Source organism: Homo sapiens, chromosome 6, assembly GCF_000001405.40.
Source record: "Homo sapiens chromosome 6, GRCh38.p14 Primary Assembly".
Lineage (NCBI taxonomy): Eukaryota > Metazoa > Chordata > Mammalia > Primates > Hominidae > Homo > Homo sapiens.
In genome coordinates this window covers 8943484-9087662 of record NC_000006.12, presented here as the reverse complement: position 1 = coordinate 9087662, position 144179 = coordinate 8943484, and the positions used below count along the sequence as shown (strand labels likewise).

Below are 144179 nucleotides of genomic sequence, written 5' to 3'. Positions count from 1 at the left end.
GCTGGTGCATTTTGACCCTGGCTAATTGGACTGCATTTCCTGTGATGCTCAAGAGTCCTCCGCCCATTAGTCCATTTTGAAGCTGTACTAGCTCTGCTTAATAACTGCATTAGATTGCTCAAACGTATTTCCCTGTGACAGGAAAAATGCCTGGTTTCTTCATTTGGCATTCGGTCACATCATGCACACAAGAATGATGTCAAGTCACCTCTTATGAGAACAGTAAAGGAAAAAAAACTACACTAAATCGTGAGATAGAATGTTAGGTATGAGAGGAAAATAGTCAACAAAGCCACCTTGAGATTTTGTTTGACTAGCAACTATCTGGACAAAAACAAAATGAAAGACTCAAGTTATTTTGTTTTTTTGCATAAAGACAATTTCCACATAATGGGCAGTGGTTCTTTATCTCCTGCTGGTGCCGGCTATGTCATTCTTTAAGTTCTCAGTTTTCTTCAGCAGGGACATCTCCTTCTAACGCCTATTCTTTAAGTATTTTCAAGTAGACAAATGTCAGCTGGTAACTGCCACTGGCACCAGGAGAGATAAAGAAAATCATTTGCTAACAATTATAATTGTACATAAGAAAAGTAAATCACAGCTGATTTCTTTCCATTAAAATCTTGACCTCGAGGATGATTTTTAAAGAATATATATTAATGCTATCCAGACTTGAGATGCTTTCTTTTCCATGAGCTTTGAGGGAGGAAAACAGCTGGGAAGGTAATGATATATCTTTAATATCCTAAAGGAAATGTAGGCTAAGTCAGTTACCCGACTTATATTGACCATAAAGACTTCACTGGGCCATTTCATTAGTTTATTGGGTTAAATTGAATAAGAAGGGACTTTAAATGAATTATAACCAGCTTGTGGAATAACAAATATATTGTGTATGAGAAAATTAGCTCCATGTGACATCCATAGCCACCATATGTAAAACGCCTATTATTTGTACTGTCTCTTTGAAAATCATTTTATTGGAATGTATCAGCTAAACCAAAACACATGACTGTCCTTCTTGGGACGTGAAAGAAACCACTGAAGACAAGTTTCTGCCCAGCCCCTGCCCCTAGCATGTGAAAACGCTGGGAAAAGCAGCCCTGAGGAACTTTTTTCAGTGTCCATGTAATAGCAAGTGCATCACATGCATGCTGAGCCATTAGCTGCCTCTGTCTAAAAGAATTTGGTCAACATTTAGGAATTCACTTAATGAAAGGCCAGTCTATTAAAGCTCTGTTGGCCAGAAGAGCAGATTGTGTCTTTCTTTCCAACTTCCTGGGTCACTGCAAGTGATGCTCGGCAGGGCCCCCATGTGATGTAGCCCAGGCCCTGGACAACAAGCTAGCATTGTGACATTAGAACCTGCAACTTTTTTGCTGTAGATTCCAGACTTTATTTCTAGGATGCAGTTTATTTTGCGCGCTGCTGCATCAGATTGCTTATTTTAGTTAATGCATGACGTGTAATTGTTCTTGGAAAGTGCTCTCAGGTGTTCTCCCATTATGGGGGTGCATCTGTGATACAGCAGAGTGACGAGGTCATTCCTGATGCACAACCCAGTGGAGGTGAGAATTCTCATCACCGGCAAAGCACTATGAATCCATTGTAAGAGATGACCTCCTGCAGGCTAATGCAAAATCACTATTTGTTTAGAACTCATTTTTAAGAACTGGTTGAATAAAAACTTGAATCCAATATAGAAGGAATTCCTTGACAAAGAAGCTACATTAATTATAAAATGAGTATTTCTTTAGTGTTGAATGTGGTGTTAAGGAATTTTCCCAGATGTTGTACTCTTGCTTGTATTTCCTATTTTCATGGGAAAGTGTTTTTATTATTTTAAAACCATCTGGATTGTTGTAAGCAGCAATATTGAGTAAGACTAATATTCTTAGTAATGAATCTACTAGTTATAATAATAACAACAAACTTTTTAATGTACGCTATTTATAATTTGGCTAGATATAACTATGGTAGTCGAATAATTTTACATGCATAACTTCATTCAATAACAAGGCAGTGAGATAAATACTATTGTTATCTCATTTTGCAATTAAAAGGCTCGAAAGTATTTTTTCATAGTCACAGAGGTCTGCCTAGTTCTAAAGTCTTTTCTCTAAACCACTATACCACTTCCTTGTGAGACCTTCAAAGAGATTTTTTTTTTCTAAATGACATGACTTGGTAAAAGAGCATTGATTACTTTGTCAAAGATAACAATGACACTTTTGATGAAATATAATTTTATCCTACTTTCCAGAGAATCAAGGGCACAAGTTTTCTCTCAGGTGATTCTATGCATTTGGGTGAACAACAAAATCTCATGAAATAAACACCACAGATCACTGCTGACTTAGATCAGAGGGAAGGATGTGGAAGGGAAGGGTTCCTGTGGAGTGGTGGTGTCGGGTGACAGACATGAGTTCTATTATTTCTTCAAGAGCAATATACATCCAAGAGCTTACAGAATCATGTGCTTACCATGGAGGATGCTAGCAGTGATGATAGTTAAAACCAGGTCCCAACACACACATATATGAAAGGCCATGGATTTCTATGCAGCTGTTAAAGAACCCATTTGTAAATTTGAGAGAAATATTGCTTGCAATGAAAACAGGAGTTTGGAAGTGGCCTTAAAGATGAACCAAAACAATCTTCTCATGTTTTAGATGAAAACTCAAAAATCAAAGATATGAAGAGGTGACACTTACCTAACCATACAGATTTTGAATGGCAAAGACCAAACCCAAATCTTTTATTAAATCTGAATATTCATTAAATCAAAACATAACTCGGTGACTAGTGCATAGAAATATACTCAATAAATATCATTGTTTTTTCCTCCTTTCCACATTGTGATCCAGTGTGTACTATTCAAGTCTGTGACCACTCTTGTGTTAACAACAGTGAAGGAAAATCATTTATTGGATGCCTTTTCTGTGTTGGATGTGATAATAGGAGATTCTTTTTAAGCAGAACTGTTCCAAAGCCCAAAAAGATTCTAAGAGCTATTATAAAAAGGTATTATCAACTGTGCCAGACTTTAAGCCAAAGGCATTGAAAATGGATCTACATAGAAAAGGGTAGAAAAAGAGTTTATACTTTGGGGTGAGAGAATTGCTTGGTTTAAATTTTCTATAAATTTGGACTCTGTATCCATCCTTATTTTATACTTGTAATTACAGCCTACCTCTAAATCTGTTGGGCTCAGAAAACAATTCCCCCAAAATATGGCACGTTGGAATGCTAAGTACTTTGAAAACTGAAAGGCCTCAAAAATAGGCCTTAGAACCAAGATCTCTCTCTGACCTTTCCCCATCTCCCTGTCTCTTTAATTCCTTTTTCCAAAGCACGGGGAGGCACTCTCACTGGAATTTTCTAATCTGACAACAAAAGCTTCTTTCCAAAAGAAATGTGGTAAGTCTCAAGACCCCCTCTTTAGGAATCCCATCAAATAACCAGGAAAGATCTACCACCCAATAAGAGAAGAGATTGGAGTCCTCACCACTCCCAGACAGATTTTTCATCCATTCTTCTGAGGGCAGCTCTGAGAGATTACCTAGGGGGCTTTATGTGCATAAGACAATTTTTGTACTTATGCAGTTTCTTCCTTCTCTTCTTATAACTTGTCCCATCCAGCTCCCAAAGAGAATCCTTTGCAAATCACAGCTTGAACACGTCTAATCCAAAAATGCAAAATGCTCTGAAATCTGAAACTTCTTCAGCACCAGCATAACATACCAGGTGGAAAAATTCTGATGTTTCTTCTCACACACACAAAAATGTTGGGCACAGTGGCTTATGCCTGTAATCTCAGCACTTTGGGAGACTGAGGCAAGACGATTACTTGATCCCAGGAGTTCAAGACCAGCCTGAGCAACAAGACAAGACCCTGTCTCTATAAAAAAATTTGCCGGGCCTGGTGCCACATGCCTATAGTCCCAGCTACTCTGGAGACTGAGATAGGAAGATCGCTTCAATCTGGGAGGTTCAGGCTGCAGTGATCCATGATCACACCACTGCACTCAGCCTGGGTGACAGAGTAAGACCCTGTCTCCAAAAAAAAAAAAAAAAAAAGTGTGTGTGTGTATATATATGTATGTGTGTGTGTGTGTGTGTGTGTGTATATATGTATATATATATGTATGTGTGTGTGTGTGTATATATATATATATATATATATTGCACTCATCTTTCAATTAAAGCGCAGCATTGTAGGTGGAGACCAAACACCCCTCTTTGCTGTTGCTGTGGTTTAACAGCTGGTACAGGTGTCTTGTGATGCTCCCGTGCTGCTCAGTTGCCCTTAGCACATTATGTTTTCACTGCATTAGTGGCATGTCATATGTTTTACTGTTAAGTGCTTTTGTGTGAATGAGTACAAGAAAACAACTGCTGATTGACAGCATATAAATTCAGAGTCAGGAATGACAGTGATGCCAAACAGCACAGATTGTCCACAGTGGGGGCTGAGATACTGACATCTTTGTTTTCTGATAGTTCAATGTACACAAACTTTATTTCATGCACAAAATTATTAAAAACATTGTCTAAAATTACCTTCAGGTAATCTCTGTGTACATAAGGGTTATAGGAAACATAAACGAATTTCATGCTTAGACTTGGGTCTCACCACCAAGATATCTCATTATGTATATGAAAATATTCCAAAATCCAAAAATATCTGAAATCTGAAACACTTTTGATCTCAAGTGTTTCGGATAAGAGATACTCAACTTGTAATGCCTGCCTCCTGGGACCATACATCTTTTCTCTATGAAGAGGATACTGAAGCCTCAAACATCTGGTCCCTTTAAATCTCATACTTTGTGTACGGCTTCCACGTTTATGCACATTAAATATATTCTCTATGCCTTTTTCTCCTGTGAATCTGCCTTTTGTAGCTCATTTATGGCAAACCTTTACAGCGGGGAAGAAAATATTTGCCTTCACCCCTACAAGTCGTTAAGGCTTCCAGGCAATATCACTGAACAGCTCCTGACGGACAACTCCTAAATCTAATATATTCAATGAGTTCAGAACATATCTTCACGGATAATGGTAACACAACAATTACTTCACTTCTTCAGCTTCACAAGGGTTTTCGTTATGGACATTTGATACCACAGACCTATACAAAACAGTTGATGACTAGTTTACAAAAAAATAAATCTCTCTGGGAATAGTATCATTCACATTAAAAATTCCACAACGTATCACTTTGAAAGGCTGTTTTGTCCCCGTGAATGATTGTCCACAGCAGCCCAGTCTCCAAATAATTAAACTGATTGACTTGGATCTGTTGCTAGAAGTTGAATTCATGTTTTTAAAAAAAAATCCAGCCATTTTGTGAAGTTCTTGTCATGATTTCTTCTTTACATTAGAAAACCAAACTGCTTCACCTCCAGGGAAAAAAATAATATTAGCTCTTGTCATTTACAGTTCTCAGCATCTTTCATCTGCGTGTCACAAGGTTTGTTATAAATACCAAAAGAATAAAACATGTTATAGTCGTGACTGAGGAGAACTTGAACTTCACCTCATTTCATAATAAATAAATAGAGATAAAGAACACTGTGGTGCCTCAGTGGCATAGGACCAACTCACAGCAGAATTGACAAAGTTAAATTTTGATTCTCAATTCCTTTTTCTCATGAATTTCAGTTTTATTATAATTAGCTTTATTTTCTACACAATTTCAGAACAACAAAAAAGAGGAAAAAGAGGAACCTCTCTACTTATCACTCTTATTATTTTTTAAAAGTAAGTATAGTGGAGAAACAAAAACAATTGTATCATCTCCTTGGAATAGAAATTGTGTTCGTTGGTTAAAGTACGAAGCATTTTGGGACCTTCAATGTACCTCCCACGCTTGCATGAACACGCATACACAGACACCCACACAAACACACACAAGGAGGTCTGGGGAGTTCTTTCCCCACTGAACAGTATGAGAGAGGAGTGAAAATGAAAAACACACACACACACACACACAAAACAGGCTTTACATATCCCAGTAAAGCTATTCCACATCCAAGATAAGTGTGCAAAAAAAAATCCCACCAACTTACACAGTAAATGGAAGCCATTCAGAGTATTAAAGCCTGCTCGAATATAAGCAATTGATGCCAATATTCTTACATATACATATACATGAAAATTCTTTTTATATTGAAGTGAGTTGCATTTGGTAGAACAAGAGAATCCTAAATTACAATTTTCCATGAATTAATATATCAACATAAATATATTAATTATTGTTGTCTAACAATAACAATGTAAACATATTTATATATAGGGTTTGTTTATACCTCTGCATTGTTAGATTATCTAAACATTGGCTACTGGTAATCAACGTTACTTGCTAAAATATGGAAAATATTTCAGCAAAATCTTTATATTTTTTCTTTTGTTACATGTAGCTGTCAAGCCTGTTTTCAGGTTTTAGTAGTTTAATTTCTTTTAATGTTTCCATAGAAATAACATTAACAAGATGATAGATTGGAGGTAATAACATGATGCCTCTGACATGCAGTAGAATTTATCTTCATCATATGTCTGATAATATCCTCTTATTGTGTAATGAACCCTGCTATTTGTATCTATCATACTTTTACTCATTCATCTTCTTAGCTACTAAAGATAGAATTTTCATCCAGTCTCTGTTATAAATGCAAATTTATACTCTTCTATATGTCCTTCATTATTAGTGGTCACCTAATAAATTGGCTTTTCATATACCAGTTCAAGTGGCATTAGCTGGAATGCATATGATGACCTAGACTCATTTTATATATCAATAATCTCAGTTGCAGGAGAAATTATTGTAATTAATCTTTTTGGCATGTCTGCAGAATGTCAAGAACTACAAACACCTTTCTACTTAAAACATCCGCGAGGGTAGAATCTGGGGGAGAGAAGTATGGAATGAGATGGAAACTCTGACATCTACTTTGAGACCCTGGAGGTTTCTGAGTGAAGGATCCATTCCAAAAGCCCTCCTTTCCCCTTTCTCTTCTCTTTTGTCTTTACATTTTCACTGTATTTATTCATAGCTTGCTCTTGGCTGGCAAAAATGGAGAAAGAAGCAGGAAGTGGGTATGTATGCTTTCTGGAATTCAAAAGATATGAGTTATAATTCTAAATTTGTCCCTGGCTAACATGGATTGATTGCTTATATTATTCGCTTTCAGTTATACACTGTTTCTCCATCTTTCCATGAAAGAGTTGAAATCGAACATGAAGGGCCTGCTGTGTTACAAGAGAAATACAAGTCTCTTGAGATTTAATAATAAAATCACTTGACTCCCAGCTTTCATAGAGCCTGCATTCTGCATGGAGAACCAGCTAAGGAAACAAAGTTTTACTTATCATAAATTAAGTCAAAATAATTTTATGGTAGTCCAACAAAGAACTACTGAAGACCTGTGATGTGTCATCTGTGAGCTCACAATATGCCAGGGACAAGCTGGAGTTAAGGAAATGAGTACATTAAAATGAATTAAGCACTGTAAAGTTTAGAACAGCTATCCCTTCTGATAGAGGAAAGATTGATAAAGGAATGGCGAATTCTGTTGTTTGGTGGTGGATCAAAAAAAGTTTCGCAGAGGAGACACTGAAATATGAGCATGTGTTTAGCAGAAGAGAATGGCAGAGAAGGAAAGACATGTCCAAAGGGTTGGGAAGCTTAGGGAAAACTTTCAGAAGAGATTTAGTGAGATAAAGGTCAGGAAGAAGATGGGACAGGTTTGTTACTTATCTATTTATTTAGCAAACAGAATGGATCATTTACTTACATATCCCCCAATATAGGATCCTATTTTTGTAACTTATGCAGCTAAAAAAGTGGTAATGTATTATTAATATATTACATAGAGAATCTGATATGAGAAAGATGATAACATGTTGAAGTTAAAAATAAAAGAACTACAAAAAATCAACAGGCTAGATAGGAACATAATGGCAGCTTGAGTCTACCTCTTCTCAATTTGTTTTTCTAGAAATCATACCAAATAAAAGAAACGACAATAACACAACAAAAACACTCACACACAATAAATCTATAACGAAATAGAAGAGAGAAAAAATGCAAACTCAAAATGTCATGCAACGTAGCCCAAAGTTCCTGAGATCAGCAAAACCTGCACAAGAAACTGAGACAAGAGTTGATGCAGAGAAGAGAAGGATGGCTGGGAGGTCAGGGGCAATGGGACCACATTTTAGCAACCAAAGTCAATTTTGATATCTTGAAAGAGAAGTCTCCACCCTGACAAGGATTGCCATGGACTAGGTGGAAATGGAACGTGGAGCACTGACTGAGGAAGAGTATAAAACAATGCTGCAAAAAGGGCATTCATGGAGGACAGGGAAAGGGCAGAGTTAACCCAGTGTGTCAAAACCTTGGAACACAGGCTGTCACCTATTAGCATCAGCCAGTGATAGAAGGCCTCTGAAAACAAAGTAGATTCTGAGAGGCAGCATTGGCCTAAACACACATCCAAGCTATAGTATTAGCAACAATGTAGCAATCGAGGAGCCCCGAATGGAGAGATCTGGAAAAGCACCTTTGTTCCTTTCCCCTTTCACATTAATTTTTTGCTAATCGCTGGTCCTGAAAAATCCATTTCTTCAAATATAAGTAACCACAAATAAATCAACTCAGAAACCAAACAAAGATACTATTAAAAAAAAATCAGGCCAGGCGCAGTGGCTCATGCCTGTAATCCCAGCACTTTGGGAGACTGAGGCAGGCAGATCACAAGGTCAGGAGTTCAAGACTGGCCTGGTCAATATGGTGAAACCCCGTCTACTAAAAATACAAAAATTAGCCAGGTATGTTGGCGGGTGCCTGTAGTCCCAGCTACTCACGAGGCTGAGGCAGGAGAATCACTTGAACCTGGGAAGTGGAGGTTGCAGTGAGCCGAGATAAGGAAGTACAAATTTTTATTAATGAAAAAATGATGCCACAAAGTATATAAAGATTATAACTCAGTATCTTAACATGAACTTTTTAAAAATTAATTTAAAAATGCTGAGGTAACATACAAACACAAAGCAGAAAGGCAAGATATAGGAAAGTTGGTGGCCAGATAATACCAGGAGATGGTAAAACAATGACAGGACATTAAATGGGAACAGGTAGAAATTGAAAAAAAAATAGGAACATGTAAAAATGATTTCAAAAATATTAACCTACAAGGTGCCTACAGATAAAGAGATACCAATGAAAATACACCAAGGGATACATAAACACACAAAAAAATGAAGAAAGTGGAAGTGAAACGATAAATTATAAAAATTTGGAGAGCAAATGATAGATATAAAAGCAGAAAGAGATCTAACATATGCATGATGAAGTTCCTTAAGAAAACATTAATAGAATACAAAAATATTTTTAAAATGTGCTGAATGTCCCTGTGAGTTTCTGCTTCCACTCCCCAAACTTAACCACTGTGGCCACTGACAAATGATTATAGAATTTAGGAATATCAAAGTCAGTTTCTTGCGTCACATCAGGGCAACTGGGAAGCATACTTTACTTCTTAGAATTATCATGTGGGAAATGGCTGAAGCCTACCTCTGCAGGACTTTTGCCAGTGATTACATTCTATCTTGCTGCTTCTCCTTTCTTTGTTCTGCTTCCCCTACTCTCTTCCCAGTCTTGCCTGCCAACATTTCCTTAATAAATGACTTGTACAATAAATTGACTTGTACTCACTATTCTCAAAGTTAGCTTCTGGGGAACCTGATTAAAGCAGATGCCGAAAGTACCTTCAACATTACTTGCTTGATTTAAAAGAAAAAATCTAGCCAATAAAATACAACAAAATGTCTCTTATTATTATACAATATAACTATCTCAGTCAAAAGCCAGCATCATATATAATGGGAAATTGAAAAACCATTTATACTAAAGATAGGAATTAGACAATAATATCCGTTATCACTAATATTATTTAGTGATAATAATATTATCTTCAACATTACAGGAGAACACAATTAGTAATGCACAAATTGGAAAGAAGAAGCTACAACAGCTACTATTTGTTGATAATTTGATTGATCTGGAAAACCCAACAGAACTGAAAACCTACTATAAAAGGAAAGAGAAACACTGTGATTCAAAAAAATAATAATACTATATAGAAGCCAACAACATTCGATTATACAAACAAGTAGCATGTATATATATAATAAAAATATACACACAGTTTGTATAATATGATATATATTATAAACTACATGTAACAGTTTATAAAATAGTCTAGAAATCAAACCAAATAAAAGAGAGAACTATGACAAGAACAACAAAAACACTCACACAAAATAAATCTATAATGAAATAGAAGAGAGAAAAACAGCAAACTTGAAATTTCATGCAATGTAGCGCAAAGTTCCTGAGCTTTGTTTTCTGTTCCTGTTTGTTTTCTAACACATTAATTGGTATCTTCTCTTTCAAGATATCAATATTTACTTTGGTTGCTATACATATAGTATGTGTATATATCTATATATATGCACAGTTTGTATAATGATATATATTATAAACCATATATAACATATATACACATATGCATGTATATATTAATATATACATATATACACAGGTATACATTAATTTTAATATATGTATATATTAATATACATATACATATGTGTATGCATGTTATATATAGTATTTACATATTAATATACATGTCTAGCAATAATTAAGTATTCATATACACATGTATATACAGAGAGAAGCAATGAAAAGTGTAAAATATCTGAGTCTTTATAAGAAATGTATAAAAACTATGTGAAGAAAAAAATTCAAACTCTACTGAAGACTCATAAATAAATTGTTCAATTAGAATGTTCTTAAATAGAAAGATTCATAGTTACAAATGTAAATGAAAACACCTGTCCAGTAAAAAAGTAGAACATATCAGACTAAAGAAAAACGTATGATCTCACCTTATGCTGATTTTAGGCAATGACATTAAATTTAAAAATACAGATTTGTTGAAAGAAAAAGAAGATATGCCATATAAAGAGGAAGAATAGAAAAATTGTAGTGGCTATATTAGTATCAAATAAAGTTGACATTATAGAGAAAAGAAGACATGTCAAAATGATAAGATTATTAAGTAATCAAGAAGACGTAGCAATGCTAACTGTGCAGACACTTCACTTCAAAATACATTAAGCAGGATTTCCACTTCTGGGAAGATGGAATATATGTACTTTTCTCTATTTCTCTTGCTAAATACAACTAAAATACCTGGAAATTATAGATACAACAAATGTAAGAAGATACTGCAAGGTGGAGAGAAGATGGCAGAAAGGCTAGAGGCCTCAGTATCTGAGGAATAACATGGTGGTTTCAATTGAAAATCATTCATCATACCAAAAGGCAGGTAAATCTGAAATTGAATGAAAAACGATAATAGATGACAACAGCAAGATGACACAAATGTTGGAATTATCTGGCAAGGATGTTAAAGCAGACATCATAAAATTTCTTCAATGAGCAATTATGAACACGCTTGAACAAATAAAATAGAAATAGCAAAGAAATAGAATGTCTAAGCAAAGAAATAACATATACAAGGAAGAACCAAATAGAAATCTTAAAACTAAAATAAATTAACTGAAATAAAACACTTAACAGATTGACCCAACAAAGTAATGGAGAGGACAGAAGAAAGCATGAGAGACTATGAAGCTAGAATAGAAATTACCCAATCTGGACAACAAAAAGATTTAGACCAAAAAAATAAAGAAATAAAATAAAATGAACAGAATCCCAGGGACTTGTGCAAGTACAACAAAAGATTTAACAATCTTGTCACTGGATTTCCAGAAGACAAGAATGAGTAGGGCTGCAAAGTATTCAAATAAACAATGCCTGAAACTTTCCCAGAGTTGGTCCCCAAAAAGTACATAAAGCTAAAGATTCAAGAAGCTGAGAAAATCTCTCAAATAGGATAAATCCACAGAAATCGAGATCAAGAGATATATCACTGTAAAACTTTTGAAAAGAAAAGGAAAAAGTCTTGAGGGCACTCAAAGGAGGAGAAAAAAGAAAAAAGGAAGGAAGGAAAAGAAGAAAGGGAGGGAAGGAAGAGAAAAGAGGAAGGAAGGTAGAGAGAAAAAAACGGGAGGGAGGGAGTGTTGGGAGAAGGAAGACAGCAGAGATCTCATCAGATACCACAGAAGTCAGAAGGAAATGACACACATTTTTCAAGTGCTGAAAGAAAAGAATTGTCAACTCAAAGTTCTATGTCAATTAAAAATATCCTGGCCGGGCGCGGTGGCTCACGCCTGTAATCCCAGCACTTTGGGAGGCCGAGACGGGCGGATCACGAGGTCAGGAGATCGAGACCATCCTGGCTAACACGGTGAAACCCCGTCTCTACTAAAAATACAAAAATTAGCCGGGCATGGTGGCGCGTGCCTGTAGTCCCAGCTACACAGGAGGCTGAGGCAGGAGAATGGCGTGAACCCGGGAGGCGGAGCTTGCAGTGAGTCGAGATCGCGCCACTGCACTCCAGCCTGGGCGACAGAGCGAAACTCCGTCTCAAAAAAAAAAAAAAAAAAAAAAAAAAAAAAAAAAAAATCCTTCAGGAATGAAGGAGAAATCAATGCACTCTGTAATACAATAACCTTTAAAATATGTAAAATGTATATAATAGTATATATTTTCACTGAATCATAAAAGTAAGTATGTGACATTTTTGCTTTGCCCTGGTAAAGGCATCATTAAACTGCAAATACTTCATTATTCTTAATCTTTAAAATAACTATTATTGCTTTTTAAAATTATTAAAAATATTTCATTAATGACATATAACTAATGGTTATGCTTTTCCTTGATCTTTTAAATTACATACACTGAGAGCTGTTTCGTGTAACACACTAACACTTCTCTGTGATAGTACAGATACAAACATGCTATTTATAAAAGTTAAAATTTTCAGATTTTTTTTCAAGAAATTTGGATACTTTGTGAAAAATAAAATTAATAATTACAATAATAAATCAAAATTAAAATAGCCCTAGAAAGATCCTAGGATTCAGAATAGTACAGTAACAGGCAAGAGAGCAAGACTGAACAGAATCCTGTGGCATAAATTCACAGTATTTGTCTTGGATATCATGATCATCCAGCGCCAAATGGAATTTTCTATGCACTACAACATGTATTGATGTATCCCTTTCTCCCTGGTAAAAATATTGCACTTTCTCTTTGGTTGCTATGTACATGAAACTGGTTTCCAGGGTTTCCTGGGCTTGCAACCAGATCTATATGCATCCATCACCAGGATCATTAGGGGAATTTGCTCCTGCCCTAGTTTTTGGGTTGGTCTCGTTCCACACCATTATTCATCCCAACCTTGACCGTTCCTGAGACTTAATAATTTTGCTACAGTTGTTCTTTAGTAAGAGGCAAATAAGCCAATTATACTGTATGACACCAAATTTCTCAACTTATGTTGCAAAAGATTTTAACAGCTTAGCATAGAAAAAGTTTTTATTCAAATAAATGACTCTTGGACACTGCTTTCTCCTTCTATGGGAATCTTAAAGCCTGACAAAAAAGTCCAGCTATCCTGTGTTCGTCCTGACAGTACAAAGACTGGAAGAGATTGTAGCTGGAGATAACTGAGAAACCTGTTGCTACTAAACTCTCTTAAACAGTGTAACGACGCCGGGCGCAGTGGCTCACGCCTGTAATCCCAGCACTTTAGGAGGCCGAGGTAGGTGGATCACAAGGCTAAGAGTTCCAGACCAGCCTGGCCAACATGGTGAAACCCCGTCTCTACTAAGAATACAAAAATTAGTCAGGCATGGTGGCACATGTGTGCCTATAATCCCAGCTACTTGAGAGGCTGGGGCAGGAGAATTGCTTGAACCTGGGAGGTGGAGTTTGCAGTGAGCTGAGATCACACCACTGCACTCCAGCCTGGGCAACAGAGCAAGACTCCGTCTTGGAAAAAAAACAAAAACAAACAAAAAACAGTGTAATGAGTGATTTCCCAATACACATAAAGTGGTTTGAAGAACTAAATTTATCATCCAAACAATGAAAGCTCTGAAATTTACATTTGAGGAGAAGATACATTTTAGGATTTTAGCATTCAAATTTTTAGTATACGGTCTTGAAGCTGTCAATACACTGGATCTGCCTTCCATCTCTCTTGACTATACTTTATAGTCAGAGGAGCTTGCTGATATGGTTTTCCTGAAATTATAAAGATTCCTTGAATTTTAAGTCAAATAAAGACTTTTCTTGAAAATTTTCTTCCTCTGGAAAACACATTCTTCTTTCTTGTTTTTTTTAAGCAGACCATCTTCAAAATGAATTAAAGGTCCAGAAATTGTAAAATTAATTCTTATAAATTAGAAGTTATTTGTTGATGAGATTATTTTTTATCTTGTATTTTATACAATATTTATTTTAATACAGTAGATTTTTCACCCAGATTTGGCTTCTATGTAAGAAAATAGTCAACCACAAGTGATTACAATGGTTGACTGTTTTCTTACATAGTAGCCAAATCAGTGGATAAAAAATGCACAGTATTAGAAATGAAGAAGGGATTTAAATATTTAATCATTTTATTATTTTTTTCTTGAACATTAAACTCACTAAGGAGCTGCATCAAGGTTGTGCTTTGTGTCACCACTCCACCATCCCTGGAGAAATTCATAGCACCTCTATATTGTGGTTGCCTCAACACAACTAACTAAGGAAAACCCAACTTCCGCCAGAACTGCAGGAGCCATTCCTGAAATTCACATATGCAGTATCTTCAATGAAGGAGAGAAGACACTGCCCAGGGAGGTCTTTGCCTTTGGTCTGGGCACACCATCTTCCTCATGACATATCTGGTGGGAGCATCATAAATGTTCATAATTTATTGAGTGAAAAACTACAGCTATGGAATACAATTATTTATTTATTTTAGCAAGGCCTGAGGAAATTGAACATCGACGGGACAGAACAAGTGTCTGAATTGGGCCCCAATAACTCACTGTGATTTGCATTCATGTAAACACCTACATTTTTTCGTTAACTGAACTGATTTAACTGCTAATTAAAACTAGTCAGTAAGCACAATGCAAAATTAATTAAACCATTTAGTGGAGAGATTCAAATTAGTGAGAGCAATGCATTGGACACTATGAAAGCAAGTGCAATTGCTACTTGTCATCAGGCAAAATCATTCTGAGGCTAAGTGCGTTCCCCAGGGAGAAACATGAAGGAATAAAAATCGTCTTGTTGATTGTATGATCTTTTATTAAGCAAATGTGCTAAATTTCAGCTTATCTTTTAAATAGAAAAACTAGAGTCCTATGGTTAACAACCACTAAGAACATCTGTGAAGTAGGAACACTATTTATAGTAAAACTGATCATTTTTCAGATTTTATAGTTAAAATTTTAAGCCATGTGATATAGGAATATTGCTTGTCTCACCTAACAAAATAAGTCAAAAAACTTCTTTCCATCCTCAATCTGTCAATTCCAGACAGTCTTTTATTTAATAATAGTCTTCTGCTTAAGAGGTGACCACTTCCATTGCCAATAGATATATCATTTTGACATGCTGGGCGTTCTTTATTTTCTTAAAATTTTTTTCATCTGACCTTGGATGATTTTCTTTTTTGAGTAACTTCCCACAAAACATATGGGATATCAGTCAAGGGGAAAATGAAAACTTTTTTCTTAATGCTCAAAAATAAATAGATAGATATTTCAGTAATCTTTCTTACCTCCTATGAATGCTGGTGATATCTATAGACATTTCTTGTATGTCAAACTCTGTTACTGTCTGTCACCTTACATGAGGTAATTTTGCTTGGGGAAGCGTCTAACCTATGTAGACACCAGTTGTGTTCAGAACTGAGATAATCATGTAATCTACATTCTCTAAAGAAGTGCAAAGTGTATATACACACAAACACAGTCAAGCTTAATGACAGGGATATGTTTTCAGAAATGTGTTGTTAGGCAGTTTCATCATTGTGTGAAAATCATTGTGTACTTACACAAAACTAGATGGCATAGCTTTCAACACACCTAGGCGATATGGTATAGTCTATTACTCCTAGGCTACAAACCTGCACAGCGTGCTCCTGTACTGAATACTGTAGGCAGTTGTAATACAATGGTATATATTTGTGCATCTAAACATAGAAACGGTACAGTAAAAATACAGTATTACAACCTTATGGAACCACCTTCGTATATGTGCTTCTGACCCAAATGTCATTATGTGGCTCATGACTGAATATACATACAAACACGTTGGTTTTCTGCTTTAAGTACTATTGCTAGCATACCCTATATGATCAAAAATGTATTATGACCATTTTTTAAAAAGAATACTAGATAGGATTTTCCATACTGAAACACAATGACCTTTTTAAAGACAAGTGAATCTGGATTCAGATTCAACAGTGTTTGTTTTGTATACTTCTGATAGGATCTCTGGAATCAAAGAAGTTTCTAAATACACTTCCATAAAAGTGGAGTTAGAGAAGGCAGATCCTAGCGAAACCATGGTAAAAGAACCAGACTCACTGTGATCAGCATAATCAATGGCGAAAGAAGGAATTTTGAATTTATAACTAAAACAAATTTATCAAGAACCAACTCATTTAGTGTAAAGGAAACCTGGTCTTTATAGTTCCCCTAGCCAGGGAAGAAAATACTCTTTCATAAGTTACAACTTGCTGATTGGTAGATTTCCTTGCATGGAAAATATTGGCCATGGGATCTTGCCATCTGTTTTTCTCTAGACTATGAGATGGATTTTGAGCCTTTCAACTATGCAAAATACACCTTGGCCATGAAGTTTATCCCCCATCTTTTGCAGCACATCTAGTAACCACCTTGACTTTCCCCATACTTGAATTATACCATGAAAACAGCGCAAAAATAAGAATCCATGGTAGCCTGTGGGAACCTATAGTAACTCGTATTCCACCCCTATTCAATACCTGTTAATTCTGGAAATGAGATTGGAGTAGGGTGTGGAGAAGGTAGTGTCAATATACCAGATTTGAAAATGTGTTTCTGTTAGATCCCTCCAATAATATCACCAAGGTCACAAGAGCCAAAAGGCTGTAATGTCCTTAAATATGCTTTCAAACCACAGTGTATTGAAGATGTAAGGCTACTCCCTTTCTTATCCTAAGAATATGTTGTGTTGAATGAAGTTATGTTCTTCACAATAATCCTCATGGAAACAGACCTACAATAATAATCTTCAAGGAAATTGGGCAACTGATCAATTGCAAGTTCTCTAATTGTTTATTTAGAGAAGCACTCTAATGTATCAGTGCTAGGCAATTATCCCGTGGCCCCACCCTAAAAGTAAACTGTCACCCTTCCATGACCTGAAAGACTAGCCATTCAAGGACAGGGATTTAGACTTGGGAGACACTGGCTCTGTCTGTCAGGGGTGTGCCGGACCTCATATAATGTGGCTGAGATGGACTTCCTTTATTCACAGCAGCTTTTTATTTTATTTATTATTATTTGCAGTAGTTTGATAGTTCTTTTTCTGTTGCAAGTAGTAGAAAACAACTTAAACTCTAACTTAAGAGAGAAAATAAAGGAAATGGGTCAGTACCTTAACTGAAAAGTACAGAAGTAGCAGCAAATCCCTTAAGCCCTGATGAATCCAGGTTCAAATAGTGCCATCATGTGTTTATTTCCTGTCACCTTCTCTTCTCACTCCCTCTCCCTCTCCCTGTCTTTCACTCCTATTCCTTATTTCTCTTCAGTTCATTAAGCTCTGCTTTCCTCTTTTCCAATCAGGATCTCTCCTCTGTCATTCCAAGGCTCACACAATCCTCAAGGGCCATAATCTCCAAAAGAAGGAAACCTACCTCTCTCTCCTAGAATCAACATCAATTCCCTCAACAGTCTTTTGCTGGAGAATTCCAGGTAATGTGCTCAGGTCTTTGACAAGGATGGCAGGGCCCTTGGATGGATAGAATATCCCCCACAGGTGGGAAGGGGAAAATCCTCAAGCCAAAGGAAGATACCAGATGAAGGGAAAGGGACGCCAGGCAAGAACACAACAATAGACATTCACTGCACAAGGATTTTGATAATGAAGACACCAAAGAAATAACGAATTGGAGTTAATTCGTTGCAGAAAGTATAAAGTAGGAGAAAGAGAAGGAGGTGTCTGAAGACTGAGATTCTGGTGCTGATTCCACTGTTAAATTTGAGAGCAAAATTTTTGCCCCTTCTGGGTCTCTGTTGTTTTTTCTTATAAATGGTGACTCTGGTTGAACTAATCTTTAAGAGCATTTTTTAAAAAAAGAAAAATAATATGCATATAATTAATTCTTGCTTTATGAAAGTATCTCTGACATGGGCACAAAAAAATGGAGAAGCCTCTGCCTCCTCCTCTGTTCCCATCTTCTGTTCATACTCTGTATTCTGTTCACACTCCTGTGCTTATGTTTTAATTGTCAAAAAGGGTCCGGCTTTGAAAATGTTAGGATGTATTCAACAGCTCTCTCTTCAGCTTTCTCTTTCAAATGTGTCAGCAGGCCACAGATAATCACTGATTGTACTCACTCTTTTGCTAAAGGACTCTACTTCTGGCTAAGACAGACATACACACACACACACACACACACACACACACACACACACTCACACTCACACATACCCACACAGGAGAGCTGTGTTTTCATAAAAATTCATGGCAATGTGTTTAGAAAATTTAGGTGACAACATTCTCAAAGACTGGTCATTCTTTAATTTTCAAGCACATTTTATTTTAGTCAGTATTATTGGCTGGATTTTGTACCACCAAAATTCATATGTTTAACCCCCCAGTGCCTCAAAATATGACTGTGTTTAGAGGTGGGATCTTTACAAAGGTGATTAGGTTACAATGGGGTTATTCTGGTGGGCCCTAATCCCATCTAACTGGTGTGTTACAAGAGGAGATAAGGATGCAGACACAACAGAGAAAAGACCATGTGAGATGCAGGGGGATGATGGCCACCTACAAGCCAAGGAGAGGGTTGCAGGAGAAACCCACCCTGCTGACACCTTGATCTTGGACTTCCAGCCTCCTCAACTGTGAGGAGGTAAATCTCTGTTGCTTCAGCCTTCCCGTCTGTGGTAGTTTACAGCTGCCCCAGCAAATGAATGTACCTAGTAAAACTGTAACAATGGGAAATTATTTGCAAATTTGGAAAATTTGTTTGTAATGAATGTCATAGGTCTTATTTTTTGTAAAATATGGGTGAATGCCCTGTTAATTCTATTAGCAAATAGGAAAGTGCTTTAAATTATATATAAAGAGAGTATGTCTGTGAAATGAACGCTATTTCTCAAGCAGCACTAGGTAAAACCCATGAAATCAGTATTGTTTATAGAAAATGAGTGTCTCATTAGTGACACGTTGAGGGTACACCTAGCTAATAAAATTTCTTCTACTATAGTTAGTATAATTCCTATACACTACTTGGTATAATTCCTCCAAAGAAGGCATTGGGGGCTGCAGGAGTTCTTTAAATAAATCTTCAATAAATGTAAAAACACAGAAGCCCACAAACTTAAAATCTTCCCCCACATTGTTCTAAGAGAGAAGGAGAGTAAAAAAAGTATTTTAACTTGATTAAAAATTTCCTTTTCTTATTGCTTTATTTTTTCCTGTCTTCAGTCCTTTATTTTTTTCACATAAGATGCCATACAATTTCACAAAACTATCCAAATTATCCTTTTCTATAGACTACCAAGCATTGCATATATTTCACTATTATGATTCATAGTGACGATAATTTGATTTTCCTACACCTTAATCTCTGTAACTTTAGTTCTAGCATAACTTCACCATGGTGATTCTGAGAAAATAACAGCCTTAACTACAGCTTATGTCTACAGCCTACAGAGAGAAGACAGTGCAATATGAGATTGAAATATAAATGCTGCTATTCTGGATGATAATTGTGATGGCAATAAATTATTTTCCACACTCAAAGCATACAAATGTGTGTACATATATGGGGAAACCAACTTGAAAGACTTCAGATGCCTTATTAAAGTTCCTGTAATTAACAGCATTTTTTAAAAACATGTTTGGAGAAGTTCCAAGTTGTAGCAAGTCAGAAAAAAATTGTGGAATAGATTAGCAGCACTAAATACGCATACACATATATAGACACAGAAACAGTTCACTAACTCACTCATGATTCATTCTGGACCAAAGTGCTTATGGAGTTACTTTGAAAGAGTAGATTTCTGAAAACAATTTTTAAAAACTACAAAATTATGCTTATATAAGTGCATCTTCATCAAGAAACTATGAATCGTGTATAAAATAAGATATACACTGAGGCAATACACTAAAAATGAGCATTAATTATGTAGAGGACTTCCGTGATTTTGAACTGGCAAGTCAGTGAATTGAAATCCCAGAGGATGTGAAAATAGAGTTTCAAGCTGCTTCTGATTACAGGATTCTGACATGACCATTGGGTATAAACTGTATTTATATACTGTTTAAAATATAAACTGTATTTTATTTTCTAAGCAGAGCTTTGGTTTGGTTTAGTTGAATTTTGATAACCAGATTCAATGATGTGTAGGTTTATTTTTATATAAACAGGCTACTCCTTCCTACACCCTAACTATAGGGCTTCTGCCATTAGAAGCCAAGATTCAAATGCCTCTGTCTTTGTTACTCTGGGGAACAGCTGCATCTTCTCAGCCCCAAGGGTTTATGTAGGTTCTTAGGCAACTATGGCTGTAAAGATGGAGAACAGTACGAGGGTTGGGGGGTTGGAGATTAGCAAGCCTTTCTCCCTGCTAGAAACTCCTTGCTGGACACATCTTTCAGAGTTGAGCTCATATCATCCCCTCTCCTCTCCTGTTATACACGCAAATAAGAACCTATCAGGCCAGGCGTGGCGGCTCATGCCTGTAATCCCAGCACTTTGGGAGGCCAATGTGGGTGGATCACTTGAGGTCAGGAGTTTGAGACCAGCCCGGCCCACATGGTGAAACCTCATCTCTACTAAAAATACAAAAATTAGCTGGGCATGTAGCAGGCTCCTGTAGTCCCAGCTACTCAGGAGGCTGAGGCAGGAGAATTGCTTGAACCTGGGAGGTGGAGGTTGCAGTGAGCCAAGATTGTGCCACTGCACTCCAGCCTGAGTAACAGAAAAAAACAAAAACAAAAACGAACAAACAAAAAAAAGTTACCAAGTACAACTTAAAGAATTTCTATAAGGCCTTTAATGCTGCAAAATATCTCTCCCACATTTACTGAGCCTGAGGCTTTATCCTCTTTTTGAAATTCTTCGTCAATTAGTTATCTAACATGCAGCTTTATTTTAATTTTTACATTTTGATTCATATTCACTTTTGATATTCAGATAATTTTTTTCTGAAGGAAGGCTACCTTTTTTTTGTATAGTGTTAGTAATTTGTGAAGAATATATACAGAAGCTGTATATAAAAGATGTCACCATTATTACACTGGTCCATAGTGACATCTGGAATTCTGCAGTCCAGAAACCTTTGTTAATCCAAAGTACTCTCATTATTCATTTGATGGGAAAACTTGACCTCATCTGAAATAAGACCATTTATTTTCCTTCTTTATCCCACTGAATAAGAATAGTCATACATTCTTCAGAAATATGACTGTGTTTTATTATGAGTTATTACCCCAGACCCTGAGTCTTGGTAAACTATGCACTGTAGTCATTTGGAGCTATCCTGTTGAAAGCTTTCAGGGTCTTCCACGTCTAAACTCCAGGAGCAATAGCTTCCCCCTGTGGCTTCCTGCTTCTATTCCTGACCCCACGCACAAGTCTGTTTCCTAATTTACAGTTACCTTAGTTATTCTTTTAAAACCAAATGTGTCCCCTCACTCTCCTGCTCGCAACTCTCCACTGATGATGAGTCTGAAGGCCCTGTCTGTGGAATACTTGGCCCTCCATGAGCTGACCTAGTTCACTCTCCTCCCTCCTCTCTCACCATAGCTCCACAGCTCAATAACCCTCTTGCTGTTTGTCAAACCATCTCAGGCACATACTTCTCCCAGGACATTGCACCTGCTGATACCTCTGCATGGGAAGTTCTTCTCCTAGATGTTAATAGGGCTCTCTCATTCCCTTCACTGAATTGCCATTGAAATTTTACCTCCTTAGACTGTTGCTCCCAACCCTCCTGAAATAGCCTTGCGTACCTCCCCCTTGTACCTTCCATCCCTGTGTCCTGCTTTACTTCTTGTTATCACTGGTCACTACCTGTCTCCATGTATGTATGTGTGTATATAACAGGGTTTTCTTTTAGTGTATGTATGTATGTATGTATGTATGTATGTATGTATGTGTGTATATAACAGGGGTTTTTTTTTTAGTGTTTTACTTCCTTTACTAGAACATTACCATCAATCATGAGGTCAGGGAATGCCCCTTGTTTAACTCTTTATCCTCAGATTCTATAAAATGCCTCACAAATATGAAGTTTTTAATAAATAAATAAATCTAATTGGTAATAATTATATTTGATATTTATTTTGATCTGTGCATGTATTCATTTATCAATAGTATTTATTGATTTGTTTGCATGAGTAGTTTTTTGAGTCAAAATTAATTCTTTCCTTAAACTGTAGCCAGCCCTGTCACCTTATCAAAACTGCCACAAAATCTAATGAAATCAAAATTAAACAAAACTACATTATATATTTTCATTCAAAGGCATCATTTCTTGATAAGATCTGAAGAGCCAAAACAAAAGCAAAAGTAATCAATCAAAGCTATTTCCTGCAGAGACAGCAACCAAAGTAGCTTTCTTCTTTGGGGTTATTTTGTTAAGTACTTCATCTTAAAATGTCTAACATTATGCAATTACTATCTCAAGTATTTTAGCACGCTATCTTTTATTGTGAATCTACAGATCTATAATAAAATGTTATCTCCCTTATAAGTGGCGCTTGTCAATAGGGTCGTCTGATCTTAATACGAGATGCACAGCAACGTAAAACTAAAGACTTAGGTACATCCTTTCTTGCAGAAGTTTCCGTCTTATACTTCCTGGTGGAATCCCAGGCAACAAAAACAATAACAAAGCAATAGGAGGTGCTGTACCAAAGTAAAAGAATAAATTTGAAATGATAAAACTTCTAGCTAAGCCATTTACAATATTTTTTTTTTGCATTACAGAATAATCCAGGTGGGGAAACGTGGCTAAGAAAATAAATAACTTACATGTGACAAATGCAGACACAGGTGACTCATCTTTTTCATAAATGAGTAAAATACACTGTAAGTCAAGGCTTAGCATGTGTGTACATGTCAATAAAAACCTCAAGTGTAGTTACTTTGCTCCTTTGTTCTGAGTAGCTCAGAGCTTTTTGTCAAGAAGAGGGTGGGGAGTTTTTTTATGATCCATTTAAAAATACATAAAACTGGAAGTAAAAAACAGATGACATGACTTGGCACAGACAAGGGAAGAGGAGCAATTAAACTATTATTTTGCAAGTAAAATTAATTATTGCCAAAAGTCTACAGGGATATTTCAGAAATACTATTCTTCACCTCAGTTCTCTACTGATTTTTCCAGCATGGGGAACACCTATGTCAATCCACATCCTGAATTCTAAGTTGGGTCCTAAAGCAATTGCACATTACAATATAAAGAAAGACATTTAGCTATAGAGAACACCCATATGTATAATTTTTGAGACCATAAAACCAAACAACATAAAGCTAACAAATATACAAACAAATTATAAGAATCCTCTAAATAGTTCAAATGCAGAAACCACTTATTTACATCAGTTATCTAACCCGCCATTGGAGCATGCTTTGCCCATGAGTTAGATATAACGAGATCAAGGAAACGTGTAAAAGGAAGAAAGAAGAAACTGGGGAAAAGCTTAAAGGAATTTGCCATTAAGAGCCTTTCAGATATTTCTTGTGTTCTACCAACTATATCTGGGGTATGTTACCCTTTATTTCACAATTAACTAGAAAGCAGTTTGGGGATGTCATTAAAGTTCATCAGAATTCCCTTTCTGTTTCAGAGAGCATGTTAATATTGCCCTTAAAAAAATCAAAAGAAAGCTGTCCCACAATTTTAGGTGTGGCAAGCCACGATGTGTTATTCAGACTCTACCATTAAGGAACTTAAACTTGGTTGGAAATGAAAGATTTACTTTAATCCATAAAACCATTAGAAAATGATTCAATTTGGTTTATATAAGTAATGTTGAATTGTGTATTTTTAAAGAGGGATTTTTGGACATAATGAATAGAGATTGCTGCTGTTTTCTTATAGATTCAACTCGACTACTCTTTAAAAATCAAAATTTCTTTCTATTTTCCCAACGTCTCCTTTTCAATTTAATTTGGTCTTATGATCCAGAAATTCGGAATTGTTCATTATTTATGCCTTTTATTAAAAATGTATCCCTCTGTTTGAGAGGCCGAGGTGGGTGGATCACGAGGTCAGGAGATCGAGACCATCCTGGCTAACACGGTGAAACCCCATCTCTATTAAAAATACAAAAAATTAGCCGGGCGTGGTGGCGGGTGGCTGTAGTCCCAGCTACTCGGGAGGCTGAGGCAGGAGAATGGCGTGAACCTGGGAGGCAGAGCTTGCAGTGAGCCGAGACCACGCCACTGCACTCCAGCCTGGGTGACACAGCGAGACTGTCTCAAAAAAAAAAAAAAAAAAGTATCCCTCTGTCTCTTAGGTCTATTTTAAAAAGTACCCTTTCCTTAAAGTCTATCTAAATTTCCCAACTGGATACGATCATGTTACACTTTTGTACTGCCTGTAGATACTGGTAGATGTGAAACTCATTTTTCTGGCACTGACTGTATATAATAGAGGAGGCCAAACTCAAGAGCAGTTTAAGTAGCACATCCCAACAAGACAATAGCACATGTAGTACACTGAGTGATTAATAACAAGTCAGTGCCAAGTTCCTTAAATAGTAATGAGCTTTTATATTTCTTTAAAAGTTGCTCTGAATTGAAGCATTTGGAAGCAGAATGTTAAAATGTTTTTTTGAGATTTATACTTTCTACCACGATAAAGAAACAAGATGAGTTTTATCTTCTTGCCTTAAATAAATACAAGCTCAATGAATACATAAATGAAAAAATTTTTCAAATATTAAGCAGTAGGTTATCCTTGAGAAAAAGAAACAACAACAAAAACAACAACAAGTGAGACCTGTGCTTTCCTGGGTACTTTCTTGGCACAGGTTACAGACTGCAGTGCAAGGAGGGAAGAGAAAAACATAGGTAAATAATTTTGTTGAGTTGAAGAGAAAGAGAGGAAAATCTGGGGAGGCCAAGGTGACCAGAATTCATGTGATAAAATACTGGAGAGTTGGATGCTGCACACAGAGAGTTCTGAAGATTCCTCTTAGGGGTTCTCTGAAGCATTTGCTGAGTACTGAACAGAACATGAATAAGAAGAGACTACCCAAAGATGAACAAAGAAGTACCAGAAATCAGTAGGCTGAAAAATTTCTGGAACACATAGAGGGACTGGGAATATTTAGTGTTTCCACCACCCAGAATGAAGAGACAACTAAATACAAGGGACATCAGGCAGTGTTCCCCATAGGATTTTAGCTTGGTATTAAAACTAAATGAGACCCAGACTAAAAGCTGCACTGGAGCATGTTAACAATCTTAGAAAAATCTTGGAAAATTCAACTTATTCCAAGTAATTTAACTTTATGCAAGAACAAACTTCAACACTATATAAAGAAACACAACAGAATCAAGCATTAAAAAATGTAAAATTCATAATATCTGGCATCCAATCAAAAGTTAACTGACATTCAAAAACACAGAAACTTATGATTCCATAAACAGGAGAACAATCAATAAATAGAAACAGAACTGGAAATGACAGCTGCTGAAATAAGACAAGGACAATAATATAGCAATTATAAATGCATTATGGATTCAAAAAGTTACAGAAAGACATGATCATCATAAGTAGATAGACGATTTTTTAAAATCTCACATGAAACATTAAAAATACAGTTTCTGAAATGAAAAATACACCATATGTGCCTACATTGCAGGAAAAAATTGCAGGGAAAAAAGATCAATGAACTTGAAAACACCACAAAAAACTATAAAAAATAAAGGACAGAAAAAAGTATTGAAAAAACACAGAAAGTGACTTGTAAAATAATGGTCTAAAATAATGGTTCACATCATCGATGTCCCAGGAGGAAGGAATGGGGTAGGAAGGGAGCAAAAAAAAATTTAAAAATTAAATTATCCAAATTTATAAAAATGGTAAGCCAATATATTAAAGAAGCTGAAAGAGCTCCAAAAAAGAACATAAAGAAAACCACACCATAAGACATCACAATCAACTTCTGAAAGCCATTGAAAAAGAGAAAAAGACCTGTTACATAGAGAAACAAAGATTAGAATAACACACTTCTTATCAGATAGCATGTGAGTAATAAAACAATTAAAAAATGGAATGATATCTTTATTGTACTCGTAGTGGAAAAACAATAAAAACAAAACAATTATTTACCCAGAAGTCTATACCCAGAGAAAATATCCTTCAAAAATAGAGGTGAAATAAAGAGTTACTGACACACACAGCAGCTAAGAAAATTTATCAGTATCAGCCCTATACTAAAATAAATGTTAAATAAAGTTCTAACAAGAGAAATAAAATGATTGAGATGGAAATTTGTATCTATAAAAATGAGTAAAGAATGCAGAAACCGGTAACTGTTTGGATAAATATATATTTCTCAATGTTTACTGTGTTTAAAAGTGAGTACTTAAAGCAAAAACAAAGAATGTATTAAGATATATAATATGTGTAGATTTAAGTTGCAAGATAATAGCACAAAGGACAAGAATAGAAAAAGAAGTGTATTGTTTAACATTCTTGCACACTATGTGAAGTGGTATAATAACATTTGAAGGTAGATTGTGATACATTTAAGATGCACGTTGAAACCCTAGAGCAAGAATACATATGTAAGATATATTGTTATTTACCCAATAATAGAAACAAAATATTCCATTATTTGAAAACAAGGCAGTGAAAAATGAAGCAAGAAACAAAGAACAGATAGAACAAATTTTTAAAATGTCAAATGTTACACTAAAACCCAACTGCATTGATTATTAAATATACGTGGTCTAAACATTTCTTTTAAAAGGCAGAGATTTTTGGAGTGGATAAAAATGTACATCTCAACTTTATGAAAGCTACTTAAACAATTAAAAGCAACTCACTTCACATATAAAAACACAGACTGATTTAAAATGAGAGTATGGAAAAAATATATATATCATACAAACACTAGCCAATAGAAATGGAAGTAGCTATATTAACAGTCAACAAAATATTTTTACTTCATTCCAATAAGAAGACTTAGAAAAAGCTTTTAGAATCAAATTCTTTCACTGGTTGGAAAATATTTTTTCATCCTTTTTAGGTAAATTTGCCTGAACTTTCTCCTCTCAGGAGAAACCTTCCATTTGCGATTCCACACATTTGGATTTATTGTCTCAACAGCCTACATCACTCCCTAGCTATAATTTAGGTATTCAACCCTAATTGGGGTAATTTTCACTCAGCAAATTTAGAGCACCACTATTGATTGCTCTATACCACTGGTCTGAAATTGGAACTTGCTACTAGGAAGTGATGAAGTTATTGAGGGAAATCTAGCCCTAGTTTCTATCATCATAACACTTAGTCACATGAATATACATATATATACATTACTATCCATGTAACAATAGACTGTCACTTCAAGGTCATTATCTTGAGATCATTATGTGGAGGTATAAACAGTTTTTAAGTTATGTTTAAGAGATTGTGAGGCTTTTCAAACAAAACCCTCCTGCCTCATCTCACCCTCCCACAAAAAAAGGGTAAAATTCAGTCTTTTTTAACTTTCAAAGAACAGCAACAACAAAACAAAAGTGAAAAGAAAAAGAAATTAAAAGATCCATCTTACAGAGAGACAGATGCAGAAATGAGGTTATTATCTCAAGTACCGGGTGGTTTTTAGCCAACAACAGAAGCATCAGTATGGGACCTCGCAAAACAGGCACACATGTCATCACTGTTAAGTAAAGTAATTACAGATTTGGCACCAGCGAAGCCTTTTTATTTGCCAAAATGTGGTGGTTTAAGCAGCAAATGATTACCACCGCTTTGAGCAGGTCTGATCATCCATCAGTTATTAATTCCCTTGGCATGCCATTGCATACCATGGCTGTATCTGGGCAAATGAGCCAGCAAGACTCCAGTTAAATTAAATTCACTTCTGCAGTCTGGCCATTCCTCAATATAGCAATTTAACTGTGAGATACAATGACTTATATGGTCTTTTTTGGTGACTGTCATACTCATCTATGTTTCTGGGGAGAATGCTTCTGATTATCTTTAATAATTTGAAAGGGGTGAAATTTGTTTCAGAAGTCATGGTATATAGATATAAAGAAAATAATTATTCTCGCTATTATAATTTCTTCTCCATTAGTATCTGCCCTGTTATATTTTCAGTGCTTGTGTACATAGAGTTTCTTGTATATTTCAAAACTTCTTCATTTTAAATGTATTATATTAGTTACATTCATCAAATACATGGTTACTATGTGTTTGTCTTAGATGATGTTCTTTTGGTAACACATTGGCTAAAATCAAATTGATACAGCATTTATCATTACCTAAATTATATTTTATACTCATCTGTTCATTTGCGCTTTTTTGTTTGTTTGCTTCTCTGTTTGTCTTCCACACTAGGGTATAAGCTCCAGGTGGCAAGAGGACTTATATGTTCATTCATCAGTGTATCAGCAGCCCTGAGAATAGTGCCTGGGTTGTAGTAAGTCTCCATAAATATCCATCAAATGAATGGATGAATGAAGATTTTCAAATTCAAGAGAAGCAACTGATATACTCATTCCCCTTTTATGATGAAAATAAATAAATATGTCAATAAAATGTATATTTTTGGCTAATCCAGGCAGCTAGTATGAAATCCTTGAAAGTTTATACTCATAAAGAAATCTACATTGCTGAATGCTTTGCACAAACATTTTTACAAATTTATTTCATTATATATGTTATAAAAAGACCTCATCTTATTACTATGGCAATAAATTGAAATGCAAAAAATTACCTTTTTCATGTTTATGCTAATCTGTAGTCCAAACATTGCTTAATAAAATGTTACTCCATGTCAAAGAAAATGATACATTTTTTTCCTCATTTTCTTATGTGGAAACACCAAAACAGATCATTCTCAATAAGTTGCAGAAATGAACAAAAATGTAATTCCTATGTTACCTTAAAGTATGACATTGTGACCAAGGTATGTATAATGTCATTAGGCATAATAAAGTACACATTCTTAATCCTAGCTCTCTGAAGAGTGTCATGTTAAGCAGCCAAGAAACAGTGCATGCACACTTCTTCAGCATAAGCTTGTTTGTACAGATGCAAATAGCGTTAGAGTGCAAAAATCTAATTTGCCAATTGGCTGTTATAGCTATGACATAATTGGTTTCCTAACTAAGCTAAACAAATGTTTCCACTCAAGAGCTTTCTCTAAGATTTCACATAAAGGCACTAACAAGGATTTACCATTTTGAGGACAAAAACGCAAGGGAAGTTGATTCCTTGTTCATTTCTGCAGAGCACTAATTCAGGGGCCTTGGTTTGAGTGGATGCAAAAATACTGTACTGCTTTCATTTCACTCTCTTTTTTTCCAGTTTCTGCTCTCCTCTTCTCTTGCAATTCTTATAAAGGATCAGTTTAGAGAAGTTCATGACAAGGCTGAATCATATGAAAGGGGATGTAAGAAGAGAAACTCAGTGATTTTTAGTGATTTTCTGCCAGAAAACACTCTAGATGCACATAGAATTTTCTCCATAAAAAGTATAACACATAAGAAAAGTTGTAATACAAAAAACTACAAGGGACTAGCAGAAGTTTTAATTTTCTATATTTCTAAAATTTATTGCACTTTCATATGTTCAAGCTTCCTAAGACTAAATGATTTTTCAAATTTTGATTAATAGCTATGTAAGACAACATAACTATACATATTCTGAATAATTTAAATTTTTACCAATGTTTGTTATAAACGCTAAATACATATTAAAGATTTTAGCCTAGCACTAATTAATGCACAATCGAATGTATTTATATTAATAAAAATATTATTATTTAATTGAATTAAGATACAAAAATGGCTGTATTTTGGTTTCTCCTTTTCAGATCAACAGTGAATGCTAATGAGTATGGCCACATATCCTAGGAAAAGTGATAAGATATATTCTAGGATCAAGAAAATTTCACTGTTCAGAAAGAATAATCCCTTTGTTCTCTTTCCCACTCATTCCATTTATGGATGAGCACACCTTGAGTCCAGTTCTGATTCTGATATGTCTATAATAATATTCTCCACACAGACCTTATATTGGAGGGTATGGAGAATATTTAAATAATGACTTCTTTTGGTGTTCTGAGGAGGACAGAAGAAGGAAGGGAAGTGGGGGAAGAGGGAGGGGAGAAGACGAGATGAGCGAATAGTATGGTGGTCATGGAGCTGTGCGGCCTGAGTCTCCTTCAAGGGAGAACTTGCTTCCCCAGCTGTGGAGTCTTCCAGGTTTGTCTTCACTACACACAGCAGATTGGTCTAAGGGCCTGCATTTTCCAGGCCAGTCCATATCCAACCATTAATCCAGGCAGAGGTGTAGAGGCCCAGCTAGTGCAGTGTAGGTCAAATCCAACGGGCCATATATTTATGTTTTCCAGAGCTCTCTAGGGAATTGATAAAGGCTTCTTTGGAGCTGGATACTGTTCAGTTTCTCCCTTTGCCTAGTCCTGTCTCCCCCACCACTGCCTCCTACAGGTTAAGAATTCCTAACAAAGACATGGCATTCCAAACACCAGCTCAGGACCTGCATCCAGAACCCAGTCTGAGGCATTCAGGGAGAGAAAAAGAGAAAACAAAGGAATGAAAGAAAGAGAAACGGGGAATAAACCCTCACATTTGTTGAACAGTAAACTATATGGCAGTCATTGAGTTAAGCATTTTACAGAAATATTTAATTTAAAAATTTAATCTTTATGGAAAAACGTAATGAGAACATAATAATTATTCTTATTTTGTACATATAGAAACTGAGACTCAAAGAGCTTTAGCAACTGTTCTGAAGTTAGATAGCTAGGAAATTGAACATCTTAGATCTGAATCCAAGGGGTTTCAAACCCCATCCACTGCATCACTCTTTTTGAGCACCTACTCTTTGCAAAATGGCTAAGTTCCTTCAAATACATTATCTCCATTAAATTTCATATTATAAACATTTTAAGCTAGTGAGACTGGCAGTATCTTGATACCAAATCCTGACATGAATATTACAAGAAAGGAAAATCATAAGCCAATTTTACTCACAAACATTATTTTGTACCATCAACAATCCTTTAAATGTATTACCTATTTACTTTCTGGTACTTTTTGCTTCTTCTGCCATTTGTATGTGTCCATCTGAGATCATTCTCCTTTCACCTGAAAAACTCCTTTTCTTATTGCTTTCAGTGTGTCTTTACTGGTGACTAATCGTTTATGCTTCTTTAGTATTTATATTTCACCTCCATTTTTAAAATATATTTTCAATGTGTTTAGAACTCTTTGTTGGTAGACATGTTTTTCTACGATCTCAAAGATATTACTTTATTGTCTTGTGGTTTCCATTTTGTGGGTTGAAAAGTTAGCCCTCGCTTTTTATTTTTGCTCCTTTGAAATCGTTAGGTAATTTAAAAAAATTTCCTAGCAGAACTTTTGTAGGAAAAATTTTATAGGCTATGAATGATGCTTCCCTTCTCCAGATGGGATTAATTTCTCTTGTAGCAAGCAGTGAATGTTGGAGCATGTCACCTTGATCTAATAAGGGATTGGGATAAACTGGGCCTGGCTTTAGTTCTTTTCAAGGGTTGATCTCTTTCTGGTGTGCCTTTATCTTTAAGGTGAAGCCTCTTCAGGAGTCTCAGCTAAAAGTGTGGACTGTTTAATAAGGCTCTCCTCAGTAAATCCCTGAATGTAAATTCTTAGCTTCTAAGTCATTGCTTATGCATAGATTTTGAAATTCTCAAAACTGGGAATCACTAAACGCCTTGAGGAGGAAAGTGGGCAGAGACTTTCGTGCTCACCTAGTTACATTTTCCTTCCCTAGGAGTCTTGACTTTTAAAGTCCCACCTGCCTTCTTTGCTTTCTGTTGCCTTCAAATTGAGAGCTATAAAGCTTAAAAGTTGTTCTCAGTGAGATATTCGGTCTAATACAAGCGGTTTCATTGTAGCCAGAAGATAGTCTCCATTTGTTTTTCTTCTTAGATCTCCCATTAGAAAAAAGTATTTGATTATATTGTATGCTATTTTTATTAAATACAACCATTTTGTGAAGTGAGACACTATTTTATGTTATTGACTATACCACTATCTTTTTCTTAATTTATTTCACGTTTGGAGTGTTCCTCTGCATACCTACCAGGATGTAATGCTCAAAAATGTGGTCAACCACTCTACTTTTGTATCTCTTTCCAGCAGTTTTCCTACTGTCCTCTCAAAAACCCAAGATTTCTCTTCTCTTCTCTTCTCTTTCCTTGCCCTGCCTTTCTGTTCTTTCCAGAAAGCTATCTCTATTCCTAAGACTTTTTTTTTTCAGGGCAACTTATAACCAGGGCATTCTGAGGTGGAATAAGAGAAGGGCAATGATGATTGGCTTCCCAACTGCTTGCAGGTATAAATGTTTCAGACAAAAATGTAAATTTATTGTAAGTAAAGAGGATTAATACACACTTCTATGGAGGTCAAACTAAGTAGATTTTTCTCCCAAGTAAATCTACACAAGATACACCTATGGATGTTGTAAGTTATTGTACTTAGCAATTTCTGGCCATCCCAATAACCATATTAAAAAAACACCTCAACATCACTGATCATTAGAGAAATGCAAATCACAACCACAATGAAATACCATCTTCCACCAGTGAGATAACTATTATTAAAAAGTCAAAATATAACAGATGTTGGCATGGTTGTGGAGAAAAAGGAATGCTTATACATTATTGGTGGGAGTATAAATTAGTTCTACCATTGTGGAAGACAGTGCAGTGATTCCTCAAAGATCTAAAGACAGAAATACCATTTGACCCAGCAATCCCATTACTGGGTACATAACCAAAGAAATATAGATAGTTCTATTGTAAAGACACATGCATACATATGTTCACTGCAGCACTATTCACGATAGCAACGACATGGAAACAACCTAAATGCCCACCATTGAGAGACTAGATAAAGAAAATGTGGTACATATACACCATGGAACACCATGCAGCCATAAAAAGAATGAGATCATGTTCTTTGCAGGGACATAGATGGAGCTGGAGGCCATTATCTGTAGCAAACCAATGCAGGAACAGAAAACCAAATAACGCATGTTCTCACTTATAAGCAGGAGCTAAATGACGAGAAAACATGGACACATAGAGGGGAACAACACACACTGGGGCCTATTGGAGGGTGGATGAGGAGAGGAGGGAAATGACCCAGAAAAATAACTAATCAGCACTCGGCTTAATACCCGGGTAATGAAATAATCTGTACAACAAACCCCCATGAAACAAGTTTACCTATGTAACAAACCTGCACATGTATCCCTGAACTTAAATTAAAAGTTAAATTTAAAAAAATTCTGTTGATCAGGTTGGTCAATAAACAATATTGAGTTAAAACTCTGTTGCAACAAACTGATCACGTACATTTGAGACACAGTAATATCTTACCTTTTTCCCATAGGTGAGAACAACTCTTGCTGATTTCTGACTTTTGTGCAAGCATATCTTCCCAGATGTTTACATGTTCAAAGTCCTATATCCTATGTTTCTTACCCTTAGAAAGTTTTTTCTTACTCCTACTTCTCTGAAAGTGATATAAATCACTAACTTATTTGAATAATAAACAAATAAAATGGTATATAATTTTTCATTCTCTTCCTAGAAACTTGAATCTGATTACTTTGAATGCAGAGACATAATCTAATATTATCAATACATACTGAGCAACCTCAGCTTTCTTGATCTGTTTGCATTTGTAATGTAATATTTCTTCAGAATTATTATTTTAAACAGTCAGACTTATCTGTATCACCATGCAGTGATGTGTGGCTCTATTTCTTAAAGATAATGAAATGTTGGATGGGTCTCTGCTAACATTCCTGAGCTCAGTAATGTATTTGTCTCCTCTACTACCTCTTTAAGAGACTGTGGCATGAAATAAACTAGCTTCTGCATTATTACATCTCCATGACTAATAGAAATTAAATAAAAATTAATATTTGAAAAATATCACCTGTCCACCAATTATAAACATTTTAAGGCAACCGTTTTCTACAAATTAAAAACCAAAAAAGAATAATTAACAGAAATAAGATGAAGCCATATATGTCTAGTCTGCATATAGCAAAAAGAGAATTAGAGTCCATTAGCTCCACTTCTGTCATTATGATTGACATTTACATCTGAATGAGGCCTAAGAGTCATTAAATATAAATGTTCTGAATTTACATATGAGGAAACACTGAGACAAAGTGGTTAGATAATGTTACACAGCTAGGTACATTCGAAAATAGAGTGCTTTTAAAGAAAGTGGTGGGCCTGACTGTTGAAAGATATTGTGAAAATTCTAGGGCTAATGAGAGCTCAGTTGGATTTAGCAGAATCGGATAGATTCTGTTTTCTTAAAGATATAGATGGTCGTATGGCAGGATGCACAGGGCTTCCCTTCAGATAACATACCCATTTCCCGTGAGGCATCTCATGAAATGGTCTTTAGCCCCTAAAGAGACAGTCAAGACACCTGCTTGTGATTTGTAGTTGTCTCCACTGAATGGACTTTTGAATCATTTCTATTTAATTTTGATTAATTTGTCTTCTTCAGTTGTACCCTTTTATTCCATTTGATTTTAACAAATGTCCTTAACCTTTTTTAGTAAGGCCTACTAAATAATTGTGCATACATAGATTTTAAATAATTACCTTTTAAAATCTAACTTTCAAAGGTGGAAAGGAAAATCACAAGGAAGTCACAGCTATAAATATTATTCATTTATTTTGCAAGGGATATTGAAAGCTTTTCGTCTCTGCCAGTTACAATGTCCCTTTTAGCCCTGCTCACACAGAAGGCAACCATAGAATGGAGGCCTTAGTGATTAACCAAAAATCTCTTTCTGTTGTTTTAGTTCCCAGCTCATACAGGATAATAATGAGGCTACCCTCATGTAATGCTGTGGATTCTTTTTTAACAGGTTAGGCTTCTTCTGTTTCTGAAACCTCAATTTCTTTAGAAAGAAATTTAAGGTGAAAAATTCCTGGATCTAGCCCAAAAAGTTCCTGATGTAGGTCAGATCTTATTAACAAATAAAGGGAGGAGGGCAGAGGCACCAACAAGGGAAGGGCTCTGGATGTGATCATAGAGATTAGATTTAGTTGAGTCAAATATTCTGAATTTTCCATTACTTTTTTTTAGAACAAGGTCCAAGAGATAAAAAAAAAATCCCTATAAATCAGTCTGTCTCTAGTGCGAATTTTAGGCCATTCTGCGTCAAGACAAGCCCTCAGAAGGAGTCTTCCTATACTCTCTTTCCCAACCCTGAGAGCTCAGAATTAGTATATATGCAATATATAATAAGACAGGGGCAGCTGTACTTTTGTTGACTTCCCTATAAATACAAAAGAAGGAAATACTCATTTAAATTAGCGAAGTTTTGACAGAAGCCCTAGATTTCCTCAGGAAAAGAGCTCAATGATAGTGGTAACTTCTTTTTTAAAATACAATTTTAACTCCTATTTTAGATTTAGTGGGTACATGTGCAGGTTGTTACCTGGGTATATTGTGTGATGCTGAGGTTTAGGGTACAATTGATTCTGTCACCCAGGAACTAAGCATAGGACCCAATAGTTAGTTTTTCAGCCCTTGGTCCACTTCCTCCCTCCTTCTTAGTAGTGCCCAGTGTCGTTGCTGTGTTCAAGTGATAGCTTCTGAAGACTCATTTTGGTCATGTGTGGTTACCATCCACAGCTGGCTGACTCCCAATAGAGCCACCTGCACCTCAGGTCAACACATGACTGAGATGAACCCACAATAATGAGATCCAAGCTCCCAGCCAGTGCCTGTCCACGAAACCACATTGCCACTGCTCAATCTGAAGCTTGTTCCACTGAGTTACACTGCTTGATGAGAAAGCCTTTTCTGTTATTACTGTAATCATCTTTAGAATCAAGAGACCTAATTCATGTCCCCGATCTTGACACTAACGACTTTTAATGCTTCTTATTTGTAATATGTGGGTCTTAAAGTAGACAATGCAAAAAAAAAAGGAAAAGAAAAACAAGCAAAAGTAAATGATTAAACATTTACTTCTAGCTCTAAGCTTCTGTTATTGATGATGCATTCATACCACCTTTATCATTAAGTAAAAACATGTTAGGTATGTCTCCTGAGCAAGAAAATGCCTGAGGAGCAAAGAATCATACCATATAGCTCCATGCCCTTTGGAGGCTCACAATCAACTATAGAAAACAAAACAAGTCATAAGGAAACTATAGCATAATAGCATATGTATTTTTGAGCACTGGACAAAAAAGTTTCTTGTTAGAGATGAAGTATAAATGACCACTCATTTTTCTTTAGTAAAACTATGAAAACTTTTGATTAATCCAACCATAGAGATTAAAATGTGATGGGCCTTTTAAGCCTTCTTCCATTTTCTCTTGATGCTTTCTAGAGCAACAAGATGACTGGGTTCCAGATTGTGGGTTTGCTTCAGGCAGCAACATGCATCAGACATTTTATGGTCTACCTATTTCCTGATCAAAAGAGAAGTTCCAAACCCATTTTCATCAACATTTGCAGATGCTCTCTTCCTCCAAATGTCTTTTTAAGTATGTAGACAGAGCAGTCTGGCTCTAGTGATCTCCTCTTCTGGCTATATAGTTACATGTTCCAATAGATGACATCTTCCAAGGATCTTATATTTTAAAATAACAGAAATATTATTTCATATCTAGATACACATGGCCTAGAAATTAATATGATCACCAATGAGAAGTGTGACAAAGTCTTCCCTCTTGTTCACAGAAATCAGGGATGGGGAGCAGGAAGATTTGGCCAAGTTCCTAGGAGAGTTTCAGTATAGGAGCACCATTGACAACTGCAGGAAATATCTTTGTCCCAGTCATTATGCCGCCAGGAGTGCTTGGAACTCAGCTGCACACAGTGGGAGATGGGAGCTCTCTGAAGAGGCAGATGGAGCTACGTGAGGAAGTGAGGAAGCAGAAGCTCCAATCCTACTTGGAACCATCCCTTTTCCTCCTTTGTCACTCAGCCCAAGAGATTCTGAGCTTGTGTATTCTTTCCTGCAACTGGAAGCATAGAGTTTATCGTCAAGACAGGCACTGCAAGCCTTCCTCTGGATGCCCCTCCAACCTTTTCTCTCAAGTCCCAGAGGGGCAGAATCAGAGGGTAGTGTCAATGAGGTTTTCAAGGTCAGTGTCAGGTCAGTTAGTTGATGAAGCTTCAACTTCATTGAAGGAAAAATCCATTTCCTCTTTCTCTTGTGTATTTTCTGCTGGTTAAAAATAATGCACACTGTTGCCAAGAATAAAAGGGAATTATATTTCCCACCATTTCTAATCTTCTTGAGTAGAACCAATTTATTTTGTGTTGAATGAGGGTGCTCATATGCCAAAAGGTAGCCCTGGGACTGAATTGAGATATGAAGGGAAATTGAAGCACAATAAAACCCCATGCATGATGGTTTGCACCAGATCCATAATTACCACAGAACATGTTCTTATGTAGACAGGTGCAGGTAATTAAGCAACACATTGACAATTTTTCAGTCCCTTAGCCATTTCCAAGGGAGCTGGGATAATGCCATGCTCAACAGACAAACCTTTCTAGATGGGATCAGGAATGACAAAGAACTTCTACACCACTGTCCAGTCTCATACGAAACAATTAAAATTTAACTTTGTTCCTTTAATTGAGTGTAAAATTTATCTCTTGTACCTGTCTGGCTAATTACCTTCTGGAACATCATTGGCTATAACACATTGTATATGAAATTAACATTAGGGTGATACAACCAAAGTCTTCAAATTTCAAAACTTCTTGGAACATGAACTTTGTTAAATAAGTATAATCCACTAATACATTGACAAAATTGGATGTGAGAAATATTAAAAATAATGAGGTCGGGCATGGTGGCTCACACCTGTAATCCCAGCACTTTGGAGGGTCGAGGCAGGCGGATCACGAAGTCAAGAGATTGAGACCAGCCTGGCCTACATGGCGAAATCCCATCTCTACTAAAAATACAAAAATCAGCTGGGCATGGTGGCACACATCTGTAGACCCAGCTACTCGGGAGGCTGAGGCAGGAGAATGGCTTGAACCTGGGAGGCTGAGGTTCCAGTGAGTCGACATTGTGCCACTGCACTCCAGCCTGGTGACAGAGCGAGACTCCATCTCAAAAAATAATAATAATAATGCCCATTTATTGTTTGGCCTCATGCAACCATCATTTAGCTTAAGTACCTAGCAATTCTTGAGGTAGGGATTATCTCTATTTTACAGAGGAGGAAGTGTAGAGAGATTAGGCAACTTTCTTAAGGCTCCAAAGCTAGAAGTAATGGTATTTGGGTTTAAGTATCCTTCAATGCATATCTTGATGTTTACGGATCGCTAAATTGCACATCAATTGGGTAGTGTGTATCTTTTGTAACAGCTGGGAAGCCATAGTGAATCAATAGTTGAATCTCAATTTACGATGGATTTTTCAGTTTTTCATTAATATTAGCCTGAAATTGGATTTATAAACTGAGGTTGCTATAAGAATATTGAAGATCAAGGTCATAATAACATTCTTTATTCAAGAATAAAAACATGTTATCTTCAGAACTTGGGCCTTCTTGCAGACCTGCAATTGTAGGAATTGCATGATGGCTATTTGTTATGGGTTCAATCGTCCCATGTCACCCTCCTGCCCACAATGCATATGCTGAAGCCCTAACCAATCCCCTCGCACACCCAGGACCTCAGAATATGACTTAATTTGGCATTAGGACCTTTAAAGAGATGTTCAAGTTAAAATGAGCCCATTAGAGTGGGTGCTATTTATTTATTTTTTATTTATTTATTTTTTGAGACGGAGTCTCACTCTGTCGCCCAAGCTGGAGTGCAGTGGCATGATCTTGGCTCACTGCACCCTTGGCCTCCCGGGTTTAAGCAATTCTCCTGGCTCAGCCTCCGGAGTAGCTGGGACTATAGGTGTGCACTGCCACACCCGGCTAATTTTTTGTGTTTTTAGTAGAGACGGGGTTTCACCATGTTGGCCAGGATGGTCTTGATCTCCTGACCTCATGATCCACTCGCCTCAGCCTCCCAAAGTGCTGGGATTACAGGCGTGAGCCACCGTGCCCAGCTAGTGGGTACTATTTCAATGTAACTGATGTGCTTATAAGAGGAGAGACATTAGAATACATGGAAAGACACCAGAACACACATCCACTGAGGTAAAACCATGTGAGGACACTGGGAGAAGGCAACCATCTGCAAGCCCAGGAGAGAGGCCTGAGAAGGAACCAACCCTGTGGACACCTTCTCCTGGGACTTCCAGCTTCCAGAGGTGTGAGAAAATACTTTTCAGTTGTTTAAGCCAATCAGTGAATGGTGTCTTGTTATGGCAGTCCTAACAAACTACTGCAATATTTTACGCCCATATTTATGAAATTCAAAAACAAACTCTGACTGACAAGCAGGCAAGGATATAGTAAAATTTAGAGATAATAAATGAAACAGAAAGCTTGCTTTTAAAAAAACTTAAATGTAAAAATGACCCTAATTAATAAACTACAGATACTTATGTCCCACTTACAAACATGAGAACCAATTCAGCTTTTGCCAGTTCCAATACAGATGAAACCATCCATGGCAATGGACCACTATTTGGAATATATATGGTGATTAGGCCTCTTTTCATTATTGTATCTTGCCTGGGTCTCTAAAACATGTAATCTAAAAGAATGGAGCGCAAGTCAGGGAATTAATTGGAAAACTATGGCTGTATTTTGCTTCTGTCAGTATTTTATTTTTTTATTTTTTTATTTTTGACAGGATCTGGCTCTGTCGCCCAGACTGGAATGCAGTGGTGTGATCTCAGCTCACTGCAGCCTCTGCCTCCTGGGCTCAAGTGATCCTCCCACCTCAGCCTCCCAAGTAGCTGGGACTACAGGCACATGCCACCACATCTGGCTAATTTTTGTGTTTTTAGTAGAGATGTGGTTTTGCCCTGTTGCCCAGACTGGTCTCAAACTTTTGAGCTCTAGGAATCTGACTGCCTCAGCCTCCCAAAGAGCTGGGATTTCGGGTGTGAGCCACCACACCCAGCCAGTATCTCCTTAAAGGTCATTTGAGAAATTCAATTAAACTCTCTAGGCCTCAGTTTCCCCACCTCCAAAGAAAGAAGGTTGAACTAGATGACCCCTGGCATTCTTTCATGTATCAGTGTTTCATATCTGTGCCTGAATGAAGCAGAAACAGTGAAAATAGGATTTTAAAAGACAGAACCTATGGACATTTTGCCTGGAAAATAAAATATAAATAATGAATGCAGAAACTTATTCTAAAGACCAGGAAAAGAAAATTGCTCTGATGAGGACATTGACTAATTATTCTTTCATTTAATAATAATAAAGAGTAAAAGTGGATTTCAATGAGCAAGAAAAACAAAGCATTTGTAGAGAAAAAACAGACCTAGTTTTTGAGGGTGTCTACTGGAATAGGTTACAAGGCAGCACTAAATGATTTTCTTCCTGAGAGACTTTTTTAAAGTAATGGTTAACCACTTGGTGGGTTGCTTGATAAACACACTAAGTATTTATTATGTATTAGGCAATATGTTGGGTGCTAGGTATAGATTTGTGAGCAAAAATACAAAAAGGCCCCTGCCATCATACTTATGTAGAAAATAGTAATCAAATTAACACAAATATAGTAGCAAAATAACTTGAAGAAAATGTATATGGGGCTATGAGAACTTACAACAGGAAACAGCGTCGGAAGTCAGGGAAGGTTTCCCGGAGAAGGTGTCCTTTGAGCTATTTGAGTTAGAATCTGTAAGAAGCACAAAGACCCCATTAGTGTCCTGTACCAGACCTAAGCTCCAGTTCATTCTTACCAATAGAATCCTGCTTTTTTTTTTTCTCAGTATCAATGTGCTCAAAGTTAGATAACTAACTTATAGCCTTTGTTGCAACTAGAAAGATCTATATGACACGATTTTTGTACAGGAGCAGTAATCAGAACACTGCAAGTGATTTCTCAGAAAAGGTTATTTTCCTAATATAAATGCTGCACCTTTCTCTTTGTCATTTTTCCTTCCTGCCTGGAATAGAAATGCAATATTTGGAGGTACAACAGCTATCTTGTGGCTGTGAAGAACAAAGCCAAGTGACATTGTGGCAGATCAGGATCAAAGCATTTCTTGACTTATCTTCTACTGATAGGAATTTAACAATTTTTCTGAGCAACAAGACCAGATGGAATTAGAAATTGAAGTTTTGTTTCCAACTATTAATAACAGGTCAAATCTACAGAGGCTCTTAACAGCCATCCAGTGGTGTAGCCATCCAGGCTCTCTGTCACTCATACTGATGGGTATTTTCAGTCTGACCACTCTCTCTTGTAACTGTACTCTTCTCCTCCCCATCCCCAGTGTGGTTTTCACTCATCAAGTGTCAGTCATGTTTCCTGCTAAACCTCTTGTCAGTTTTACTTGGTATTATAATTATGTAATTTAATTACATGTTACCTAAAACAATGAAACATGAGTGTCAAAATAAGTCTGGAGCAACTGAAAACTGCTAAACTATGTCCCAGTGGGTTTAGGCAAAGCATTCTTTATGTTAATAATCTAGGAGAAACTCATACAACCCAAGAAACATTTTGCACTCAAATTCCTGCATATGTCTTCATGCTCTTTCTTGCTCCAATTAAAACAAAAACTAGACATTACAAACGAGGTAACATCAGTGTAGTTTTTGTTCAAAGGGCCACAGGAAAATATAAGAAACTCCAATTAGCCAATTGATACTCAGAGAAAGATCTTATCAAAAATTACCCAAAAAGGTGCATGTATATGCTTTAGCTCAAACCAAAAAGATTGCGTGTATTTACTTATTTTTCAAGGTTTACTACCTTAAGTGACTTTTGTAATTAACCAAATTCTGGTCCATCTGATGGAGTGAAATACTGATGGAGTTTCTGCTATATCGTTACTTTAATCAACATGTTATACTATGATTTTAAATCAGTTTCAAAACTGCAAATTTTGACCCAATGATTAATCGAATCAGATGCTCTGGTTCAATATACTAGCTGATATGGGCACAAAATATGATTTAAGTATCATATGAGGTTTTTGGTTTCATTTCCATTGTTCAATCTCTGGCCAACACTTTGTCCAAACATTGTCTAAATGTTTAAATATTAGTAACATTGATACATACTAAAGCAGGCATCAATCATGAACTGAATTTTCTGTACACATTAAATTACATTGGCCTATATTCTGTCATTATGTAAGATGTCCTCTGCATACAAGCAAGGCACACTAGGAAATGCATAAATTCTTCTAGGTCAAAAAGGAATCATTTCATATCTAAAGAAATAATTTATACGGTCATACAGCACTAAGTTGTTCCCTTGCAACAAATGACACCCTAAAGTCATGAGACAGTAAACTAGCTGCTAGAACGCCAAACTGGCATACACCAGTTTTCTTATTTAATATATACTTTCTACAGGAAAACAAAATGGCAAATTGCCAGAAAACAAAAAAAAAAATCCCACTGCCTAATCATAGAGGTCCTTAACAGCTGAGTTTTGGTGATTTCTTACAGGGCTGCTGCCTCACAGCTGCAGAGTAATAGCATTATCTATGAATTCACAACAGCTGTTAAGTGCTGCCATTTCCTATGCCTGGGTAGAAATCCTTCCTATTATGGCTTATTGTGCCAATGTTGGGTCCACTGATTATCAGATAATTTAATTGCCTACAGTAGCTCTAGAATTCTACACCCATCCGGTGAGCTCTCATCTAACTCGATGGCCAACACAGATTTCTGCCATGTTATGCTTACACAATCCTGGTGGAATATATTCATCTCCCATGAACCTACAGAAGATGCTGATGTTTTGTTTTGTGTTTTGTACTCCAGATGTGTCTATGTTCCTCTTGGTTGTCTCTGTCCTCAAACAGCAGTAGCCAAATCTATAAATAATAAATGTAAAGTTCAAATAAGCCATGAGCAGAGGTTGCTGTGAGCCAAGATCACATCACTGCATTCCAGCCTGGGTGGCAGAGCAGGATCCTGTCTCAAAAAAAAACGTAGGCATTTCAATGCCTGCTTCAGCCAAACAAGCCATGAAAGTAGAAACTTAGAAATAGAAGTCACTATTATCTTATCTAGATCAAATTGTATCCTTATTTCATTTGAAGACATAAAATTGCCTTTCAGTGAGCTGGAGTAGCTATCAAATAATGTTTTTGTAGTTAGAGTTCAAAACTTGACTGGTTTCAACAGTTTTGCCCGCAGAAAACCTGGCCTAGGGTTTATAATTATTTATAATCATGGATTTGATGTTCCTGTACCATTCTCAGTATGTAGAGGTCATGAAAGAAAGCCATGAAAGTAAATGGGGTCTCCCAAGGGAGGAGAGGGCGAAAATGTGACTTTAAGGAACACTAACAAGAGAGTGTATAAGGGGTAGTAGAAAACCTGGATGATGCAGAGGGATGGAAGATAAGAAAAGAAGGCTTTCAAAGCTATGGGGGCAGGGCGCGTGGCTCACGCCTGTAATCCCAGAACTCTGGGAGGCCAAGGCAGGCGGATCACCCGAGGTTGAGAGTTTGAGACCCAGCCCGACCAACATGGAGAAACCCCATATCTACTAAAAATACAAAATTAGCTGGGCATGGTGGTGCATGCCTAATCCCAGCTGCTTGCGAGGCTGAGTCAGGAGAATCACTTGAACCCAGGAGGCAGAGGTTGCAGTGAGCCAAGATCGCACCGTTACACTCCGGTCTGGGCAACAAAAGTGAAACTCCATCTTAAAAAAAAAAAGTTATGGGTACACAAAAGCATACAGAGTGGTGTAATGAACTTTGGAGACTCAGAAAGGGGAGAGTGGAAGGAGAATGAGGAATTAAACTACATATTGGGTAAAACGTACACTACTTGGGTGACAGGTGTCCTAAAATCTCAAGACTTCACCACTATATAATTAATCCATGTAACCAAAAACCACTTGTACCCCAAAAGGTATTGAAAGAAAAATATTGAAAGAAAAAAAAATACAAAGAAAAAGGTTTTCTAAAAGGAGAAAGTGGTTTGCTGTAGGAACTACTTCTCAATCATCAAGTAAGACCCAGAGAATGAGAATTGTCCATGAGACCCAACCACAAGGAAGCCCCAGCAACCCTGGCCATCACAATCTCCTCAGAGCAGTGTGGACCAAAGACAAATTACAATGAAAAGACACGCAGGGTTTGTCCAGCGGAAAAAGTTGAACATGCTTAAATACTAGGAGTCAACAGAGGAAAGAGGTTAATAAACAGGAGGGAGAAGGTCGTCAAAATTCGAAGACCCTCCACTTAGCACCAAGTCTTAGTAGCAAGTCTCTAAGATGACTTCCACCTCCTGGTAGACACACAGCTATGTAGCTGCCTCCATTTTGCTGGGATTGATATTTGTAACAAATAGAATGTGACCAAAGTCATTTCCTAGATTTTAAAAACCACCGTGCTTCTGCCTTCGCTGTTCTTCTTGAACTCTCCCTGGGGGATGCCAGTGGTCATGCCTGAGGAAGCTCAAAGCAGCCTGCTCAGAGGTCCACATGGAACTGAGGTCTCTGTCCAACAGCCAGAAAGGAGCTAAAGTCAACCAAAAACCACGTGAACGAACTTGGAAGTAGATCCTCCACCACTGAACCTTGCTTGACCACAGCCCTGACCATTACTTTAGTTCAACCTCATGAGAGGCTTAGGCAGAACAACCCAGCCAAGCCACTTCTGGATTCCCCCCCCTCAAAAACTGAGGTAATATGCACTCAGTGTTTTAACCTGCTAAATTTTGTGGTGATTTGTAACAATAGATAACACAATGAGAAACAAAAGCCAAAGGAAAAGGGATTCAGGTCTCAGAGAAACATATTAGCTTGAGACAGGAGGCAGTGTCATTCACTCCCGTAAGAAGAGGTAAGAAAATACCCTTTTGTATGGATTTAAGTAGATAGGTGAGTCTCATTAACTTTATAACGCACATACTTTCTAGTTTGACTTTTGGCGTGAGGTATTCTTCAGTGTCTTACCTTGTTTGTGGAAAGACAACCGATGAAGCCATTTTCCCATGCCTGGTGGTTGACCAAAGCAAGAAGATATTCCAGAACGTTGTTTAGATGTGCATGGTGGCAGTAACTATAGTCCCAATGTGCCCCGAATTGGTGGCGTCTTAGTCTCACTGACTTAAAGAATGAAGCCATAGACCCTCACAGGGAGTGTTACAGTTCTTAAAGGCAGTGTGTTTGGAAATTGTTTCTTCTGACATTCAGACATGTTTGGAATCTTTTTTTCCTGCTGGTGGATTCGTGGTCTCACTGGCTCAGGAGTGAAGCTACAAACCTCGCCGGTGAGTGTTACACCTCCTAAAGCAGTACGTCTGGAATTGCTTGTTCCTCCCGGTGGGTTTGTGCTCTCACTGGTTTTAAAAGTGAAGCTGCAAATTTTCATGGTAATCATCACAGCTCATACAAGCAGCATGAACCCAAAAAACACACACCTGCAAGATTTACTGCAAAGAGAGAAAGAACAAACCTTCCAACCTCCCTAAGGAAACCCCAGCTGATTACCACTGCGGGCCTGGGCAGCCTGCTTTTATTCCTTTATCTGGCCCCACCCACATCCTGCTGATTGGTCCATTTTACAGAGAGCTGATTGGTCTGTTTTACAGAGAGCTCATTGGTCCGTTTTGACAGGGTGCTGATTGGTGCGTTTACAATCCCTGAGCTAGACACAAAAGTTCTCCACATCCCCACTACATTAGCTAGATACAGAGTGTCGATTGGTGCATTCACAAACTCTGAGCCAGACACAGGGTGCTGATTGGTGTGTTTACAAACCTTGAGCTAGATACAGAGTGCCGATTGGTGCATTCACAATCCCTTAGCTAGACTTAAAGATTCTCCAAGTCCCCACCAGATTAGCTAGACACAGAGCGGTGATTGGTGCATTTACAAACCTTGAGCTAGATAGAGTGCCGATTGGTGCATTCACAATCCCTTAGCTAGACATAAACATTCCCCAAGTCCCCACCAGACTCTCGAGCCCAGCTGGCTTCACCCAGTGGATTTCGCACTGGTGCTGCAGGTGGAGCTGCTTGCCCTTCCCGCGCCATGCGCCGGCACTTTTCAGTCCTTGGGAGATCGATGGAATTGGCTGCCCTGAATCAGGGGGCTGCGCTCGTCGGGGAAACTCGCGTCGCGCAGGAGCCCACGGCGGTGGGGGGTGGTGGGGAGACTCACCGTCGGCCGGCACTGCTGGGGGACCTGGCGCACCCTCCGCAGCTGCTGGCTTGGGTGCTAAGCCCCTCACTGCCCGGGGCCGTCGAGGCCGGCCTGCCGCTCCGAGTGCGGGGCCCGCCAAGCCCACGCCCACCCGGAACTCTTAACTGGCCTCCAAGCGCCGCACAACCCTGGTTCCCGCCCGTGCCTCTCCACACCTCCCCGCAGTCTGAGGGAGCCGGCTCCTGCCTCGGCCATCCCAGGAAAGGGCTCCCACAGTGCAGCGGCGGGCTGAAGGGCTCCTCAAGCGCGGCCAGAGTGGGCACCGAGGCCGAGGAGGCGCCAAGAGCGAGCGAGGGCTGCCAGCAGGTTGTCACCTTTCACCAGCTTCTCAGGAGGCTAAAGCAGGAGAATCGCTTGAACCTGGGAGGCAGAGGGTGCAGTAAAAGGAAATTGCATCACTGCACTCCAGCCTAGCCAACAGAGTGAGACTCTGTCTCCAAAAAAAAAAAAAAAAAAAAAAAAAAAAAACCAAGGAGCCTGGATTGGGAGAGAATTAGGATTAGGAGGATTAAGAGATTAAGTCAAGAAATTAGTAAAAAAAAAAAAAAAAAAAAAGAGCTTGAAGTATAGGCAGGTGTAGCTAGAGAGTGGAATGTCTGAGATGTGAGTTTAGCAGTGGAACCACTGTGGTTAACAAGTGTAAGGACACTGTGGCAGTGTGTGGCTCCTAAAATTGGTCATGAGACCACTAGAAACCAAGGAGTTAGGCTGTCAGTGGGTCATCTATGTGGACACAGAATTGACATGGGAAGACAATTAAGACTTTAGGCAGGGCAATAGCCAGGGATATCCTTGTTGGGAGCACAATGGGAAGGAGTGGCGTAGCACGTTCAGATGACAGGAATGAGTGGCAGTTTGAATAATCAGATGCAGAAGGTAGGCCGTGGCATTGGGAATTGAAGAAAGCACCCCTCAGGCAGCTTGCACTAAAGCAGGGCGGTTAGGGAAGAATGGGAGCATTCTCCAGGGAGGGCTTCAGGGGAAGTGGAATCATGATGGGAAAGGCTGTTTCTCTGACTCAGGAAGTTCTTTTTTTTTTTTTTTTTTTGCTATTTTTTGTTGTTGTTGTTGTTTTGAGACGGAGTTTCGCTCTTGTTGCCCAGGCTGAAGTGCAATGGCCCTATCTTGGCTCTCCGCAACCTCTGCCTCCCGGGTTCAAGCAATTCTCCTGCCTCAACCTCCCGAGTAGCTGGGATTACAGGTATGCGCCACCATGCATCGCTAATTTTGTATTTTTAGTAGAGACAGGGTTTCTCCATGTTGATCAGGCTGGTCTCCAACTCCTGACCTCAGGTAAGCTGCCCACGTCGGCCTCCCAGAGTTCTGGGATTACAGGTGTGAGCCACCGCATCCCGCCTTCGATGTGTATCTAGCTCACTGGCCTAAATGGAGGTTTCTAGCAGCTAGAACATTCCCACACTGCCACCCAGGGGGATGAGTGGATCTGCACCTAGCACTCATGGGAACCATTTTCTCCAGCCTTGACGGGGAGACCTGTGGGTTCACACAAGGAGCTGGAGGAAGCATTTGGTGAAGATGTTGGAGGTAATAGCTCTTTGCATGTTAATTCTGACTTGTTTTAGGAAAGATGGCCAACTGCATGTCTGGTGACTGGGAAATGTTCCTTCTGGGAGAAGGAGATTCACTGCTAATGATTTGGGGCTTGGAACAGGCAGACACTGGCTCTAGATCCCTGGAGAGAATGCAAACCAGGAAGGAGTCGACACAGCTCAGAACCACTTATGATCTGTTAGATGCTATCATTTCTGAAAAGACATCTAAATTCATTGGAAATGAAGACTATTCTAGACTTTAGATAGAGAAGTCTTACCTGAGTGATGGGCATTTGCCTTGTTGCTTGTATATAAATGACCAGGCTGAAATAATGCTGTGGACTAATAAAGCTGCTCTCAGGGTGGAGGGGAGGGATGGGCCCAAAAGACTTACTAGTTTTATAACTAATTGTTGCTTCTATTAACGTGTAAAATTGCTAATAAAACAGTGATTTAAAATTTAACTTCATGGTGTCATTCTTCAGAATCAATTAGCAGTTAAATCATATTTTAGATGTTGCTTTGCTTGCTTCATGATTCCGTTTTACAGCAATCTTCTTAAGATCCATAAAAGCTGGGTTCATTTCTAGTTCCTTGTCTCAGGGCTTGCCCAGCGCCTTTCATATAATAGCCATTCCACTGTGTTTGTCGAGTGAATGAATAAACTCCAGAATAAGCTTGAGAGAGCTGTGGGAGCTTTTCAAATGTCCTGTTTCTTATTTTTTTTATTTTATTATTATTTTTTTTGAGACAGGGTCTCACTATGTCACCTGGGTTGTAGAGCAGTGGAGCAACAATATCTCACTGCAGCCTTGACCTCCTGGCCTCAAGTGATCCTCCGGATTCAGCCTCCTAAATAAATAGGACTACAGGCATTCACCGTCATGCCTGGCTAATTTTTAATTTTTTTTAAGAGACGGGGCCTTAATATATTGCCCAACCTGATCTCAAACTCCTGAGGTCAAGTGATCCTCCCACCTCGTACTGGGATTACAGGTGTGAGGCACTACACCCAGCCTGTCCCTTAAAACTTTTGCAGCAATAAAAATTTATATTAGAATGAATCTTTAATTAGTAAACAGAAAACTAGTAATATCTTTAGAAACTAATATGCGACAATAAAATGTAATATATTTATTATATTTACCATATCTATCACTGCAATATTGTTTAGTATTATATTTTCAACCAAATTTTCTCTACCCATGATCATGACAACTTTAAAAAGAAGTGTACGGTCGGCTCATTAAACAGTCTGGTTTTATTTACATCATACTAAGAGTGAGAATAAATCATAGTTTCTGAAAAGAAAATGCATTCTCATGTCATTTAATTTTTTTCAACTCTGCACAGACAAATGAACCCATTCATCTATAGTTCATTTCTTTCCATTATCGTTTTTACAATAGTTTAAAAAGTATTTAGCCAACATAGTTCAAATGAAATTTTTTATCAACAACCACTTATTCATTAAATTAATGTTTTGCAAAGAAATAATCAGCTAGTCTTGGTCTATTATGTGCTGCTATAACAGAATACCTCAGACCAGGTAATTTATAAGGAACGAAATGTATTGAGTCATGGTTCTGGAGGCTGGGAACTCTCAGACCATGTTAGGACCCATTTTCTCTGCTTTTAAGATTCTGCCTTGTATATGCATCCTCCAGATGGAAGGGAAATGCTGGATCCACACATAGCAGAAAGGCAGAAGGGCTAAGAACATGAGCCCTTTTATTAAGGCATGAGCCCTCATGGCCTAATCTCTTAAAGTCCTCTCTAACAACTGTTACAATGGCAATTAAATTTCAACCTAACTTTTGGAAGGCACATTCAAACTAGAGTATAGCTGAGCAAAAAAAACAAAAAAAAAAAACAACAAAAAAAAGAATTATGGTAATATTTTGATAATCTATCTTCAAAGATCCAAAACTGGAAAAAATATTCAAAGGTGCAACAAAATGATTTACTTCACTTCTTCATCAATTGTTCAGTCTATTCACCATTACCCAAATGCTGATTCCTTGGAGTGCACACAAGTAGCATTTCCCCAATCCTAATCACCTACTTAACATTGTTGTTAGGTTACACACTTGTGCATGCATTGTATGTGTATAAATCACATGTGTAATCACTTTTCCTATAACATATAGAAGCTTTGTCCTATATGTAATCTTCTTTAATCATTGCACAATATAGAAAATTGTAGCTCTATAGCTAAGTAACTAGCTAGCAAATGTTGAAATTTGAACTTAGATTATTTCTAGACTATATTTTTAATAATTATGATATACTAAATACTAGTTGATTATGAACAATATGCTGAATAAATATTCAGATAAATGGAATATTCACTGACAAAAAACAATTTTCATATTTGTAGAGGGATGAGAGGGCAGAAGCTACACTTCAGTGATCTTTAGTAATATTATTTAGAACTTTTACAACATTTAACAGGAGAACAGGATTGGTCGGTTTCACAATTTTACCTCTATTGTAAACTTATGACACCACATACCCCAGAAGCACATGATAAAACTAAGCATTCTGAAGCTTTAATGATAAAAATTAAGGCTAGGTAGAAATTATCCATAATGGTTCTAAATTTTCTTTTCATCCTGGTTCTAAATATTTAGAGCTTAAAGGCTATTTGGGAGCTTCTATGTGGCACGGTAAAGGAATTATTTTGAAAAGACAGTTTTTTATGCAGAGTATTTCCTCCTGTCTATAAAATACTAAACATAATGAAGAAGCCAGGCACAGTGGCTCACTCCTGTAATCCCAGCACTTTGGGAGGCTGAAGAGGGTGGATCACTTGAGGCCTCCAGGAGTTTGAGACCAGCCTGGCCAACATGATGAAATTCCATCTCTACTAAATATACAAAAATTAGCCGGACATGGTGGCGGCCATCTGCAATTCCAACTACTCGGGAGGCTGAGGCACGAGAATAGCTTGAATCTGGGAGGCAGAAGTTGCAGTGAGCCAAGATCATGCCACTGCACTCCAGCCTGGGTGACAGAGAGAGACTCCATCTCAAAAACAAAACAAAAACATAATGAAAACACACAAGGCAGGTTATATTTACATAAACAGACAATAGTAGAATAGGAAGAATTGGTCATTCTCCTTAATTACATGATAAAGTTGAAGCATCATAGATAATCTCCTCCTCTCTGCCTCTGAAACCACGTTTTAAAAGACATTCTTGAACAGAATGCATTTTGTTTGGAAGCAATCCTTAAGGAGAAATACCTGGGTTAGAAAGCCCTGCTCTCACAGAAGTCTCAATTGGTTCCCTGCAGTGAGTGAATTTGCAGAGTGTAGTGATGGTTGCTCACACTAGACTACATATTCCTTATATCACCCTATATATCATGTCTGCAGGGAATTACAGGATGCATGCAAACACAAAAATCCTCATACTCTTTTAATCACATTCATATTGGTCTTTATTCATGCCAGGCTATACCTCCCTGAAAGAGCTTTTGTATCTATCAAATTTTAAGTGACCTCTAGATGAAGAAAGAGAATCTTGAAGACCAGAATTAGTGGCTCTTTTTGTTTCTTGTGAATATCAGTAAATTTTTAAAGAAAATGACTTTAAATTAGGCATATGTGCTAATCCCAAGTGAACATAAATTCACCAAGGCCCCAAAGAAACATTTCCCCTCAAATTTTGGAAAGAATATTTTAACAGACCATGAGTTGTCTGACTCTGGATTTATATACATGGTTACTACTACATTTCTTTTCACTGTATTCTTGTTCAGAATAAGTACAAACATTGGTGTATGTGTATGTGTGTGGGGGGGTCCTCAAATGTCTTCAAAGCTATTTTGACTTATGAGCAGACTCTCATAAAAAAAATTATTTTTGCCAAAATTAGTTTTCCTATTTCTCCTAATGATACGATTTTCTGTGCATATTTTTTTAAAGAATGGAATTGTTTTGTGGCCCATCAGAGTAATGTGTTCATACATAAAAAGCTTTTATGAGACAATGTTGTAAGCGGAAGAGTGTCTATTCACATGGAAATTATTGCCTGGATTAAAAACGTTTTAAGCCAGAAGATTGGCAAATCAAAATTTTTTTGTCTCAGTTTCTTAGAAAAGTGCCTTTATTTCTAAATCCATAAGTCAACACGGTAGAATGAAGCTATTTATTGCTCGGATGGCACAATCAAAATAACAATGACCTCCTTTTTCCAATTCCAAGTGGAAAAACAATTGATATTATTTACCGAAATATTGAAAAGAAACTTTTAAATACAGAAAACATGTGTTAGAAATGAGTAAGAGCTAATCACTAAAGTGAGATAGGTTGAAGTTCTGGGTTTCTGAATTCTTCATGAAGTTGCATTGAATCCATCATGTGCTCTTCTTTAAATCTTTTTACCTCTTGCATATCAGTGTCTTCAAATGCGTAACATTAACTATTCTAGCCACAATAAGGACATTAATTCCTTTTTTTTTTCTTTGAGACAGAGTCTCACTCTGTTGCCCAGGCTGGAGTGCAGTGGCATGATCTCAGCTCACTGTAACCTCCGGCTCCTGGGTTCAAGCGATTCTCCTGCCTCAGCCTCCCAAGATGCTGGGATTTCAGGCATGCACCACCACGCCCGGCTAATTTTTGTATTTTTAGCAGAACCGGGGTTTCACCATGTTGGCCAGGCTGGTCTCGAACTCCTGACCTTGTGATCCACCCACCTCAGCCTCCCACAGTGCTGGGATTACAGGCGTGAGCCACCGTGCCCAGTCAGGACATTAATTTTTAATTTCCTTAGGTCCAAACACATTAATCCATTTACTTATTGTAGGTGTCCTGAGTATTAATAAAATTTTAGGAGAAAGAAAACCTAGAACCAGAAAAAAAGGAATCTCCTTTTGAAGTGAAGCACATAGAAAATGGCAGAACTAGGAAGGAACCAACGTGTCCTGACTTTAAGTTCAATGTCTTTTTCATTAAATTATGCTGCAGAACTATTAAGATATGCTATTGCTTTGGAGTATCCTAAATAAAACTATTCTTTCTTATACTGTAAGGTTGCTATCAGCTATCAATGGTCTCAATTGTCTAATAAGACAACATGAGAGAATATAGTCATTGAAAAGAATCCATAGATAAGTATAAAAATACTAATGTTTGAAATTCATTACAATATTTTTCATCAAAATAAAATATTAATTCAAAAAGTATTCCAAATGCAGTGTACCAAGAACTGTTTGGAAAGTAACAGCAGTGGTTTTCTTTGCCTCAAAGTATTCTCTGATAAAGTCAAATATAACTCAGTGACCAAAAGGGAGAAGCAACAGCAACAGAACTGACAGAAATACAGGAGAAAAAGATCAGAATTCTACCTGGACTTAATAATCAAACTTGACTCATGCAGATCTGAAAATGCATAATAATGTCTATAACTTGTAAGATGACATTCAGTTAGTCCCTTTATTAAATAATTCTTTATTTTACAACACTGTTAGTAGCACTGTAAAACCACGTATATGGAAGGAAGAAAGGATACGGATAATTAGAGCTTGGTGTGGAAGATGGCTTTTATAAAATTATGAAATCCAAGTAAAACAAACAAGCTGTCAAGAACAAAAACCCAGAACCTCGCACCTGATAAAACAACATTGTGTTGGGTCTAGCCTCATGCCAAGTTTTTGTGTCACTAGATATGTTGAATTAGAACACTGTATATGTATTTACTGTTCCTATAGAAACTCAGTACTTTGAAGAATAAGGGAATTTTGAGCAAGGTTTATGACATGATTATAAAACACAATGGCAAGAGTGAAGTCATGTCATGATGTTTTACAGGTCCAGACTCACCACTGTGTTATCAAAGTCAGCTGTTATATTTAGCTAATTAGTTGAGTTAATAGGTTGGCAATTTTGAGGGGGGGTTTAATTGTCTATTTATGTTTTCTTCACATCCCATGTCATTCTTTCTCAAAATAGAGAAGTTTCAAAATTCCACTTTTGGAAAAAAGAGGAAAGTCCTTTGTTTTGTTTTTGTTTATGGAAGTTCCACTCCTTCCTAACATATAGAGAGCAGAGAAGAATGTCATTTCCACTCTAAGAATCCTACAGTGGCCGGGCGCAGTGGCTCACGCCTGTAATCCCAGCACTTTGTGAGGCCGAGGCAGGCAGATCACTAGGTCAGGAGATGGACACCATCCTGGTTAACACGATGAAACCCCGTCTCTACCAAAAAAAAACACAAAAAATTAGCCGGGCGTGGTGGTGGGAGCCTGTAGTCCCAGCTACTCGGGAGGTTGAGGCAGGAGAATGGCGTGAACCCGGGAGGCGGAGCTTGCACTGAGTGAGCCGAGATGCGCCACTGCACTCCAGCCTGGGTGACAGAGCGAGATTCCATCTCAAAAAAAAAAAAAAAAAAAGAATCCTACAGTGACAATTGGCAAAAGCCATTAACCCTGGGTAGAAAGTCGGAGTCTATTGATAACAGAGATACAAAGATGGACAGGAACGCATCATCCTTGAGCCTCAGGACTGAGGCTGAAATAGAAAAACTGAGAACCATCCTTGGTACACCACCGGGTTTTCATTGAGTAACAACTTACAGCAGACTACCATTTGCTTCAGGACAAGAGAACCACTTCTGTGGCACAGGTGTGCGGAGGCTAATGAAAGCTAAACGTCGGGGAGGAATTTTGGAAAAAACTCTCCAGCGTTCCAGCCCTTGTAAGTAGCATAGGTAGTGGCCATGCTCCATAGAAACTATTTGAGACCAAGGTACAGTGAAAGTAACCAGAACAAGAGCAAAACTCAAACTCAGCCAACTGCTGGCCATGTTGACTCAAGCCTGAACAACTCTCTTGCAGAGGAAGAGGCATGCCTACTTCTGGGCATAAATACTCATTATCCCAGTCCTTGCTGTTCTGCCATAATGTCTGAGATTCAATCAAAAATTATGAAGTACCCCAAAAATAAGAAAAGAATGACCCACTGCTAAGAGATGTAAGTGTCAACCAAGCCAGATTCAGAGATCACACACATAAGAATGATCAGATAAGGACGTAAAAATAACTCTATTAATATGTCAATGCATCCTGCAGAAAAGGTAGACAACATTGCATTAGGGTTTTCCAGATAAATCGCTGTGTGTGTGTGTGTGTGTGTATGTGTGTGTGCTGGAGTCTTGAAATGGAAGGCAGTCTGGAAACAGAATTTTTTCTTTCTGAGGATCTCAGTCTTTACTCCGAAGGCCTTCAACTGATTGAATAAGGCCCACCTAAGTTATAAAGGATCATCCATTTTACTCAACGTCTTCAATTTAAATGTTAATCACATCTGAAATATACTTTTACAGTAACATCTAGACTGATACTTGACCAAATAAACTGGGTACCATGACCTAGCCAAGTTGATGCATAAAATTAACCATTATAACTAGTAGATTTGATGAGCAGATAAAGCATGAGTACAGACTAGCATGAAAGCAAGAAACTCCTGGAGCTGCAGTCACAGGAGGTCTTTATATTTTCTTGGTCTTTCACTCCAGGAACTCTACTAAATTCTCACTTCAAGGATTCAAGAAAGACTTTCTCATGGTTCTGACAGAAATAGCCATTGTGAAACCCTCCCAGAGCTAACTCCACAACAAAGTCCTACTCTCCAGAAAAAAGAGTTCCCCAGAGGGCAATACTGAAACCTTATCCCACCTGGGAGAAGAAAATTCCTCATCACTCCAGCCCACTCAAACTTTCTTGTCTCACCCGCAGGAAGAAATAAAAATATAGTAAAAAAGGAATAGGGCTTCAATGAAATGGATTGGGGCTGTTGCAGCCAGATAAGGGAATAGGCCACAAATGGGGAAAAAATAAGCTACATCCCTGGAGGAAGGATAGAAACACATGTGAAAGCGACATTCATCCCAGAGACACACATCCACTAAAAGATGAAAATTTTGTGTTACGATTACCACAAAGTAATCAAGCCATCTATCACCACACATAGTTACCCTTTGTGTGTATATGCGTGTGGTGAAGACACTTACAATCTACTCTTACCAAATTTCAAGTAAACAATACAGTATTATTAACTATAGCAACCAATTTGATCTGGGTAATTATTATACCGTGTACATGTATATCAAATCACATTGTAGACCTTGAATCTATACAATTCTTGTCAATTATACCTCAAAAAGTAGAAATAATTAAATAATTAATGTAACATAAAATGTCCTGTTATTTCAAAAGCAGTTGATAATTTTGATCTAAAATTGCTACTAAAATACAGAATATTAACTTCACCAGAGGTTAGTATGAATGACTAAGGAACTGAGTTTAAAAAGTATAAATTGAGATCCTAAATCCTAAACATGAAGAAAGATAAATGAGTTGACAATGTCTTTTAGGACAGTATTTTTATCTAACTTCTTATTCCTGAAAATGACAGATGCATAATATAGAACCAGACTTATTTACTTAAATACCAGCAATTACCTTAGAAACTGTGAGACAAGCTCTTGTCAATGCTAAGAGCTTAAACCCTGGAGTCTGATGTTTGGATTCCAAACCTGCTTCAACCTTAATTTCATGTGACCTGATGTAAGTGTGTATTAGTCTGTTTTCATGCTGCTGATAAAGACATACCTGAGACTGGGCAATTTATAAAAGAAAGAGGTTTAATGGACTTACAGTTCCACATGGCTGGGGAGGCCTCACAATCATGGCAGAAGGCAAGGAGGGGCAAGTCATGCTTTACCTGGATGGCAGCAAACAGCGCGAGCTTGTGCAGGGGAACTCCTCTTTGTAAAGTCCTCACATCTCGTGAGACTTATTCACTATCGCAAGGACAGCATGGGAAAGACTTCCCCCATGATTCAGTTACCTCCCACCAGGTCCCTCCCACAACATGTGGGAATTCAAAATGAGATTTGGATGGGGACACAGCCAAATCATATCAAAGTGATTGGATTCACCCACTCCATTTTCTCAATGGTAAAATGTACATTATAGTAAACACTATTTTATATGGAAAAAAGACCAAAACTTAATCTAAATATGATTGGACTCATCTCCTTTCTTACATTCTTCTACCATACCAAGACTCCAGTGGCAAGACACAAGCTCTCTGAGGAACAGTGCAATACAAAGCCCCAGAGACAAGGGAGGAAAGAAAAACAGGGACACTAAAGGAATTTGAAGCCTCAGGTACCTGACAATAAAAACCGTAAACCCAGCCCAGCTCCTAGTTAGGTTAACATCCTCACACCGAAGGCCTGTTTACTTCAGAACCTGTCACTGATGCACCATATCTGGCTTTCAACAAAACATTACAAGGCATACCAAAAGGTGAGATAAAAAGTGGTCTGAAGAAACAAAGCAATCAACAGAACTAAACTCAAATATGACACAGGTATTGGAATTATCAAGGAATTTAAAATAACTGTGATCAACATGTTACGGTATCTAATGCAAACAGTAGACCCTATGCAAGACCAAATGGTTGATGTCAGCAGCAATATGGGCAATATAAAAAATCCAAAGGAAATCCTAGAAATAAAAGGCACAGTAAGAGAAATAAAGAATGCCTTCAGCAGCTTATCAGAAGACTTGATGCAGCTGAGGAGAGAATTAGGGAAATTGAAGGAGGCACTACAAAAACTGCCCAAACATTAATACAGAGAGAAAAAATAATTTAAAAACCCAGAACACCTCAAAACTGTGGGACAATGTCAAAACGTTATGTGTATGTAAATAGAATAACAGAAGGAGAAATAATGAATAAAGAATAAACAAATTTGAAGTAATAATGGCTGAAAACCATCCAAAATTAACACCGACACCAATCCACAGACCCAGGAAGGTCAGACAATACTAAGGCGTTTCATACTCAACTTGCAGAAAATCTAGGAAAAAAGAAAATCATGAAGAAAGACACAGGGGGAAAACCCACCTTTACCTATAAAGAAACAAGGATAAGAATTACAGCTGATATTTTTTTTAAATCAGAAACCATGTAAGCAAGAAAAGGAAGGAGTGCAATCCTTACATTGTTAAAGAAAGTAATTGTCAGTCTAGAATTCTACACCCAGGGAAATTAACCTTCAAAAATTAAGAATAAATATATTCTCAGTCAAGCCAAAACTGAACAAATTAATTTCCAGGAGACCTGTACTGTAAGAAATATGAGAAGTACTTAAGGTAGAAGAAAAATACTATAGGTCATAAACTTAGACTGACATAAAGAAAAGAAAAATGTCAGAGAAAGACTAAATAAAAATTAATTTTCAATTTTTTCTTATTCTTATCAGAAAAATTACTATTTAAAGGAACAGAAGTAACAATGCATTAGGTGATTATAGTATTAATGACAGCAATGCCTTAAGGGATGGGAGGGAGAAATTGGTAATATTGTTATAAGGTAACTGTATTATACCCTTAATAATATAATGTTATTTGATGATGGATTTAAATATTTAAAATGTATACTGTAAATTTGAGAACAACTAAAAAAATTAAAGAAAAAGAAAGATTTAAGCAAATGCAATGAAAGAGAATGTATCACAGAACAAGAAGCTTAGGGAAACACAGGCAATGAGAATACGAAAAACTCAGGTAGGTACACCTCATAGTCAAACTGCTGACAATCCCAGGTAAAAAGAAAATCTCAAAGTCAGCCAGAGATAAGGACACGCTACATGCAGAGGAAGAAAGATCCAAATGAGAAGAGACTGCTTGTCAGAAATTGTGCAAGCAAGAAGACCAAGGAGAGATCTTTAAAATACTCAAAGAAAATTGTCACCTAGAATTTGATAACTCTTGAAAATATCTTGCAAAAATGAAGGCTAAATAAATGATTTTTTGACAAAGAAAAGCTGAAAAAATTTATTGTGAGCAGACCTGTACTACAAGAAAGGTTAAAAGAAGTTATTTAGGTAGAAAGAAAATGATATCAAATAAGCAGATCTACACAAAGGAATGAAGATCTTCAGAAATCGTAAAATTGTGGGTAAATCTAAAAGCCATTTTAAAAATTTTGAGTCATCTTAAGATTATTGTCTATAGCAAAGAAAAATGCTAGCAATTTGTTATGAGGTTTAAAATATGCAGAAGCAGAAGTAAATCATATAATGATAGCAACATGACAACTGGGGGAAAATGAAAGTCCACTGAAGAAATGCTTAATAAATGTTGGTTAAATATTTGAAAGTCCACTGAAAATGAAAGTCCACTGAAGTAGGCATACACCACACCACTGCAAGGGATGTCAAAGAATTTGCAGATATATTTTGAAACAATTTAAAGATTTCACTCCTTCCTTTTCTTCTGATTTAAAAAAAATCAGCTGTAATTCTTATCCTTGTTTCTTTATAGGTAATGGTTGGTTTCCCCCCATGTCTTTCTTCATGATTTTCTTTTTTCCTAGGTTTTCTGAAAGTTGAGTATGATATACCTTAGTATTGTCTGACCTTCCTGGATCTGTGCATTGGTGTCAGTCTTAATTTTGGATATTTTTCAGCCATTATTACTTCAAATTCATTTATTCCTTGTTCATTATATCACCTTCTGTTATTCTAATTATATACACATAAGCAGCAACAATCTGTGATGCTTTTGAAGTCATTAAATAAATGAATGAGGAAAAATGTAATATTATAATCAAGTTATAGTTTTCAAAATCAAATGTTATTTGTTAAACACCTTTGCTTATATCATCAATGGAAAAATTATCTCCCGACTGAAGTTTTAGTAAGAGAACCCATTCAGAGTTTAGTTCACACACATAGACTTTGGCATATAAAATGGAAAAACTTCACCCTTGATAGACTGTACAAAATATTTTTGTACTATGGAAGCTACTACTATTTTCCTAACGTGAGGAAAAATAGTAATACCACCCACTAGAGTGCCTTATCTTGATCTGTATCTGTTGATATTATCCTTTTGTTTGTGTCTTTCTTTAGTGTTGCTGACGTGCAGTTTATTAAGCCATGCATTGAAATCTTGTGTGGGGAACCTGTGGGTGGATTCTTGGCAAGAATCTCGGAGGTGGATGCCTGGCCAGGACCTGCAGGATTACTAGATAAATGTCACTAAAGTTTCACACTGCTATGAAAAGTGATGTCTACACCAAGTACAAACCCCAGTTGTTATTATTTATATTTGGTATCCTATATGGCTCCGAAGTCTCAAAGGACCATCAAACTCCATGTGAGCAAAACTTAACTCATCTTTCCCAGAACCCCTTCTGCTTCTTCAAAGTTAGTGACCATATACTCTTTCTCCTACTAGTATCTTACAGTAGTCACCGTTTTAATCCTTTGTGTATGTACAGGTCCCACAGCCAATTAATCATTAAGTTATCTAGACTTGACTTGGTATTTAAGATATTTGTACCATCCTCCTTATTGCTACTTTTATTTACTCCAATATTTATCACCAGAGTTATTGCAAGAATTTTCCAGCTGGTTCCCTACACAGTATCTTTTTGTTGCTGTCCTTAACTCTGCATTTCTCCCTAGCTGCCTGAACAAATGGGATTATATCACTCTTGTGCTTTAAATCTTTCCACAATTCCCCATGAGTTTCAAGAGATGCTCTAGCTAGGTTCCCTGAGCCATGAGCTCTTCATTATCTAGCCTTGTCTCCACCCTCACTTTCTGACATTCCTTGCCACAAACATATGCCACAAAAACACCCCGCTTGGGTCTACACACACACACACACACACACACACACACACACACTTCACTTTTTCGTGCCTTTTTTTCTGGTCCCACTCTCTGAACAGACAACCAGTCACCACCCATCTTTTGGGATTCAATTCAAGGTTAATTCCTCCAGGATGCATGAACTTTCTTTCCGGCACCCCCGCTCCCCGTCTCCCTGTGCCATCACAATGCAGGCGTCTCTCATGCAGTAGTACTACCAATTTATGTCTTTCTCTCTCATTAGGAAATAAAACATTCGGGGGCTGACTATGTGTTCATCTTTTTTACCCACAGCATCTGTGACTCAAGAAATGCTTAATACATGTTTGTTAAATATTTGCATTTATGGGAAATATGGTATTCATTATTTAGGCAAGTGTGTGAGATAACCATAATTGTTTCAATTATGTCAGTTTCAAAACATCTGCAAATTCTTTGACATCCATTGCAGAGAGGTGTGGTGTATGCCGCCTCTTCTTGAAACTGGGCATCGTTTGATCACTATTGCTACCAATAGAGGAGAGCAGAAGTGATGTATGAGCCTCACAAGGCTAGCTGACCAAAGGTGCTGCAGCCTCTACCTTGCTAGCTGGTGTGCCTGTTCTTAAAGTCTTGATTGGCCACGTAAGCAGTTTGTCAGCCCTGAGGCTACCTTGCTGTTGGGAAGCTCAGTCTAGACCATGTGGAGTCCATATGGCTGGATTCTGAGACTACATGAAAGAAAAAGATGATCAGTCTCCAACTGTCCCAATACTTCCTCCAATCACCTCTGTTCCAGCTACAGTTGCTCTGTCTCTTAACGTGTTAAGAAATTCCAAGCCACAACTGCTTAGCTGGTTCTTTCTAAAATTTCTCACCTAGAGAAAAGATGAGAAATAAAAATTATTACTGTTTTAAGCCACAGAAGATGTTATACAGCAATAAAAAACTGGAGCATTTATTTTGGAGAGTAAAGATAATGGGTTATAAACTTAGAATTAAAATCTTTTTAAATTAAATGTGTCCGGAATTGGTGGGTTCTTGGTCTCACTGACGTCAAGAAATGACACCACGGACCCTCGCAGTGAGCATTAACAGTTTTTAAAGGTGGTGTCCAGAGTTTGTGCCTTCTGATATTCAGATGTGTTCAGAGTTTCTTCCTTCTGGTGGGTTTGTGCCTTCTGATATTCAGATGTGTTCGGAGTTTCTTCCTTCTGGTGGGTTTGTGGTTTCGCCGGCTCAGAAGTGAAGCTACAGACCTTCCACGTGTGTTACAGCTCTTAAGGTGGCGCGACTGGCGTTGTTCGTTCTTCCCGGCGGGCTCCTGGTCTGGCTGCCTTACAGAAATGAAGCTGCAGACCTCCTCAGTGAGTGTTACAGCTCATAAAGGCAGATGTGGACCCAAATAGCAACAGTAACGAAATTTATTACAAAGTGAAAGTTCCAGGCTTCCACAGTATGGAAGGAGATCCAACTGGGTTGCCTCTGCCGGCTCGGCAGCCTGCTTTTATTCTCTTATCTGGCCCCACCCACATCCTGCTGATTGGTAGAGCCCAGTGGTCTGTTTTGACAGGGCGCTGATTGGTGCGTTTACAATCCCTGAGCTAGACACAAAGGTTCTCCACATCCCCACCAGATTAGCTATAGAGTGTCCACACAAAGGTTCTCCAAGGCCCCACTGGAGTAGCTAGATACAGAGTGTCGACTGGTGCATTCACAAACCCTGAGCTAGACACAGGGTGTTGATTGGTGTGTTTACAAACCTTGAGCTAGATACAGGGTGCTGATTGGTATATTTACAATCCCTGAGCTAGACATAAAAGTTCGCCAAGGCCCCACCAGAGTAGCTAGATATAGAGTGTCCACTGGTGCATTCACAAACCCTGAGCTAGACACAGGGTGCAGATTGGCGTATTTACAATCCCTGAGCTAGACATAAAGGTTCTCCACGTCCCCACCAGACTCAGGAGCCCAGCTGGCTTCACCCAGTGGGTCCCGCACGGGGGCTGCAGGTGGAGCTGCCTGCCAGTCCCGCGCCGTGCGCCGGCACTCCTCAGCCCTTGGGTGGTCGATGGGACTGAGCGCCATGGAGCAGGGGGCGGCGCTCATCGGGGAGGCTCGGGCCGCACAGGAGCCCACCGAGGGGGTGGGAGGCTCAGGCACGGCGGGCTGCAGGTCCCGAGCCCTGCTCCACGGGAAGGCGGCTAAGGCCCCGGCGAGAAATCGAGCGCAGCGCCGGTGGGCTGGCACTGCTGGGGGCCCAGTACACCCTCCGCAGCCGCTGGCCCGGGTGCTAATCCCCTCACTGCCCAGGGCCCGGCTGCTCCGAGTGCGGGGCCCGCCAAGCCCACGCCCACCCGGAACTCCAGCTGGCCCGCAAGAGCCGCGCGCAGCCCCGGTTCCCGCTCGCGCCTCTCCCTCCACGCCTCCCTGCAAGCTGAGGGAGCCGGCTCCGGTATTGGCCGGCCCAGAAAGGGGCTCCCACAGCGCAGCGGTGGGCTGAAGGGCTCCTCAAGTGCCGCCAAAGTGGGAGCCCAGGCAGAGGAGGCGCCGAGAGCGAGCTAGGGCTGTGAGGACTGCCAGCACGCTGTCACCTCTCAATATTTCAGCTGGGCACAGTGGCTCACGCCTGTAATCCTAGCACTTTGGGAGGCCAAGGTGGGCGGATCACCTGCGGTCAGGAGTTGGAGACCAGCCTGGCCAACATGGCAAAACCCCCTCTCTACTAAAAATACAAAAATTAGCCAGGTGTGGTGGTGCATGCCGGTAATCCCAGCTACTGGGGAGGCTGAGACAGGAGAATTGTTTGAACCCGGGAGGCAGAAGTTGCAGTGAGCTGAGATCACGCGACTGCACTCCATCTTGGGTGACAGAACAAGACTTCGTCTCAAAAACAAAAGATAATTAATAAATTAAATAATATTTAATAATTAAATTAAACTTTATTTTTAAGTACCACATTTCTGTATACACAAATACTACTTCAAGAGAAATGAAAATACTGTATACCAATAGCACAATGTTCTAAAATTCTGGCAATCAAATTCTTTAGTAGAAGGTGATATTTAACCATTATTTTTACTTTTTTATTTCTGGAAAAGGATATGCTATATCATCCTTTGGGTAATTTGAGTTTCTTTTGTTACTACCAGTCTGTGGCAATAGGGAATCAAGAAAAGTCTGTAGTCGTACCTTCCTAACGTCAAGTTTCTGGCTGTGACCCACTAAAAAACAGTATGGCCCGCAATGGTCTGAGGAGAAATATCTTCATAGCAAACAGTTCTCTGGACACTGAGAAAAGCAGAGCAAGACCATAACCCAAGACAAATTTGGTGACCCAGAATCCATGGGACACATTAGCAAGCTACTCACCAAGTTTACTGATGACCAGCTAGTTCCTCAGAATCCTAGAAGATAAGAGCTAGGCTGGAAGACAGATTAAATTCAAGAGTAATTTAGCAGTCACCAGAGCTTAAAGAAAATGCATATGCATGACTTTATAAATCATGGAGTCCTCAGAGACTGTCTGAAACAAAGCCAATTATAGGGTTTTCCTCCTCCTCCTTGAGAGAATAATTCTCCAGAAATTCCTACCTGCCTGACTGCAGTGTTAACTCACAAGTATTTGTATACAAAGCTGAAATTTGTTACTATATTAATACTCTTGATTGTTGGTATTCAGGTCTACCAGATACTACAAGTAGCAAAGGCAGAGCAGAAAATTCTAGAGAAAAACACGCTAATAACAGGAGATGCAAAAGAGACAGGTATGAATGCTGAAGGAAGAAACAGAAATAATAAAAAGTAGACACTGGACTTTCACTAGAGTTAGATGGGTTGAAGCCGACGTTAATGCTTCTTCTAACATATGACGCCACATGAAAATTATGCCAAGAACAAACGAGGAACTAAATTTGAAGAAAAAAGCAATGAAAAAGTAGGGTTGGGAAACCAGGGCTAAAGCTGAACGTGTCCCCTGGCGTGTGAAATGGAGATTACAATCCATTTTAGCTGAGTTCAAGGAAATGTAGACACTCAAGTTTAATTCCAAGAAATCATTCAGTTTAGAAAATCCTTTTTCTCAATGTTGACAAGCTCAAGTAAGATGATGGCCCATAGCATCAGGGCAATGCCAGACAATGAAAATCACAATGGGGAAGTGTTGGTGGAAAGACAGTGGATGTGGGAAGGTCCACGCCAGGCTCTGAGGTATGGGATTGGACATTCCCAGAGACACAGAAGGGAGGGGGCAATAGAGAAGAAATAACTGGCTCCAAATGACCTGGGCCTCTGCTTGGGGGTTCTGCTGTGAATTTTGTTAAGACTTTTGCTGCTCTTAATTTAAGGTGTAAAAATGTAAGATATAAAGAAATGCAAGTCTATTAAACCTCTTGACTTAGTAAAGAGTAACTCACTGTCTGCTGGGTTTCACCTCTTGGCTTCCAAAGAGGGTCAGGCAAGTTTGGGATGCTTTATTGCCCAGCTTGCTTTCAGAACCTCTTTCTTCTTGCTCCTTTCAGAAATTATTCTCCAACCCCATGTGGTTGTGATTGAGTTTCTCAGACTATTTTCTACTCCCCTACAAGGGTAGGCCCCAACTGCAATAATTGCTTTATACAAAGACAAGTAATTCATGTAGAGGGAAATTTCTGGGATTGATCCATAAGTGTCAGGAGCAAGACTTCCAATTCTTGCTGGAGTGGCTAATCTAGGAGGATGTGAGCCTGTGGTTGTTGCTTTGTCTGCCAGGCGTAGACAGCTTGCATGGGGAATGGAGCCAAGCAAAGCCAGAGAATGGAGACAGTGGTTTAATGTCTGTGCTCAAGGCCCTGGAGGCAGCTATCTTTAAGATATTTAAGATCTTGCTCCAGGCCTCACAGGTATTGAGCCAATAATTCATATGTTGCTGCTTGGTTCAATCATGCTCTTAATGATGGACCTGGGTCTCAAAAAATAAAACAACAAAACATAGCCTTCTAAGAAGATATAAACACATTAGGCCTGTGTTCCTAGAGGGCAAATTGCCATTTTAGTTACCATTGCATCACACAACCCAGCCTAGTGTCCGTCCCATAAGGACTGTTCATGGTTGAATTTAAATGTATATGTACTCTATTTTAGAAATATTATCATCATAGATAGTTAAACATAAGTCAAATGTTGATATTTGATAGACAACACTTTTTTTTTTGAGACGCAGTCTCGCTCTGTTGCCCAGGCTGGAGTGCAGTGGCGCGATCTCGGCTCACTGCAAGCTCCGCCTCCTGGGTTCACGCCATTCTCCTGCCTCAACCTCCCAAGTAGCTGGGACTACAGGTGCCCGTCACCATGCCCGGCTAATTTTTTGTATTTTTAGTAGAGACAGGGTTTCACCGTGTTAGCCAGGATGGTCTCGATCTCTTGACCTCGTGATCTGCCCCCCTTGGCCTCCTAAAGTGCTGAGATTACAGGCATGAGCCACCACGCCCGGCTGGTAGACAACATTTTAACTATGCAGTTCATTTCATTAGTTAGGGATGATGTATAAATAGTTCATGAGTGTCTGGATGACAACACTTTTTATTCCAGCTCTTGGAAAAAATTAATCTACCCAAACTTCTTGAAAGTATATGATTAACAAAATCAACAGGTATTTACATCCAGCTGTAGTTCTTGTTTCTCTACCTAACTTATTTAATGTAAAATGGCCATTTATTTATATAATATAACCATATAATATCCTTTCAAAGATGATAGTAATATAATAAGAAAGATGAGCATAACATAAAATATTTGCCCAAGATTATGTACTTATATGTAGGCAATATAGCAAGATACATTTTAAAATATTTTAAAAAGGTTCTGTTAAATAATCTCTTGAAACATTTTCTTTTCATAATATTGGCAGAGGTAGTGAGAACTCTAAAACTCTTGGATAGGCTTTTGCTATATTGTGCTGAAATAATTCTACAAACCTTAGAGAAGGAATTGGAAGAACTAGACAGAGTGTTCAGTCCAATAAAAATTATACATTGAAACAGTCATCTTACTTGTATTTACTAGATAAAATTATATACGGTAGCATTTAGAACCCTGTGGGGAAGCCTAGCATTTAATATTTTTAAGAAAATATAATTTTTAGCAAAAAGTCATTTATCAAAGTTGGTTTTAAAGGAATAATACCTAGCACTTTGGGAGGTCAAGGCGAGGATCACTTAAGCTCAGGAGTTCAAGACCAGCCTTGGCAAGACGGCAAGATCCCATCTTTCTTGCCTGTACTCCCAACTGCTCGGGAGGCTAATATGGGAGGATTTCTTGAGCCCTGGAGTTCAAGGCTGCAGTGAGCTGTGATCGAGTCACTGCACTTCAGCTTGGGCAACAGAATGAGACACCATCTCTAAAAAAGAAAATTTTTTAAAAATAATAATAAAAGCATATTTGTATCCATGTTCTAATTGTAGGCCACTGCAACATTTTTTTCTTACGTATTTGGCCACATAGTCTTCTGACTCAATTTAGTACTCTGTCAAGTAAATTTCTGTGATTCTTAAAGCCATATTGGGTAATTGTTTCAGGTTTTATGATTCATAAAAATAAGTTCATTGAGAATTAAAGACGTGGAGATTCATTTGTACTTCATTTCCTATATGATGACATAACTAGAAAAGCTGTATGATTAAATAACAATTTATTAGATATGCGTGGTTCTCTTTATTACACAAAGCCCTTTCACATATTTTCAGCCCGTCTCTCGTCCAGCCCTGCCTAAATGGGAATTGTTTCTATTTTGTAAATGAGGTAACTAAAGTTAAATGAATAATTACCCCCTGCTCCTTATCCCTACTTTAAAGGAGAATTTAATGTGCTTTAAATGAACAAGTAGCATTATTTATTCCATAAAAACAATAAGCTGACTACCGCAGCGCATATGAAAATGAATGAAATCCATTTTCTGGTTTCATGGAGCTTGCACTCCAAAAGGAGAGGCATGATGAAATATATTGACAGACAACTGTGTTTTTTAAAAAAAGCAAACTCAGAGTTTTGGAGCTGAGCAAAATCTCATCTGTTTGAAAGATTTGTAAAAATATATTATATTTGAAGTGGGACTTTAAAAATAGGTCATAGTGTTTTCCTTAATAAAAAAAGAAAAATACAAAGGATAATGCCCTTTTGTCTAGTATGAAATTTTGTCTCATGAGGAGAATAAGGGAAGTGGATGAGTTCATCAGTGAGTTACTCGTCAGAGACAAAGAAGCGACTGCATTGAAATGCTAAAGTCTAATTCCAGGTTTGTACTCCAAGGAGCAGCTAAGGGAGCAAATCAGGCATGTGGAGGGCTGGGAGGTATCAGAGTGAAGCTCTAAATCTTTTCGCCATTAGCTCCTTCAACTGAGTCTTTTTTACATACATGATGTAAATATTCTAGAACAAGTCCTTCTATTCTAAATCCAGCTTCAGCAACAAATTGAGAGACCTCTGGTAACATTCAGAAATACTTGGTCTTTCACCAGAACCCATGGTTAGTTTTCTTTAGCATCAAGTGTATCTCTAAATAAAATGTTATCACACACACAGGTAAACAGAGAATACTACACTTTACATTGACAACTTTTCTTCTTATTGGAGAGGACAGACATTGTGTTAGTCTTACTTGGAATATTCTGTTCGATTCAGCTTTACAAGGCAATGGAATTCTAGGGAGTTTCCTGCCTTCTCTGTCTTCATCTCTTAAAAACATGTTGAAATCCAGAACCTAGGTCTCAGTTTCTTCCTTCGAATGAATTGCTCTTTCTCATATATTACATGACACCTGTCAGTGGTCTCAGTTTGGCTTATTAGAAATGGAGTTTATGAAGTCAAGGTCACAGGTTCACTGTTATCCGAAGCCAGTTAGCTCATCCTTGCTTCATCACTGATGTCTGAACCCACCATTTGGTAGTCTTTTTACAGAAATCAGAGGTGAACTTGATATAACAAATGTGACTGTCCATGCACATTATTGCACCTATAGACAGATACACAAAGCTAGAAGTCGTACTCAGTAATAATGCACCAATCACAAATTTAGGGTAAGGGAGAGCAGGTTTTGAGTCCCACCATTAAATGACATGTAACCTTGGATGAATTAGATTTTAAATCTTAGGAAGTAACAAATGTCACCTTGTTTCTAGTCATCTGCACGGATAGTTCAAACTCAAATTTGCAAAACCACACTCATTCCCTTCTCAGCACTTTAAGTCTAATTTCACTCTTAAATTTCCCGGATTGGTGGCCAGGACCACTCTCAATCCTGTTACTGACGTCAGAAATCTAAGAATTTTCCTAGCTTCTTCCTCTTGTCTTTTCATTTATTAAAAAATAACACAAAACATCGGTCTCCTAAAATATTTCATATACCACCCAGTCTCATCTCAACTCACTCTTCCTTATTCCTGGTCTCTTCTATTTCTTGCTTGAATTACTGGAACAAATACCTAACTGTGCTCCTGCCTCTCTACACTCATTCCCCTTCTTTCTAGTCCTATCTACAGACTTCCTTCAATGACCATAGAGTGATGTCTGTTAGATGTGTATCTGATTATGCAACTTTCAGGCTTGATATTTTTCAATATTCTGCAAGGCCTTAAAGGTTGCAATTCAAACTTCTTCTCTTCTGACTTCTAATAGCCTCATAGTTCACATCAAACTCTGCCTCTTGCCATATTTTTCTCTCTAGTACTTTCTTTTTTCTTTTTTTTTTTTTTTTTGCCATTGCTTTCTGGTCTTCCCTCTATATGGAAAGTTCTTCTCCCGTTGAGCACCAGGGAAACTGCTACTCACCCAAAGCCAAAGTTTAGATGGCTCTTCATGTGCAAGATTATCTACAATTCACTGGGTCAACTCAGGTTTTCTTCCCGCAAGACCTCTCCACACCTTAGAAAATTTTCCATTGTATTTTAATTGTTTCTTCTATTTCTTTGCAACACATTCTAAGATCATTACAAATGGAAATTGCAACTTGATCTTTCTATTTCCCCTATACTTATCATAGTGACTGGCACAGAATGACACCTAATAGATATTTACGGAAAAAAATAAAGTGTGAATTTTTTTATTATTATTGAGGTGGAGTCTTGCTGTGTTGCTCAGGCTGGAGTGCAGTGGCTCAATCTCAGCTCACTGCAGTCTCCGCCTCCTGGGTTCAAGGATTCTCCTGCCTCAGCCTCACGAGTAGATGGGATTACAGGCATGCACCACCACACCAGACTAATTTTTGTATTTTTAGCAGAGATGGGGTTTCACCACGTTGGCCAGGCTGGTCTCGACCTCCTGACCTCAAGTAATCCGCCTGCCTCAGTCTCCCAAAATTCTGGGATGACAGGCGTGAGCCACCACGCCTGGCTAAAATGTGAATTCTAATTGGAAAGAACTGTAGTCTGCTAAGCACCTGGTAGTTTATATGTTTCAGTTTTAAGAGCAAGAGAGGGTTAATTGTTCATCAAGGACAATCCAGAGCTGTAGGGACATGAAGGGTAAAGATGATCCTGGGTGCTGACTGGGAGAAAGGCTAAATTAGGAACCTCAAAATCAGGAGGAGGATGGCTCAGAAAACATGGATGTCTCACTGACATTTTTACCTTGCTTCCTGCAGAGTTCTGTGCGGTGTGATCATTTGCTAATGCTCCCCAGCTCTTCAATCATGATTATTAAAATAAAGCAGGTTTGTGTACACAGGTTTGTGTGTGTGTGTGTGTATGTGTTTATGTTTGCGTAAGAGAGAAAGAGAGGAGACAGGGAGTGAGAGCAAGGGTAAGCATGAGAGAGAGAGACAGAATGAGAGAATCTCCTGTTTACCTTTGAAAACAGGTGGGGATTTGTTTCATTTCTGGGTAGGTGTGCTACGTACAGCATCACCTAAGTGCATAGGTGCATCATTTTACACTCAGATACCCAAGCAGCAGAGGAAACCATGTGAACTCCTCGAGAAATCTTGAGCATACGCTTTGAAATAAAGGGTTTGAATCAGTCTTAGCAGTGAAGAGTAAGGAAGCTCCCCATCTAGCGTCTGAGTGACAGTAGGAAGCCTGATGCAGCTTCGTGTTCTAATAAACACAACTTTCTACCTTGCTCCAACTTTTCATCTCCAAAGTCTGAAACATGCCCTCGTGATGAATTAGGGAGGTTCATCCACCCTTTCTGTTTTCTGGTTGGTTGATCACTATTCTGTGGGTGTGAATATCCAACTATTTCTACCTGGACCAATAAAGTGATCACCAGAAACATACTCCTTGATGGATGAAATCATTTCCTGGTGCATTCCTGCAGTGTAAATAATTCAGTAGTCTTGTCTCTCATAGAAGGTCAGTCCTGAGCTCCTCCATCCTTTAGAATTGTGGTTTTGGCATGCACGCATCACAGTGCATTCCTTCTCATTGCCTTAGACATTAGCTTTTCAGGGTTTTGTTCGTGAAGCTTCCCAGGTTTTCATTAGTTCATTCGACTTGTTGCACTATACTTATATCAGGACTCTCGGGGAGCTTTATTATCCATTATATTACTTCACTGCATGGGCCAGGCACCTTCATAATTAGGCTGAAAGAAACTAAAAGCATTGCTCTCCTGGGCACAGCTTGGGCAGCATCATCAGATCAGAGGGTGTTGTAAGCTGGGAGATGGCCATTAATGATCTCCAAAGTGCCAGAGCTCTGCCAGTTTCAACTGATTCTCAGCAAACTTCATTTCCTTTTGGGGTGTAAGATTTAAAAAATAAATAAATAAATAAAGTTTAACCCTGCATCATTCACATGTGTTTACTGTAATTACCTATCCCCAGACCCTTGTGTTCGCACTTCTTCTTCTAGGAAAGGAATATGGTGACTTTGCTGTTTAATTTATAGGACATTTTGTAACCATTATTGCAAAATCATTTTGTTCTATTCTCATTTAACTTTCAGAAAGTTCACAAATTCAATTTATTATTTTCTACTGACTTTAATCTCCTTGCCAGCTGCCCTGCCCTCCTTTCTCTTCTCAAAAACAGTCACAGGGCCACAAGATATACCATGGAGTTACTTCATGGTCGTAATTAGTATTTCTTCGCCAGGTCACTGACGGATAAAAACAAATCTCCCTTTGATCTAGGCCACCCTCTTGCAATTCTCCCAACACTGGTTCCCTTAAGGCTCATAAACTTTGATGTAAGAAGCCAATCAATCATTTTTTTCTCCCACACCCCCTTTTTCCAATATTTTCATCTGAAGTAGATGCATTTTTATGGATTTATTTTTATTTTAATAAATGTTTATAAATTTGCTGAGAGATACTCCTAATACCAGTGACCCTGCATCTCTGGAAGACCAGGCATTTCCCACTACAATTCTGTTCCAATGTCCTCATCAGCACTTCATAGTTTCTTACGTAGGGCTATTTCTCTTTACCAAGATTTTCTCATCTCACTGAGCTCTGGCTATCCCTCCCAAATCAGAACATCACAAACCTGCTTATTTTTTAAAATTACTTCTTTATTTTTAGCTTTTCCTGGGCTTACTGCATCCGCTTATCTATGTTATAAATAGATTCAGAAGAAAGGAAGTTTGAATAAATTGGGACATAGCATGTCAAGATGTCAGTTCTTCATAAATGTATGGATAAACTTAATATCATGACAAGTAAACTCTCTGAAAAATGATGTCTTTTGAGCAGGGACACACTTGCGCTGGAGGTTCTAGCAAAGAATTCATTCTCGCCCTTTCCATCTTTTGTCAGCTGCCGACATTGCTTGGCTTGTGGCTACATCACTCCAGTCTCTGCCTCTGTGTCACACTGCCTTCTCCTTTTCTGTCTGAAGTCAAGTCTCCCTCTACCTCCCTCTTGTAAGGAAGCTTGTGATTATTTTAGTGAGCACATGTATAATGTAGGATAATCTTCTCATCTCAAGATTGTTGACTTAATCACACCTGTAAAGACCATTTTTCCACAAAAGGTGACAGTGACAGATTCTAGGAATTAGGACATATGTATCTTTAGGGTGAGGAGCATTTTTTTTTTTTTTTTTTTTTTTTTTTTTTTTGAGACGGAGTCTCGCTCTGTCGCCCAGGCTGGAGTGCAGTGGCGGGATCTCGGCTCACTGCAAGCTGTGAGGAGCATTTTTTACCCTGCCCTACTGGCTCACTCATATTCTGCCAGTAGGAATGTAGTTGGGACAACATCAGGAAACAAGCTGTCAATGTGCATCACAAACCTGAAATGACCACACACTGTAGTACCACTACAATGGTAATAGTAAGTCATTGATGGGAATCATTACATTTATGAAAACTTTATCAAAATTATTTTAAAAATAGTTACTCTAAATATTTAACAATGAATAAAAATATCAACAAATAAAATGAAGTCTTGTCATTGTTTTAAATTGTTGTGAGAAATGTACAATTGAATAGGGTTCATGAGAAAATATTAAAGGAAAAAACAATAAACCAATAAATGTATTATACATCGTTATCATAACTATATTTATTTTTATGCCATTTTCATATTATTAATATGTTTATGGGCACATAAATACAAATTACCCACAGAAGTCTGTAGGCAATTTTATGCTTTAATAGCCCCAGAAGAATAGGTACTACCAATTGTTTTTACATTTTTAAATGACTATTTATTTTACTTTTTGTAGTTTTGTGAATTTTGAATTATACATTTGTTGTTGCTTTTGTTAGGCAAGCAGTCTTTGTATTTTTCCAGGAATTGTCCACTTCGTCTAAATTATCATTTTTTGGTAATTTTTATAATACCCTCTTATTTTTTAGCAAATGTTTAATTTTAGAATAGCTTCAGATTTACAGAAAAATTGCAAAACTAATACAGAGAATTCTGAATACCCTACAGCCAGTGTCCCATATTAGAAACTTAAATTAGTACGGAATATTTGTTACCACTGATGAAGCAATATTGATACATTGTTATTACTTAGGGTCCATAGTGTATTTAGATTTCCTTATTTTTTCCCTAATTTCCTTTTTCTTTTCCAGGATCCCATCCAACCATGTCACTGAAGTAGTGTTTGTCAGGTTTCTCCACTGTAAAGTTACTACCTGCCCCTCTTCCCTTTCCTTACCTCTCTCTTTGGAAGATATCACTATAGACAGCCCACACTTACGGGAGGAGAAGTTTATGCTCCACTTTCTTGAGGGGTGACTATCCACATAAATTAACTGAAATTCTTTTGCATGATAAATATTTATTTTATACTTTGGATATGATATTCATTTTCTTGCTCAAAGTTGTTCATCTTTGGCCATTGGGAGCTCTGCAATTGGCTTCTGTGTCTCTTTGACATGCTCCTGACCCCACTCCATCACTGGGTTTTATTTTAGTACATCCCTATCTCCCGGTACTACAAGAAGCTCCAAGCTTATCTGGTATATTCCTTATTCCTGCCTTAGAAACAGTCATTTCATTTCTACCTCGATCCCTGGTTCTTTTTATTGGATAGTAGTATTAGATTCTGATCTGAATATTGGGTGTTCTTGTTGTTACTGGGGCAAATAACATATATATATATATATATATATATATGTATATATATATATATGTATATATATATATATACACACATATATATATACATATATGTATGTATATATATATATATATATATATACATATTTTTATTTATTTATTTATTTTTTTTTTTTTGAGACAGAGTCTCTCGTGTCGCCCAGGCTGGAGTGCAGTGGCACAATCTCAGCTCACTACAAGCTCTGCCTCCCAGGTTCATGCCATTCTCCAGCCTCAGCCTCCCGAGTAGCTGGGACTACAGGCGCCCACCACCACGCCCGGCTAATTTTTTTGCTTGTATTTTTAGTAGAGATGGGGTTTCACCGTGTTAGCCAGGATGGTCTCAATCTCCTGACCTCATGATCCGCCCATCTCGGCCTCCCAAAGAGCTGGGATTACAGGTGTGAGCCACTGGGCCTGGCCGCAAATAACATATTTTTAATTTTAATTTTTTTACTTCAATTAATGTTTGCTCTCCTTAATTAGAGGAACTGAAAACATACATTGAAGTTTATCATTCTATATTCACCAAATTAATAATCTAAAGAGATTTAAATAACCATACTTTTAAGTAATGCTTTTGTTAATTTGTAGCATTTACATATATGAGAATATTAAAACTTAAAATTGTACTAAGCCTTTTGAGACACCCTGTTTATACAAATATTTATTTAACAATGATACTTTTTTATTATCCTCTGTATTTTTTCAAACTTTCTATGCAATGCAGATATTCTAAAATTCTCATCGCTTTTCGGCCTTTTGGCTAAGATCAAGTGTAAAATTCTCATTAGTTCCTTTTATTAATAAAAATTAAAAGTTGAGAAAATTTGTGTTATGCCAAGAGTCACTAAAAATAATTATAATGCTACTTAATAAATATTAATTGAGTCTTTTCTAAAAGAAAGACACCATAATAATAGATGTTAATGGTAAAATTCAAGTCTAAAATATAATGCTCCTGCAAGCAATTTATAATCTATTAGATAAAACACATTTATTCAACTAACTATAAAAAATAATGTGATAAATATTAACCAAAAAGAACAACATAAAGCTTAATTCTAGTGAAGGAGAGCATAATGAATTCTGACTTGAACCTCAACAAATTTCCTGGAAAAGGTGGCATTTATTTTGTCCCTAAAGACTGAGTAAGATTTTGACAGCCAGGGTAAGGGCATTTCAAAAGAGTATGAAGCAGAAATAATGAAATAGAAAAGGTCAGAGACAGAAAGATGTCCATTTTGACAAAGACAAAGAATGAATGGGAATGTTTATTAGAAGTCTGGGGCTTGAGGCTGCTCTGTCTATGGAGTAGCCATTCTTTTATTCCTTTACTTTCTTAATAAACTTGCTTTCACTTTGCAAAAAACAAAGAAGTCTGGGGTTTGAAAAGTAGATTGGGAAAAGATCCTTTCAAAGAATCAGCTTTTCTTTCATTATTATTTTATTTTTCCATAAGTTATTGGGGTACAGGTGGTATTTGGTTACATGAGTAAGTTATTTAGTGGTGATCTGTGAGATCCTGGTGCACCCATCACCCGAGCAGGATACACTACACCATATTTGTTGCCTTTTATCCCTCGTCCCCCTCCCACTCTTTCCCCAAGTCCCCAAAGTCCATTGTGTCATTCTTATGCCTTTGCATCCTCATAGCTTAGCTCCCACATATCAGTGAGAACATGTAATATTGAGTTTTCCATTCCTGAGTTCCTTCACTTAGAATAATAGTCTCCAATCTCATCCAGGTCATTGCAAATGCTGTTAATTCATTCCTTTTTATGGCTGAGTAGTATTCCATCATAGACAGACAGACAGACAGACAGACAGACAGACAGACAGAGATAGAGATATATCACTGTTTCTTTATCCACTCTTTGATTGATGGGTATTTGAGTTGGTTCCATGATTTTGCAATTGTGAATTGTGCTACTATAAACATGCATGTGCAAGTATCTTTTTCAAATAATGACTTCTTTTTCTCTCAGTAGATACCCAGTAGTGGGATTGCTGGATCAAATGGGAATTCTACTTTTTGTTAATTAAGGAATCTCCACACTGTTTTCCACAGTGGCTGTACCAATTTACATTCCCACCAGCAGTGTAGAAGTGTTCCCTGTTCACCGCATCCACACCAACATCTACTGTATTTTTTATTTATTCATTATGGCCATTCTTGCAGGAATAAGGTGGTATTGCATTGTGGTTTTGATTTGCATTTCCCTGATCGTTAGTGATGTTGGGCATTTTTTCATGTGTTTCTTGGCCATTTGTATTCTACAATGAACTCAGACAAATCACTAAGAAAAAAACAAACAATCCCGTCAAAAAGTGGGCTAAGGATATAAATAGACAATTCTCAAAATCTGCTTTTCTAGTATCTGTTTAGTCAACAGGGGTGGAAAGGAGGAGAGGACGTGACATATTAATAAGGGCTATCTGCCTGCACACTGTGCTGAAGTTTTTGTTTTTTAATGCATGTACTCATTTAATCTTTATGATCTATCAGATAGGTCATAAAGATATAAACAATAACTACTGTTACTCGTGGCTTTCAAAAGATGAACTGAGGCATCAAAAAGTGAAATAATCCAATTGATCAAGGGAGATAAAAGGAAGGAGGTAGAAGATGACTCCAAGATGACTAGTCTCATTTTTTGGATGAAATTTGATGCCTTTAGTGCAAGGAGGAAGGGAAATTTTGGTGGAGTAAAAAATTATATATTAAAAATCATTGAATTAGGCTGAGACAGGTGGATCACCTGAGGTCAGGAGTTTGAGACCAGCTTGGCCAACATGGCGAAACCCTGTCTCTACTAAAAATACAAAAATTAGCTGGGCATGGTGGCGCGTACCTGTAGTCCCAGCAACTCGGGAGGCTGAGGCAGGACAATTGCTTGAACCCAGGAGATGGAGGTTGCAGTGAGCCGAGATCTGGCCACTGCACTCCAGCCTGGGTGGTGAGTGACAGAATGCAACTCATCTCAAAAAAAAAAAAAAAAATCATTGAGTTATTGCTTAACTCGAAGCACCAGGAAGTAGGAAATTTGAAAACCAGAGTCATTAACAGAGAGCAGGTCATGGACATGATTGAGGTCTCACTGGTAAAGAGTGTAGATTAGAAAGAAAGGGGGTCGGGGAATCTCAAGGACAGGAGGAAAACAATAATAACAAATACTATTATAGAGTGTCTCCTATGTATCATGCATATGGTATATAGACTCACCTTAAATAAAGACTTTAACACCTATTTAATTGTTTAGTCTAAACCTGCCTCCTAATATATTTTAAGTCTAGCCTAAAGATTTCTCCATACACAGAGAACTATAAAGGTAACCTAACTGGATGTGTAAACTTTCTGTAACTTATTCTCCTACCAACCACAGAGTTCAGCCAGTTGCAGGCAGGCAACAGCAACTGTTCAAACTGTGTTCAAATAAGGCAAATGCTGAGCTGTAACCAATTCAGCTGTTTCTGTACCTCACTTCCATGTTCTGTGCACTGCTTTCCTTTTACTGTCTATAAATCTACTTAGACCACGTGGCAGCGGCAAAGTCTCACTGAGCCTATTCTGGTTTAGGAACTGCCCAATTCATGAATTGTGCTTTTGGCTTTGTTAAATTCTGTTAAATGTAATTTGTCTAAGGTCTTTCTTTTAACACAATATTTTCACCTTAAAAGAAAGATTATATCACTTTTCAGACCTTTAAAAAAATCGGCTGGGAGCAGTGGTGCATGCCTGTAATCCCAGCACTTTGGGAGGCCGAGGCAGATGGATCACCTGAGGTCAGGAGATCGAGACCAGCCTGGCCAACATGGTGAAACTCTGTCTCTACTAAAAATACAAACATTAGCTGGGGGTAGTGGCGGACAACTGTAATCCCAGCTACTTGGGAGGCTGAGGCAGGAGGATCTCTTGAACCCAGGAGGTGGAGGTTGCAGTGAGCAGAGATCGCACCATTGCACTCCAGCCTGGGCAACAAGAGTGAAACTCCGACTCAAAAATAAAATAAAGTAATAATAACAACAGTCATACTCCCTAAATAAATGATAGTGACAAGTAATACTTCTAATGTTTCAGTTTTGGGCAAAAACACATTTACTAATTTCCCTTACACAATAGTTTCTAGAATGAAAAACTATATGAAACAACTTTGAATTGTCCACCAGTGTTTGGGCAAATGTGTTGCTTGCAAATGTGCCCTGAGAGTGAGGAGGACAGCTGCATCTTCTGGACTCTAAGGTATATTGTATGATTGTACAATTTCCACTTCTTTCAAAGTGCTCTCTCGTTCATCCTTTATTTTGCCCTAAGGATGTTTTTTATGCTCTTTCTTTTCAAGTGTAGTTTTAGTGCAACATACCAAGAGCCTCACAAAGATTGAAAAGTAGATAGAGAATGCTGAAAGAAGAAAAAAAAGAGTATCACAAACTTTCATTATGTTATGTTATATACGTAAACTTTACTTACTTTCAAACAGCGTATACAATGTATTTTGGTTGTTTAATTGATATATTTTTCTATATATGAAAATCATTGGGAGCCTAAGGTTAGGATGGATTATGCCACAATTTTTTTGTATAAAATACCGCATTTTAAAAAATTCTATTTGTTGGCCGGGCGAGCTGGCTCATGCCTGTAATCCCAGCACTTTGGGAGGCTGAGGAGGGTGGATGACCTGAGGTCAGGAGTTTGAGACCAGCCTGGGCAACATGGTGAAACCCTGACTCTACTGAAAATACAAAAATTAGCTGGGCATGGTGGCGCACACCTGTAATTCCAGCTGCTCAGGAGGCTGAGGCAGGAGAATTGCTTGAACCTGGGAGGTGGAGGTTGCAGTGAGCCGAGATCGTGCCAGTGTACTCCAGCCTGGGTGGGGAGAGCAAAACTCCATCTCAAAAAAACAAATTATATTTGTCTTTTGTTTACTGGCTTTGCACTTAATGACAGAGCTTTCAGGTACAAATAAAAGCCATTAGGTGAGGGATAGGTGTACATTATCTTTTTTTTATAAGAACTCCTGTCACAGGTTTAAAAGGTACAAAACTTAACCTTTATGTTCCAGCATCACGGGTTATTTCTCCCATTTCTCATGGGGGTGTTGATGAGCTTATATGCAAAGTGTGGGGTGGGGAGAGAGGGGTGAGGAGGCTATCCAGCTGCAATACAAATCCACTGAATTGGGATCCATCTATTTACTGATGTAGCCTGCTCAAGGTCTATGCTGGCTATTTCAGTGGCTGCCCTCAGCAGCTGGACCTCGGCTCAGACCCACCACATGCCACATCCTGGAGGATGCACCTTTGGCAGGTCCCCTGGCTAACAGATGGAAGTGACGCAGCTCCCACCTGCTCCCTGGAAATGGGACGTCCACAGAGATGTCAGTCATACCCTTCATGACTACCAGTGATGACTGTTCACACTGCATCCTAGGAAGTATGTTCTTCCACGCAGGCTGTGAGAATCCAGGAAGGTCCACTGACTTGCTTATTTGTTGTTGCAACTGGACCTCAAGTTCCTTGGCTCTCTCTAAGTAAAAATTAGCTCCAGGACAAACCAATTTTCCTAGGCAAGGTTTAATAGGCTTGCGACTGGAGATGTGCCAGGGAGCAGCATACAGGGGAGGGGTCCTGATGCTCCTTCCCCAAAGGGCCCAGCTCTAGTCATCTTAAAGAAGTAGAGGCAGAAAAAGGAGTGATGTGCAAGCATGTTTAGGGGTTTTCTTAGAGCTTGTGCAATGAGACATTACGCCCTAACTGACATAGAGTGATCTGAGAGCGGCAGATTAGCTCCACCTTTGGCAGAGATTTTAGTATTATAATAAGAAAAAAAGTTGATGAAAGGTCAGTTCTAGAGTCCATCTTATCTTCAGCTGGCTGCATCTGGTTCGGTTCTTATCAGAAACACCAAAGTCTCCCTTTAGCAACCTTGAAAGATGATGAAGTCCTTAAGGAATGCTAGAGTTCTGCTTCAACAGCCTTGGAAGACACGACTTCAAGGAGATAAATGGTGAGGTTCTTCTTTTTATGGTTAGGAATTCAGGCTGGTCAGCTAAGTTGAGAGAGGCCTCCTTTCTGCTACATAACTTGGGTCAGCCTGTTAAGGGAGGCAAGAAAACATGGGATGGAACATGGCGGACATGTGAGGCCCATTGGGATCTTAGTGACCTTGTCTTGTGTCTGCCAGGACTGAGTCTCTTCCCTGACCTGTCTCACATCAGAAAATTTCAGTGCCTGGAGCCCATGAGAAATCACACACCGCTCTGCAACAGCAGGAAATTTGCATCTTGGGCTCACTGCTCATTTCTGCTGTGCTGCTCCAAGATGGCTCCAGGCAACTGCCCTGCCCACCAAGGCTAGTGGACTTCCAAAGGGACACTCTAGGAAGTGAGATCCAGCTCCTGTCTATGCTTAAATGTAAGCTCTCTGAAGGCAGGGTCTCTGTCTTCTTCTGCTCACCTGGACATCTCCAGAGTAGGTGTTCAGTGAAAAAAAAAACAAAAAAAAAACAAAAAAAACTCTTACTAATCACTGAATGTCATCTAGGAGTTGGTTAATGATACAAGAATGGTGTATGAAGACCCCATATTGACTTCCCTCTTGCCTTCCTCTTCAAAAAGACTTGACCCCCATTCCCTTCCACAAGGTCTCGTTCAAATTCTTCAAGCACTCTTTTAAACTGGTTCAAACTCTTCAAGCACTCTTTTAAATATGTTTTTATCTTATTCCTGGATAGTTTTCTAGAACTTAGAAGTCAAAAATTGAACATCTGCATTTGCAGGTTCTACTGTAACCACTTTCCTCAGCATGAATTAAATCTTTTCATTATACCTGGGCTGTGGAAGAGGGAAGGAGAATATTTGAGGTAACAATAAAAAATAACTATTCCACTATAGTGTTAATATCCCTATTTCATGGAAGATGATTCTAAGGTTCAGAAAGATTGAGTGCCTAATCAAAAACCATACAGCTTGTAAATGTTGGTGATGAATTTCTAACACCTCTGCTGTTTTCAAAACCTATACAATGTCTCTTTTTATACCACTATAAGATGCTATTACACTGGCTGGGGAGCTGGGAAGGCACTGCTTCCTTCATTGCACTTCCTAATCATATTTCAGCTCAAATATTGTTTCCTCTGGAAACACTTATCTAATCCTCTTAACCAATCATTCTCAATCAGAAGGTGATTTTGCTCCCCAGGGAACACTGGTAACGTTTGCAGATAGTTTTAGTTTTCCATACTGGAAGGGATCATTAGGAAGGGGAGTCAGACACCCAACCAGCACCTACTAGTATGGCCAGGGGTGCTGCTAAACATTCTACAATGGACACTACAACCCCCACAGTAATGAATGACACAGCCTCAAATATTCATTTGTGCTGAAGTTGAGAAACTCTGCTCTCAACAATGCCATCTCCCCCTGCTCTGTGCTATGACAGCAACAGCACCAGGTATTGCCCTGTCATAGTGCTTATTAGAGTTTGTAACTCTGCATTTATTATACATTTAATTACATGTTCAAAATTTCTTAGTACCTCACCATTTCCACGAAAGTGTAAGGTTGGTAGAGGGACCATATAATTTATTGCCCAAATCAGGACAGCTCTAAGGTGTTAGTAATAAATACACTGGGACAACAGGTATAAATGGGCTATGTCATCTGAGTCATAGGAGACTGCGGAGGTAGAGGGTAGTGTTGAAAGCCTGATGATAGTGGCTTTGTGTTAAATACAAGATGAAGAAGGGAAAGAAGCAGTGAGTAGAATCTACTCTTAAGTTTCATGTTGAAGAAAACGAGACGGATAAAGTAAACCTGAAGAAAAAAAAAGAGTAGCATGGATATGTAAACATAGGGGATGGGGAAACTAACCCTTTGTCTAGTGGTGAGAAAGTTTCCATTAGAAAGGGAAATGTTGTGATTGTATACAAAAGTAGATGAAGAAATATCCTCCAAAAGAGAAGGGATGGAGGGGAGATCAGGGGCTTACTGGTGCTGTTCTTCAGAGACACAGGGGTTGATGAGGAATAAAATAGAGCAGTTTCTCTCAAATGGCTTTTATCTTCTCATTGAAGTGAGAAGTAACAATGTCTGTAACAAGGAAAGCAGGGGCTGTAGTGAACCAGACTATATTTTAAAGAGCTCTGGGAGGAAACATTCAAGAGGGTGTAAACATATGTGAATAACAAGATGGCCAGAAAAGGCCAGCAGGTTGCCTGAACATAGGGAGCTTGGAATTGTGGGAAAACCAAGCTGAGTAATGAGTTTTCTTCTGGATAGTCAGTGGTTGTCTGAGTCTTTAACCACTCAATTCCTAACATCCACAGGCAGGCAGCCAAAAGAATAAGAATTACCAAAACAATAATGTTCTGGCATGTTCTGCCTGAATCTCAGCCTCTAACCCGAACTCATTCGTCAGGTTACTCTTCAATCTCAGTGTATTAGTCCTTTCTCTGCTATAAATAAATACCTGAGACTGGGTAATTTATAAAGAAAAGAGGTTTAATTGGCTCATGGTTTTACAGGCTGTACAGGAAGCATGGCTGGGAAGACCTCTTAAAACTTACAATCATGGCAGAAGACAAAGAGGAAAGAGACACATCTTCCCATGGTCAGAACCGGAGGAAGACAGAGAGCAAAGGGGGAGATGCTACACACTTTCAAAAACTAGATCTTGTGAGAATTCACTCGCTATCACCCTATCACCAGAACAGCAAGGGGGAAATCCATCCTCATCATCCAATCACTTCCCATCTGGTCCCTCCCCAAACATTGGGGATTACAATTTGAAATCAGATTTGGGTGGGGACACTGAACCAAACCATATCACTCAACTTCCATGCCTGTTCTCAGCATTGTTTTTACAACTTTCCAAAATCCTCAGCTGCCAATCACTTCCTTCCTTCTCTGGGCACATTTAAAGGGAGTCAGGGAACAGAGAGAATACTGACACAATTGATCACAATATCCAGCTTAGAGAGGAAGAAATAGCATCACTCAGGAGAGGGGGGTAACCAAGAGAGTTGAAAGAATACCCGAGGAAACTTCAGTCAATGTGAGGGATTGGGAAAGTCAGAGAGATGATGGTTCATGGTCAGATGTGAGAATTTCAGACTTTGCATTGATAGCATGGACATATTTTTACACAATGACAAAATTCGAGATGTGGTCATTAGTGCGGGTTGGTGGAGTCAAGAGGGAGAGGGAGGAAGAGGAGGGGGAGAGAGAGGGAGAGAGAATTAATGTATGGCAAAGAACAATCAGTGTCATACTTTTCATACATTTGGTAACCTCTCTCTATTTTGCCTATTGTCATAGTATAAGCCGTATGTTGGAATCTATGTCAAAATCCCAGCCAAATTTGCAAAACTGATAATTTTGTAATCCACTGGTCTAGTGATGAAAAACACTGTAAAAGAAGAAACTGATAAACCCAGAGAAGACCAATAAAACGTTTTATCTTGTTGGTCCAAAATAGGTGAAATCCTTAAAAACTTAATAGATTATTAGAGGCAGTCCTGTACAATTGATTGGTGACAAATAGACAAATATTTTAGCTCTTCTTCTTAGATAAAAAAAATACACAGAAAAGTCACTGGCTTTTTTCAAGTGAGAATAGCTACTCAAGAATCTGTTCTTTTATCTCTAACCAGAACAGGAATTCAACCTTTGAATTCTGGAGCTAGTCTTTGTTCCAGCTTTACAGTGAAATCTATCTGTCTCTCTCCCCACCCATCACTCACTGCTGTAGGGCTGTCTAAGATCTCTGATCACTAAGTAGACACTAATGCCAAATGACAGAGAAACTGTTTTATTGGTGTTTTATTGTTGTGAACAAGTGAAAATACAGGAGGTGAGAATTGTAGTTGTGTTTCTTTTCATTTTATTTCTTCCTTTTTCTTTTCTTTTAAATATGTTTTTCCTTGGTGTTTAATATTTTTAAACTTCTGCACTGTGAAAGTTGGATCCCGTATCCATGCAGCATAAATATATGACCATGTTTAAACAGGGATACTTTGAAAATTTATTTGCTATCTATCCAACTGGAGGGAGGACTCCAGAAACCTTGTGGGTGTGCACAGAAACTCTCCCTCCTTTCATTTGTGAATGCCTAAAACATGCCCAAACGAGCCAGAGTATGGAACTCGAATCTATAAGGATCTCCCAGGTACCATAGCAACACATCACAATAGTTTTTATACAATATATCATGTGCATGAGAATATTACTGTGAGACTCGTTTATGTGTAGATGGTTGATAAGATCAACTCCAGCTAACCTGATTATTACAATATTATGGAGTTTCATGTCTACACAGCTGCCTTATGAACTTGAACGCGTTTATTGCTCTGTTTGGGGTAAATATGCAATTACTCTGATAGCAATGATTTGCAGAGGTTAGAAACATGTTAAATTAAAAAGACCTGAAATTATACCATGAATCCAACTTTTGAAATACTAAACCTGTGTTGAAATAGCTTCTTCTTTCTGGATTTCTCTCTTGAAATAACATTGATTATTAATGGCTGACTATTACAGCAATAGATATTTAGAGACATAGAAAATAATCACATGGCATAAAGAATAAATTAAAAATCATCCTTAATTGTACCATTAAAATATAAATTAAAAATATACAATTTTACACAGTTTATCTACTAAAAGATTATTTTTGTATATTGTTTTCCTATTTAACTTTTTATTATGAGCATTTTCTCTACATCCCATTTAATTAATGATACTTCATTTAATTGGGTTCTAAGGTTGGGTATTTAGTCTATTTCTAATTTCTCTATACTATAAATGAGGTAATAATGAAATGTTTGTCTATGTTTGTATTAGTCCATTCTCACATTACTATAAAAAATATCTGAGGCTAGGTAATTTATAAAGAAAAAAGGTTTAATTGGCTCACAATTCTGTACAAGAAGCATGACAGTATCTGCTTCTGGGGAGGCCTCAGGGAGCTTTTACTCATTGCAGAAGGCAAAGTGGGAGCAGGTATCTTACATGGCAGAAGCAGGAAAAAGAGAGAGAACGGGGAGGTGCTACACACTTTTAAACAACCGTATCTCATAAGAACTCACTCACTATACAGTACCAACAGGGGATGGTGAGAAACCATTCTGGAAAAACCACCCCCACAATCCAGTCACCTCCCACCAGGCTCCACCTCCAACACTAAGGATTATAATTCTACATGAGATTTGGGTGGGGACACAGATCCAAGTCATATCAATGTTTTAACATATATGTCACATACAGTCTAGAATTGGAACTACTGAATCAACCGATGTAAACTATTTTAAACTTTAAACATATATTCCTTCCAGAAAGGTGGGCATACAAAGATTTGTATTTCCTTTTACTCACATGCCACTTGTTGCTATCATATAAGACTCTATGGTTTGATCTGCAATTAAAAAATTATATTGTTTTGCAAATGTTTTATTACTAGTGTTGAATCTTTCTTGTTTATTGCACATTTACATATTTTATTTCACAAAAGATATGTGTTCTTTTCTCATTGTGATTAGATTTGGGCTTTAATTTTTTTTTTAAATTTTGCTCTAAAAGAACAAAGCTGGAGACATCATGCTACCTGACTTTAAACTACACTACAGGGCTACAGTAAACAAAACAGCTTGGTACTGGTACAAAACCAGATATACATAGACCAATGGAACGGAATAGAGAGCCCAGAAATAAGACTGCACACCTACAACTATCTGATCTTTGATAATAAATGGTGCTAGGATAACTGACTAGCCGTATGCAGAAGATTAAAATTGGACCCCTTTCTTATACCATAGACAAAAATTAACTAAAATTATGTTAAACACCTACATGTGAAACCTAAAACTATAAAAACCCTGGAAGACGACCTAGGCAGTCCTGGTCCCAGGCAGCCCTGGAAGAGGACACAGGCATGGGAAAGATTTCATGACAAAGATGCCAAAGATGCCAAAAGCAATTACAACAAAAGCAAAAATTGACAAATGGGATCTAATTAAACTAAACAGCTTCTGCACAGCAAAAGAAACTATCAACAGAGTAAACAAACTACAGACTGGGAGAAAATTTTTGCAAACTATGCATTCAACAAAGATCTAATATCCAGCATCTGTAAGGAACTTAAACAAATTTATAAGGAACAAACAAACAACCCCATAAAAAAGTGGGCAAAGCACACAAACAGATATTTTTCAAAAGAAGACATACATGCGGCCAACAGTTATATGCTAAAAAGCTCAACCTCACTGATCATTAGAAAAATCCAAATCAAAATCACAATGAGATGCCATTTCACACCAGTCAGAATGGCTATTATTAAAAAGTCAAAAAATAAGAGATGCTCGCAAGATTGTGGAGAAAAAGGAATGCTTATACACTGTTAGTGGGAGTGTAAATTAGTTCAACCACTGTGGAAGACAGTGTGGCAGTTCCTCAAATACCTAAAGACAAAAATGCCATTCGACCAGCAATCCCATTACTGGGTATATACCCAAAGGAATACAAATCATTCCATCATACAGACACATCCATGCACATGTTCATTGCAATGTTATTCACAATAACAAAAACATGGAAACAACCTAAATGCCCATCAATGATAGACTGGATAAAGAAAATGTGGTACATATACACCATTTAATACTATGCATCCATAAAAATGAACAGGATCATGCCCTTTGCAGGGACATGGATGAAGCTGGAGGCCATTATCCTTAGCAAACTAACACAGGAACCAGAAAACCAAATACCACATGTTCTTACACATAAGCAGGAGCTAAATGATGAGAACAAATGGACACATAGAGGGAAACAACACACACTGGGCCTATTTGAGGGTGGAGAATGGGAGGAGGGAGAGGATCAGAAAATATAACTAATGGATTCTAGGCTTAATACCTGGTGATGAAATAATCTGTATACCAACCCCCATGATACACATTTACCTATGTAACAAACCTGCATATGTATCCCTGAATTTAAAATAAAAAATTTTTAAAAACGCTTTGCTTTTTAGGACTTGAAAATACTTTCTTCATTTTTTTGGCTTTCTTCACAATTTTATTTATGTATATATTGTGTTTAGAAATCTGTTACTTTGAAATATATATAAGAAAACGTATTGAAATTTTTATTAAGAGATCTCTACTCACTTTTATGATCTCTTTGTGAGATTAGATGAAAGTTTCCAAAATTTTCTTCTAGGTGTTCTATTATTTCAAAATTTTCATATAGTTGTATAAATCTATCTGAAAAGTGCCCTAATGTGTTCTATTATTATAGGTTGCTCATATGCCTTAGCCAAAATGGATTTGTACCTCGTATAATAAAGCAATATTAAGCAAAGTCCACTTCTTTGACAAGAATTTTTTTTTAGAATTTTAACTCTAATTTTGACAAAGAAAATGCTTCAAAAGTATGAAAGACATGCGTGAAAAAATGTAGCGTATCAATTAATTAAAGGTGGGTGCAAGGGAATAAGAAATGATTAACATTTCTTTCCATTAAATGTTTAATGGAAAACATTTACCCTGGAGAAATACTGACATCTTTTTTTTTTGCTCTAATAACAATAATGATATTTAGACATTGCCTATTACTTTATCAGTGCCTGACTCGTTTAAATTTTATTGCTGCTTCAGGATACAAGTCTATTTGTGTTAAGAATACATGCTACTCAAATAGGAAAAAAACCAGTAGTCTGCCATTAATGTATTTACCAGTTTATTGTGGGATAGCATAATTTTCCAGGCCTATGGACTCTGAACATTTTTAAAACTTTTTTTTTTTTTTTTTTGAGACGGAGTCTCGCTCTGTCGCCCGGGCTGGAGTGCGGTGGCGCGATCTCGCCTCACTGCAAGCTCCGCCTCCCGGGTTCACGCCATTCTCCTGCCCCAGCCTCCCGAGCAGCTGGGACTACGGGCATCCTCCACCACGCCCGGCTGATTTTTTTTGTATTTTTTTAGTAGAGATGGGGTTTCGCCGTGTTAGCCGGGATGGTGTTGATCTCCTGACCTCGTGATCCGCCCACCTCGGCTTCCCAAAGTGCTGGGATTACAGGCGTGAGCCACCGCACCTGGCCAATTTTTAAAACTTTAATCATATTCTATCACTAGGCATTTAGGTTGCTTCACAAATAAAGTTTTGCCAATTTTTTTTCTTACCCAGAAATGATCAACTGTGCAGAATAATCCAAAAGTTATTTAATTCTTGTTTGCCATTTTATAATATGTTTGACAGGTATGAAGAAGTTTTTCTTAAGTGGAATACATGACAATTTAGGTTAACTGTGGGTGGTACAGGATAAATTATTTTTTCTTTAAATTAAGAGGATTCTTACATTTCCTTGATTAATTCAAATATCCACATATTAGATTTGCATAAGTCATGGTATTTCTTTATTTAACATTATTTACTGTATCACTTAAGTCACATACTGAGGTACCACGTTCAAATCAGTTTTGAAGCATGCGTCATAATTGATGATTTGCCCTATTATGCCAATTATTCCCACATTATTTTTAGACGTTTCAGCTACTTTCAAGCCTACCCACCCATATAAATATTTTTGCTTTGTCTAATTTGAATTTGCTAAACAGATTTTATGCAAGGTCAATTCTCATTTAGACATGAAAAATAAAATAATAAAAGACAAAAATCACTATTAAAAATTCCTAAGCACCACAATTGACTTGCTTTTGTTGTGAACTGGGTGCAATTATTATCAAGCTAAGTGCCTCTCAGTAATCAATATTAATTATTTCTGCAAGGGAGGATGTAAATCAATATTAAGAACTTTCTGGAGATTTCACAGATCTCAATCAAGAATATGTTTGCATTTGCATCCACTGTAACAAGAGCCAGCTGGGAAATGCACCATTTGCTTGAAAAGGTGGGAAACCCCACCTTTTAAAAAATCTCTGTGTCATTTTTGCAGACAAAGAAAGCGAAGTGCTGAGAAGTTTCTTGTAAAAGTATTACAGTGAGAAAAGTAAGAACATATATAACCAATTTTTCACACGAAAGTGAATGATCAACTCTGCAGAATAATCTATACAATCTTAATTTCTATTTGACTTTTTTATCTTCTGGTACTTCATTTTGCATATAAGGCATACATCTCCCTAGAAATCCCCAAAGAGCAAGAAGGGGGCTGAAGGTTGGAAGAGAGAGAGAGAGCTCATGGGAGCCTGGACTACATATTTCTCCTATGAGATCTTTTATTACCCCAACATTTCCCTCATATCTTTCCATAGCTTATTTGCCTGACTGGATTCTTCATTTGGGCAGGGTCTTATTTATCTTGTCCCCTTCTCTAGCTCACTTGCCTAGTACAGTGTCTGGTCATGGTAGGACCTCCACTGTATGTATTCCTTGTGTGTCAGTTCCTTGCAATGAACAAAAGCAAGGAAGGACAGACAGATGGAAGGAAGGAAGAGAAGTAGAGGCAAAGAGGAGAAAGAGAGGAAGAGAAGGAGGGAGAAATGGAGGGAGGAAAGAAGGAAGAAAGGAAGAAAGCAAAGAAAAAGAGAGGGAGGGAGGGAAAGGGGAAGAGAAGAAGAGAGGGATGGAGAGAGGGAGAAAGAAAGAAAGAACCAGTCTAGCAGATATCTTAATTTCTTGCAACTGACTCATTAAAAGTAACATTCATTTCCATTATACAAAGAGCAAGAAACAGAAAGAAGTAACTGTCATCTTCACCAGCTCTCAAATTGTCTTCAAACTCTAGCTGTATCATTTGGTTTAGAATTTGGAAATTCCTGGGCATAGATGTAACGATGTTCAGATGAAAGTTTTAAAACTGCATTCCAGAGCATTTCAATCTGTAGTATTTCATCCTCAATACTATGGAGATAGGAAATAATATATTATACCAAGAAGGCATTTGACATCTATTAGTGAGTTCATCTGTAACACTAGGTTTACCCTGGAAAGTTCAACTACAACATACGGTAATAAAGGGACCACATTCTAGAGAAAACATCTCCTAGCTCCTTCTCCTTTTCCTTCCCCTCCTCCTACTTTCAGCAACATACTTCAGAAAAAGATAAACTCTCTGTGCTCCTGTCCAATTAGATCAGACTTTTAAAAAGAGGTAAAATCCTGATGTGTTCTATGCAGCATTTGAAAGTATACTTCCTAAAAGATTAAGTTATTATGTTTAAAGTAACATGAGTGTTTTAGCTGTATTACCACTTGAACAATTCTTATGTCAAAACTGCGCAATGCTTTTTACAAAACTTTAATATACCCATTTAGGGTTCTTGGTTTAAATTGGTATTTAAGTTCTTGACTGTGTGTATTAATGGCTATCACAAAGTCGGCTCTATCATTGATAAGCTAATCTAAACTGTGTTGTAAAATAACCTGTTTATCACATAACACCAGAAAAAAAAATGAACCATCTTATACCAGTCAGAATGGCTGTTATTGTTGGCCTGGATGCAGAGAAAAGAAAATCCTTATACACTGTTTTCAGGAATGTAAATTAGTTCAACCTCTATTGAAAATAGTATGGAGATTTCTCAAGGAAATAAAAATAGAACTACCATTCCACCCAGCACTCCCACTACTGGGTGTCTACGGAAAGGAAAATAAATCATTACATTAAAAAGATGCCATTGGGAGACCAAGGAGGGTGGATCACGTGGTCAGGATATTGAGACCATCCTGGCCAACATGGTTAAACCCTGTCTCTACTAAAAATACAAAAATTAGCTGGGCATGGTGCTGCGTGCCTGTAATCCCGGCTGCTCCGGAGGCTGAGACAGGAGAATTGCTTGAACCAGGGAGTCAAAGGTTGCACTGAGCCAAGATGGTGTCCCTGCACTCCAGCATGAAGACAGAGAGAGACTCCATCTCAAAAAAAAAAGATACCTGTACATGTATGTTCACTACAGCACTATTCACAAGAAAAGAGTCACAGAACCAACCTAAATAGCCATCAATGGTTAACTGGATAAAAGAAATGTGGTGTATATATACACTGAGGAATACTACACAGCCATAAAAAAGAATGTAATCATGTCCTTTGCAGCAACATGGGTAGAGCTGGAAGCCATGATCCTAAGTGAACTGATTCAAAAACAGAAAGTGAAATACTGCATGTTCTCGCTTATAAGTGGGAACTTGAAGCAATGGATACACATGGACATAAAAATGAAAATAATAGACACTGGGGACTCCAAAAGGGAGGAGGGCAAGGTTTGAAAATTACCTATTGGGAACAATATTCACAATTTAGGAAATGCGTATACCATAAGCCCATATCTCACCAGTACACAATACATCCATGAAACGAACATTCACATGACACTCTGAATCTAAAATAAAATAAAATTTAAACAATTAATTATTTTCCTACTACAAATGATGCCATTTCCTTCCCTTATCATTTGTATATAGTTAATTCCTGAGGAAAATATTTTGTTCTCCATTTTGCTGAATCTTATAGGAAACACAAGGTGTGTATCCTCTAGAAGAATCTCTTCTTCCATTCTCTTGTGCCAATTAACTAACATCAGGAAACTTTTTAGAGGATGAAAAAGGTTGCTTTAAAGTCCCATAACCAAAATTATATCTTACTTATATTTTTCCTCCTTGCTGTAATATCACCAAATCTTATTATATTATAACAATTTTATGTATTTACATCACTCAGTTTTTCTTTATACAATCTCTTCCTGAGCTGTAATGAGGTGAATTATCAACTGTGAGTTGTCAGCATGTGTGTGTCTGTGTGTGTGTATCTGTATGTGTGTGTCTGTGTGTCTGTATGTCTGTGTGTGTGTCTATATGACTGTGTGTGCATGTCTGTGTGTTTGTGTGTGTGTGTGTGTGTGTGTGTGTGTGTATGTGCATGTGAGTTCAATCAAAATACTTGACTGGGTGGTGAGATGGGAGTGAGAGTGATATTGAATTAAAGGAAGTTTAGATTTTTATTTTAAGTAAACAAAATGTAGTATTTAGAATTATTTGTATTACACATAGCCTTCGTGAATTCTCAATACTAACAAGAAATTCATAAAACAGAAAAAATAGAACAATTATATTTATTGCCAAAAAAGCAAATAGCCATACAATTCTTTGCCATATCGGTATCCCCTAATGTCTACAAAATATGATTTGATTTGTAAAGCTCTTGTTTCAGATTGTGTCGGCCACAGGTATTCCCCTAGGAAAGTCGGACCCGAGGTTTGGTTAAGCAGCTTGCCTGGGAAAACTGTGTCACAGAAAATCCTTAAAGCAACCTTTAAGGATTGTTTAATAGGTTTAATAATTTTTAACAAACAGAAATTAAATCATGTTCATAGTGCCTTTCCACTGATTGGCATTTCAGTATTCAGTCTACACTGCCTCAACTGTACAATAATCCTCTGTGAGATTATTATGCTTCCCATTTTCTGGATAAGGATTTGGGGACTTCCCTCTCTAGAAGGGTGGAGACTTAGACCTGATCATCTGCCTCCTAGCCTAGTGCACTTGCCATTCTATCATAGTTGCCTCCAGAGCCATTAAGCACTTAAGAATTTAAAAAAAGTTCCAGAAATAATATCAGAGGTAGTTCAGGAAATGGCTATAACTCTCTCTATAAAATATTAAAATTGGTTATTTGCTATCACTCTTGTACTCAAGGACAAAATTTATTCCACTTTTGAATTCAAGCCAATAATTGTTGGCATTTATGAGGAGACTTTCTCCCATATAGATAATATGTTTTGAACTTACACTCTTTTTTGATTCATTTTTTTGTGCACTACTATTGATCCGGCTTGATTGACATGGCCTTACAGGTTCAGAATATTTTAACTCAAAAGAAACATGTTTACAAGGCAATAAACTCGGCAGGTAGATAGATTAAAAAAAGACTTTGATTTCCAAAAAGATACAAAAGCATCCTTCAAAAACTGAAACAAAGAAAACATTACAAGTTTTGATATGTGACACCAGTTGCTATTTCAGGACAATTCACCAATCGCTAATTAATGGGCAGATTAGATTTTCTTCCAATTTGCAACCACGTGCAAATTATTTCTGGGGAATTACATGTAATTTTAGCATAAACTTTTTCAGATTACATAATAAGTAGAAAGTAGACCGGTGATTCTCACCCAGGGCAATTTTGCCCCCCAGACGATATTTGGCAAGGTCTGGAGAAATTTTCGGTAGTTACCTCTGGGTGGGGAAAGTTACTGGTGAATTGTAAGATGGAGGTCAGAGATGCTGCTAAACATCCTACAATTTGCAAAACAGGCTTACATAATAAAGACTTTTCTGGCCCAAAATGTCAATAGGGCCAAGGCTGAGAAATCTTGCATTAGATAAAGCATTTGGAATGTTAGACAAATGGAAAGGAAAGAGCAGTAAGAAAACATTCGGCAACTGTGTGACAGCAAAGACTCAATCGTGCGTGAAAGTGAAAACAGCTGGTGTCAAAAATGAAAAGGCCAAGGGTACAAGTGAACACTTCTGTCACCACCACCTAAGGCTACTTTCTCAGGTAGCCCATGTCATGAAAGTTTGCTTTTCCAGACACAGCCACGAAACCACATCACCTACTCTTTCTCCAAGATGAACACTGCCCATTTAATTCCCTTCTATTACCTACTAGCTAATATACTTTAGCTCAAAATGCTCTCTGCCATTAAAGCCCTAAATTTTGGAATTTTCTTCCCCCCTCAATGATATCTGAAAATGTGAGTTGCATTTGAGACCTTCCTTCTCTGACAGAACGTCCCTGATGTTCTTTTTCTGATAGAACGTTCCTGATTTTCTTCCTTCCCTGATACTTCACCCAGCGAGTCACCTTCATTTTTCTCTGAACTCACCTAAGCTCAGGAGGAAACACATTTGCACTCCTGTCCTTTGTGATAGAGACTCTGTGAATCATTCACCAACTATCCCTGTTTCTTGCATTCATGTATTCAAAAGGCAGCAGGACATTATTAAATTTGCCACATCACACTATTTTCAAGATACCTACTTTTCTACCTTACTGCAAGTGTCACCTATAGTCTGTCACTCACAGATGGTTTTCCCAACACATTTTTTTTTCTTTTTTCTCTTTTTTTTTTTTTGAGATGGAGTTTTGCTCTTGTCACCCATGCTGGAGTACAGTGGCACAATATTGGCTCACTGCAACTTCCACCTCCCGGGTTCAAGCGATTCTCCTGCCTTAGCCTCCCGAGTAGGTGGGATTACAGATGCCTGCCACCATGCCCGGCTCATTTTTGTGTATTTTTAGTAGAAATGGGGTTTCACCATGTTGGCCAGGCTGGTCTCGAACTCCTGACCTCAGGTGATCCATCTACCTCTGCCTCCCAAAGTGCTGGGATTACAGGCATGAGCCACTGCGCCCAGCCCAACACACTTTTCCCTTATGTTTCCCACTGTTACACAAGCAAGCCAGATAGTTTTTGTTTTCTTTGAACTATATGCCTTGACCCAAAAACACTTGATGACTTGTTTTAACAGCTTCCAAAGCCATAAAATAGGTTCTGAGGATCCAGAGGTTACCTAAAAGAGCTCAAGTGTATAATTCTTCAGGGAGTTTGTAATTTATTTGGTTTCAAGCTTAAAAAACACAGCTATTTGTCATATTTCATATTTCTGGCTCAATAGACCAAATTGATGTAGTTTGTGTCTGCTCCCCACTGTAAAAAGGAGGTAAAAAGTCTAGTTGGTTACTTCTGCACGATTGTATTATCTCAAAATAATACTGAGTTTGCTTCATCAGATCTGTGTTCATTAACATCAGTAGAATTATTTGCCAGTCACCAATCTTTTTTCACAAATGACAAATTCTGGAAAGGAAGAGTTAAACATTTTGACAATTGTGTCCAAACAAAATAAAAGCTGAAAGTTACCTCGAACAGCAGCTCTCTATTCAGATGAAAGAAAGAATCCATTCTCCTGATCTCATCTCACATGGCATTTTCTTTTAAATGCTGTTTCATCTTAGTTGAAAAGCAAAGATAGGAAGCTTCACAAAGACACCTACGGGGAAAAAAAAAAAAAGACCCCCTTTCTTGATCATAAGCTTTCACTTGGTGACAAGAAGAAATCCTGTCTGCTGACGTTGACAAAGCAGTCTTGGACTCTATACAGCCTCTTTATTATGAGATCTGATCAAAGTCCTCTATATAAAAGTAAGCGCAACAGCCAAATTTTTTGTTTTACCTTAAAGACCTTCAGCTTGATCTCAAAGTCTAAAAGCTGCTCTTCTAGGAGCTTTGGAAATTGAATGTTTTTATTAGCTAACAGAATAAAACAGTGCAAATTCTGTTTATTAGATATCCCCAAAATACTCATTGCTGACATGGTACCCTAGGGAACCACCCATTTGGGGGCACAAATGACATAGCACAGCCCTTGCTCACTCAGCACACAGACTGAATTGAGAGTAAAGTGAGTTTGGGAAAAACTTTCATAAACATGTTTGTTATTTACATAGCATGTATAAAATGATTTACATGACTTAAAACTTCTTGGACATTTGTTTATAACATTCACTTGACAATTAACCATTTCCTTTCTTAGAACATCTTGGCAACTGTTGTTTTAGGCCTTTAGTTAAATTTCCTGTTCCTTGTTTTTTTTTTTTTTTAAGTTTCAAATTTTTATGACTTAACTATAGAAGTAAATTGTAACATCAATGTATGCATTCCTTTCTTTTTCTTATTTCCTGGAAAGGTTTATTTATTTATTTAATGAATTTATTGTGTATAATTAAGGTATACAACATGATATTATGGGATATATAGAGATACTAAAAAGGTTACTAAGGTGAAACAAATGAAGATATCCATCATCTCACAGTCAACCATTTTGATTGTTTTTGTGGCAACAGCAGCTAAAATCTACTCACTTAGCATGACTCTCCTATGCCATACAATTTCATTACCTACAGTCCTGAAGTTGTACATTAAGTCTCTGGCTTTGTTCATCCTACATATCCGCTACTTTGTATCCTCTGACCTACATCTCCCCATTTCTTCCCCACCACCCCTCCTTAGCCCCTGGTAACACTGTTTTGTTCTCTATCTCTGTATATTTGAAATTTAGTTTTTATATTCCACATCTATTAATAAATGATATAAAGCAATATTTGTCTTTCCTTGTCTGGCTTATTTCACTCAGCATAGCCCTATGGTAGCTCTCTTTTAATTTCCTTAGAAACCTCCATACTGAATTATTTATTAGTTCTAAAGGTGGTGTCTGTGGAATCTTTGGGCTTTTTTACATATGGGATCATGTATCTTCGAATAGAGATCATTTTACTTCTCCCTATCAGATTTCAGTGCCTTTGGTTTCTTTTCCTTATCTGATTGCCCTGGCAAGCACTTCCAGTACAATGTTGAATGGAAGTGGCAAAAGCAGGCATCCTTGCTTTGTAGCAGATCTTAGTGGAAATGTTTTCAGTTTTTCCCCACTGGTGATACTGTCAGCTGTGGGGTTTTCATAAATGGCTTTATTATGCTGAGGAACTTTCCTTTTATACCTAACCTCTTAAGAGTCTTTATCAAGCAAATACATTGAACTTTGTCAAATGCATTTTCCACATCAATTGAGATAATCATGAGGTTTTTATCTTGCATTGTGTTAATGTCATGTACTACATTGATTAATTTGCATACATTAGACTGGACTTGAATGTCAGGGATAAATCTCACTTGTTCATGATGTATAATCTTTTTGATGTGTTGTTCTTTTTTTGCATTTCTTACCTATTATTCCATCAATTGGAATGAAAGCTCTATGAGGAAGGGGGTTGTGTTTTGTTCACTCTACCAGGATGCCTAGAAGAATACCTGACAGGTGGTAGATGCATACTCTTCAATACATATTTGTTGAATGACTTTCAAATCCTCTCACTGTGCCTCAACCTGGATTTAACCCATGAACATGTCCGGGTGATTAATAAGTCATTGTTGACTCAACATGTTAACTTGTTTACAAATGTAGGATTGTAGATCATTGTTATTTATTGAGCATTAATATGTACAGCCGTGTTCTCACTTAAGCCTTAGAACAAACCTGCAGGATACAGTTTATTACCCAAATTTTACAGATGAGGAAACTGACAGAGAACATAGTAGGTAAGTTGCCCCAGTTATGGTGCAGAGCCTAGATTCAAACGTGGGTCAGTCTGATTCCAAAGCTCAGGACAACCTGAGTTAGAAGGCCATAAGTCTCAGGTATTAAACAGACTACACTGGTGGCTACTGCTATCTCTTTATACAAGTTGATATGGTTTGGATTTGTGGCCCCATCCAAATCTCATGTTGAATTGTAACCACCAGTGTTGGAGAAGAGGCCTGGTAGGGGGTGACTGGATCATGGGGGCAGATGTCCCCACTGCTGTTCTCATGATAGCTAGTTCTCACAAGAAGTGGTTGTTTAAAAGTCTACAGCCCTCCTCCTTCACTCTCTTCTTCCTTCTCTGGCTATGTAAATGTGCTTGCTTCCTTTTTACCTTCCGCCATGATTGAAAGTTTTCTGAGGCCTTCCCAGCCATGCCTATACAGCCAGCAGAAGTGTGAGCCAATTAAACCTCTTTTCTTTATAAATTATCCAGTCTCAGCTGTTCTTTATAGCAACACGAGAATGGACTAATAGACAAGGTAAAATTCATTAAAATATTTAATACTCAGTTACAGTGCTTTGTATTGTCAAAATGTTCTCAATATCAAACAAAACTACTCAGATTCCTATGATGTAAGTATTCTGATTTTCATTTGATGGACAATGGAACTAAAACAGGAAAAGAGCAAACACATTCATTAAAGGCAATAGAGCTAGAATTTCAAATTATTTTGAAATTGCTATGCCCTAATTTTATTCTCACATGATTGAGACATGTCTCAAAACACATAAGAATTATTACAACTCACATTGTTACTAGTTTGTTGTCACTAATTTGTAGTAAAGTCAGTGATTCCATGCTGGAGTTCAATGAAATACTAACAATAACAAAAACAGTAACCATTGTCTTATTCAAATGTTTGCAATATAACAAATAACATTCTATATTTTTGTAAATATAATTTTATTTAATCTTTATGTGAACCATAGGAGATAGATTTTTTCATATCATAAATAAAGATCTGACTTGAAAAAGTCAGTCACAGGACAGATGCAGTGACTCGCGCCTGTATTCCCAGCACTTTGGGAGGCTGAGGCAGGTGAATCACTTGAGGCCAAGAGTTCAAGACCATCCTGGCCAACATGGAAAAACCTTGTCTCCACCAAAAATACAAAAAAAAAAAAAAAATTAGCTGGATGTGGTGGCGCATGCCTGTGGTCCCAGCCACTTGGGAGGCTGAAGTAGGAAGGTCCCTTGAACCCGGGAGGCAGAGATTGCAGTAAGCCATGATCACGCCACTGAACTCCAGGCTGGGTGACAGAGTAAGACCTTGTCTCAAAAGAAAAAAAAAAAAGAAGAAAAGAAAAGGAAAGAAAAAAGAAAAGTTAGTCATAGAACCAGTTTTTGGTTCAGACAGAATTCAAACTTAGTGTATTTGTCAGGGGTCTCCAGAGAAACAGAATCAATAGAAATATATATATGAAATTCACATACATATGAAATTTAGTTTAAGTCTGAAGGTACAAGAACCAGGAGTGCTGATGATTTACAGCAGGCGAAGATGAATGTACCAGGGAGAGAAATTTTCCCTACCTCTGCCTTTTTGTTCTATTTAGGCACTCAATGGATTGGATGGTGCACGTGCATTGATGAGAGCAAGCTTCTTTACTCAGGCTATTTTTTAAAATGCTACTCTCATCTGGAAACATCCTCACAGACACACTCAGAAATGTTTTACCAGCTACCTGGCCATATTTTAGCTTAGATTGACACATAAAATTATCCATCACACTCACATTGACCTGAATCTAATGTGGATGTGCTGACCTACCATGCTATGCCTCCTCCCTGTGGAGAAATCACTTTGCAGTACAAATCATAAGCCATGAGACAGTTTCTCAAATGTAAAAGGAAGCAAGCATAGACCAGCGAGTTATTGTTAAACACAGTAGTTATTAAACAATATGATAGCATAAAATCCTATATGAAATAATACTGGTTGACCGATCTACTCAGGAACATAAAAGGATATATAAAAGTGCAATTCAGACCATATGCATGGAAAGATTTTAGAGAAAAGAGAAGCCACTGTGACCTGAATATTCAGATAAACATCACAGGCAAAGTGGCCTCTGGGTTCACTCAGACTCCGAAGGGCTAGTCATTGAGTCTCTACCATGTTCCAGGCTCGGTTCCAATCAGAGGTACAACAGTGGATAAATCAGTGTGGACACTTAAAGGAGGGGAGTCGGACATAGGTGGTGGAGAAGGGAGACAATTCCTTATGTGGGGAAAGGAGCAGAGTCATTGAGCTGAGCATGACATGCCATGTTCTGAGCTATGAGGAGGTGGGCTGATCTGCAGAGTTCACACTGGCAAGGAATGGGAGATCAGATTGGATGGTCAAGACATGGTTAGATTACAGCCTTGAAAATCAAGTGGAGGGCTCTGACAGGATTAGCGACCGATGGCTCTTAAAATGAGGTTTTTAGGAAGAATTTTCTAGTGACATTAAAAGGTAGCGACACCAGGAATGGAGCCCAGTTGGTTATGAAGTGTATCCTAATGTGAGATGATGATTTGGGGGCAGTGGGAACTGAAAGGAAGAGATAGATGCCGGAGACGTTAAGTAGGAAAAAATAAGATGTCAAGTTGTGTTTGCGACCAAAAGGGAAATCCACCTAGGTACCTGAAGTAATGAAGAATCCTGAGTGCCTCATTTGTTCCAGAAATGAGGGCAGGATTAGAAATGTTTCCAAGCCAACAGGCAGACCTGAATGCATGCTGGAGAAGAGCCACACGCCATGTGGGGGCTGAATGCTGGCCTTGGCCATGTCAGTAATAGAGTCTAACGAACTAAGACAAGAGTTGCAGGAAATAGACCATCAGTGTAGTGACCTTATTTCTAGGACTCAAAAGGGGATTTTACTTTCCTCTGATTCTTAATATGTTCACATGAACAATCATACAAAAGTAAGAAATTAAATCACTTTTCATTAAATGTTAGTTAATGATTTGTCTTATTATGACTATGTTTTATTATATTTAATTTATTTAATTTGTATGTATTTAATTTGTTCTAGAAATTACAAGACGTGGAAACTATAGGTTTGGAATTCTTACTAAGCTTTAGGCAAATGTCTTGGTATTTTCCCTGTTTTTGTGAAAATATCTTAAGTCATTCAAAAATATTGGCCCATATCACTTATTTATATGTAATCATATGATTTCAAAGAGGCAATTCAAAATACTGATGAAACTGCTTTATAAACAGTCAAGATTATTTATAGTTCTAGAAACAACTTTTTAATTATATTTTAAAAGTCAAGAGAGATAATTAATTAGGATGATGTGTATAGATTTGTTGCATATTCATATAAGATTGATTATAAAGTTTAAAACAAAATAGTGACTTTAAAAATGCAGAGGAGATACAAAATCAACTCAAAATAGATTACAGACTTGAATATACAATCTGAAATTGTAAAACTCCTGGAAGGAAACAGAGGAGAAAATCTTCAAATTGATCATGGCAATGATTTCTTGGATACGACCCTAAAAGTACAAGCAACAAAAGCAAAAATAGACAAATGGTACTCCATCGCACTAAAAATGCTTCTGTACAACAAAGGGAGCAATCAACAGAACAGAAGGGTAACCTACACAATCAGAGACAGAAAATTTTTGTAAACCATGTATTTCATAAGGGGTTACAAGTCAAAATATATAGAAACTATATATAGGGAACTAATATGTAGGGAACTGCTATAACTAAATAACAACAACAAAAAATAAGCAGATTAAGAAAATGAGTAAACGACCTAAACAGACATTTATCTATGTAAGACAGAAATAGCAGACAAGTCTATTAAAAGGTGCTCAACATCCCTAGTCATTAGGCAAGTAGGAGTCAAAACTACAATGAGCTATCACTTCACACCTGTTAGGATGGCCATCATAAAAAAAAAAAAAAGTGTTAGTGAGATTGTGGAGAAATTGGACGCTTGTATACTCTTGGTGGGCACATAAAATAGTGCAGCCACTATGGAAAACAGTATGGAAGTTCCTCAAAAGATTAAAAATATCACTACGGGCTGGGTGTGGTGGCTCATGCCTATAATCCCAGTACTTTGGAAAGCTGAGGCGGGCGGATCACCGGAGGTCAGGAGTTCGAGACCATCCTGACCAACATGGTGAAACCCTGTCTCTACTAAAAATACAAAATTACCTGGGCATGGCGGTGCATGCCTGTAATCCCAGTTACTCAGGAGGCTGAGGCAGGAGAATCACTTGAACTCGGGAGGCGGAGGTTGCAGTGAGCCGAGATCGCGCCATTGCACTCCAGCCTGGGCAACAAGAGCGAAACTTCATCTCAAAACAAAAACAAAACAAAACAAACAAAAAACAACAACAGTAACAACAACAACAACAACAACAAAACACTACCATATGATCCAGCAGTTCCATTCTGGTTAATTATTCTGGGTAATCATTCAAAATAATTAAAATTGGGATCTAAAAGAGATGTATCTTCACTCCCATGATCATTGGAGAATTATTCTTAATAGCAAAGATATAGAAATAATCTAAATGTCCATCAATGGATGAATGATCAAGAAAATGTATTGCATGAGTCCACTTACATGACATATGTAAAACAGTCAAACTCATGGAAACATAAAGTAGAATGATGGTTACCGGGAGGTAGGGGGAGAAGATGGGGAATGATTGTTCAATGGGTATACAATTTCAGATAAGCAAGAAAAAAAGGTTCTAGAGGTCCGAGGTACAACATTGTGCTTGCACCTAACAATGTTGTATGGTACACTTAAAAACTTGTTAAGAGGGTAGAACTCATGTTATTTCTTCTTAACACAATTTTTAAAAATGCATTGGAAAGGGTTTTACTTTAGACTGGCATTCTATATTTTCCTGAAGCTGTATGCAGAGCATCGAAGGAAATCATCTTAAACAAACAAACAAAAAGCAGCTACTGGTTAGACTATTGTCACCTGTGCATCGCTATGATTGTGTATTATTGAGTTATGTGACCAATGCTACACAGTGTGCAATGTTCTCACTACACTTGGCTGAATTCTATCAAGCTAAACACTCTTGACGGACAACATCTTGACTAGCCAAGATGCACTGACTGTTTATCAATAGTATTGATTGCACCACAAAGTTACACAATTATGTGACATAATACAAGGGGGGGGGGCGACACAAGCAACAGTTTAATAAGTGGTAGTGAATATCATTGTGTAAATTGAATACTAAACATTTGTTTGCCTAACAATTTAGGAAAGGCTTTAGAAACTGGATGTCAATATCAGATTCCTAACACTGTTTTATATAAAATCATTATGATAGACATCTTACCAATATGGAAACTGAAGGCCAGAATAATTCAGATGCCCAATGGAGACAGACTTAATAGCATGTCCAGTACTTGAGCATGAGTTTCATTGGTTATTAAGGCTAATTTATCCAATTATCCTTCATAAAAATAAGAGTTGTACAGGGCATTATCTTGTGAATAAATTATCAACATTTCGACTTCACACTTGAATCTAAAAAGAAAAATTGAATTTAGTGTCTAGTGAAGTCTTTACAGACAAGTCATATTATAAAAGAGCAGACATTTTATTAGAGATTGTCACTTGATCATTTTTTTAATTGGATATCTGAAATGTGTGCTGTGGGCCAGGCACAGTGGCTCATACCTGTAATCCCAGCACTTTGGGAGACCCAGGTGGAAGGATTGTTTGACCCTGCATAGTAAGATCCTGTCTCTAAAAAATAATAAATAATAAATAAATTAAAAAAGAAAATGTGTGTTGAAGCTCAAAATGATAATCATTTATTTACTTGGTAATGAGTCATGACCACAAATCAAATGTACTTTTCAAAAATCATCAGCTTCTTGAAACATATGGAGTAAAGGAAGTTGCCTAAAAATGAGGGATAGAAAATTATAGTGCATCCCTAAGGCAGTGGAAAATCTAAGGAGTAGGCTTGTTTAATCCACCCCTGGGTAAATCTCACTGATTCACTTAGATTATTGCCCTGTGTCGTTTTTGAAATATCTCAGAAATGTATTTAAGAATACTGAAACCATTCAATGGTCTGGATTTATAACAGAACTTTTCCATGTCTAAAATTGACAATTTCAATGGATTTTAAAGTTGAAGATAATCCTTTGCCTAAACCCACCTACTATATTTCTATTCATCCTGTACTGTTACATCCTTTATTCTCTTCATTATTTTTCATGTTCTTAGAGTTTACAGTATCATGTGGTTTATGTTTTTCTTACACAGTGATTTGCACAAATAGATAACATTTTAATTTCTAAAGAGAAATTATCACCATCTTATCAGCCTTAGCATTCACCATCAACTTATGCTAGCAAGAAATTCTGTACTCAGAAAAACTAAACCTACTGGGCAAAAGTTGAACAAATACTCTAAACTAGATAATGCAAACAGGCTGAGTTTTAACACCAGTCCACATCAATCCGAGGTAATTGTTTTAAATGCTGTAAATATTCATTTGATACCTTTACCATAGAATAAACAATTTCCTACCACTCTCATATACTTCTGAGCCTTCCAGAATACCATAAGGATTTATTTACTTCCTGTAAAACAACAGGGGTCCTTAATCCTGTCAACAGATTACTGGAGCTGAGTTCTCAATGCGTCCCGGTGGCGGCGTTGTTTGTGAAATGCTGCCATCTATGGGACAGAGGTGGGTATTGCTCAGGGCCCAGGCAGCGAAACCACAGCCGCCTCTCTGCTGCGCTACGTGGTTGGTTCAGTAAATGAAGCAATTTTTGGTCAATAAACAGGAATAAAAATCATAGCGTTGGCTAGAAAATAGACGTTGCAAACTCCAAGCTGGCACTGCTCTCTACCACAGCTATTCCTTGGGGGAAAAAAATGAGTGCTGTGGCAGTTGTTCCGCAGTAGCTTTGATCCAAATCTGTTTCTCTTTTTTTTCCTCCCACACCCACATTTACGCTTTTATCCAAAATGTTGCAATGTGGTTAGAACAATACAACCTTCCACGCATTGGCAAACAAATAGGTTAACTTGGTTAATTAAAGTTTTAAAACTCACCCATTCTGAATAATAGCATAAACCAAATTTGCGAAGGACTCCTGACCTTCCTGTGTGTCATAGACGCCTGTGAGACAATGCAATGTATTTCCATTCAAAACTTGGCAAAGAAACCCGGATTTGACGATTTCTCCCACTGATCAAAGTCCATACATCAACATCATAAAGCGCATTGTACTGTTCGAAAGAAGCTCGTCTATTTATTGAGAGTACTTTCAACAACAGTGTCATTTAATGCCCACCTCAGCCCTAGGAAACAAATCTTGCCACTGTCACTCCTTTTTCACAAAACGGTAAATTGAATGTTAGAGAAGTTGTCACTGCGCTTAAGTTTTACAGATCACTGAGCAATAGATCCAGGATTTGAACACAGTTTGTTTCATCCAAATCCAAGCAGTTATCTCCTCTCCTAGGCCTTCCTTGTGGTCAAGCACTGATGATTTAAATCTAGTTCTTCATTTTTTGTTTTCATTTTACATCTGTGTAGCCTTGGGCACATCATTTGAATTTCTTTAGTCTGAATTTTCTCGTTTTCACGACAAAAAGATTAGTGTATCTATTTCTATGTTCCTTTCCAACTCTCAATCATATAATTCATCTGTCTTGATGAGGACAAAAAAAGAAAAATGAAAGAGTCACAAATTGTCATTTGGATAAAACTTCGAAGGTTCCTTAATTCCACTCTCTCATTTTAAAGATAAAGGAGCTACGCTTGTGGAAAGAAAAAATCAAACGGTCAAGAAAAAAAATCAAATGGCTGAGAGGCACTGTTGCCAGGAGAGTTACTTTCAATGTACCGGTACCTCTAAGGGGTTTAATTTTAGTTTGATCCAGCCTCTCTAGCCAGCTGTGTGTGAGGAAAAAGAGAAGAAAGAGGAAGCCTTCAGTGCCTTCAACAGGAAAAACAGTAATGTGAGAGTGGTTACTCATCTGATAAACTAGGAAGGAACAAGGAAGGTCTAGACTAGTAGGGAGTTCTTAAAGATAAAGCTTGGAGCCCAGGTAGCTGGATCTCAAATGGGTTAATATTCATGCCAATGGGCTAACCAAGCTGGCATTCCTCCAAGCCGAAGCCTGGATAATGATATGAATATTACTCTTCCACCATGATTTGTACATCTTTCAGTACCCACTACATGGCTTAGTATAACAACCTGGTCTTGAGTAAGACTTGGGAAATCTTTGTCAAGTGAACAAATTAAACAATATTTTTTTCTCTGGACAATATCCCATTTGAATATTGAATTAGACAATATGTCGTTTCTCTAGACTCATCCTCTAGGTGACTAGAAACATGCAAAGAATGTGGCTCTATACCTAACAGGGAGAAAAGGCTAGATTATTGTCTTAGTCTGTTCAGGCTGCTATAACAAAATACACAAAACTGGGTGGCTTATAAACAACAGGTATTTATTTTTCACAGCAGGGAGGGCTGGAAGTCCAAGATCAAGGTGCCAGCAAGGTAAGGTTCTGGTAAGGGCCCAGTTTTGGGTTAGCGAATAGTGATTTATTGCTGTGTCCTCATACAGTGGAAAAGACACAGCTGGCTAGAGAGGCTGGATCAAACTAAAATTGAACCCCTTAGAGGTACTGTTACATTGAAAGTAACTCTCCTGGCAACAGTGCCTTTCAGCCATTTGATTTTTTTACTTGACCATTTGATTTTTTCCTTCCACAGGCATAGCTCCTTTATCTTTAAAATGAGAGAGTGGAATTAAGGAACCTTAGAAGTTTTATCCAAATGACAAGGGGCAAGTTAGCTCTCTGAGGTCTTTTTTTATAAGGGCATTAATCCCATTAATGACGACAGAACCCTCAAGACCCAATCACCTGCCTTATAATACTATCACATTAGAGATTAGGTTTCAACATATGAATTTTGGGGAGACAACCATTCAGACCATGGGCATTATCTACAAGACTATAACTTGTCTTAAACTCATTAAAAGTCTAGTTCATAAAGGCAAACAAGTAAATCAAATTCTAAAGGTGAATCATCACATCCAAAGAGAGGCAGGACACAAGAACTGTGTCAGAAATTGCTTAGTGAGAATATAAAAAGGATGACCACCATAGAAATTGGTACAAAATGAAAAAGCAAAAAATTTAATGAACACTTAAAGGCTGAGGAGAATTGGTTAATGTGTTCATTTGGGATTGCTAAGGGCCCTAGACACAAGGAAAGTTGCAAGACTTTATCCGTGGGTCTCTACCATTTGCTTAGGAGAAAGACTAAGGGCTGAGCGGGCGACCAGAATAATTCCCTCTCAGGAGCACTGATAAAGCAGTTGTTAGCATCTGTGAGGGTTAAGGCTCTGTCCACTTTGTAGAAGACTTTAAAACAAAAATAAAGCAAATGGTTTAAGTCTATGAGAAAGGAGAAGAAGAAAACTCAATTAGATTCTGGATAGAAGATAACTCTTATGGCACAGGCAACACTCCATTGCTACTAGGGAAAAGGTTGAACCCTGTATTCCTGGGGAGGAGAAATACAAAACAGTCTGAGACCCAGGATCCTACACAGATTTCAAGTGGAGGCTTGATTCCACTAATGGAGGGGCAGGGAACTTCTACCTAAGATTTTCAAGAAGTATGAAGGGTGTGAGATTTTACCCTACCTTAACAAGCTAAAAACTCATTAGTTTCACACAATTCTCTAAGTGCTGGCAGAATGACATGAGGCTGCTGGGTCAGAGACAGAACGCAGTTTAATACTCACTGCAATAGTGGTAGTCAGAGTGTCATGGTTTTCTTTCCCCAGTACCCTGAGCCCCACTACCCATAAGGTGACATGATGATGAGGGTCAGATGATGCTTTCATATGCAGTCAGTTGCATTACAGAACAAGAGCCCTAATGTAGGATGCTCCAATCTTTCATAATTGACAACAAACAAATCTACCTGACTTTTGCCCCAGAAGAAAAATATGTCTGTATTATACTGCAAACAGTATTGTTGCTGTATTAGACAGCAAACAAATCTGCAGAGGACAGGCATCAGAGGAAGGCACTATCTTTATCTTATAAAGATATTCACTATACAAATATTCTTGAAAAGAAAGTCCAATGAAGAAAAAGGCTGTCAGTGTGTCTGCTGGTCAGATGTACAGAAGGAAAGAGACTGATGGAGAATTATCTCTCCCACCCCACATACACAAAATGCCATGAAGAGGAAGTATGGAAACAGTAAAAATGTATCACTCCTGATGCCCAGACACATTGGTCCTGCCTAACATTGAGGTTGTACCAGAACAACAAAGAACTTTCCCAATTCTACCACTAGCCAAGCACCAAGTCCCTGGTATGGTATTCTATCACTGGGAAAGTGGCAAGAACCTGGAGGGAGACTATACTCTGTGGTGCAAGTATTTAGTGTTGACTAACAATGAATGGGGAAAAAACAAACGGACTCTCAGAAAAACCTAGGAGACTCTATCCTGACTCTATCCTGAGTAGCTTGAGGAGCTTGAAGTCTATAGTTCATTGAAGATAATCATAGCAACAAAAACTCCAAACCACATAAACTCCTGATTAGATTGGCCAAACCCTACATTCTAACTGAAGAACAAAAGAGGAGGTACAATCATTGCTAGGTATAAATATTATCTTCCTGCATTTCTACTATTCTTCTATGCATGATATCTGATATTCAATAAACAATTATGAGATATACACAGAAAAAAAATCAAGAAAAAAGTGAGCAACATAAGGATAGATGACTCATATATTGGAATTAACTGACAGAGGCTTTAAGATAATTGATTAAATATTTTGACACCTGGTGGAAAAGATGGACAATATGAATGGGCAAATGGGAAAATTTAGCACAGGTATACAGAAAGAGTACAATGGAAATGCTGTAAGTTAAAAAAAAAAAAAACCACAACAACAAAACCCAAAACAAACCATTTTAAAAAATCATACATAAAAAAGTAAATCCTTAGGAGGTTCATAAATAGAATGTACACAGATGAGGAAAGATTCAGTGAGTCTGAAATTAGGTAAATAAAAATTATTTAATTTTTTGAATTGAAATTCAAATTGAAATTGAAATACAGAGTTAAAATAAGTGTTTTTTTTTAAAAAAACCACCAAAATCAAAGAGCAACAGCACAATATCGAACGGTATAATTTACATGAAATTGGAGTCCCACAAGAAGGAAAGAGAGAGAGAATGTATCAGAAAAAAAAATGAGGAAGTAGTAGTTGAGAATTTTACAAAAAGAATCAAAACATTAAATCATACCTCTAAAACCCTTGGAAAGCCTCAAGTGGAATAAAAACAAAACAAAGACACACCTACACACATCATAGTTAAACTATGAAAACCAAAGATAAAGAGAAAATCTTGAAGGCAGAGAAAAAAGAAGCATTCTATACAGGGGAATGAAGATAAGGATTATAGCAGACATTTCCTCAGCAACTACACAAACCCAGAACATATCGGAGTGATCATTTTAACAGACTAAGAGAGAAAAAGAAGAACTTGTCAATGAAATTTCACAACCAGTGACAATATCTTCCAAAACTTGAGCCGAATACTTTCTCAGACAAAAAAGAAGGAAGGAAGGAAGGAAGGAAGGAAGGAAGGAAGGAAGGAAGGAAGGAAGGAAGGAAGGAAGGAAGGAAAGAAGGAAAGAGAAAGAAAGAAAGAAAGAGAAGGAAGGAAGGAAGGAAGGAAGGAAGGAAGGAAGGAAAGAAAAGCTGAGGGAATTCATTCTCAGCCGATTTGTCGTGCCAAGTAATACTAAAGGAAAGTTCTTCAAGCAGAAGGAGAATGACAACAAAGGGGAAACTTAAACCTCACAAAGAAATAGAGAAGAGTAAGAATGATACACATGAAGGGATCAATGAGTACTTTAAGGCTATATTGTGGAAAACTGGCAATGAAAATGATACATTTTCTAAAAGAAAATATGCATTATTGCTTAATTCATATGGAAGTGCACCCATGTATGAGATGACGAAAAGCTAGGACCTCACAAATAATAATGATAGTAATAATAATAACAATAGTAATGAAAATAGCAATAATAATTTGAGTCAAAATTTAGGAAATTATTTAGAATGGGAATTTAACAAACACCCACACACCTGGACTCAAACTGTTAAAATCAAACATAAAGAGAAAAGAATGGCAATTACTCTTAGCTTGGCCAGGTGATACCAATAATGGAAAAAATAAACTAAAAACTATCAAAATAAAGCCATTTATATGCACTCAGGGCTTACCAAATCTTTTATTTATCATGCTCCATTCCAATATTTAGTTTTTAACCCAATATTTTGCTTCTGAGAAATATTCCTAAGCAAAGAAAAATAATATTTCTCTCAGGCCTGCTTCATGCTTCATGACTATCACCTTCTTCCCAGCCTGTGTGGCTTTAGCCTCATTTATGGAGTAGCTTTTCTAAATCATAAATCTATCATGCCATTGCAGTTTCTAAAGGCTCTAGAAGGCCTTCCATTATCTTCAGGATCTCTTTGAGATAACACATGGGCACTGTATTAACTGGCCTCATCTTTTTGTTCAGGCAACCCTGGCTACCCTCTCCAGGGAGTCTGTTGACAGCAACCCCCTTGTCAAGAACCAGCCCCTCTTAAGTTTCCAGAACTGTGTAACTGTTTTAATAACCTAAAGCTCTTTCATACTTGTGCACATACTTATCCTCTTAATAACATCCATCTCATAAGGTTTGGTAATGATTAAATATGATAATAAATGAAAATCTCTCAGAACAATATCTGATATATAATAAAGACCAACAAGTTCTAAATCTGGTATTTGAACAAATTGTTTACTTGTACATGTTTTTCTCTGGACTATTTTCCTTCTGTTGTACCTGGCACAACTGGTTATCAAAAATATTTTTTGTTTGAAAGATAAATTCTAACCAATAAGAAGTTAAGAAATATAGTTCAACCCCTTGTGGATTATTATTGCTTTATTTTTTTAAACAGTAGTAAATAGGAAATAATGTTTAAAATGCTTATGATTTAACATAATGAATAAGCTTGATAAAAATTTTACACATAATATTAGTTCAGTATTTAAGAACATGCATGAAAAGAAAATGACCAAAAGGACTTAAATAATTAGTAGCTTTTAGGTAGTCCAGAAAATCTCTGCTCTTGTTTTACTGAGTTTGAGTATGAATTAATTTCTCTTGTCCTTTCAAATACTTCCGTCATGTGCTTGCCATTTTTATGATGAAAAATAAATAGATCTAAAACTGACTTATAGAATATTTTCAAAACTCATTAAAAACAATATAGATTCCAGCATTTCAATCCCAACATTTCAAATATTCGTCTATATTTGATGGTCAGAACACCACAGCTGCCTGTTTTTCCTTCTACTTCTCTTACTACTGCTTCTTAGTATTCCTATTGGTAAATCCTATAACTATTCTTACTTGGTAAATGCAATTACCCCAATTGCCTAATGTAGGAGTATCTCAGAGGTCAATGTTTAGACCTCTTCTTTCTATCTACATTCACTTCCTTTTTATGGCTTTAAATAACTATATGGTGATAACTTCCTAACTCCAGGCTTAAATATCCATATATTCTCAACATATCTTTTTGAACCCCTAAGGGACATCTTAACCTTAACTTGTCTAAAATAGAAACCTTGATCTTTTCTCGCCCCACAACCAAAGGTCTGCATCTTTTGCAATCTTCTCCACTCATTTATTTTCTCAGGAACATATTTATTTTTTTTATTTTTTTGGTTTTCATATTAAAACTCAACCTTGTGTCTCCAAAGCAAAATATCTCAAAAATCAGGCCATTTCTAAGGACTAAGCATGTAGTTATGAAATCATAGGTGTTGAATTATCTCACACTTGACTTGCGATAAATGTGAATTCTTTCTCGTTTCAGAGTGGTTTCTAGGAAATATTATAAATGCTTTTCAGAAAAGGGAATTATTATTTTAAAAGCTCAGTGCCAGGGCTCTTTATGTATCCTTTGGAGTGCATATGCAGAAGAGTCTTGGGGGCCAATAAAATGCTCTTTAGAAGGCACATCTTCTTCCTCATGCTACTTATTTTTATTCATTCATTGATTTAATAACTATGACATGAGCACCTACACTTTATCAGGAATATTTTTCTGAACACTGGACAGTCAGGAATGAACAAAGCATGCAAAGTTCTTGCCTTCACAGAGCTTATATTCTAGTGAATAGAACAGATAGAAATCAAATAGGCAAAATGAATATAAATTATAACAGGCAATATAAAAGTGCATGAAGAGGATACTAGTTATATATCACTGAGGAGGGACATTTTGGGCAGAGACCTGAATGAACAAAGATTTAATTTTTTATAATACAATTCACAATACTGTTAAATTCACCTGCACGGCTCACTGAATTTTGGCAGCCCAACTTCATGGCCAGTGTTGATAAAAATATTTGAAGCTGAGTCTTTTGGACCTTAGATTTGCCAACTTACATGATAGTGTATAATACCTTCCTAATTTGATACAGAATGATAATGTTTGCATTTCACTCAAACTCATCTGAATTATATTGGCTCAGAGGATCCTGCTGAGCTAGAGTGACCATTTCACTGGGAGATGCTATTGGATACAATCCAGATTGTTTCATTTAGCTCAAGAGTAATTTCCCTTTGATTTGACTTGGAAGAAATACTGGTCAACCAAGCTCAGAGCACTATGATAGCAATCCAAAAGCTGAGAAAATAAAAAAGACTATTTTTTAATCATTTTGCTTGATAAACTATATATCTTAGAACTCTGAAGTAACTCTGAAGTCAGAATATTAGGAAACTATGCTGGACCTTTTGAATTAAACTTCTAAGCTTATGTATTCCATAAATGACACAGAAGAGAAGGATGGCTTAAACACCAGAAGAAGGAAAATTAGGAAAAAGTCATAGGAAAATTATGATTTAGAAGTCTAAATACACACATATCTGAGTGTGTGTATATCCTCACATACACAGACGTATATAAACATGTACACACACATAATGTTTGTAACATATCCAGTCATTCATTCAGTCACTGAGCACCTATAATACTCATGTCATGCTTTATTATAGAAAACTGGGGTATTTTCGTGAATCAAAGGAAGATCCTCTCTCTCATGAAGTTTATCTTAGAGTAGAGCAAAATAGACAGTACTCAGTAAACAACAGATATAATAAACCAATGCATTATTTAGCACATGAGATGATAACTGCAATAAAAAAAGGAAAACTAGGATAGGAAAGGAAGATGAGGAGTATTAACATAAAGGATGGGTTATGTGTTCAAACAAGGTAGATAGGGCAAGGAATGATGAAAGAGTATGAGGTATGTGGCAAAATATGTAGAATGCATTTAGATGTGTAATATGAATATGTATTTATATACAAAATATATTTCAGGTTGACACATACATATATGAGATGAATACATACAGTAAATACATATATATTCATAAACATTTCTATTAAAATATTTTTCTTTAAGTAATAGTAATCTTTCTTACATGTATTTTCTAAATAAAATATTCCTGATATTCACTTGAAGACATTTAATATTCTCACAGATGAACGGAATAATAGATATACATATGTAAGTAAATATATTTGCAAATTATTTCTTAAACATGCTGTTTATTGCTTAATTTTAAAGGTTAAGTTCATTTTTCTACATGTAAATAGCAAAGACCTGGTTACCGATGACGTATACCTGCCTTTGAAATTCAGGTGTCACATTCCTACCTTTAGAGACAATGCATGCATTTTTACAGTTAATAGGAGTACTTGGCCAGGCAGAAGATATGTGTAACCATTATTAAAGTCATTTTATCGAACACTAGTTTTCTTCACTGCCTATATTTAGCAGATAGATATAAAGGACAGAAATGTAGAAGATAGCAGCATCAAGCTGATACAGGAAGTCTATAACACACATGGCTAAAAAGTAATTATGCTAAGATTGAGTCAAATAAAATAATATTTTGTCTTTGGTTTGAGGTTTGTAATCTTGGCGTTCACTTCTCTTCATTGCCTCATTTATGTTGGGTAACTATTGCTTGTGTTGATGATATAACACATGCTGACACCAAATATCAATGCTAGGTAAATCCAATTAAGCCCAGAAGCAAAACAGCTGGATTAGCAGTGCTTGCATAAATTATTTTTCTCCCATTTACTTTGTTTTTTTGCAAATGAGCCTTTAAACATGAAAAATTTGAGCTATCAGTGTCCCCATTCCTTATTAATATAAGAAGCCTAAAATAAAACCTTTAAAAGTAAGTGTTGGAGGTTTCCTTTTATGCTATTAATACAAGTGTTATGATTAAAGCTGCAAATGAGCATGCCTATTTTCTATATGGACTTCCTGTTTGTGAAAGAAGCTTATCAGAAGTGCATTTAAAGTGTATCTTAATAAAGAATTTCCCCCTGAAGGCTAAGAAGCTATATTATTTTTACCAGTTTTGAGTTCTCTTTTTTCCTTCTTTATCCAGAAGCATAAAGTCAGTAAATGACATAAAAACAATTTAACTAGTTAGGTTTTCAGAATAATGGATTTGCTGCTGTTAAATCAAAATACAAGGTAAAGTCATACATGAACAAAAAGGTATTTTGTCTCTTTCATTAAGAGCCATGAATAAGTATCTCATTACCTTTGTAAATATTTTGATAAAAACCACAAATTTTGATTAGTGTGATATTAACTGCATGATAAATAAAGATATATTTGAAATGTAAAAAAGAGTGAAAATGTAAATTACATTTTTACCTTACTGCTAGATTTTTAAAAATCCCTTCGTGGTGGGCAATAGATTCCTTTGTTTAAAAAATTATTGATTGTGAAATTTATGAGCTATCCTGATTTAATTTGTAATAAAGCTCTTAGTTTTTTGCATACCCTTCTTTGGTATGGATAAGAGAAACTTCTTTTAAAAAGCTTGCTGCTTACTTTCCAATACCGACTTTTGAATTATTCACTTCAGAATCCTTACATCTCTGTGTCCACCACCCTCCATTGTTAGCGCATCAGCCTTACCTAATCACAATCCAACTTACATGCTGAAAAGTCCACTTACACCAGATCCCCCAACTTTATGAAATTTCTGCCTTTGCCCTCCATCTTTAGAGACACTATTAAGACTCAAGTAATGCAGTGATTCCCTTTATTGAAGTCAGTATTTCTTTCTCTTTTTTTAACTGTAAAAATCTGTCTCTACTGAGAAGAAATGACCACCTTCAATTACAGTGTATATGTCACTGAAAAGTATTTAAATGAGAGCAGGATATAATATTTGACAACTTTAAAAATCTATTATCAGATTATAACAGTATCAGAAAAAATATAGTTTTGTGATATTAAGGTATTAGGTTATTAAGTTTAGAATAAATCAGAAAAAATCTAAAAAGAAATTCAACCAACTGTAAACCCACTTGACACTTAGTGAGTCTGCTTTTATTTGGTTAAATAGAAAATAAATCATAATTGAAGTCTAATTATTAAATCTTCAACAAACAGTATTACAGAAACACTGTTTTGTTTTGTTTTTATTCCACTGGAGGAAGAACAAAAGTAAAACTTTCTTTAAAGTTCTTCAAAATTTTTCAGGGAAGAGGTATAATCAACCACCCATTTTCTACTGCAAATTAAAGTATATTGTTATTCCTGCAACTTAAGGTGGGTAATTTTTTTCACCTTTTTTTATTGAAAGGAATCCTCACATTGATAGCTAAAGCTAAGATGAAAAATCAGCATTTTCATGCCAAACAGTGAAAATTCAAAAATGGTTTACATAGTTTTCAAATACACTCTATTCTCAAATCCTTTCCAACATGAAAGACACTTTTTGCAGGGAGAAAATGATCATTTAATTTGGCAAAACACAGAAATTTCCAGCTGAGGCACATTAAAACATTTTTACAATTGCCCCAAAGGCAGAATATTTTTACAATTTCTTTTCCTATAAAAATCTGTCTCTACTGAGTGGAAATGACCAAGTTTTCCCTGGAAAATGTTAGCACAAATACATAAATAATTTTTGCCTATCCAAAGCCTTCATAAAATGGCTTCTATCCAGTTTTACCAGTAAAGCGTAATGTTGATTTTCTTTATAATTATTATTTAGATTCAAACAAAATCTTACTGGTAAATTAACCATTGATAGACTAAGTCTTGGTTATATTATTTTTATAAAGAAATAAATTACTAGTATATGTGCTTCTAACAAAAGTTAATAATCCTGTTTGGCTATGTGTTTAATTTCAGATAACTTTCACACTAAACTTATATAGGAGCAATGTTTATGACAAGATAGGAAAGTTCACCAAGAGATGAAAACTATATAAAATAAAAAAGTCAAATAGAAATGTGAGAAATGAAAAATAAAATATTAAAGATAAAGAATTTTTTAGAGGCCTATGAATAGGGTAGACAGAGGGAAAGAATCAGTGAACTTAAAAGTAGGACAATAGAAAATATACAAACTAATATAAAAGGAGAAAAAAGTGAAATAAAAATACAAAGTAGAAAACAAAATAAAAACGTAAACATAAAAGTGAAATGAAAGCATATTGTTCCCATGTTCTGTGGAACAATAGCAAATAGCCTATCTAGCAAATCACTGGAGTTTCAGAATTAGAGGAGAAAAAAGAATGACTATGATTTCAGCTAAAACGCTCTGAAGTGTGAAATACTTGGAAGTCATCACCCTTGTCCTTACAACAACAAAAAAAAGCTGTAAAAACTGAAAATCAGCAACTTTTCTTAGGTTCATCAGAGAATAAAGGTAATTAGAAAAACTGCCACTCCAAAATTAAGAGAGACAAATGAAGTAAATACATCAGCCGAGATATGCCTACCTGAAAAAAAATTGCTGGATTCAAAAACTGGTGAAAACCATTAAGTGGTAATTTTTATCCATTGCTACAGACCAAGTGTGGATTAGGTTGAGAGTCAGAAATTCTAGGGGCCTGAAATCTTAGCAGGGGCCTATGCTATTTCATGGTTTACACCTCTAGAAACTCACCAAAAATTCTGCAGAAAACAGCCAATAAAATTTTTCTTACTGACCCTCGCAGGGGAAAAAAAAAGAGTAACTATGTGAAATATGTCCAGAGCATTCTCCATAACAAAAACTGTCTCTCCAAGGAGAAAAATCTTTACCCAAACCATATTCCACTGGAGGAAATACACTTCTGTAACTCTAGTCCCCTCTATTCTTTCTGTCTTGTGTAAGGGAGATGGGAGCTAAAAAGTGTTAGTTAAGATTATTGCTCAGGGATATGGATTCACTAAAAGACTGAGATTTGATTATGAGATTATAGAATGCTTCCCATTCCCCACACAATATAACAGCAGTGCATTGTGGTGGAAATAGCTTCAATATATAGACTTTATTTAAGTAGGAGTACTCAGGAAAGCCAAAGATAACAAGTGTAACAACAAGGAAACTAGAGGCATCTGATGTCTCCACCATCTACAGCTACAGGAAACATTAAAAAACCCAATTCGTAGCCAGATAAACATACAACAATCACACTAAAGCCTCATTTCTATCACCTGACACCCCATTTTTGCTTCAAAAAAAGATTGATTACAAAGCATGCTAAAGGAACTTTAAAAAGCACATACTGAAGAGACAAACCAAGCATCAGAACCAGACTTACATTTGAAACATATTTTGAAATTATCATACAAGGAATTTAAAATAACTATGATTAATATATTAAAGGCTCTATTGGGAAAAACGAACAACATGCATAAACATATGCACAATATAGTTGAAATATAGACACACTGAGAATCAAAAGGAAATTCTAGAAATTAAAAACACTACAAAAAGAAATAAAAAATGTCATTGATGAGCTCAGCAGTAAACTTTGCACAGCTAAGGAAAGAACCAGTGAGCTTGAAGATAGGTCAATAGAAATTTCACAAACTGAAATGCAAAGAGAAAAAAAATTAAAACCCCAGAAGTTTACATACAAAAATTGTAGGACAATTTCAAAAGATGCAACATATGTATAATTGGAATACCATAAGGAGAGAAAAGACAGGAGAGGCAGAAGAAATATTTGAAGTAATAATGGTCAAGAATTTTCCAAAATTACTGAATTTCTCACAGACACCAAACCACAAATCTAGAAAAATCAGAGTACAACCAGCAGAATAATCTATACTTAAGCATATCATATTCAAATTGTAGAAAATCAAAAACAAATAGAATAGCTTGAAAGAAGCCAGGGAAAAGACTACATTATCTATAGAGGTCTTATGGTCTGAATGTTTATGTTCCTCCCAAATTCATATATTGAAATCTTAAAAACAAGTTGATGATACCAGGGGGAGGGGCCTTTGGCAGGTGGTTAGTCAGTAAAGGCCTCAGAAAGCTAGCTAGCCCCTCCCACCATGTGAGAACAAAGTAAGAAGTTGCCAGTTTGTAACCCAGAAGAAAACCCCCACCAGAACCCTACCATGTTGGCACCCTGATCTTTGACTCCCCGGCTCCAAAACTGTGAAAAATAATTTTTTGTTGTTTATAAGCAACATGGTATATGGTATTCTGTTATAGCAGCCCTAATTGGCTAAGACAAGATGAATGAGGAAAAAAAGTAAAGCAGACTTCTCAGAAATCATGCAAAGAAGAAAGGAGGGAGGTAACACATTTAAGGTATTCAGAGAAAAATATTCAATAGCCTAAAATTCTATAGCCAGTAAAATTATCATTTAAAATAATTAAGAAATAAAGATTTTCTCAGATGAACAACACCTAGTGGAATTTATTATCAGCAGAACTTCCCTGTAAGAAATTCTTCAAGAAGAATGAAAACTCTACAAGTCAGAAGGTCATAGCTATGCAAATAAAGGAAGAGTATCAGAGAAGGAATAGTTGAAGCTAAAATAAATGCAAATAAAGTAAGAGTATCAGAGAAAGAATAAGTGAAGCTAAAATAAAGTATTTTATTCTTATTCTTGATCTATATAAAATATAACTTTAGAGTAATAACAGTGCAGTATATTGCGTGATTATAGAAAATGGATATTGAGGAGTACAGTTTCTGCTTAAAAACCTACGTGTCATTTTTGAGGCCTCACCACAGGCAATTAAAAGATTTTAATTGTAAGGCCTCCCTGAAGAAAGTTGCCCTCCCCACACCAGACTTGCCCAGCTAGAGCACTGCAGTCTCTGAAGGGAGATAAATAAAAGATGAATGAAATAGAAGAAACCATAAATAGGGAGGGCTGTGTGAAAAAAGGAGATAACACGCAAAGAATCCTGGGGAAGCTCCACCCTTGAATCAATAGAAAAAAACAAAAAAGCAGAGTGAGAAATAAGGTTGGAAATAAGATAACGAAAGGTCTGTTTAAGAAGAATTCACCCTTCCTCTCCTATGACAATCCTTACCCACCTACCCTAATGAACAGAATTCAAATAAAGCTCACTCTCATACAGAAAATTAGAAAGCTCTTTTCTGAAGCTGTTGAACAAACTAAACAGAACTGTAGTAGTTGTTGTGCATTAGACATATTTGCCACTGGGTCCCCATCTGCTCTCTAAATAAAAGTCACCCACTGGCCCAGGCTTACAAATATCCCACTCAGTTCTTTTGCTGCTTCAATTTAAAACATAGATATCCTGTAGCAATAAATACAATGATTAACAAAAATAGAAAAACTGACTAAAATTAGACAAGAAAATTTGGAAAAATAAACTTCAGAAAGTTTTTTGAGTGAAAAGAGAAGCCATAGAATATTAAGTGAAGAAAAACGAATCTCTAATAAGTTCAGAAATAGGGGATTACAAAATGGAGAAAAGGAAATTATCAAAGACATAATAGAAGAAAAAATTCAGAGTGAATGAATAGTAAGCAAATTTCATGTAAAAATCACGAGACTTTTTTCACATCTCAGTATACTGGACTTAGACTCTACTGGGGGAACCTCTCTGCAGACAATAACTATGAAACCTGGACCAAAAAAAAAAAAAAACTACGTAAAGGTACAAAATACTGAACAGAAGCAAATATATTCTTACAGACAATCTATGCTATAAGGGGAGACAGGAGTTGTACAAATAATTCCCATGTTTGAGGGGCTAGGTTCGGTCTTTTGGGCAAGTGACAGCTCAGGGAATGTACCTGGAAAACTCCAAAATATATCTAGCTGGAAAACTAGAAAAAATAAGCCTGGAAGCTATAAATACTGAAAAGAATGGGAAATCCCAGAAGGGAAAGTACTGGAAACAAATCCCCAAATTCTGCCTCCCCACTTCACTGACTCATATATATCTGAACTACACATGTGTAGAACAGAATCTTAGCGGTTCAAACAAGAAAACAATTTTTTTTGTTACAATTCTGAAGGTACTGAATTATTTTATTTTATTTTTTGAGATGGAGTCTCACTCTGTCTCCCAGGCTGCAGTGCAGTGGCACAATCTTGACTTGCTGCAACCTCTGCCTCGCAGGTTCAAGCGGTTCTCCTACCTCAGCCTCCCGAGTAGCTGGGATTACAGGTGGACCCCACCACGCCCAGCTAATTTTTTGTATTTTTAGTACAGACAGGGCTTCGCCATATTGGCCAATCTGGTCTTGAACTCCTGACCTCAGGTGATCTGCCTGCCTCGGCCTCCCAGAATGCTAGGATTACAGGTGTGAGCCACCACACCCGGCCATAAGCAGGTAGAATGTGGTGGAGTGGAAGCTACTTGGAGGAAGGTAGATAAGAAACTGAGTTTCTCAATTTGCAATTTTACCTTGTAGCTAGGTGCAGTCCACAGAGCACTCAGGAGAGACAAGGGCATGCATGGAAATGCTCCAGTCTTCCTGATCTGGTGAAGAAGATAAGAGAAGCCAAGAAACCAGGAAAACTGAAAAGACAACACAAATCTCCATAGAGAAAGAGCCAGATGAATGATTCTGAAAGCAGTTGAATTCTAGGCATTAAAAATGACTTTGTAAAACAAAAGGAAAAATGCTTATCACATAATAATAATGGAATCCAGTATCCTCTGAACACAGTATTCATAATATAAGGGACATAATCCAAAGTTATCCAATATGAGAAGTACTAAGAAAACAGAACATATCCTCAAGAAATAAGAAATTGAGTCCAACCCAAGATGAGTCACATGTTGCAACAAGTTTAAATGAGCTATTAATAACTATCCAAGGAGAAAAAATAAAACAAAATACCACGTCACAGAAACAGAAATAAGAAGAAAAACTAAATGGAAATTCTCATAATAAAAAAGAACATTTTTTGAAATAAAAAATCTACCGAATTAACTTTGTCAAAGATATGACAAAAGAAACAGTGTGTGAACTTAAAGACAGAAAAATTAAAATGATTCAAGGTCAAAAACAGAGAGGAAAACAAACCAAGATAAATATCACCTCACAGATGTGTCAGATAATATTCATATAGTCAAACATACGTATGACGGTTACATTAGAAGACAGAAGATATTTAATGAAGAAGAAAAAGATATACTCAAAGAAACAGTCGTTGAAAATATCTGAAGTTTTCAGGTACAATATTCTAAACAAAGAATAAGCAAAATAAACATCAAAGAAACCTACACGGGCACACACTGAGTAAAGCTGTTGAAGGCCAAAGATAAACACCAAATATTGAAATCAACAAGAGAAAGACAGCACATTACCTATAGGGAAACAGCTATCCAATTAAAGGCTTACCTCTTATAATAAACCACAGAGGCCGGAAGAACACGAATAAAATCTTTGAGTTGTGAGGGAAAATACCAAAACTGTTTAATTAGATTTCTATATTCAGTGAAAATATTCAAGAATGAAAACAAAATAAGACATTTTTAACTAAAAGAAAACCTAAGAGAATTTATTGTCAGTAGACTTACAGATCAAGAAGTGTGAAAGATATTCTTCCAGCTGAATGAAAATTATATTAAATGGAAACTGATCATCAGGGAGAAAAACAATCAGAAATGGTAAATGTAAAAGGCTATCTTTAGTTTGGGGAGGTGATTTTTCTTAATTATATTGTAAACCATTGCTTGAAACTAAAATATATTGCCTTGTATAATATAAACTCTACATTGTCTTGTGGAGTTTATAAGTAGATGTATTACATATAACAATTGTAACATAAAGAATGGTGCAGGTGTATGGACAATAAAACGGAAAAACTAGTGCAGCTATCTATTGGATTAATTTCGCCAATGTATAGAAAGACAAAGAACAAAAAACCTACACCATCCTTAGCAAAAGAGCGAATGAATATCAGGCAAACAAAAATAAAGGCTCTTTACTATTGTTACAGGGGAAATAGTAGTTATCACTGAAGGTGGGATTTGGGATAATTTTTTACCTATTTTTAAGATGTTTTAACGCAACCATTTTAAGCATAGAACAAAAACAAGTGTATATTTTTTTTAAAAGAGTGAATTAACTAAGAAATCGTCTAGAACTAGAGAAGAACATTTGTTTATAAAATAGTTTATAAAAGCCAGGCGCGGCGGTTTGTACCTGTAATCCCAGCTACTTGGAAGGCTGAGGCAGGAGGATCTCTTGAACCCTGGAGTTTTTGAGGTTGCTGTGAGTTATGCTCACGTCACTACACCTCATCCAGCCTGGGTGACGGGGCTGACTCCCCTCTCTCACTCTCTCTCTCTCTCTTTTTTTTTTGTTTTTTTTTCTTTGAGACGGAGTCTCGCGCTATCGCCCAGGCTGGAGTGCAGTGGCGCGATTTCGGCTCACTGCAAGCTCCGCCTCCCGGGTTGACGCCATTCTCCTGCCTCAGCCTCCCGAGTTGCTGGGACCACAGGCGCCCGCCACCACGCCCAGCTATTTGTATTTTTAGCAGAGACGGGGTTTCACCGTGTTAGCCAGAATGGCACCGATCTCCTGACCTCGTGATCCACCCGCCTTGGCCTCCCAAAGTGCTGGGATTACAGGCGTGAGCCACCGCGCCTGGCCGACCCCCATAACTCTTAAAAAAATTTGTTTAAAAGGCAGTTACGCTGGCTGAACCCATAGAGATGACTCACCAATCCTCTAACCCAAATAGACACACCTTTTATTTTTTTCTCTTTTTTCCTTTCTAGGTCAGTTAAGAATAAAACATGGAAAAGAAGAGATCAAAGGAACAGAGAGCATTGATACTCAAACTGATAACTCTAGGCAGTCATTTAGTATCATTCCTTTCATTAGCTCTCAGACCCAGAGTTTTTTAAGTATATTATCTCTTGTGGAGTTACATACAAACCTATTTGGCCTGATGTCCCATAGCCAGAAATAATTCCAAAAGATGTCTGAATCTGTGGTAAAGCTAAAGGATGACATTGAAAGATGTATTCAAAGTAATATTGGAATTAATAGATTATATTGAACTATTAATATCTAGAATTAATAGAGGATTAGACAGATTATTTACTTGTGACTTTTTGAAAATAAAAAAGCCTGCTATGTGGGTCTCATCTCTCATGTAAAACCTAACTGCATTAATATATTTGGTATTTGGATATCTTTTAAAATATTCTATTTTAAAAAATATTTAAAATATGTCTATTTTTAAAATAGGAAAAATACGTATTTTTCTATGCAGGCTAGTTCTTAAAAACTAGATGTTATTTTATTGAAGCCTATAGCCCAAGCCTCATCAGTTAGGCCCTACGGCTACCTTCACTGAGTGGTCACAGAGAAGTTACCAAAGGGGAAAAGGGTTGCTGTGCACCAAGAAAGTGATTGAAAACATGCACATGAAACAGGCAACCCAAAATATTGTTCTAGGTACAATATTTTGTTATAGTCATTCCATAGTCTATAATGTTTCATTACATAGTTTATATAAAATTGATCACATAGTAAATTATTCACTTATATGTATCATTTTGAAATATTCTAATGTAGTTAAACAAGTTTAGGTCAAGTTTTTAAACATAATACCGTCATGTGTCACTTTATGATGAGGATATATTCTAAGAAATGCATCATTAACAATTTAATCATTGTGTGAACATCACAGAATGTACTTACACAAACCTAGATGGTGTAGCTTACTACACACCTAGATTATATGGTAGAGCCTATTGCTCCGAGGCTACAAACCTGTACAGCATGTTATTGTACTGATTACTGTAGGTAGTTGCAATACAATTAAATATTTGTGTATTTAAACACATCTAAATATAAAAAAGTACAGTAAAAATATAGCATAAAATATTTTATAATGATACACCTCTATAGGACACTTCACATGAATGGAGCTTGCAGGACTGGAAGTAGCATTGAGTGAGTGAGTGAGTGAGTGAATGAGTAGTAAGTGAATATGAAGGTCAAAGGACATTACTGAACACTACTGTAGACTTCATAAATACTATGTATTTAAGCTACAGTAAATTTATTTTTAAAATATTTTTCTTTCTTCAATAATAAATTAAACATATAACTTTTCTTGTCCATAAACTTTAATTTTTTTAAGTTTTCAACTTTTTTTTTTTTGAGACAGGGTCTTGCTCTGTAGCCCAGGCTGGAGTGCAGTGGCGCGATCTTGGCTCACTGCAACCTCTGCCTCCAAGGTTCAAGCGATTCTCCTGCCTCAGCCTCTTGAGTAGCTGGGACTACAGGTGCATGCTACCACATCTGGCTAATTTTTCCTGTTAGCTAGGATGGTCTCCATCTCCTAACCTCGTGATTGGCCCACCTTGGCCTCCCACGATGCTGGGATTACAGGCATGAGCCACCATGCCTGACCGTGTTTTACTTTTAATTGTTTTTTAAACCAAGACACAAAAACACCCTTTAGCTTAGGTCAAGATCATGGAGCTGTCACTAGGCCATAAGAATTTTTCAGCCCCATTATAATCTCATGGGACAACTGTCATATATATGGTCCATCATTGACCAAAATGTCAGTATTCAGCATACTTTAAGGATGATTTACTTTTATACATATCAAGAAATGTGGGGTTGTTTGTTGTTTTCTTATAAATTTGTTTGAGTTCATTGTAGATTCTGGATATTAGCCCTTTGTCAGATGAGTAGGTTGCGAAAATTTTCTCCCATTTTGTAGGTTGCCTGTTCACTCTGATGGTAGTTTCTTTTGCTGTGCAGAAGCTCTTTAGTTTAATTAGATCCCATTTGTCAATTTTGTCTTTTGTTGCCATTGCTTTTGGTGTTTTAGACATGAAGTCCTTGCCCATGCCTATGTCCTGAATGGTAATGCCTAGGTTTTCTTCTAGGGTTTTTATGGTTTTAGGTCTAACGTTTAAATCTTTAATCCATCTTGAATTGATTTTTGTATAAGGTGTAAGGGAGGGATCCAGTTTCAGCTTCCTACATATGGCTAGCCAGTTTTCCCAGCACCATTTATTAAATAGGGAATCCTTTCCCCATTGCTTGTTTTTCTCAGGTTTGTCATGAACAGACACTTCTCAAAAGAAGACATTTATGCAGCCAAAAAACACATGAAAAAACGCTCATCATCACTGGCCATCAGAGAAATGCAAATCAAAACCACTATGAGATACCATCTCACACCAATTAGAATGGCAATCATTAAAAAGTCAGGAAACAACAGGTGCTGGAGAGGATGTGGAGAAATAGGAACACTTTTACACTGTTGGTGGGACTGTAAACTAGTTCAACCATTGTGGAAGTCAGTGTGGCGATTCCTCAGGGATCTAGAACTAGAAATACCATTTGACCCAGCCATCCCATTACTGGGTATATACCCAAATGACTATAAATCATGCTGCTATAAAGACACATGCACACATATGTTTATTGCGGCATTATTCACAATAGCAAAGACTTGGAACCAACCCAAATGTCCAACAATGATAGACTGGATTAAGAAAATGTGGCACATATACACCATGGAATACTATGCAGCCATAAAAAATGATGAGTTTCATGTCCTTTGTAGGGACATGGATGAAATTGGAAATCATCATTCTCAGTAAACTATCGCAAGAACAAAAAACCAAACACTGCATATTCTCACTCATAGGTGGGAATTGAACAATGAGATCACATGGACACAGGAAGAGGAATATCACACTCTGGGGACTGTGGTGGGGTGGGGGGAGTGGGGAGGGATAGCATTGGGAGATATACCTAATGCTAGATGACGAGTTAGTGGGTGCAGTGCACCAGCATGGCACATGTATACATATGTAACTAACCTGCACAATGTGCACATGTACCCTAAAACTTAAAGTATAATAAAAAAATAAAATAAAATAAAATAAAAAGAAATGTGGCCAGGCACAGTGGCTCATGCCTGTAATCCTAGCAGTTTGGGAGGCCGAGGTGGGTGGACTGCCTGAGCTCAGGAGTTCAAGACCAGCCTGGCCAACATGGTGAAACCCCATCTCTACTAAAAATACAAAAAATTAGCTGGGTGTGGTGGCACTTGCCTGTAATCCCAGTTACTCAAGAGGCCGAGACATGAGAATCGCTTGAACCTGGGAGGCAGAGGTTGCAGTGAGCCGAGATTATGCCACTTCGCTCCAGAGGGAGGCTCTGTCTCAAAAAAAAAAAAAAAAGAAGAAGAAATACGGGTGAAAGGGTACAGCTCAACGAAGGCTATAGATAACTTATTTAACTGCATCCTAAGTTGAAAAAAAAATCTGTTCACGATGCACCTCACTGTATTTCAATGAATTCAAAGATAGTTATTAAGATAAAGTTTTTCAAAACCTTTAAATACATTAGTTTTTGAAAATAAAGATTCCATGTACAATTAATAATTTGAAAATTATTTCCATATCAATGATTTACTTACCAAAAAAGCATTATCAAACTTCCTTATGCATTACATACATACATGTGAATTACAATAGACTAGCTTGTTTTCCCCAGTGATTTGTTTCTTTTGTGTAGTAGGATTCTCATGGATGTATGACTTTCTAATTCATTGTTTGAGAATACATGTTCCTATCTCTTTGAGATTAACATGTGACATGCTTTACTCAATAGGATGTGAAGTACTGGACTTGTTGCTAATTAATCCCAAGACAACCAGGTTTAAATGGAAGCAAGTACTGAGTTCAACAGATGTGATGGACCCATTCTAATGAGGGCCGCATGATCCCTACCTCTTGGTATCTATGTTTTCTGTATCCCCCCACACCTTGAATAGCGTCAGGATCTATGATATACTTACAAGAAATAGAATGCCTCAAAGACGATGGGAGGTCACTCTTGTATGTGCCTCATGTTGTAAGTCTCCATCTTGCTAGATGACTGCCTCTAGACACTGTCTCCCTTGCTGGCTTTGAAGAAGTATAATAAGTGACCATGTCAGGAGGCCCGTGTGGCAGGAAGCCCAGGCCTACGACTAGGTGCTGAGGACAGCTTCCAGCTTCCACCCAACAAGAGCTAGAGTTCCCAAACTTACAGTCACAAGGAATTGAATTCTGGCAACACTTGAGTGAGTTTGGAAGCACAGCTTTCCCCAGTGAAGCCTCCAGTTGAGAACTCGGCTCAGGCCCACACTTTGATTGCAGCCTGGCAGAGGACTTCAATAAACCTCACCTGGACTCCCAAGGTGTTAAATGTGTCTGTTGTTTTATACATCCAAATTTCTAGTGGCTTGTTGGTATAGATTATGTATATAATCTATACTGGATTTGATTTTGATATATATATCAGATTCTGATTATATATATGTAATATATATTATATATTAGAGCATATATACATATTCCAATATAATAGAAAAAGAATACAGCAGAATCATATATGTAGTTTTTATTTTCATATATATATTTCATGCATTGAAGTATGCAAAATAGTACAATGGACATAATTTTTAAAAATTCTGTGAAATGCATGAGTATCTTGATCTATCTATATAAATATCTAGAAGTTAGACCGGACGTGGTAGCTCATGCCTGTAATCCCAGCACTTTGGGAGGCTGAAGCAGGTGGATCACCTGAGGTCAGGAGTTCAAGACCAGCCTGGCCAACATGGCGAAACCCCGTCTCTACTAAAAATACAAAAATTAGCCAGGCGTGGTGGCACATACCTGTAGTCCTAGCTACTCGGGAGGCTGAGGGAGAATTGCTTGAACCCAGGAGATGGAGGTTGCAGTGAGTAGAGATCGCGCCATCGCACTCCAGCCTGGGCAACAAGAGCAAAAATCTGTCTCAAAAAATAAATAAATAAATATCTAGAAGTTAAAATTATAATCATTAATTATTAATAATAGTTATTTCCCATTTAGGAACCTGGGAATTTTGCAGAGTTCACTTGGAGTCAACTGGATTTGAAGATAGGTGGGGTACAGCAAGTGACAGACAAGGTTCTAGTCCTTCCTTGATACTTTTCTCTGATACTGTTGCTAGCAAAGAAAGAAAATATCCACTTAAATGAGTTTTATTATTTAACATTATTGATAGAAAATTATTAATATTGTAACTGATGTGCCAGTAAGTTTCATTTAGAGGTTTTTGCCTATCATTCGTGAAATCCATCACAAAGATTTTATAAACACCATGCACATATCACAAAGATTTTATAAACACTGTGTACATATAAATGAAAGCTACTAGGACTAACCTTAAATTTATCTTTTACATTAATATGACAAGAAAAAGAGCACTTGATAATTATAGAGTAAGATCTGCTTATTGAGATAGCAAATAGTCATGTCAGCATTTCCACTGTTTAAATGTTGTTTGATGATCACAAAGTTACACATCAGGAAAGTATCTTCAAAAGTCATTACTAAGCCATCTTGAGAACACACCACATTAAATACACTTGCTTATCCATCCATTGATATCTCTGCACTTTAAAATACCATAAACAATTGCCTTTGATGATTTCAATCACAGAAAGTCAGAGATATTTGAAGGACCATTGCTAAAGAAGAAAGGCCAGATATGCATGAGTCATCAGTTCAGCCTCTAAACTAGATCAAAGAGACATCCAAAAATGAACTACTATTTACTGTTCTGAAGGCAATCATGGTATTTAGCTGACCACAATGTAAACTTTTCTCCATCTATGTGAAATAGGCATTGTAGTCACAAATAATTATTGCACTCTAGGAAGAGATATGCAATGAAGTTTGTTGAGCTGGTATTTACCATTATCTTTTCGAAAATAATTCTTAAGAATCAAGTAGAATTTCAGAAGTCAGTTATTTTTTTTAATTAAATATACTTAGCTGTGCTGTTTCAGAGTTTTTTAACCCTTTTTCAAACTGAAAGGGTTGCAATACAAGAGATTTCTCAGTGAAGAGTCTCAGGGAAGGCCACTGTTTGGCCTAGTACACTGGCACCCAAAACCCAATGAGATAACAAAAATAATTCTGTTTATTACATTTTCTTAATGCTAATGATTTTTAGGTTGATCTTATACCTAACAATCTTGATGAACTCTTATTAATTCAGTATTTATCATTGATTCTCTTGGATTTCCTATGTCAAAATCATATCTGCCCTAAAACAACAATTTTTAATTTTTCTTTCCAATTTTTTTCTCTTCTTTGGTTTCACTGACTAAGATCTTCAGTACAATGATAAATAGAAAGTATTTCTCAAACTCTGCCATGAAGTACAATATATGTATGGATGTTTACTAGGTAAATTTAACTCAGATTATGAAAGGTCTCTCTTCATGTAACTGTATCGGAAGGCCATTTTTATGAGTAGATGTTGCAGTTTATGCGATATTTACTTTCTGTGTCTGTTGAAACTATTACCCTTGGTTTGTTGTCTTTTTAGCCATCACTGCAGTGATAAGTTGAACCATCGTAGACTTCCTAGTATAATTTCTCCTAGGTCACATTTTATTGTTTGAATTTCTTTTAATATTTCCAATGACTTCATGTAATGGACCATGTAGACTGACTTATTTAGCCTTTATTCTCACATAGTCTGTGTTAGCGATTGTTTATTCCTTGAAAATTTTGTAAAATTTCCCTATAAAATCCACTTGGTCACTTTTAGAAAATTGTGGGTGAAGTATTTTTGATAGACATTTGTATTCTTTAAATATATATTTGTATTTCCAGTATTTCTTCTTCCTTTATCATTGCAGAAAATTTTATTTTCTAGAAAATTGTCATTTCATTTTTGAATTCAAATATATTGGCATACAGCTTTTCATGGAATTACATACACTTTTACTCTTTACTGCAATTAGAGTTAATTCTATTTTCATCTGTAATATATTTATTTGTTATTTTTTCTCAATCAGTGTTTCCATTCTGTCTATTTCAGGTATTTTCAAAAACCTGTCTTTTGTATTGTTGATATTGTTTTTATATACATTTAACGTTCTTTATTTTACCTTAATGGTACTTACTTTCGATTTTATTTGAATTAATTTTTTCATTTTGTTCTTTTTTATAGTGTCTTGATATAGATGCTAGAGTAATCATTTTAAATCTTTCTTTCATTTAATTAAATGTATTAAGAGTACAAATTCCCATATAGGTGATTTTATGCTTATCTTTTACAAGTTTTAATATATATGCTTTGGTTGGCATTAAATCTTAAATATTCCATAATGTTTGCATTTGAAAAATTATCCCATAAATTATTTGGAATCGTGTTTACACTTTTTAATTGTAAGGTTGTATTTCAATTACCTTTCAAAGTTAATTTCTGATTTAATTGTATTGTGACTAGAAATGTGATTTGCAAAATATAAATCTGGTTTGGACTTCCTTTGTGGTCAGTTACATGACAATTTTTATAAATGGTTCCATATGTAATTGAAACGAATGATTTTTTTCTGGGTATAAGGTTCTATGTACCTCTAATAGAGTAGGCTTTTTCATCATGGGAATTAAATCTTAAATTGTAACTTTCTTAAGTTAACTGAACTTTCTGAGAGAGAAACCTTGCTATTTTCTTATTTTGATTTTGTCCTTATCAATTTTCCCTTGTGTTTTTGTTAATTTTTACTTTACATATTTTTGAGGCTATGTTGTTTGATTCATTGTATTGATGTAGTTTGGGGATGGATTTTTCTTTTTATAAGGAAAAAAAAAGTATTCACTGATTTCTGTACTCGTTTCCTGCGGCTGCTGTAACAAATCACCACAGACTTAGTGGCTTTTTACAATTTATGCTCAATAACGGTTTATTCTGTTGCAGTTCTAGAGTCCAGAAGTCCAAAATCAGTATCCCTGGGTCAAAAATCAAGGTGCCAACAGAATCCTCTTCTTTTTTTTTATATCTATTTCTGTTCCAAATCAGAAATTTTACTTATAGATTGTCATTTTTTAATTCCAGCCATTAGACAGTTTTTAAAAATAAGTTGTACTAATTACTATTCACCTTGCATCTTCTATCTCATTTCCTCCTAAACTCATTTTCTTCTTCCTGAGAATAAATTCCAGTAAAGTTTCAAAGAACTGTGAGTGATACATTTTCTAAATTTCCGTAATTATAAAAATACTTCTATTTTACCTTTACATTAATGTAAGTTACATTTAATAAATATTCTACACTTTTTTGTTCTTAGTTGATTATATTTTGTGAGTACTATATACTGATTTGGTGTTATGTTATTAGAATATTTACTTTTATAATCAGTCTTGAACTTTGGCCTTTTGTTAGTCAGTCTTAGGCTTAGGTGCCTATGAATTCTGAATTAGGTAGCATTCAGTTTCTTATAATTCTCTAGAATATTGAATAAAGCATACTAAGTATTTTGAAGAGGTTATGATATAAGCATCTGTGAATTTATTTATTGATTGATTTTTATCTATTGAGATATTTTAGTGTACATTTAATTAAATATATTTTTCAGGGATCTGTTCCAATGAGGATTTCCACTTTCCCATTAAATTTTACAAATAAATCAGTGAATTTTTTCTAAGTGTAATTGTGGCATCACACCATCAGTGTTTTTGGTTTTGTTTGTTTGTTTTTGAGACGGTGTCTTGCTCAGTCACCCAAGTTGGAGTGCAGTGGCGAGATCTCAGCTCACTGCAACCTCTGCCTCCTGGGTTCAAGCCATTCTCATGACTCAGCCTCCCCAGTAGCTGGGATTACAGGCACGCACCACCATGCTAGGCTAATTTTTGTATTTTTAGCAGAGACTTGGTTTCACCATGTTGGCCAGACTGGTCTCGAACTCCTGACCTCAGGTGATTCACCCGCCTTGGCCTCTCAAAGTGCTGGGATTACAGGCGTGAGCCACTGCACCCGGTGTATTAGTTTTCATAGACAGTATTTTTATGTTGATTACTTAAAAGTAGATAATAGTAATTATAATTTTGATGAATTGCTGTCAGATATGATTGTTCATATGTTTTAATCTTAGAATTTACAGAGATTTTATTTCCATCCATATATTGCCTTTAAAAAATGAGTATTTTCTATTAAATTAAAAAATATTTTTGTATCTATTCATAAACATTTTTGTATTTTGTTGCCTAACACATGGCATTGAACTAATTACTAAAGAAGATAGAGGCCAGGAGTGGTGGCTCACACTTGTAATCCCAGCACTTTGGGAGGTCGAGGCGGGCAGATCACCTGAGGTCAGGAGTTCGAGACCAGCCTGGCCAACATGGTGAAACACCATCTGTACCAAAAATACAAAATTAGCCGGGCATGGTGATGCATACCTATAATCCCAGCTACTAGGAAGGCTGAGGCAGGAGAATCGTTTGAACCCGCGAGGCAGAGGTTGCAGGGAGCCGAGATTGTACCATTGCACTCCAGCCTGGGCAACAAGAGCAAACTCTGTCTCAATAAAACAAAAATCAAAAAAAAACCCTAGAATGTCTGAGCACTTAAATTGTATTTCTCTCAATTCACAGGTATCCATCTTCAAGTCATATATGTATATATCCATCTTCAAGTCATATATATATATATATATATATTCAAAATGACATGTATGTACATGTAACATATTTTCTGGCCTCCTGTATGTTGAACTATTTCTTTACTATGTCTTTAAAAAGAAAATACATTATTTCTGGATTTAAAGTTATTAGAATATTGTCTCTTTCCTCGAAATTCTGAAATAATGCTTTATTATATTTTAGCTCTCAGAGTTGTATAGAAGCATTGTTATTCCGGTTTGATGTTTTGTACTTTGTATATGGTAGCAGTTTTGTGTTTGTTTGTTTTGTTTTTGTTTTTTTCTACCTTAAGAACTTAAGGATTTGTTCTTCAGTCTTATAATTCAACATTTACCTGACATAATTTCTTTCATATGTATGTGAATAAATACTATGATTCTTTCTATTTGCATCTGCAGGTTTTTTTTTTAGCCCTGATGATCTTTTTTATTTACTGTTTTAAGATTAGTTTGTGACTTGTAAAGCTGTCATTTTGATCTCATCACTTTACTATTTGTCCTTTATTTTCTTCATTAGAAAGATTGTCACAGGTTTGTGTCTAAATTTTTGCTTTTTTGTAGTTATTTCTTTTCTTTGCTATCTTCAATGCATATTTTAATTCTAGTATTGTAATTTTGGTTTTCTCTTGGTTGTTCATTCAGAACCCTTCTCCTATGACCTCGTTTTTGCTTCTCGTCTGCTTGTCTTTTTACCTTATGCTTTTCTGTCTTTAGCACTATCTGCTGCTTTATTTTTTGTTTTCATATTGTGACTTTTTGTATCCAGTTGAAAATGCCTTCAAAAGTGTTATCTGTTTGATTCAGTAAAGCTTTTTCAAATTTGTTTTTTCTTTGAGGCTTTAGAATGCTGATTTCATTTTTATAATTTTCCATATTCTAAGTTTTATTCTTTCTAAAACATATCTTTGCATGAGGTAAAAAACCAAACCTATCTGAATACCTTACTCATCACATAGGAAGCATATATACTTTGATTTTACGGTAGGTCCATGATGGTTGACGGAATCTCTTTCACAGATCTTTAGCCAGAGTGTAATTCATGTGAATAATTCAAACTAAAATATCAGGTTTTAACTCAACTTTGCAGATTAGCCTGGCATCATTTGAAGCCATTGTTGGGACACCTGGGACCCTGAATCACTAGTGTGATTCAGATATCCTTTCATCACAAGCGTATGCTGAGACCAGAGTTCTTGTTATCTCTAAATCTTCATTGTGTCAACATTTTAATTATGGAGACTCCCAGGACATAGTCTTTTCTCCCTAAAGAACTACTTTTACAGTTTTTTCTAGGAATATTTCTTTATGAACATAAGTTCAGATGGAGTGGAGTGGGTAACACTACTCTTTCCATCTCAAGAAGCAGAACTCACATCCAAGGAAGAAAGCCTTTCACTGCCTTTGTGAAGATTTTTATGTAGTGATGGGAGGAGCTCTAGCTTTACTGAAATACTTGCAGTATACATACTTTCTCTTGCCACTGAGATTCCACGTATGCTGGAAGACACCATGTTTGCCACTTCATTTACCCAAATAACTCTTAAATATCTTTCAGATCTTTGCTTAGCTCTTATCATTACTCCCTCCAGGTAATATTTTTGAATTTCCCTATATCAAATTAAGAGTCCTTGTTACCATGGTAACCTGTCATTCCTATTGTAGACTTTAGTACCCTTCAACGAAAATTCCTCAGTACTTGTCACTCTTGAGATCAAAGTGCCTTAAGTAGCATTGCAATACTAATACTAACAGCAGTAATATCTCTTCAATATACAGGACTTAATGGATGGAAGAGTTGTGAGCTAGAGATCAGATGTCATTTTAAACCCTAATTTCAGCAAGTAATTTTTTTTTTTTTTTTTTTTTTTTTTGAGACGGAATCTCCCTCTGTCACCCAGGCTGGAGTGCAGTGGCACTATCTTGACTCACTGCAACCTCTGCTTCCCACATTCAAGCGATTCTCCTGCCTCAGCCTCCCTAGTAGCTGGAATTACAGGCACCCACCACCATGCCCAACTAATTTTTTGTACTTTTAGTACAGACGGGGTTTCACCATGTTGACAGGCTGGTCTCGAACTCCTGACCTCAGGTGATCCATTCGCCTCAGCCTCCCAAAGTGCTGGGATTACAGGAGTGAGCCACTGTGCCCGGCCAGCAAGTAATTTTCAATCCCCAAGGATGTGGGATAAGATAGAGTCTAAAGGCTCAGAAATTTTTAGTCAATCAGAAGTAAGTGGGTGGGGCAGTAGGAGATGATGGCTATGCAGGTAGGAGGGTTTGCTGCTTCAGTTAACATCTCATCTGTGTTGAAAATCCTGCTGCAATTCTTTGCCACAGACCCTGAACTCTACCCATACCTCTATAAATGATAGGAAACCAGAGGAGAAGAATGAAATTGAGAACCAAGACACTAAGAAACAGAAAAAGTGCATTGGGTTCTAGAAGCCTAGAAGATATATTTTCCTGGACCAGTTCTCTGCTTAAAGAAATGAGTTTGTGGCTCCGAGCTACAGGTAAACAGCTAGGCTTCAATGAATTACAGGTGTACATACCGTTCCTTAGGGCCCGGAATTTAAATTCATACCACTGAACAGTTTTTAAAGGCTTTAACACATTATTTTGTTTGTATGCAAATGAAAGCTGTTAATTTCAAATGAGTCTTAACTATTTATTTAAGTAGTCCCAAAGGATATCTACTTGAACACAATTTGCTAGCAGTTATTTCAAGTACTAGATGCACTCAGAAAATAATAAACTGTATCTTTAAATTAACTCAGTAAGTTGGGTTACTAACCAACTGATCTCTAAAATTAATCTGAATCAGAGGGTCTATTGTTATTGCAGACTTAGTATTCTATTTTATCCAAATTTCAGATTTTGAAGGGAAAATTAAACTATATCTGTAGAGACTCACATGCAAATAGGATATTGCAGTTAATAAAAAGCCATTATATATATCTCCCATTTGAGCCTGACAACAAGCAAGTGAGGTATATATTATTAATGTGCTTATTTAGAAAATGAGGTAAATGAGCCTTCAGCATTTATGTAACTTGCCTCAGCTGGGGGAATTGCAGTTGGAACCCAGGACTTTGGTATGACTACAATGACTCTCAGTGACCTTGTTTGCAGGATTCTATAGTGCATAACCCCAGGTGGTCACCACGCTAATACTGAAGCAGTTAGTTATTCTGATTGGCTGATTATGCTTAAAATCATTGGAATATTTACTACCTCCATGTAATATAATTTGCAATAGCAAAGATATTGGGGGTTACTATTCTGGATTCCATCAAGGTCTTCTGTAACACTCTCAGCATGCCAAGGTAACAAAATCGTTTTGTTTTTCTTTTCTAAAGGGGGTGGCGGGAGAATGAACCACTGAACACAATCTTTCCTATCCTACCAGAATTGCAAATTTAGGATGTTTGGATTAGAATCATACAGGTGGAAGAGATTTTAGAACTTATTTACTATAAACTCTAATTTTGCATTTAAAGATGTTAAAAGCCAGGATCTAAAAGGACTTCCTGAAGTTTGCACAGCTAGTCTGTGGCAAAACCAAAATACATAAAAATAGGCCTGTTGATTTTTTTCCATAATACCCTGCTCTATGCTAAATCATATAAGCATTTGTAAAATATTCTCCACGTCATGACTGAGATAAAGCTATTGGCACAATCTTTTCAACTTCAGTGAAATGAGTATAGTGTATAAATAGATGTGAGTGTTGGGGAGGAAAAACTTTTCTACCCTTTGAGTTTATCCCTGGGGGCCTACACATTAAACTAACAGAAGAGAGATTAACAGGAGAAAGGGCATACAATTTTCATCAAAATTTACATGCATGAGAGTTTGCAGAAAAGGAGAGAAATGCAAAGACTCAAAAGCATATATACCATTTAAAAAATGAAAAGCCGATTTGGGCTTTGACGGATGATAAATTGTGGGAAAGTGTATTTCCTAGAAAATATATGGGGAAAATTAATGGAAGATAATGGAGTGTTTTAATAAGGTCTGTTTCCGTAGACTCACTTCATTGTCAACTCTTAGCCTCAGCTCTTCTCTTTCTGGTACAGGTGGGGCGCCTTCACAAAGAAAACTATTTCCTTGTTTTTAGTTAGATAAGGGAATGATAAAAATTTTCAGTTGCCTTCAGCTCAAGATAATTCTTATACCACAATGGCATATTTTGGGGTGGCATATTCTAGACGCTTCCATAAGAAAGGAGTCATTTGCTGAATAATGCCCAGAAAATGGTAAGTGCCCAATACATTTTTGATTGATGCAAGGCTATAAATAATAAATGATACAGAAACATTCAAAATTATACAGAAGTGGTTTAATTACTACCAAATACCTAATGAAGGGAAAGGGAAACAACAATATTTATAAAGAAATAACATATGAAGTGTCATGTTGAAAATTCCATAGTGAGGTCTTCCATCAGGCACTGACTGTATATTGTTTATGTATGTGTTTACTGCATGCTGTGGTACAAAATGGTAGCGTAATTTTGGTTAAATTGTTTAACTTGGACATTAGTTTCCTCAATTTCAAAATGTGGATATTAAAAAAAAACTGTTTTAATAGTTTTAAAAAACTATTTTTTTAATATATTAATATTTAATGTTGGTCCAATACTTAATATTGGACCTTGTTTCACTGAGGTCCAATTACAGTGCCACAAAAGCAGTTTTTGTAGCAATTAGTTGATTTTTCCTGTTTATGTTCTGTCTCTTTAGGAAGAGTACTAGTTTGTGGAGGTCAGAATTTTAATTAGGCACGATTTAGGGCCAATAAGAAAATAAAAGCCTGTCAGGATTAAAATGAGCTATTTTAGGTGAAAGGTTTCTTTATTGATGTGTTACTGAAGGCAAAATATGTTCATTTCTACAATAGTCAACCTTAAACTTTCAGCATTTTAACAAAATTGAGGGTTACTTATTGCCCATACCACTATTCAATGACTTGGGGGAATGTAATGGTTGGTTTCTCCTCTGTATATTTATTCAGGGACCTCAGTTTCTCTAATTTGTATTATCTTCGGGGCATTGGTACTCGAACTTTAGTATGCATCAGAATCACCTGGAGGCCTTGTTAAAGCAGATAGTTGGATGTCCTCCCAGAGTTTCTGAGTCAGTAGGTATGGGTTGGGACCTGAAAATATGCATTTCTAACAAGTTTCCAGATAATGCTGTTGCAGGATTGGAGGGTCACAATCTGAGATCTTCTATTTTTACTCTAGTTATCCATTCCCTACAGCTCCACAGCTTTCTGCAGCCGTCCAGCGGGCAATAGCAAAAGACAAAGACCACATGGAGGATCTTGGCGATGTTGTATGGGCCAGTCTTAGAAGTGATGTACATCAATTCTTCTTACGTCTCATTGCCAGAAGTTACCATCTGGCCCCCACTTCAATGCAAAGGTGGCTGCAACTAACAAGATGCCAAGGAAGCGGGGAAGCATGCAAATGTTAGTGAGTATTACCAGCTCAGCACAACCGGTGGATAGAGATCATTACATTATTTGTAATGATAATAATAATTTATTAAGGTTTTCTTTAAAATTGATATAATCAGGAAAAGTTGAAGTTAGAGCACTATCTCACTGTTATTAGAATTTGTTTACCATGTATTAGCCAAGGGAATAATAAATTAGAAAGTCATCGTTCCCCTGAGGAAGCACATGGACAAAATTTTCAACCATGATGTTAATGTGTGTCAATTTAAAAATGTTATCTTTTGGACTGAAAATTTCTCAAAAAGAAAGATAAAGCAAAGAAATTGCACCTTTCCTTAAATTAAAAGTGTCAATAAGAATATGGTACAACTCCAGTTCAGCATTTCCCTGAAGTGACTTTCATGACAGAGAGATCCATGTGTGAAATTAAACAGAATGTCATTTTGTTGAGGTGTTGCCTTTTTTTTTCTTCTTGTGGGTTGTATTTTTCTAAGTGTAATCTGAGCAATTTCAACTAAGTTTTCACTGCTCCCTTTATAACTTTTCCCATATTTATGTACTAAGAAATACATTATTCTTCATGTCATAGTGCCAAGAAATCTGGTTAGTAAAAATGCCAGATTCTTTTATTTGATTTTATTTGATTTCATTAGGGACCATCAGCCTAGCTGCTTAAGTGCCCGACTACCGTTTGCAGTTAAACATTCATTAAGGAATCCCCAGTGGGTTCATTTGTTTCACTGAGGTCCAATTACAGTGCCACAAAAGCAGTTTTTGTAGCAATTAGTTGATTTTTCCTGTTTATGTTCTGTCTCTTTAGGAAGAGGACTAGTTTGTGGAGGTCAGAATTTTAATTAGGCACGATTTAGGGCCAATAAGAAAACTGATAATTTACTAAATGGCTGTGGTGGACTTAACAGCTCAAAACAGAGGTAAATAACGCAACAGGGACCCCAGGACTCTGTTTTCCTGGTGTGCACAGCTCAGAGCCCCACAAAGTAAGGAATAGATTATGTGTTAAATGGCTGTCATGGATGCTAATGAGCGATGTGCACAGGGCACCAATATCTTAACCTCAGGTGTCATCAGAATTTGTCATCAGCAATAGTTCTGCGTCTAAAGCACATCACAAAGGAGAGTCATTCATTTCTATTTTATTTCCTCAAAGTTAGTTTGAGAAAGAAGCATTTGGCAGAATAGTACAAGAATAAATAATTATTAAAAGGCTCGAATACAGTCTAGCAAATAACCCTGAATTGACACCAATGGTAAGGTTAACATTCCATGTATTATACATAGACTGTTATGTATGTATATGTATGTTCCCCCAAACTCCTATGTTGAAGTCCTCACCTCCAGGACCTCAGATTGTGACTGTATTTGGAGACAGGGCCTTGAAAGAGGTGATGAAAGTTAAATGAGCTCATATGGGTGGGCCCTAATCCAACAGGACGGGCATCCTTATAGGTAGGGGAGATGAGGACATAGACACACAGAGGGAAAGCCATGTGAGGACACTGTGAGAAGACAGCCATCTATTAGCTGAGGGGAGAGGCCTCAGGGGAAACCAATCCTGCCAACACTTGATCTCAGGCTTCTAGCCTCCTAGACCGTGAGAAAATGAAATTCTGTGGTTTAAACCACCCGGTCTGTGGTACTTTGTTATGGCAGGCCTAGCAAACTAATAGATAGACCTGACAGATGCATTTGAGTAATCATGTTTAGATAATAAACATCGATGATTGTATATATTTGCATTATCATCCCAGTCTACAGTATCACAGGATAGCTTTACAGAAGGATAAAATAAATTATATCCAGGTTTTGGTATCCAGATATCTAAGCAAGAGCAAGAGAGTGTTCTCCTAAATGACAACTCAACTTAGAACAATTACTTCCGCAAACCATAGTAAACCAATAATGCTGCCATGTGTATTCAAAGAAACTCTTCTGCACATTGTAGATACTTCAGCTCCAAATAACGTTAAGAAGAACCCATTTTTGGAAACTTAAAGAGGAAAAAAGAAATTAAAAACTAGAGAGACAGTTGGAATGCTTGTGCCTGAACCTGTGAAAAGCCATATGTATGATTTAATATATACATTAGCTGAAATAAAATAATAAAAACTAAATATTATTAGTGATATATTTATTAAATTAATGCTTCATTTTTGTTCACCAAAACATTTCTCTTCCTGTAATTTCCAAAAGATGCTTGCAAATTTGTTTTGCTTTATCTAGGTAAGACCACTTCAGACAGATCCTTATTAAATGTCTAAAACTTTATCAAAATGTCTTGAATTTTATGATTTGGAGTTTTTCATGCCCACATCCTGGTTCCCCTGATCCTGAGGCAAAGAATAATTTTGAACTTTGAGATGTTTTAGGGAACTTTGATTTACTAGTCATAGATAAGTACGTATTTCTCAAATCATTTATCAGGCTCATGATGGCTTCATGCTGGAGCTCACCCTGCCAATGCCTCTAGCCCATGCCTCAGCCCACCCTGTTTATAGGGAGATTGGCTGCACTTCCTGTTAGCTCTCTTCCTCAGATGTCATCACAAACAAAAGGCAACAGAATGCAAAAAGAGCTCTGCTTCTACAATGACTGTCTCATTATCTCTTTTTTCTCTTAACAATATCTAGTTCCTGCTTTATTTCTGTGACCGGAAGGTGTAACATAAAGACTGGCTGCCTGCACTAAAATCCATAGAGGTAGGGAATTGGTCAACAGTAATTCTCATGCTTTGGAATCCTACTAAGATGATCTATGTGTCTTTTGGTAGGAACCTGGGTCTCCATCTCTCTCTCAAGTCGTTTTTTTGTTTTTGTTTTTGTTTGTTTTGAGGCAGGGTCTTGCTCTGTTGCCCAGGCTGGAGTACAGTGGCGCAATCTCGGCTCACTGCAGCCTCGACCTCCTGGGCTCAGGTGATTCTCCCAACTCAGCCTTGCAAGTAGATGGGACTACAGACATGTCCCACTAAACCCCGCTAATTTTTGTATTTTTTTTTTTTTTTGGTAGAGGTGGGGTCTTCCCCAGGCTGGTCTGGAACTCCTGGGCTCAAATGACCCTCTTGTCTCATCCCCCAAAACACTGGGATTGCAGGCATGAGCCACTGTACCTGGCCTCTCTCTCCACTTTTAATGACAACAATGTCTCAAATTAAATGGAACCTTAATTTGCATGTAAAGTCAGTTTTTGCTAAGCAGCCTCTAAGAAATTCTTTCTGTATCCTCAGGACCTTCATTCCCGGACCCTCTCTTTCAGAATGCACCCACATTACAAACTGAGGCATGATCATCTTCTTCCAGAGGGAATGGAATTACTCAGTTGACTCAGAAAGAAATAACAACAAAGCAGAATCTAGAACTCACTTATTCTATTTTTTTTTTTTTTTTTTTTTTTTTTGAGACCGAGTCTGGCTCTGTCGCCCAGGCTGAAGTGCAGCGGCGCGATCTGGGTTCACTGCAAGCTCCGCCTCCAGGGTTCACGCCATTCTCCTGCCTCAGCCTCCCAAGTAGCTGGGACTACAGGTGCCCGCCACCACGCCCGGCTAATTTTTTGTATTTTTAGTAGAGACGGGGTTTCACCGTGGTCTCAATCTCCTGACCTCGTGATCCACCCGCCTCGGCCTCCCAAAGTGCTGGGATTACAGGCGTGAGCCACTGGGCCCGGCCGGCTCACTCATTCTATTTTTAAATTCTCTATTTACTCATCTATTCTATTTATGAATTTTAATAAGATGACCAATTACATTTTTAAAAAATATGTGGAAAATATAGAAAAATCTTGGGGAAAAGGAACTATATTATACTTTTTAAAATGGGGTTTTTCTGAGTATAGAAAATCATAAATTTAAACTGAATGGATCTAATTCTCTTGCCTGGTGACTTTCGAAATCAAGGGGAAGACATAGGATACCTGGAAAGTGACACACTTCTTAAACAAGTGATAAGAACTCAATCAACACATGTAAATTGATTTAACTCATCCTCTCAGAAAATAAAAGCCCATTCAGATTGGAATATTTTGATGCAAAGTTTGGAAATGGAGTTGCCACTTCAGGGTCTTGCAGCCCAGACAGACACTCTATGTGATGTTTTTGAGGCTTACTAAATTTTCACTTATGAAATAAAACTGTAGCTCCTAAATTTTGGTTTACTTTGAACACTTCTTGTGCCTTTTGATTTGGCCACTTTTGTTGTTCATGCTTCCTTAGCGGTTATCAACTGCTACTTATTAAGGAAGCCACCTCATTCTTCAAATTTGCAATTTCATAATCAGCGGCCCTGGACTGACATAAAGCTACAGGGAAGATTTTGCAAATTGTATCTAAAGTAAAGAAAGCATGCTCAAAATTGTGTCTTATAATAAGCTATTTATACTTTAGTATTTTGTCTCTTTTTAATACCATTTTGGGGTATACATGAGACCTTTTGTTTCTCGGTCCTCAGTTGTGTTTTCTAGTTTTCCCAGGACAGTTCTAGTTCATGCTGGTTGAACCGCCATTGTTATGAAGAACGCCATCTTTACTTCACAAACATGTTGCTGTTTATGCCATAAACCATACATTCACCATACTTATAGTCAGGTTTCTGAGTAAATGTCACACGTAAGTAAAATGTTTCCTCCTCACTAGGGGTGCCATACAGGACAGCCCACGAAGGCCCTGGGCCCAGTCAGGCCATTTTGGCCTTGCCCGTGGGTACACAAAAAAGCCACCATCAGGATCATCCTAGTCAAACGGGAAGGGCTGTTACATACCTTAGTTCTGAAACTTGAGTCCTGTCTGACTTGACGTTCTTTCAGGAGGGTAATTAATAATAATCAGTCACTGAAATAGCTTTGTACAAACAATGAGCCGCACTAAACTCCCTATAGGCCAAAAATAAACATGTGGCTTTTAGAGAATTCTGCTGACAAAGAAAGGACAGCAGTTCTTCCCAAGTTTTGTGTAGGATTTGAGACCATAATCCTCTGTCTTTGTTTTCTTGTTTTGCTTTTTGTCTTGGGCTCTCACTTGGGTCACACCTACTACCACAAATACAGTCATTGCAGTTAGTCAGTATCTTTGGGCACTATTTTTACATCATTTGTAAACAAAAGTTGCCCTAGAAAAATAACAACTTTAATAAACATGCTCTTAAATAGTAGTACAGAAAAATCACGTATCTTTGAGCTTTCCAGCAATGCTCTTTGGAAGTATAAACAGAAACACATTTAGAAAGATTTTATTGGTTTATTGTGGATACAAACAATACTCTTTTGAATCCTGGATCAATCTGGCTTGCTTTATTTCTGTAACAGACAGTCCTATAAATTATATTTCCCAGTAGCAGTCATTCCTAATGGAAATCTTAATAAACTTTCTTTCAACAAGTGTTAAGTATACTTGAGGAGAAATCTGGCAGATTATTAGGTCAAAACATGGGCTAAGGCTACTCAGTATTAAGTAGTCAGTGAAACCCACACTTTAATTTCTTGTAATTTATAATCAAGCTGTACATTTCAAATAAAGCTTTGACAAGCTAGTATTTTTTTCTATTAAGAAAAATTGGACATATACTTTAGAGTCTTTCTGCAGATATTATAAAATGTAGCAAATTAAATGCAAATAGGAAATTTATCAAGTCAAAACTATTACAAATTATACTGAAATTTTTCAACTACCTGAAAGCTAATGATGCAATAGAGATTTATATAGAAAGTGATCCTAATCCTTGTGAAAATACTGAAGTCATATGTTGGGTGGAACTCAAGAAAAGCAAACAGCCTAATGATTTTGTGTTGGTTTAACTTTTTCATTATTGTTCCAGGCCAGATTTATTATGATTATTATTATTAACTATGGAAGGAGGGATCCAAGAGAAAAAATTACTAATTCTGTTAGTCTCATTACGTATCATGCCAAATTTAACATGTAATTTTTTCCTATGTTTTCTTATAAACTTCAAATGGCTTAAATCATGTTCTAGAATGATATCCATGAATTACATTAAAAATCAGTAGAATTTTGCATTAAAAAATTGGAATGGGAAAAATTATTTCTTAAGCAAAAGTATCATATTGAGGGCATCTACACACCAACAACCGGACCTCCTTGGCTTCCAAGCAGGGTCAGCCCCAAGAAGCGGAGGCTGCCTGAGCTTCACTGAACACTCTCACATCACCAGTCCCTTAATCTAAGACCTTG

The 144179-nt window shown here is 37.2% G+C and overlaps 1 long non-coding RNA gene across 6 annotated transcripts, besides 2 other annotated features; it reads right to left on the bottom strand.

Moving 5' to 3' along the window:
* Positions 1-36000: 36000 nt before the first annotated feature.
* On the bottom strand, positions 36001-127755 carry LOC105374914 (uncharacterized). Of its 6 annotated transcripts, none has more exons than XR_001743953.1 (5): positions 127713-127755; positions 126848-126952; positions 95369-95498; positions 41172-41243; positions 36001-37489 (listed from the first exon to the last, which is right to left on the bottom strand). It is a non-coding gene; the product is annotated as an uncharacterized LOC105374914 (long non-coding RNA). The 6 variants fall into 6 exon arrangements; XR_001743952.1 differs by having other exon boundaries at positions 126848-126956; positions 127713-127751; XR_001743951.1 differs by lacking the exon at positions 127713-127755 and having other exon boundaries at positions 126848-127301.
* Positions 104193-104487: an enhancer, noted in NCBI's record as "tiled region #5599; HepG2 Activating non-DNase unmatched - State 12:CtcfO, and K562 Activating DNase matched - State 12:CtcfO". NCBI's record gives its function as "activates a minimal TATA promoter and a strong SV40 promoter by Sharpr-MPRA in HepG2 and K562 cells {active_cell/tissue: HepG2 | K562}" and the evidence as "EXISTENCE:reporter gene assay evidence [ECO:0000049][PMID:27701403]".
* Positions 104238-104287: a silencer, noted in NCBI's record as "silent region_16897". NCBI's record gives its function as "represses an Ori minimal core promoter by ATAC-STARR-seq in GM12878 lymphoblastoid cells {active_cell/tissue: GM12878}" and the evidence as "EXISTENCE:reporter gene assay evidence [ECO:0000049][PMID:35858748]".
* Positions 127756-144179: the final 16424 nt, after the last annotated feature.